We start from the raw sequence: 122,647 nt of genomic DNA, 5'->3' as shown, positions 1-122,647 counted from the left end.
TTAATCTAATTAACAAGTTGACTTTGGGGTTCTGAGGTTTGTAAGCTCAGAATCTGAGGTTTGTAAGCTCAAACTCCCCCTGAGTCTGATAGTCTTTAAGGTTAGGTTTGTAAGCTCCCCCTAAGTTCTATCCAGGTTAATTAAATTCATTTTTCGCGCAATAATATTATCAGAGCTTAAAAACAAAATTGAATCATTGAAAGAATTAACTTATAGATAAGAAGAATGGTTCAATTAATTTTACTTGAATTTTGATACTCCTTCGTTCGTTCATAGCTTATACCAATAAGGTAAAAAAAATGATAGAAGGTTTTCAAAAATTTCAAATGCCATTAATGGGGCTCAGAGCCTTTAAATACTTGTCACATATACTCCCCCTTTTGTCATTATCAAAAAAGATAAAAATAAGCATAAAAGACAAAAAGATTTGAGAAAAAACTCAAACAAAAGAGAGTATACAAGAAATTAATTAAATAAATCAGATCAAAAATATATGAACATGAATATCTAAAATATCAGAAGCAGCTAAACAGTCAGAATCAGTAAGCATTCAGAAGCATAGAGAAATAAAACACGATGGTTTCAGAAGCAAGGACTAGGAATTTAAAACAAACAACAAACAAAAAGAAAAACACAAGGGTGTGCAACTAAGGGTTGGTTTGTTGTTGTTTCTTCATCTCCTCCATTTCTTCAATCTTCTTCTGCAACAGTTCTTCAAGCTGTTGTTGCCTCTGGAGAAGAGCCTGTTCCCTTTCCTTAGCTTCTTGCTGCTGCTGTGCCATCTGTTTCTTCAGAAGCTTACACAACCTTGCTTCTCTGGTCAAGTAATCCGTTTCTAAGAAGAAAGGCTGGTTTGCCAGGAGCAGTGTAGAACTTCTTACTCTAAGACTCTGATTCAGATTTTCCATTAGCTTCCTGACAGTAGCTTCCTTGCTTCTGATGCACTTAGCCCTTATGCTTTCAATTAGCTCAGTTGCCCGGTTCTGAAGAGATGCCCAGGAGTCTTCATATGCACCTGTGAGATCAATTGTCCCTCTTTGATCCACCAGATTATGCAATTGACTCAGAATTGTCAGAAGCTCAGAATTAATATATCCAGATTCCAGGATGTCTGTGGGTGGTTGTTCAAGGATTTCAAGATCAGAATCATTGATTTCCAAATCTTGAACAGGGTTAGGAACTGGAATGGTAAAGTGTGTTTGTGTGTTTGAAGATGAAGGCTGGTCAGAGGCAAAGTGTGTGGTGGAGGTTGAGGCTTGAACATTGACTAGAGAGATGTCAACATCCATGGGAGTTGGTTCTGGAGAGTGTTCAGGTAAAGGTTGAAACTCAGTTTCAGTTGGTGGTTGTTGTGGTGAAGTTGTTGTTTGATTGTTGAGTTGGGGGTCAATGATGGCTATTGGTGATTGTGGGGGTGTTGTGGGTTTTTGTGGTTCAAGTGTTTGTTGATGGGGGTTTTCTGAAACAACATTTTCAGAAGCAGCTGCTTCTGGAGTTGCTTCAGAGGCCTTTTCTGAGGTAAACTCAACATTTTCTGGAGGAATCATGTTGAGAGGTTGAATGTTAAGAGGTTGAGGGTTAAGGCGAAAGATAGTCTCAATGACTCTTTCTCTCTGCACAGCCATTTCAGCCAACTTCTCATTAATTATGTGACCAACTGGTTCATAAGTAGTTGACTGAGAGGGCTTTTTGTTGGTTTTGGTTGATGTTGGCTGGCTTTTTACTGGTTTTTGAAAGAGTTGGGCTAAGGGTATATCATCATCAGAATCATCAGAATCTGATAATGGTGAGGATGCGGAATCTGATGATATATTAATTACCTTCTCTGGTTCAGGATCAGAATCCTCTTTAACAGACTCACTGGTCATCAGCAACAGTTGCTTGGCTTCTGAAACTACAGACTCTTGTAGCTCAGCAGCAATCTCCATAGCTTTTCCAATAGCTTCTGACACACTAGTAGCAGCTTCAGTCTTCTTAGACACATGAGGGAAGTTCTTGGTTCTCCTTACTGCTTGCTTCCTTTTCTTCTTTGGTATTGCAGGTTGATCAAGAGTAATGCCAACATCCATGATCATCCTGGAATCCATGTTTTCAATAGCTTCTTCGATTGAAGGTATTGATGAACCACCAATCTTGAGCTTGTCAACAGCAACTTTCGCCTTTTTAGCAGATTGTTCAACCTCTAGATATTGCTCTGCATTCATCTTTCTTTTTGACTTTCTGCCTCTGGCTCGTGGCAGAGCACCACCATACATTTCCTCTGGAATATCTTCCAATCTGATTCTCTCATTGGTTGCCTCAAAATGTTCCTTTATATAGTACATCTGCACTTCAATGGGATCCTTCTTGCAGATGGGTGGAAAGTCCTTCATAAGATCAGACTTAACAAGTGATTCACTCAAATCTGTATGAAGCTTGGTGACAGCAGGGATCAACTTCATATTCTTGAGGGTTTGTGCATTAATGAACTTTCCAGTTTTAGTATCAAGCAACTCGTCTGTGAAGGCTTCAGCACTGCTTAGCTTGTCCAAGACTCCTCCTTGATAGAATATTTCTGACAAGAGTCTTCCATAAGGTACCCAGGTTCTATTCTGCAGCTGACTCTGTTTCAGACACTCTATCAAGTATTTGAACATATATTTTGGCACGTTCACTTTCTCCTTCTTAATGAAGTGTTGAAGAAAGACCTTTTGTGCCAAATTGGGTTTCTCACTTCCACCACATGGAAGTAAGTCCTCATTCTGAATCTTCAGAAGCAGCTTCTTATCCATGCTTAGATCAGCATACTTTCCTGCTTGTGTTGAGTTGTACAGGGCCAAGTTTACTTTCTCTTTCCAGAGGCGTTCTTCAGCTGTATTTGAGAGATCAATTCCAGAGTATTTTCCAGAGGCCTCTCTACAGAGTACAGCTTCTATCTGCCATTCCGCAATTCTTACTGGAATACCACAAATACTTGACCTGATTTCAATACCTGTAAATGGCTCAAGACCCATTTCTTCTCTGGTCTTCCCTTCCAGTTCGGGATAAATCAACACCATTTGACTTTCTTCAGTTATAGACGCAGCTTTGTCATAAACCTTAGCCCTCACCCAGAAGTGTCTTACCAATGCTTCGTATGTTGGTCCATTCAACATCTTGAAGTAATGCATAAGTTCCTGCTTTTCATAGTAGCTTCTGATCCAACACTCATGGAAGGCGAGTGATTCAAAATCCACCGGATTTTCTATTTGAACCTGTAGTTCCCATTCTTCCAATTTCATGCTTCTTCCTTTGTAGTCATATTCAGGGATCATTCGTGAAGTAGATACTGAAACTTCTCGTTGCGAGCTTGATGATGCCATTTGATGATTGACGAAGATTTGAAGAAGATGAAGATTTTAGGGTTCTAAGGTTGAGAGAATGCGCTTACTTCGCAAGAGGTTTGAGAGCAAATGTGTTTGTTGTGAGTGAGTAGTGTGTGAATTGACAAAGTGTTAAAAGTAAAACGATTGCAATTCAAAAGAGACAAACAAACATAACATTAATGACAAAATTGGGGGCGCGTGAAAAGTACTTTCAAAGCTATTAAATCATCATTGCCCTTTTTAGTTATACACCAACACATACAGGCCACGTAAGAAGTTCACAGAGTAACTACCAAGTTAGTGGGCCAGAAGTTACTTTTAAAAAGTAACTCCCAACGTTTCCACTAATTCAACTATTCAGAAGCAATAAATCCAACTTCTGGACTTCAGATGCTGACGTCATCAGAAGCGAGTTTTCCTCAGAACCTCAATAAAGAGCTTCTGATGGACTACTGCTTCTGAACTAACTTCAGAACCTAAAATCCTATTCAGGAGCAAGCAAGCATTTAATCAGATACAAAGTGCATGTTCAAATTTTTCTTTATAAAATCAAATCTTTCAACAGTTAAAGGCTTAGTAAATATATCAGCCCATTGATTTTCAGTATCAATGAATTGTATATCTAAAATTCCTTTTTGAACATAATCTCTGATAAAATGGTGTTTGATTTCAATGTGCTTCGCTCTTGAATGCAAAATTGGATTTTTAGACAAACAAATAGCAGCAGTATTATCACAATAAATGGGAATACTGTTAGCAGTTATCTGATAATCTTCCAACTGATGTTTCATCCAAAGTAGTTGTGTACAACAACTTGCAGCTGAAATGTATTCTGCTTCTGCTGTAGACATAGCAATAGTTGTTTGTCTTTTGCTAGCCCAGGATATAAGATTATCACCCAGAAATTGACAATTGCCACTGGTTGACTTTCTTTCAATCCTATCACCAGCATAATCAGCATCACAGAATCCAATTAGCTTATAATCTAAGGATTTCCTATAAAGGAGTCCAAGATTGGTTGTTCCTTTCAAATACCTGAAGATTCTCTTGACAGCAGTCATATGAGATTCTCTAGGATCTGATTGGAATCTTGCACACAAGCATACACTGAATAAAATATCTGGCCTAGATGCAGTGAGGTATAACAAAGAACCAATCATACCTCTATACAGCTTCTGATCTACTTTAGTTCCTTCATCTTCTTTGCTCAGGTTGCACGTAGGATGCATTGGAGTGTTCATCACTTTACAATCTTCAAGTTTGAACTTCTTCAGAAGCTCCTTTGTGTACTTTGATTGATGAACATAGACTCCATCTTTGCATTGATTGATTTGAATGCCAAGGAAGAACTTCAGCTCTCCCATCATGCTCATTTCAAATTCATCCTGCATTAACTCAGAAAATTCCTTGCAAAGAGATGCATTAGTAGAACCAAATATTATATCATCAACATATATTTGCACAACAAGAGTATCTTTCCCAAGGGTCCTTCTGAAGAGTGTAGTGTCAACCTGTCCTCTCTTAAAATCATTTTTGATTAAGAAATTACTTAGTCTATCATACCAAGCTCTGGGAGCTTGTTTCAAGCCATATAGTGATTTCTTCAATTTAAAAACATGGTCAGGATATTTAATATCCTCAAATCCAGGAGGTTGCTTAACATACACTTCTTCTTCTATGACACCATTGAGAAATGCACTCTTGACATCCATCTGATATAATATTATGCCATGATTAACTGCATAGGAAAGAAGTAACCTGATTGCTTCCAATCTTGCAACTGGAGCAAACGTTTCAGTGTAATCAATGCCTTCTTGTTGACTATACCCTTGTGCAACAAGTCTGGCTTTGTTTCTTGTTACTTCACCTTGCTCATTCAGCTTGTTTCTGAATACCCATTTTGTTCCAATAATGTTCTTGTGCTGAGGTTTGGGTACCAGATCCCACACATCATTTCTTTGAAATTGATTCAACTCTTCTTGCATAGCTAGGATCCATCCATCATCTGAAAGTGCTTCATCAACTGTTGTAGGTTCAATCATTGAGATTAGTCCAATCATTGACTCTTCTTGTCTGAAATGTGATCTTGTTCTTCTTGGACTATCTTTGTTTCCAATGATTAGCTCTTCAGGATGTGAAGACTTGTGTTTGAATGAGTTTCTGGGAGGATCTTCTTGATGTGAGTCATCTTGTGCTTCATCAGAAGCAGCTTCATCTTGTGCTTCTGATGTGGGTTCAGCTTCTGGACTATCTTCAGACTCAGCTATCTGATCAGGTTCTGGAGTAGCTTCAGGAACCTGTATCTCTGCAAAACTTTCACCTTGCTTTGAAGTTTTATCTTCAAGCTCTTTGTCATCAAATATAACGTGCATAGATTCTTCAACACAGAGTGTTTCTGAATTATACACCCTGTATGCCTTTGACCTTTCAGAGTAACCTAAAAAGATTCCTCTTTGGGCCTTGGCATCAAATTTCTTTAGGTAGAGCTTGTTGTTCAGAATGTAACATGTACATCCAAATTGATGAAAGTAAGAGATATTGGGTTTTCTTCCTTTAAAGAGTTCATATGCTGTTTTCTCCAAAATAGGTCTAATATAGATCCTGTTTTGAACATAGCATGCTGTATTCACTGCTTCTGCCCAAAAATGTTTTGGTAAATTGTTTTCATGAATCATGGTTCTGGCCATTTCTTGTAAAGTTCTATTCTTTCTCTCTACAACCCCATTTTCTTGTGGTGTTCTAGGAGAAGAGAATTCATGGAAAATTCCATGTTTTTCACAAAAAGCTTCAAATGGCTCATTTTCAAATTCTCCACCATGATCACTTCTGACTTTCAAAATTTTTGATTCTTTTTCAGATTGAATTTGAGTGCAGAAGCTACTGAATACATCACACGCAACATCTTTACTCTTTATGAATTTCACCCAAGTCCATCTGCTGTAATCATCAACAATGACTAATCCATATCTACTTCCATATAAGGATGCAGTAATTACTGGTCCAAATAAATCAATATGGAGTAATTCTAAAGGTCTTGAGGTTGAAACAATATCTTTTGTTTTAAAAGATGATTTCACAATTTTCCCTCTCTGACATGCACCACAGAGTGCATCTGAATAATAGTCAATGTCTGGTAGCCCTTTCACAAGTTGTAACTTACTAAGCTTAGAGATTAACCTCCAGTTAGCATGTCCCAACCTTCTGTGCCACATCCATTTCTTATCATTCACTGATAGTAGGCACATCACCTTCTGATCAGCCAGTTCAGAAAAATTGATTTTATAGACATTGTCAACTCTCTTTCCTTTGAACACAATGGATTTGTCTTCCTTGTTGATTACTGTACAGTTGGGTTTTTCAAAAAGCACATCATAACCATTATCACAAAATTGACTAATGCTCAAAAGGTTATGTTCAAGACCATCTACCAACCATACATTATTAATTGAGGTAGAGGAGTTACCAATAGTTCCTGTACCTATGATCTTGCCTGACTGGTTGCCTCCAAACTTCACATTTCCTCCCTCTTTCATTGTTAGGCTGAGGAACATGGACTTGTCTCCTGTCATGTGTCTTGAGCAACCACTGTCTAGGTACCATGATCTTTGCTTTGGCACTGCTCTTAGACATACCTGCATCATTGACATTTTTAGATTTAGGTACCCATTGTTCTATGGGTCCTGGAAGGTTAGTACTTAAGGCTTTACTCTTCACTTCTTGTACCTTGTGCTGTGAGTTGGGTTGCTTCTGATTAACCATCACCTTAGGTTTTGGTAGTTCAGAAGCAGTAACTGTCTTCTTCTGAAACTTAGACTTCAGAACCCCAGATTTTGGTTTCACCAGACTCTGAGGAATAGGTTCTGATCTTTTCAGGATCCTAACCTTTGAAGTTTTGGAATCAGATTTGATCATAGCCTTTGACTTAGAGTTCTTTGGCTTTGAAGTAATCTTAGCCTTAGAACTAGAAGCTTCAGGTTCTGATTGAACAACAGTTTCCAACTCAGCCCCTTCTGGTACAAAGAATGTTTTCAGACCTTCCTTGATGCATTCACAACAAGACTTTAGATTGGTTTTCTCCAGTTTCACTTCTGGAAAACCAATTCCTCTGCCATTGTTCTTGTAAATGCTATAAATCATAGAAGCCACTCTGCTTCTGTCAATGCCAGATATAATAAAATCTTCAAGAGCAATTTCATGGTTACTTAAAGGTTTTTCATTACACTTTTCTTGTAGCTTCTGACATAAGAACCTGAGCTGATCTTCATATGTTTTACACATGAAGTCAAAGCCCCTAAGTCCTTGTTCAGAAGCTTTCAGATCCAATAAAGTTGATTTTTGCTGTTGTACCAAATCAGCATATTTTTCTTTTAAATCCTTCAACTCATTGGTTCTTACTTCAAAATGTGTAAGAAGTTCTTTAAGTGACTCAACAAGTTCATCTCTGGGAATTTTGGAATATACCTCGTTTTCATCTTCTGAGTCTGAATCTGACCCAGCTTCTGAAGTTGCTGTTGCTACCAACCCAACAGCTACCTTCGCATCTTCATCAGCTTCCTCTTTATCAGATCCAGATTCACTACCCAAATCATCCCAGGTTGCCATTAAACTCTGCTTAATCTGCTTCTTGAATTTGCTTGGTTTGAATGTAGACCTCTTTGACTTGTCCTTTGACTTTTCTCTTTGAAGATCAGGGCATTCAGCAATGAAGTGACCTGGCTTCTTACAGTTGAAGCATCCCTTCTGATCTTCTTTCCTTGAGCTTCTGGAGTTACCCCTTCTGGAGAGAAACTTTCTGTTCTTCTTGGCCAGATATTGAAGTCTGTTTGAGAGCATGGCCATTTCTGCAGCATCTGGTTCAGAGTCTGAACTTGACTGTTCTTCCTCTTCAGATTCAACCACTTTGAGAGCTTTTGATGACTTGCCTTTGGATGGAAGAGCTATTGATTTACTCTTCTTAGTAGACTCATGTTCATTAAGACTTAACTCATGAACTTTGAGAGAACTAACAAGATCTTCGACACTTAAAGTGTTTAAATCTTTAGCTTCCTCAATGGCAGTCACTTTTGGTCTCCATCTGGCAGGTAAGCTTCTGAGTATCTTGCTTACATGATCAGAAGCAACATAGCTCTTCTTTAGAATCTGTAGACCAGAAACTAAGGTTTGAAACCTTGAGTACATCTCCTCAATAGTTTCATCATCCTTCATTTTGAATAACTCATACTGATGTACAAGCAGGAGAGCCTTTGCTTCTTTGACTTTCTTGCTCCCTTCATAATTTGAACAGAGAGAAGCAAACATAGCTTTAGCAGTGGATTTGTCACTCATCTTCATGTATTCTGCTTTGGGTATGGCAGTGACAAGAGCTCCTCTGATAATATGATGCTTCTTGTAAAGTTTCCTCAGTTCTGGAGTATGTTTCTTTCTATCCACAGCAGCTCCTTCTTCATCAAGGACTAAATCACCAACACCATCTTCCAGAATATCCCATAATTCTTCATCTAGGCTCATGATGTAACTGTAAAAGTTGGTCTTCCACCAAGAGAACTCTTCAGCATCTCCATTGAACTTTGGAACTTTTCCAATACTGGTTTTCTTACTATCACTATAATCATGTGAGACATGTTTATAGCTAGTATCACCAGGACCAGTAGGAGTAGGAGTAGACATGTTTTTCTCAGATCTTTGACTGTTGCACGGTTAAGTGTTACACAACAGAACCAGGCTCTAGATACCAATTGAAGGTGAGAAAAACACAAGAAGGGGGGTTGAATTGTGTTTTAGAAAAATTCTTCGTTTCTCCTAAAAACTGAACACACTGATCAGAAGCTAAGCGAGACAGCTTCTGAAGTGATAATCAGAATCTAAATGCAGCGGAATAAAACAGAGAGAGAGAGAAGAAGAACGACACAAAGCAATTATACTGGTTCCTTCCACAATCCGGAAGTAGTCCAGTCCCCCTTGCACTTCCAAGGAGATTTCACTATGAGTAATATCTGATTACAAATGCTCAAGCACACAAGCAAGAGACTTCCAATGCTCAAGCACACAAGCAAGAGACTTCCTTTGCTCAAGAACACAATCAAGAGACTTCCTGCTCAAGCACAACTGCAAGAGACTTCCTAACTAAACAAAATTACACAGAAAATTGTTTAAGGTTGAACACTTGATATACAATCAGAGGTGCTCACAATACAAATCAGATACAGACTCAATGGACTTAAGAATTTCTAAGATATGACTTTGAGACACAGAAATTCTAAGTGAATGCAGAACAATTTCAGCAGAGGTTTGGTACTTGTGAAAATCTTGTGAGTCTTTCGTTCAGCGTTCTTGCATTACCAATTCTCTAGGTCTTCACTCCTTTATATAGTGGTGTGAAAGAGACGTTGTGAAATTGCCAGCACACCAAAGAGTCGTTGTTGAAGCTTGATCTTTCACCAATAATCTTTTGCCTGATTTGGCTGTTGTCCTATGAAGAACAAATTTGAAATCCATTCCTTATCCAAAGGAACATCTATGCAGGCGAAACCGTATTCTGGAGCTGTTTTCTTGTCCTGTAGCGCGGACACAAAACAGAGTAGTGGAGAACGTGGTTGTACAATTCGTACAAAGTACAATGTCAACGCTTTCGTCCAAATTGCAAACACACGCCTTCAAACACCTTTGAAATGACCGTTGCAAACTCCACTAATCCTTTGTTTGTGTTTTCGAATCCAATAGACAGCTTTTGCATTGATAATTCTTCAATTCTTGATTCTTTGCAAATCCAGTTGATATTCAGCTTCTGGTGAAATGGCTTCTGATGAGGCAGCTTCTGATGATGCAGCTTCTGATGATATGACTTCTGCAGCTTCTGATGACGTAGCTTCTGATGATGTGGCTTCTGGACCTCTTGTCTTCAGAAGCACTATTCTTCAGGAGCAGCTTACTTCAGGAACGCTATTTCTTCAGGAGCAGCTTGACTTCAGGAGCGCTTTTTCTCTTCAGTAGCAAGTTGCCTTCAGGAGCGTCCAAGCTTCAAATTTTTGTTGTTTCCATAGCTCTTTATTTGCTCATTCAGAACCAATGATGATGTAACTTTATAATTATGGTCCTGTACACTTGAACAAATATTAGCTAGTCCAATTTACAATTTTTAATACCTTGTTATCATCAAAACCCTTTAAGGTTCATTGTTAAACACATTTTGTTCCAACAAATTGTATTCTCGATATATAATCTTCAGATAAATCGATCACAAAATAATGTTCTTAGCATTCACCAACATATTAATTATATAATTTCAACTTAACTGTATCCTCCATATATAATCTTCAGATAAATTGATCACAGAATAATGTTTTTAGCATTCACCAACGTATAATTTCTTTAGATTTTTCTGATTTTGTCATTATTGTTGACAGGTGGTGACAATTACAGGCATGTGGTCGCCAGAGAAATTGATGATTTTCTTTCGGATATTGATGATGCCAACATTAATTATTGTGGTTTGGTAAAAGGTGACCTCCTAAACAATGATTAATTTTAAAGATCGCACATTTTGTAAAATTATTTTGATGGAAAGATAGAGGAGGAAGAAAGCATGAAGAATATTTTCGACTAAAACATAACATAAAATACCAAAATACAAAAAACAATAGTTCATTCAATAATAAATGTGCACAAAATAACACAAACACTCCAACTCATGGTCATTTTCTACCTCATTTCATCTTCATTTCACCATCACCTTACTTTATTTGTCTCTTTACCCTATTGTATGTATAATTTTTCAAAAAATGTGTTTCAATTTCAGTTTTTATTTGAAAACGATTGTTTTGCTTTAGCCTTTATATGCATCTTTTTTCAACACACCATAGATGTTGTTTGTAGTTGAGGTGAAGAAAATAATTAGACATATGATTTACACTTGTGTACAATTATAATTCTAATTAATATTAATCAAATCAAAACTTAACTGTATCACACAAGTAATAATAATAGATATTAATATTATCATAACAAGATATGACATTAGCGCTATAAATCTATAAATTATATATTTATGTAAAAAATTAAAAGTTAATGTTTTAAATCATCAACCATCTGCAACTAAAGTTATTATACCATAAAATAAATTAACTAGAGTTATTATACATCATCATTATATATATTTGCAACTAAAAACGACACAAAATACCAAAACACAAAAAAATGATTCATTCCATAACAAGTACACAAAGTAACACAAATAATCTAACTCATTCTTACTTTATACCTCATCACATCTTCATTTCATCATCACTTTATTTTTTTCTCTTTATTCAATAGTGTTTACTATTTTTCTAGACTATGTTTTTGCTTTAGTTTTTCTTCGAAAACGGTTGTTTAAATTTATCTTTTATGTGCATCTTTTTCTAACACTGCAGAGACACTGTCTTTAGTTAAAATGGAGAAAATTATTAGATATATGATTTATATTTGTGTATAATTAGGATTTTAATTAATATTATTGAATTAAACCTTAACTGCATACAATAATTAATAGTAATTAATATTGAATAATATTATCGCATTGAGATATGACATTAGTATTATAAATCTGTAAATTATTCATTTGTGAAAAATTCAAAAGTTAAGGTTCTAGTTCATTAAACATTATTAACTAGAGTTATTAAACATCATCATTAGATATATTTGCGACTAAAAATAGTATCCATTAATGTAATTAAAAAGTTAAAAAAAATTAAAGTTACAACTTCCTTAATCTCATATTAATACTCCTTAATCTAAGGGTACGCTAGTAACTAGGAAGCAAATTTGATTTAAGTAAAATAAAATACCTTAGACAAAACAAAGATAGAGGGGCATAAACCTGACCGAACAACCGCGTTATCAACCCTAAAAGTGTATTAAATTTTAACAAAAATGGTATAAAAAACACAACCGAACAAAATTCAATAAACGAATCTCAAGCAAAACAATATTAAGAATTTGAAAACATATCAATACAAACCATGAAAATAGTAAACATTTAATTGCCAAGATAATCAAATCTCTTCCAAGCCTATTATTAGATTTGGAGTGCATCACACAGATTGTGTTTGAATTTTGTTTTTGTGAGAAGAAAAAAATTAGAATTGAATTATAAAATAATCAAAGTCATTATTAATAATAATTAAGCCAAAAACTTCTTTTGGTCTTTCAGTTTGACAAAAATATCGGGTTTGTCATTTAAGTTTCAAGTGGGTCTTTAAGTTTTTTTAAGTTTCAAATAAGTCATTTAAACTGTTAATTTATCATAAAAAAATATATAAACCATGAATGGATATTATTTTTGAGTCGTAAATATATTCTATCCATTTATGGAATAAAAAAAAATTAAAGTATAACTTCCTTAATCTCATTTATTTATATTTTTTTTGGTTATTTATTTATATTGCTTAGAAAAAACTAACTAAAACAAACTATTAATAATCTAAGGATATAGTTTCCTCTAGCAAACATATTTTTTCAAGAAAAATAAAATAGAGTAAATTACACTTCCCTCCCCTCAAAGATGCTTGAATTACACTTTACTCCCCTCTTATGTTAAAATATACACTCCGCTCCCCTCTTATTCAAAACATATTAGAAAATATTTCACTCCCCTTTCTTGAGAGAAACTTGAATTACATTCCCCTCCACTCTTAAAATAAAATCTACGATTTGGTCCCTTAATTTTTTTTTTATTTCTAATAATCTAGCAAAAAAATAATCTACCACAATACAAAGAAAAAATAGCATTGCGGGTTCATTTTAATATAATCGAATTTTGAATACATATCTTTCTCTATTTTTTATTCACAATTTCATTAACATATAGTTTTAAACCCTATTATAAAATATACAACCCAAAATAAAATTAAAATATGTGAAAAATTTCTAAAGTCGATTAAGTATGATTATTTAAAAGTGAATTTTATACTCTAAATTATAAAATTAATAACAAAATATTTAAATTTAATTGTCATTGACATTTAGATTATAAAGAAACGAATTTATATTTTTTAAATGATAATTCAAAATTAATATATATATATATATATATATATATATAAATATTTATTTATGTTAAAATAGATTAAAGTGTAGTCCATATTTAATTATGGGTAAAATATGCATTTCATCCCTGCAAATATAGGCCATTTGAAATTTCATCCCTGAACTTACTAATCCTCCCAAATCTTCCCTGCAAATATTAATCATTTGAGTTTTGGTCCTAAACACATTTAATTACCGACGTGGCACATGATTAGTGAGATGGTGATGACGTGGCAGAACCTAATTGGGAGATGACCTTGCTACTCAGATTTTTCCACAGGAAATTACCGCTTTGCCCTTAATGAACCAAAACATGTGAGAAATTACATTTTTAACCCTGTCTTCTATCTTCCTCATCCCTGTCGTCCTTCTCTCTTCAGAAACAGGTTTCTTCCCCAATTATTCTTCCCCAATAATTTTCTCAATTGAACCTAAATCTGTCTTCCCCATTCCCAATTGAATTCAAATCTCACACCCACCCATTCCTTAATCGAATTCCAACAAAACCATGTGAAGAGGAGAAAAACGCATTCTCCGCCACCGACAACAACAATGGCCCTCTTCTCCTTCTTCCTTCTCTGATCCTCTTCTATTTCTCCCCCAACCACCGCCGCCGTTGCCGACCATGATTCATGACCCCTCCACCTTCTCCACAATTTATGGTTTAGGGTTTTAGCGATGGATTCGAGTTCGACGGTGGCGCCGAACACTGTGTCGCGGTCGGAGAAAGAGTCATGGTTTAGGTGCTTACTTTATTGCGATGATATTGATCAACAAAAACTTCTCCTGTGCCATTATTTGTGACAATCCTTGTTACCAATTGAAACTATTAAGGTGTTTGATGGGATGATGCATTCTTTGCTTTTTGGTGAAACTGATGGGAACGTTGAAATTGTTAGGAATGATATTTTGCAGTGGTTGAATGCTATATGCAAGTGAAGAACAATTGGTGTGGTTGTAGGTTAACATGGTTGTCTTGTTATTAGTTCTTGATTGATGCATTTGATGAAATTCCTCAATAAGGATTAATTTATGGTCTGTATAGTATACACAGTTGTTTTTTTTATCAAAGATATTATTCTTGGGAAAAGTTCAATGGTGGTTCAGATTTGGCGGTGATGGATGTGGGTGACGGTGATGGAAGAGTTCAATGGTGCTGGTGGTGGTGGAAGAGAAGGAAGAAGGATGGGGTATAATAGTCATTCTGCCTGTGTCTAGTTTCATTAAGGGCAAAGTGGTCATTTCATGTGTCACTTGCTGACTCATACATGTCCTTTCCCAATCAGATTCTGCCACGTCATCACCACCTCCCTAATCATGTGCCACGTCAGTAATTAAATGTGTTTAGGACTAAAACTCAAATGATTAATATTTGCAGGGAAGGTTTGGGAGGATTAGTAAGTTCAGGGATGAAATTTCAAATGGCCTATATTTGCAGGGATGAAATGCATATTTTACCCTTTAATTATTAAGGGAGGGAGTTGTAATTCAAGCATCTTATAAGGAAGGGGAGTATTAATTTTATTTTTCAAGGGAGGGGTAGTGTAATTCAAGCATGGGATTTAAAATATTTTTAATATGGGTTCCAAATCATGGGTTCGTCAGTCTGACCATAAGTATTTCTCATGTTCCAAATCATGAGTTAAAAAAATGGGATAGGCGTTCCTATGTATGTGAAACTTTGGAGTTATGCTAAAGTAATTTTTTTTCTTTCAAAAACAAAATGATATTCATTCATTCAAATTGATAGAATATATCAAATATAATAACACGATCAACATCGTTAAAAATATAAAGGGTGAATCTGCAAACAAACTTACATCATCCAAGTTAATAACATATAACGACAAAATACTTACAAATAATATGATAATCAAACGTTGATCTTTCAAATCATTGATTGAATTCGTGATTGACTGAAGTTGATCTTTCAATATGAACCAAACGAGCACCGTAACAAGACATGAAATCAAACATCACACAAAAATACAAACAACACAACGCAACACTCAAACGACGAAATCAAGAAAAAACACAAAAGAAAAAACTTGATATATGTGAAAATCACTTATTTAGATCGAAAGAAAGAAGAAAAATATGCAGAGGTGATTTTAAGTCAAAAAATAATCTAAAACCATCCCCTCCTCGATGACGGAATTAAAAAGAGAATTTAAAAAAATTTAAGTTTTTCTCACTAAAAAACTAAAAGTGACTAACGAGGACAACAATGTAACAATCTTAAAAGCCTATTTCACCATTTTGAAATGGGTAAAATATGCATTTCATCCTTGCAATTATAGGCCATTTGATTTTTCATCCCCGAGCTTACTAATCCTCCAATTTTGCCCCTGTAAAAATTAATCATTTGAAAATTCGTCCCTCATCAGAGTTAATCACTGCCACGTCACTGATTTGATGACGTGGCACTGCTAATTGAATCATATGCACGCGAAATGACCAAAATGCCCTTAGTAAGCTCAGGGATGAAAAATCAAATGGCCTATAATTGCAGGGATGAAATGCATATTTAAGCCTTTTTTTATCTATATTAATTTTTTTGTAGAAAAAATTAATTAACAATGAAAAAAAAGGACTACAAGAGTTTTTACAATCAACAAAACAAATGTCCTCGTGAGTATAGCTCAGTTGGTATGGACAATGCATAATATATGCAAGGTCAGGGGTTCAAACCTCGGCCATCACAAAAAAATCAACAAAACAAATTATCTGAAAGGGGACAAGAATGCTCAATAGAACTTTACAAAGAAAAGACCAAATAATCTAGAGAAGCAATTTGACAAATATATGGAGAGAGAGATAAAAAAAATGTTTATAAAATATACTCCATTAATTAATTAATTAATCCCATTTTCGTTATTAATTAATTGCTTATTTTTAATTTCATATGGCAATCTCTATCAATATTCGGTAGTACTTTGCAATTGCATGTCCTCCTTTTCTCAATCTCTTTCTTTAGGAAATCTAAATCATGAATCCTTAGCATTCCCTTTTGTGTCGTGAGGAATTTCACAAACTTGAGTATGGCTTGGCTCTGATTCATGACGGCTATTGGAATTGTGGGAAGGAGAGGGATGAAGGTCTGGAGCAGAAGAAGGACGATAAGATGATTGAGAAGATGAGGAGAAGAATGGGAGATGAAATCCAACGGCGGTGAGAGACACCCATTTTTATCTCTCTCTCTCTCTCTCTCTCTCTCTCTCTCTCTCTCTCTCTCTCTCTCTCTCTCCATATATTTGTCAAATTGCTTCTCTAGATTATTTGGCCTTTTCTTTGTAAAGTTCTATTGAGCATTCTTGTCCCCTTTTAGATAATTTGTTTTGTTGATTTTTTGGTGGTGGCTGAGGTTTGAACCCCTGACCTTGCATATATTATGCATTGTCCATACCAACTGAGCTATGCTCACGAGGACATTTGTTTTGTTCATTGTAACGACTCTTGTAGTCCTTTTTTTTAATTGTTAATTAATTTTTTCTACAAAAAAATTAAAATAGATAAAAAAAGGCTTAAATATGCATTTCATCCCTGCAATTATAGGCTATTTGATTTTTCATCCCTGAGCTTGCTAAGGCCATTTTGGTCATTTTACGTGCATATGATTCAATTAGCAGTGCCACGTCATCATATCAGTGACGTGGCAGTGATTAACTCTGATGAGGGACAAATTTTCAAATGATTAATTTTTACAGGGGCAAAATGGGAGGATTAGTAAGCTCAGGGATGAAAAATCAAATGACCTATAATTGCATGGATGAAATACATATTTTACCCTTTTGAAATTAAAAGACCCCACAAGCATGCTAAAGTACTCATCTTTTCTAAAATAGAGAGCTATATTTTTGAGGAAAACATCACTTGGAGAAGCAATATTGATCAAAAGTTTTTTCATTTCTAGCTTGTCATTAACTCTATCAAACAGTAAAAAGGTCAAAGTTTTTTTTCTTTCCATTCCTGTCTTTTACAGTGACATAAAGGCCCCCATTTGTTTTAGATTTCTTTTAGCAAAAAAAAATTACTTGTGTCATTTTTAAGTGTTTGTTTAGGATTTAAAAAAAAAAAATCATTTTATCAAAAAAAATCTATTTTGACTCTAAAATAAAAAAGGGTTAATAGTGCTTTACCCCCTGTAATATAGGACATTTCCGGTTTCCCCCCTGTAAAATTTTCTTTTTGGATTCCGTCCTTGTAATTTGAAGTTTTTTGGTTTTGGACCTTCATGAATTTTGACTATACAAAATCGATGATGGGGTAAACCGAAATTTTCTCAAATTAACAGGAGGGTAAACCAAAATTTGCTCAAATTGCAGGGGGTAAACCGAAATTTCCTCGAATTATAGGGGGCAAAATTTTTCATGAAGGTCTAAAACCAAAAAATCTTCAAATTACAAGGACGGAATCCAAAAAAAATATTTTACAGGGGGAAAAATCGGAAATGACCTATATTACAGGGGGTAAAGCAGTATTAACCCAATAAAAAACTATTAGGATTAACTTTTCTCAAAATCTATTTTTTTTCAAACATAAGGAGGAAAGACATGAACTATTAAAAAATCATTTTATTTTTCAAAAAATGATTTTTTTGGATAATAAAACAAACGCAAATAGCTTCAGATATTTTTTCAAATTCTCTAAAAAAAACCTCTAGATTTTTCTAACATAAAATCTATTTTGTTGAAATCTAAAACAACCGCTCCCAAAGTGGATGTTTGATATCACACAAGACCCCGTTTGTTTCAAATATTATCAAAAAAATCATATATTGTATCAAATACGGCGTCAAGTGTTTTTCGAGTGTATTTTTTAAATACGTGTGAAGTGTAAAATATAAAAAGTATGAGATAGATAGAGATAACTATGTACTGTATCAATATTTTGATGTTTAAATAACACAACTATTACTGTATCAATATTTTGATGTTTAAATAACACAACTATTACGACAATCATATCCAACACATGTCAAGTTATGACACTTGTCTGAAATCCAATCTCCTATATAGAAAAAAAACCACTTTCACAAAACTAAAGACCAATTTTATTCCCAAAAAAAAAAGTAACACAAAAACAGTGGTCTCAAAGGAACTTGAAATAAAGGTTTAAATTTTTTATTGGGGGGGGGAGCGTCTAAAAACATTTTTCACTGGATGGACCAGTTTAAATGTTGAAACAAAAACACTATAGGCATTTACCAAATTAAGTGAAGCGAACAGTTTCACCGAGCATACCTGCCATCACAGAACCAAAAGAACAATGGTCATTTTCAGCGGCGAAGCTACCCATTATTTTACGAGGTGGCCAAATCTAAATAAATAAAATAAATATATTTTATGTGCTATTTTGACGATTTTTATTGTTAACAAAGCTCTATCTGTAGTTGTTTATGGGATCAAAAGTTTCAAAATAAGACATAAAACATCTATCAAACAAGTAAATATCTTTTGATTTTCCTATTTCTACTAGTTTTTGACAAATAAACTCATATGCGGTAGCTAAATATATTTTATTGGGGTAGCTAATAACAAAATAAGCTAAGTTGTTCAAATAAAAGAAAAATAAATGGGGTAGCCAAAGCTACTGCATAAGTATGCATAGCTTCGCCCCTGGTCATTTTACTTGCATAACTTATAGTTGGAAAATTTATTTACGAGTAGATAGGGTTGCTTATCTGCAGTACATTTTGCATAAATCTCTTCTGCAATCTTTAACATTGCATCATTTTCCTCCCCAAACTTTGAATATCTTTCTGTCTCCCTGACTGCTGCAGTAGCCAAAAATGACTTATTCTCCGCGTCAGCAAGTCTGCAGGCTAGAGTTTCGGAAGCTTCCTTTATGGCATCATCATATGCAAAATTATTAGATGACCCTGGCAGGTCCATTTCTTTTGGTGTAGGTGGTTTTGAGTCATCAGCTAACTTCACCCCCACTGAGGTGTCCTTTATCTTGTAACCATTTTGTACCTGCAGGTGATGACTGATTAGTTTAAGCTGTTGAGTCGCAGTTACAGTTTATAGTAAGTTCTTTTCTGTTTTGTTGTCTAGCAGTTACAATTAGATAGAAACACAATACTGATTCAATAAGAATTTAGTTCCATTTTACACACGTTCAATCTTTCTAGCATGGTATCAGTAGACAATTTGACCCTTCTCTATCCCCCTCTCCTTCCTCAAGCAACACGGACTCAAGAAAGCAAGCTTCACTCTTTCTTTTTCTGCTATTGGCCTAGTGGCCAAAACATACTCAAATAAACACAAACACGGGGAGGGGGAAGTTTGGTGACCCTGGACCGAACCTGGGATTCCAAATAAAATGTCCTCACAGTTAAACCACTTGACTGTAACAACAGGGGGCTTAAATATCCTGTTACAATTAATCCTAGAGCAATTTTTTTCCCTCCAAACCATTAGAAGTAACAGAGTAAAAAGAAAACATAGAACATACAACATTGAGGCAAGCAAAATGAAGCATTTTTGGTAAGACAAAATATCTTTCCAACAGACGCATGTCTAACATGAAAATCGCCGGAAAAAATCAGTGAGAAATAGCTATAGTATCGACACAAAACTATAAGATGTCTATAATCCCACATCTAACAAGTATGAAGTCAACAAGGTAACATGATAAGGATAACGAATAAAAAGGATCCAGAAAGAAATTATGGAGTAGCAGGACAATAATTTCTTCAGCAATGGGGATCACTAATATAGGGATCATATAATATCAATATAAAGGAAAGGCTTCAAGGCTTAAATAAGAAAAACAAAATGCTATAACATACAATTTTTAAAAGAAAGTGACAGAAAATGAGGAAAACTTATAAAAGAGTAGCCTATGTGACAGAAATTCAAAAAATCATGTAAAACGCATTGATTAACCGACTTTGGAATACAGTGGATCTCTATTTATAAAGACTAAGCCAAGAGTAAACTGACTTAACTCTCAACTAAGTGCATCTGAATCTAACAACCAAACAGAAATAAGTAACTAACTAATCATATGTAAATGCTTCTAAAGTCACAAACACTAAGCACACACTATAAAGGAGTATAAGGCAACATACAGAGAATATAATACTCTTAACACAAACATTTCTTTAAAGCATTACAGAGGACTAATTTACCTTTTCAAGTTTCCCTTGACTGACAAGCCTTCTTAACTTTGCACCTAGTGTCCTTCTGAAATTTTGACTTTGAGGCAAGTTGTGCTTTTGCTGCAGGATTATGAGTCGTTATTCCTCAAAAAGTATAAAACAAAAACATACTAGAAATAGAAAATATCCCGCATTTAAAAGATCAAAAAGCACGATAGATGGTGCGAAGTAAGCTACATTTCTGGCCCAAGTCCCCAACTCCCATAAAAAGGAATCCACCCGAACACAAAAGCAAGGAAATTGCAACACAATCTCAAATTTTATTTGGACAAAATATGCAATTTTTACATGTGGCAAAAATCCTTGAGTTGATGAATTGATTTTAAACTCTCCGGTGTAAAAATAAATGGCAAAGCGACTGATATTGAACTGGTGGTACAGATATTGCTACAATAATACGCAATAAAAAATAGCTTCAGATAACATTTTCAGCCCTCTATAGATACCCATTTTTTATTTTAGTCCCTCTGATACATTATAGGTTGAGGTCCCGAGGAAGTTAAAGGTAGTTAGTCGGGGATCTTCTTGAGATGGTTGGGAGAAATAAGTGTTGCCAAATAAGAAGGAAGGAGAGAGTTTGGGCAATTGGGAGGTTCGTTGTAGAACCTCACAGTACTGCAATTCCAATTCGTATCAATTTGTTGCCACAATCGCCTTTCAAAAAAAAAAAAAAATGTTGCCACAATCAAATGCATACTGTACCCAAATGATTGACGTTACATATTACACAAATGTCAATGAATACTTCAAAATACCTTTCCACCAAAAGGAAAACACTTTTGATGTTTTGAACGTAAAATAATAAAATATAGACAGCATAATCATCACAGCAAGTCAAGCATTTGGGAGTCATAAAACCTAATTGGACAGCCGCAATTCAATCTAAGATCTTTGAGCACAATTCAATTAATAAAATTTATGTTACATGATCTAAGAACAAAGTCATTCAACTAATCCACTAAATAGTGATCATAAGTAGTCAAATATAGAAAAACAATACCCCCATGAAAGTCACCTCACCTCAATGAAGCTAATAATAGCATTTAAGTCAGAACCATTGGGATCCTTGATTGTTGATAGAGCTTCAAAAACCAATGAATTGTACCTGATAAAAATAAAAAGTACAAAGAAGCCCTCATAATATGTTCTTAATTGACAGGATATAACAAAAATAAGATATATCATGGTCTAAAGTCTGTACATTATTTACAAATTACAACATATAACACTTCATGATACTCAGCTAGATGTAAGCGATCTAAAACATGTTTGCAGTGAATAGTTATTAAACATGTTTTACTGAAACACAGAACCATGTTAAAATCAGAACACTTTCACAAATATAATAGTAGTTCCTAAACCCTAAGCCCTTCATCTTTAAAAAAACACAGAAGTATCTTCAATCTTCACCCACCTATTTGCCACTTTCTATGAATTAAATGGAGAATTGGCACGTACCAATTCAGGGTTCAAGCTGGGTAGCAAATTGTTTTATTGTGGATTTCATGATTCAAGATTGTCACTCCACTCCATTTGCCAGGAATTCCGGGGTTTTAGAGAAACCCCCCATCTATTGTTAATTTGTCTCGAGTATGGGATATAATTGTATCATGGCATTTCTTTGGCATATGAATTCTTCAAAAAGAAAATCCCTTGGTGAAGAGTAATTTTTCAAATGAGATGGAGGGGGTTTTCAATTTGGATTCCATGTACTCATGCAATCGTGCAGTCGCTGATTCAAACCATCTGATTAAGATCATAAGGCTCACATTCTTATTATACATTTTGGACTCAAAGTTAACAAAGTGGGTCTTCCAATCTTGATCCAACAATCAAAATCGGATGACAACATCAACTGCATGATTTTTTCACAATAGGAAGCACGAATCACATGTTGGTGTTTGTGCAATAAATATACAATCCTTTCAGAGGAAAAAGGGGACATGCACCAACCCCATTCATAATTCAGTATTTTGTAGTTACTTTTAAAACATGATTACAAAATCAGCTTGTGTGGCAATAATAATAGGATGAGTTCTCATTAGATGTTGGGGCAAAAGTAAGTTCAGCGAACAATGCATTCCTATCAAACTCGTACTTTTATCCAGTACCAAATCAAAGAGTAAATCACCAATTCACCCAATGAAATTGAAGAGGCCGAACATTTACACCCCTAAAATTTGCAATTAGGCAAAAGACCCTGGTTTTGAATTTTTGCAAATAACTTGATCTTTCTGCTAACTTGTATCCAATTTACTCTCAAATTGGTCCCTAAATCATATAACTTACCATCAAATTAGTCTCTGAAGTCTGAATTATATCACTTACTAGCATATTAATCCCTAAATTATATTACTTACTGTCAAACTAGTCCTTACAAGTCAACAGAAAGATCATGTTGCTCGATGTCATCGTCTTTTTTGCTCTATTCGTAAATTTCAAGGTGTAAACAAACAAATCAAGGGGCAAATTGGTAATCCACTCCAAATCAAACAACCACACACAATTTGCGCACAAATCAAATACTCAATTCACAAAATTACATAAAGAAAGGGGAAAAGGATTATACTGAGGGTAAATCTTGGCAGCATTGTCATCATTCTGAGAAGGCTGGCTAGTAGGAGTCCGAATCGGAGTCTGAGCTTGAGGTGTAGCAGCAACATTGACCGGAGCAACAGCAGCAGCAGCAGGAGTACCAGCAGAAGCAGCAGGAGTACCAGGAGCAGGAGACGGAGAAGGAGTAGCATTGCTTGGAGCAGGAGAAGACCCAGATGGTTTACCCTTGGGAGTTTTAGGGTTTTGACCAGGAAAAACATTCAAATTCCGCCATTTATCCTGAACAAAAAATCAATCACAAACATGATAAACAAAATTGAATTAATTTCAGAGTTAATTTCACAAAAACATAAACTGGACACAAAAATCATTGATAAACATGATGAACAGAAATTGAATCAATTTCAAATTGAATTTCACAAAAACATAAACCCTAACCCTGATTAAGGAAGACAAAACGAACCTTGAGATCAATATTGGAACGGCTAGCGAGTTTTTGACTGAATTGAGGGTCTTTGAGAATGTGCTTCCATTTTCCAGCACCATATTTCTGAACACCTTGATGCAGAGCTTCTTCTTCTTCAGCTGTCCACTTCTGCTTCTGATTTCCCATCTCTCTTCTCTTTCTGAGCACGATCAGCAACGAATGCGTTATTCTCTTTCAGTTTCGATTCACCGAGTAATAATAGACTAGTCAAGAAAAACTCTTACCCTTTCCACGTTTTGGTATTTATACCTAGGAACCTACACTAACACTAAACACTTACACTAGACATGACACAGACACGCACACATCAATACGATAATAATTTGAAAAAATAACTTAATTATATGTGTTACTGTCGGACACGATACTTATCCGACATTAGAACATGTCTAATTTGAGGAGTATTTGTACTTTTATAATTGTATATGTGTTTTTTCTTTTTTGTGAGATAGTATTTGTGTATTGCAGGGATTAATTTTAGTCGCAGAGACTAATTCTTAAGTTGTAATAGGTGGCAAAACTCTATCTCAATCTAACATTCTATTTTTTCTTTGTTATTTCTTTCTGACAATAAATAGTTAAAGATATTATCGATAAAAGAATAAAAATGTTGCATTGAACCTTGAAGAAAAGATAAACAGGAACAATTATTTTATTTTTTTTGTAAAAATGACTATTACAAGAACAAACTTATTTGGTTATTTGTTCATAAGACTTGGTTGAACTAACATTGTTAATGAGACATCAATAACCCTAACTCATTAATCTTTTATTCCATAAGCATCGATTCCAAGACCTTGAACTCGATACATCACAGGCAAGGTACCCACCACAAATTTAACATATTAGGATAGATACCTTCATCAGAATTTGAACTTGAGACTTTGTAGTTGTGTATGTGAGTTTTATATATTGTTTGTCACTTTGTCTACATACTAAAAGAAAAGCAAAACTTTAACCACAAATAATTAGTGTTTTTCCTGCAATTATGCTCCATTATCGTGTAACACCTTGTAGAGTAGCATTGGCTAGAGCTAGAGCAGGAACAACATGAGACAAAGCAACATTGACCGAAGAAGCAGCATGATAAGGAACAAATGATTTGTCCTTAGAAGTTAAATTCTGCCATTTATCCTGGTAAACAATCAATTATAACCAATAATGATAGACACAATTGATTTAATTAATTTCAAATTTCACAAGAACAAAACCCTAACCCTAATATTAATTAGAGAAGTAGAGAATAAACAACCTTGAGATCAGTGTTGGAACGACTAGCGAGTATTTGACCGAGCTCAGGGTCTTTCAAAATATCTGCCCACTTTCCGACGCCGTATTTCTTGACACCTTTTTCTAACGCTTCTTCTGTTTCAGATGTCCACTTTTGATTTCCCATCTCTTCAAAGTACTACTTTGTTGCTTACAGTGCTGATTAGGAACAACAATGAATACGTTCGTTATTTTGTTTGTTCAATTTCAATTTGGATTCAATAGGTATGTACAATTGCTAGTAGTGGTCAAGTACAAAGCTTAACCCTATTTCTTTGTCACATTTTTTTATTTGAATAAATTACATTATCTTTTCATAAGATAAACTTGAATTACACTCACCTCCTCTCTTATGTTAAAATATGCATTCTCCTCTATTGAGTAGTAAAAATCGAAAGTAAATTATACGCCTATCCCTCAAGGGATACTTGAATTACACTCTTATCTCTTAAAAAATTAAACATGTACTATACTTTAATTCATTTTAACATAAATAAATATGTTTGCGATATCTACAAACACTGAGCCACGATTTAAGAAAAAATAATCCATTTCTTTATAATTTTCAATGTCAATGATAATTAAATTTAAAATTTTATTATTAAGTTAATGATTTATAATACAAAATTCATTTTTAAATAGTCGTATTTTTATTAGCTTTAGTAATTTTTCAAAATTTTATCTTGTATTGATTTGTGTTTTATAATAGAGTTTAAAATTATAAGTTAATGATATTATGAATCAAAAACAAATAAATTATGCATTAGAATTTTGATTATATTAAAATGGACTTGCAATATTGTTTTTCTTCGAATTTTGTGTGTTGCGTATTCATCGCCAAACTGTTAGAAATAATATATTTTTTAAAATGAATTGAAGAAAGGAGAAATTTTTATTCATTTAGGTGACACTAATGACAATTTAACAATTGTCCTCAAAGGGATTCGAAATCACTACTTTGACATTACAATGCCAAGCTTTTGCCACTCAGCTAGTACCAAGTGTTAAAAAAACTTAAGAGAGTGTACATTGTAAATTTCAGCATAAAAGGGAAGAGAAATACAATTAAAGCATCTCTCTGACGAATGTAATTATTTTCTAATATGTTTTGGATAAGAGGGAGTGAGAGTGTACATTATGATATAATATGGAAGTGTAATGTAATTTACGGATCTTTTAATATGGAAGTGTAATGTAATTTACGGATCTTTTAAAAGAGGAGATTGCAGTTTACTCTTTTTATTTGTACGGTTCGATTTATTGAATATTTTATTTTTTTTATGATTTTATTATTGATTTGTACGACATTTTCTTTTGGCAAAGATAACAATACTATTGTTATATCTGTTATTTTAAATTATCGTTTTAAATTTTTTACAAATATCGAAACAATTTTACATGAAGCATTGGTTGCCCATTGAAGATGAACAATAAATCGGTCCTAGCGATAAATGATTATGGTTCCTTGAACAATGGCTAAGGGTTTGATCACCGACTCTTATACGTAAAAAAAAAAAAAAAAAGTTGCCCATTAAAAAATTGTGGGTAGTTTATTTTTTTCGCGTCAAGTAGCCATAGTGCCTAGAAATTCACCTCGATGAATAAATGGGATGCCCGAGGTTCGAACCCGACCTCAGCATATATTACGTAATGTCCTCACCAACTGAGCTAAGCTCATAAGGGCTATGGGTAATTTACTTAACCCCGATGAAAAATTCAGCATGGGAGGTTCTTATGATGTTATAAACATGCTTTCAAAATTAGGAAACGGAATTTGACTTATGAGTATATGCTTACTCAGAACAAAATTACAATTTTACACGTTTTCGTTGAAAAATAAAATAAATTGGACGTAGTCAGAATGTTATGAAACTTTACAAAGTCATATTTTAACGTTCTAAACATGTGTGTAATAAATCATGAAAACATGCAACCTTTATGTCACTTTTCTAGAGTTTATATTATATCTACTTAAAAAAATACGAGGTCAAAAATAGAAAAAATATCAAATTGCAAGGATATAATCTATATTTTTACATATAGTCATTTTTTTTTCCAGGTTTTATGGGATTCAATTTAGCAATTAACCCTTTAACTCTAAGTGGATCTCTTGGATGATGATGTGCATCACTTCTGTGGAATATCACGTTTTGTTCAACGGAACCGAATTGGGCCGATTACTCCATAACGAGGACTCCGTCAAGGTTGTCCTCTTTCTCCCTACCTTTATATTTTATGTGCTGAAGGTCTATCCTCTATCATCAAAAAATACAAATTAAGAGGTAAACTCCACGGTACCTGTGTTTGCCGAAGTGCCCCACCGATCAACCACCTCCTATTTGCGGATGATAGTTTTCTCTTTTGTAAGGAAACTACTCATGAAGCACAAAGTTTAAAAGAAATTCTTTCCAACTATGAACTTGCATCGGGTCAAGCTATCAACTACGGCAAATCAGCCATTGCTTTCAGTGCTAACACTCCACTTGATGTTGTTACCGCAATCTCATCTTTCCTCGGTGTCACTAATACAATTGGTTCTGGGAAATACCTCGGCCTCCCCTCTATGGAAGGACACAGTAAGAAAGCCATCTTCTCTTACTTGAAGGATCGTATCTGGAAAAAATCTCGCTCTTGGAGTGCTCGTTCTCTCTCCCGAGCCGGCAAGGAAGTTTTGATCAAATTTGTAGCTCAGGCAATTCCATCGTACTGCATGGGTGCATTCCTTCTCCCTACCTCTCTTTGTGAGGAAATTGAACGGATCATGAATTCTTTCTACTGGGGTTCTAATAAGAATGGTCGTCGTGGAATCAACTGGATGCGGTGGGACAAACTAACTCTACACAAAAATCATGGAGGCCTAGGCTTTCGTAATATGGAAGCTTTCAACCTATCTATGTTAGGTAGGCAAAGTTGGAAACTCTTGTCTGACTCTTCTTCACTTCTTACTCGTGTTCTCAAAGCCAAATATTACCCGCGAAGGGATTTCTTGGAGGCCCCTATTGGCCATAATCCAAGCTATACTTGGAGAAGTCTTTGGAGTACCCAACACTTGCTTACATTGGGTCATAGATGGAAGAATTGTGATGGTACCAAAATTAATGTGTGGAACATGCCGTGGGTGCGCAACCTCCCATCCTTCAAACCATCAACTACCCCTCCGCCTTTTTATGAGGACCTAACAGTTAGTCATTTGATGAACCCGAGTTCCCTATCATGGGACCATACTATTGCGCGATTACTTTTCACTCACACAGATGCTAACGCCATCCTTGCCACACCTTTATACTCTCGGCCTGCAGATGACTCTCGTATATAGAGGGCGACAACTGATGGTTTCTATACGGTTAAATCCGCATACAGAATTTGCATTGATCTCATCCATGCTTCTGAGCCTCTAAATAGTTCTCATTGGAAGCTCCTTTGGAATATCAAAGTACCACCTCAAGTCCGTGGTTTTCTTTGGCGAACAACTCATCAATGCTTGCCAACAAGGGTTAACCTTTCCACCCGTGGCATTCCGTGCACCGAATCATGTGTCTCTTGTGATCTCTTGGCAGAATCTCATATGCACATCTTCTTTATTTTCTCCAAAGCCATTGAGTGTTGGGACCGTCTAGGCATTGGCAACATTGTTCGTGAGTTGCTCACTAGGGCGAGTAATTTCTCGACTATGATGTTTGAGTTATTCACCAGGTTGAAGGAACAAGACAGACTCTTAGTTGCCATGACTCTCTGGAGCCTATGGAAGAGTCGTAATGCTAAGCTTTGGGAAGCTACAGACACTACACCACCCTCTATTGTTACACGAGCTCATGATGTGCTACACGAATGGAGTTGCATGCAAAGAGCTAAACATCCGGTGCGCCCCCAAGATCAGCACCCAATTTGGACTAAACCGGCATTGGGACACATCAAATGCAATGTCGATGCTGCCATCTTCAATAATAACACAACAATGGCTTATGGACTGTGTTTTAGAGACTCATCAGGAGCACTATTAATGGGAAAATCTGAATACTTGCACTTATATGTATCTGTCCTGGAAGCTGAATCTCTTGGTCTTCCCCACTCTCTAAAAATGGCAATATCGAACCACCTGCACTACGTAACATTTGAAACGGATAGCAAGAGTTTGGCGGATGCTCTTAAAGTTCACAATGTCCCTCTCAATGAATTTGGTGATTTAGTAACCGAAATTAAGAGCTTATTAAGTGGTAATCCCGATTATGTAGTGTCGTTTGTTAGGAGACAAACAAATAGAGTAGCTCATAGTATTGCTAGAGCTGCCTTATCCCACCCTAGCCCCATATTTTTCATGAGGTACCTCATACTTTGTACCCCTTGATTATTAATGATATACAATAAATTTGCTTTTGTTCCAATTTTTTTTTTTTAGCAATTAACCCAATGTTTTTAAGAAAAACAACATAATTTTTTTCCCACTTTATATTTGTACAACAAAATCTTTATAATCGAATCAGACCATCTTTGACTGTGGACTACGAGATTGCACTCTTTCTTGAGCAACTCGATGTTCTATTTGTTTAAAGGCAGTGAAGTAAGGTCATCATTTTGGTCATTACCATATTTATTTATCGCAATCAAAGGGAAAACCTCTCAAAACCATGAGGCAACCTTGACTACACCTGAAAAGAAATTTCAAAGGGAAAACCTCTCAAAACCATGAGGCAACCTTGACTACACCTGAAAAGAAATTATTTTTAATTTAATGTATTTTTTCTATAAAAAAGTTGGTAGAATTTTTATTTTCATATCGGTTTTTATCCTCAATTTTGCATACATTAAAATTTTTGTCTCTCCATTTCTAAAATTGAACTTTGATTCCTAGAGAATTTTGTTGGTGCCTGACACCCTTTATCCTGATTTTTTTTAAGGATCCTAAAAATGTGTTAAACACCCACAAACGTAGAAAACATCACATAATAAATTTGTGGTGTAACATAAATCAACTTATGGGATAATTATCTAAATCAAAGAGCATAACCTCAAATAGTTTACCACATTGTACAAATGTGACTCGAATATAAACCAAAATTCAGTAGCATGAGTGATAAGGTGGTCCTAGAATCGAACAAAAAAAATACTACATAAAATATCCTCACAACCAAACCAAATCTTTTGCTAACTAAACCAAACAATTGACTAAGTGGTTTAATAGACTACGTCAACTGATAAATTGTTCGAGAGAATTCGAGTTTGTTTTTTAGATGAAATCATTTTTGGTCATACCATACTTAGGGGTGTTCAAATCCAAACCGATCCAAAATAAAACCGCAAACCGATCCAAAAAAACCGAAAACCGCAAAAAACCGAATATATTTGGATGCGTTTGGATGTTGTTTTGTAAAAACCGCTAAAATCGGATCGGATTTCGGATAACTTTTTTAAAACCGAACCAAACTGAACCGAACCGCAAAAATAAATATTAATACTTATTTATTCTTTTATTAGTATTATAGATTGCATTATTATGTTGTTTGTTAAATTTTAATCTTATACATTGCACTAATTTAATCTATATTATTATTATTATTACTTCATATGTTTCAAAAATAATTGATAATTTTCATACTATAATTTTATTTTTTTAATATATTTTGCATCAAACCTATTATTTTACCGTGTTTGTGTAATATTAATATTAATAAAAAAATTATATTCTTCAAAAAAGAGTAAATAAAAAAATATATTTTGCATTTTGGACATCCAAAAACCGATCCAAATTAAACCGCATATATTTGGATCGGTTCGGTTCGGATTTTTTTAGAATACTCATCCAAACCGAACCGAACCGCATGTGATTTTTATTTTGGATCGGTTGACATTTTGCCTCAAAACCGATCCAAACCGCACCGCGAACACCCCTAACCATACTTATCTCACAGCCAAACACCAAATTATCAATGTCATTTTTTGTTGAGAACTGGATGATTAACACAAAAACAAAAAGCCTTTGTTAACTATAATAGATTCTTCTTCTTTCTAATCGATTAATTTTATTTAATATGGAAAAATGACCCAAGAGTAACCAAAAACAAAAAGAAAAATGACCAAGAAGCACATTAACATTAACGCAAGTAACAACCATGAAGACTTTTCGAAATTGATCATTCTTTGCAATTCTAAGCTCATAGTCCGGATAATTAGCGATAAATCGCATAATGGCCCTTCTTCCAACAAGGATTAACTTGAGAAAGAACAAAATTAATAACCATAGGAATACTCATCACCTTAACTAAGAATTGTCAAACCTTTGATGTGAACAACAACAAAACCTTGCACCTCCATCAAACATGTCACTTCCAAAGGACCAGACTCTCTTTCGAGCACCATAAAAGTTCAATGAGCCTTATGGTATTGCCCAAATGTAATGAGAACTGTTGTAGAAGAAGAGATCCACCGGACTGGTCGGATTACCTACATTTAGACCAATTATTTGAAATTTCAATCATTTTCCTGATTGCCTTATAGTTATTTGATGTCTGCCACTACAAGGTAGGATTAAAGTCGGCTCACTAAATTAAGAGGCCTAAAACAAACACTGAAATGCGACCTTAATTGTTAAAAAAGTAAAATCATATTTTACTCTAACCTTTTTTTAGAGCACAATAAAAAAAACAGTAGAGCGTTGTTTTTTTTATTAAAAGATAGAGCCAACCGCCTACAAAACATTTAAATAAATAAATTTATTTTGATTGAATAAACAAAATAAACTAAACATAGAAATTTATTTTGATTGAATAAACAAAATAAACTAAACATAAAAAATACCATACACCATCGAACCAAACCAAGGACCTAACCATGTTCTACCGCAAACATTGCCAATCGAGCTAGTTAACCATTCTGTTAGATCTTAATCCGAAGTCTATAAATAGACAAACACGTATTTTTGGAGGCCTAATGGAATTTTTTTAGAAAATATTTTGTTGAGGGGCTAATGCAAAATGTTACATAATTCGTTAATTATGGTTCCCATGCAGTTAGCAGGGTTATTGCAATATATAAGCAAGAGCTGAGGTTTGAACTTTGAATTCTCTATTTATTCACGTTAGAGGTAAAATTCTAGGCACTAAACTACTTAGCCAAAACAAAATCATTTATTAACTTATAGTAAGTAGGTCATTACTCCCTTCATCCCAAATTATATGTCGCTTTGAGAAAATTTTTGTCTCAAATTATAAGTCGTTTTACAATACCAATGCTTCATAATGTTAGCTATTTTTTTTTGTACAAGTTACTTTTTCTATCACGCCCTTAACTAACTCATTCTTTTTTGTACAAGTTATTTTTTCTATTATGCCCTTAATTATTTATTACTCCTTCTTCTTGCTATTTTTTAAATCATCTTTTCGATACCATTAATGAAGGATATATATTTTTTATATTACTTATATTTTCTCTTTTGCATACACATTTGATTATATTTCTTGATCTGTGTGAAATGGTAAAAACAATTTATAATTTATGACAAATGGAGTACCAGTATTAATTTACTAAATTTAATAACGATTAACGAGTCATGTTAATCTCTACCCTAAAGGGACATGTTAAGTGTACCACCCACAAATGTTAATTATGTACCAAAATCAACAATTCTTAACTCATTAAAAAATAAAATACACAATTTTCAATATGAAATTTCTATCTTTAATGTATTAACAAGGGAGATAATGTCGCATGTTAGCATTTCTCTTTTTAGTAAAAAGAAAACGTTAGCATTTCTCTATACTCCATCTCAAATTAGATGTCTCATTTGAGTTTTACATGTTGATAATTTTAATGATAAAATAAGTGTCATTTAGTAAAACACCTTTGCTAGTTATAGTTAGTCGAGTAATTGTATACGATAAAAATGTAATAAATAATAGTATGTTAGTGGAAAATAATAATAAATGATGTTGTATTAATATTAGAGAAATGTTAACATGTGAAGGAAACCCAATGCGAAAATTATGTCTTGAAAATTGTGTCAATTTATTTTTCTAAAAATAAAAAATATTTTTTTATCAATAAATATGTTCTATTTGTCCCTTTTATAATTAAATACGTTATATTTCTCTAATACATTCTATTTGTATAATAAATGTTGTGTTGATATTAGAGAATCCTTATTTCTCCCTCTTATTGAACGAACAAGTCTTACAATTGAAATCATGAATGTGAGTGTTGGGGTGGTCGTGGTGCGGTTTGGTTTGATTTTGAGCATAAAAGTCATCCTAACCACGAGATAAAAAAAGTATGCGTTCGGTTAACTTTTAAAAAGTCATCCGAACTAAACCAAACTAATACGGCGGCTTGGATTGGTTCGGTTGGTACGGTTTTTTCTTCTTCGAGATAATACAATTTTTTCTAACATTAAAATCAAGTTAAAAAGGTAAAACACAACGTATTTCTTGCAAGGTTTCCAACGTGTTTTATATTTCATCTAACATTACAATTTTATTTTCAGCCAACAACATAGACCAAATTAAAAACATGGATAAAAAGTAATCATATTTTGTAAGATATGTAAAAGACTAAGATTTTATCATTCTATAAAAGTTCAAGTAGCACATAAATACATTTTTTAAATAAAAAACAAAGAAAACACTTAACATGAGAAAAATATGTCATTTTATAAAAATTTCCATTGAGTTTCTAGGTCACAAATGTTTAATTAGTATTTTTCTTATGTGGTTTAATTTGGTTTGGTTCGGTTGGTAAAATAAAAACCGCAAGCCGAACCAAACCATGCGATTGAGTAATTTTTTTATCTAAATACATTCAAACCAAATGCAATTTTTTACAATTTTAGATTGAGCTTGTTTGATTTGCAGTTTTTCTATTAGAATGATTCGGTTTTCAACATCCCTACGTGAGTGTAATAACTCATAGTGTGTATGTCCAAAATTGTCCATGCATGCGGTGCTTATGAGTTATGGCACTTTGCGCTCGTTGTCTTTCTTGCATGGACTTCGTTAGACACCTCACACACTCACACTCAGATGTGGAGCTCTCTACCTGTGTCTCTAAATTGACACTATGACCTTCATATAAAATTATATGAATGTACCTAAAATAAAACAAAGCTTACCTTTATCATATTAATTAATCAGTGCTCACTTTTTTTTATTTATATATTTTCATATTATTACTTTTTTTGACGCAAAACATATGCATATAATTATTTTTTGAAAAAAATATTCATATTATAATTTAGTCACTTAATTATAAAAATATAATTCTCGTGAGCTTATCTCAGTTGGTAATAATAATGTATATTATATGTAGCGGTTTTGATCCGAACCCTGGTCACACCATTTCTCCACATTTTAAAATCTGTGAGCAACCACTGAGTTACTTGACAAAAAAAACTTCGGTATGGGTTGTCGGTGCGTGGACATTATGATGCCGGTGAGTTGACACCTGTGTATTGATCTTGCCAAGTGCCTCTAATTTTTATTTTTTATTTTTTAAATAGTGCATACAGTTAAACTAGGGGTGTTCGCGGTGCGGTTTGGATCGGTTTTGAGGCAAAATGTCAACCGATCCAAAATAAAAATCACATGCGGTTCGGTTCGGTTTGGATGAGTATTCTAAAAAAATCCGAACCGAACCGATCCAAATATATGCGGTTTAATTTGGATCGGTTTTTGGATGTCCAAAATGCAAAATATATTTTTTTATTTACTCTTTTTTGAAGAATATAATTTTTTTATTAATATTAATATTACACAAACACGGTAAAATAATAGGTTTGATGCAAAATATATTAAAAAAATAAAATTATAGCATGAAAATTATCAATTATTTTTGAAACATATGAAGTAATAATAATAATAATATAGATTAAATTAGTGCAATGTATAAGATTAAAATTTAACAAACAACATAATAATGCAATCTCACTACTAAAAAAACAGTGATTTCGGACGGAATTTTCGGACGGATACGATTTTGTCTGAATTTTTCGGACGGATTTGGGACGGTTTTAACGGAGCGGAATTTTCGTCCCAAATCCGTCCCAAAATCGTGTGAAAATTTTATGACGTATTCAAACAGGGTTTTTTCCCACGAATTTCGTACGAATTTCCTTAAAAAACAAATCCGTCCCAAAACCGTGTGAAACATTGAGACGGATTTCAGACGGATTTGAGGGTTTTTATTTCATTTTTATTAATTTTGAAAATTTCATGTCCCCCTGCACTCATAAAATTTCCATCTCGTGTACTTCTCTCTCTCATAACCAATCTCACTCTCTCATAACCCTAAAATCAATTTCACAATCAATTTAGCAAGCTCTTCAATCAATTTCTTCCAAAAGCCAGTTTTAAGATTTCTCAAGCTCTTCAATCAACTTCTCAAGCTGTTCAAGTTTCGATTCTCTTCTCTTCAGATTTGAGGATTCTCAGTTTCAAGCTTTTCAAGGTATTATTATTCACTCTCTCTATTATAATATGTGTTCTCTTCAACAAATCAACCATGTTCCCATAAACTTGTACCTGATTCTTGGTTCAATTTATTGGGTTTATTTTGTTTTACTTATTAGGGTTTTTAGTGTGCTTAACCATCTGGACCTGGATTCACCTTTGTTGTTGAAATATATTGTGGGTTTTTGCTGTTCCAATTATGGGTTTTGTGTTTTTAGGTGTTGTGTTGCTTCGGTGGGTGGATTTTTTTTTCCCTTAGTATTGGTTTTAAGTGTTGTTTTGCTTAGGTGGGTGTTGCTTTGGTTTATATTGTTTGCTAAGATCCATACTCATGTTAAGATTGATTCCTATGTGTTTCTTGATTTTTGAAGTTTTAATCTTTCGGTGGTTTTTCGGTGATTTTTGAAGTTTTAACACGCACCGACTGTACTCACATGACACGATTATTACCAAATGACAATATTATAATTAAAATAATGTAAATAATTATTCCAATAACATCCTTGACACCACTATAAATAAACTCTTAGAGGCAACACATCAAAACATATAGTAAACTAGATCCAGTTAGCTAAGCATTTGGTTAATTAATTAGGAGAGTATGTGCTCTTGCTGGTAGCTTTCTGTTACTGCTGGTTTTCTGTTTTTTGGCATCAGTCTCGGTTGGTTGAGGTACTGTGTGGTGTGCTGCTGTGTTTTTTGCGGCTGTAGTAGTTCTGTTGTGGTACTGTCTGCGGTTCTGCTGTAGGTATAATCTGCTGGTGCTTCTGTGATGCTGCTATGTGCTTTTGGTACATGTTGGGTTTTCTGTTGTTGTTTATTGTTCCTGCCCTTGTTTATTGTTCAGCACTAACCATTACAGAAAATATATGCTTGATGTTTAAGGGACACACATGTGTTAACAAAACTAATCCCATATTCATAACTTAGTGCTGACTTGTTTAAGGGATTAGCACTAATCCCATATTCCGTTAACACTAAATCTAGCAATTTCACTTACACACTCATGAACCTAATACCATTACATAGTATTAATGAAGTATTTTTATTTAAGGGACTACTTAACCTTCAAATATATGCTTGACCTGTACACATTATTTTTTGAAACGGGGTCAGTTCACAGTAACTCACGGCTTAGATGTATAATTTCATAACGTAGTGCTGACCTGTTTAAAATCTAGCAATTTCATAACTTAGGTTCATTAATACCATTACAGGTCAACACTAGTCCCTTAAATAAAAAATAATGGGTATTCATAACTTGTGTTAACAAAAAATGCTTTGATGTTTTATGTTGATTTGATTTATATGAAAACTATTAGTATCATGTTGATTTGATTTACTGCTGCCATGAATCATGTATTAATCAATTGTGATGAGATTCAACCCTATATTGAGTAAGTACTTTCTAAAATAAAAATTTCTTCATTTCCTAACTGTGATAATTATAATTGAATTACATTATGTAACAATAGGATCTTTGTCGAGACACCTCGGATAACTCATCCTAATATGAGTGGTGAACATACTGATAATTGCATTGAAGAAAACTTTGCAGCATGGTTAAAAGAATATGTAAGTATATTTTGAATACTTTTCAGCATATTGATTACATATATATTATTTTTTACGCGTTCTTTTAGTAACACTCTTATTGTTGGATGATTTTTGAATAGGTTGACAATCCTTCAAATAATGTGCTAGATCCAAATATACATGCTTTAGCCATTTGTTTTTTAAGAATTGTAAAAACATGGCCTATTTACTTTATGCCATTTGTTTTTCTGGTGTGGTTTAATTGTTAGTGCTGGTCTAATTGCCTTGGTTTGTTGGGTTTGTTTTGCTTGGGAGATTTTGTGCGGCTACTGCCTTTTCAGTTGGTGCTGACTGCGGGTCCTGTGGTGCTGTGGACAACAACTGTTATGCTGTGACAGCAACTATGTTGCTGTGTTTTTGCTATGACAGCATCTGGTCCAGCAACTATTTTGTGGTTCTGGCACAGGTTGGGGTGGTTTTGTTTGGGTGTTCGGGTGTGAGGCAGGGATATGCTAGAACATTGAACACATATATGAATCTAGTTTGTATAATTTTGTTTTAGACAATGAACATTTGTTTACTCTTGAATTATTATTTATTTTTATTTGAATCTAGTATGTATTATTGAATATGAATTTTACGAATTGAATTTATCTCAAACTCAGTAAAATAAATTAATTTTGTTGCAATTCTGTACAAAAAAAAAAAACAAACTTATAATCTCTCCAGGAAAGCGTGGTAAATATTTTAAGGTTCCTTAATTTCGTCCGAAAATCGTTGGAAAATTTGTCTGAATGCCGTAGGAAATTAAACGCAATACCGTCTGAAAATCTTTGGAAAATAAACTTAATTCCATCCGAAATCCGTTGGAAAATAAATTTTATTCCGTCCGAAATCCATTGGAAATTATATTTAATTCCGTCCGAAATCTGTAGGAAATTATATTTAATTCCGTCCAAAATGTGTCCGAAATCTATTCCAGTGTCCCACAAACTTAAACTTCAGAGTTTGTGTGAAAATCGTGCGAAATCTGTCTGAAACATTTTTCGGACGGAATTTGGGACAGAATTATGATTTGCGACGCGGCTTTTTCGGACAGCGCCCTATCCGTCCGAATTCCGTCCGAAAACACATTTCCGTCCGAAATCCGTGGGAATTGTCCGTAAATTCCGTCCCAAAACCGTCCGAAATTTCGTCCGAAAATGACCTTTTTTTAGTAGTGTCTATAATACTAATAAAAGAATAAATAAGTATTAATATTTATTTTTGCGGTTCGGTTCAGTTTGGTTCGGTTTTAAAAAAGTTATCCGAAATCCGATCCGATTTTAGCGGTTTTTACAAAACAACATCCAAACGCATCCAAATATATTCGGTTTTTTGCGGTTTTCGGTTTTTTTGGATCGGTTTGCGGTTTTATTTTGGATCGGTTTGGATTTGAACACCCCTAAGTTAAACAATATCAATTACTTTAGGACTTAGGGGGTATATTGTGAAAAAATTACAAATATTTTTAATTCAATTTGTGTTAATAAAAGAAAAGATTAACTTAAAATGAGAATAAAATAGTTTAATTAAGTGAATCTATACAAATTGAATAAAGGAAAATGTTACCTAGACACTCTTTATTCTCATACACCTTTATACACCCCATGATCTAGGAAGAGAGAAGAGGAGATGAAAGAGAAAGTGTGCTTGTGTGGAATCCATGTGGCCGCGTGTCAGATTTTTATATGGGTGTTAAGGGATGTATTACCACTTAAGGTTGTCTATGTATCATAACACTTAAATAAAATAGTTCAATTAATTCTACAACAGAGTGCACTGCAAACTGAGCTACAGAGGATCTGAGTTAGAATGATACTAGTCATTGACATTTGGCTAGCTGTTTCGTTCTTTTGCATGCACGCATGCAGCATGAGATTGCACATTAGATTCAGTGGACTGTACAAAATAAGTCAGTTTAAACAATTTCTTTGGTATAGGAAGTGATAAACACCATTGAAACTTACACACTCCACAAGGTCACTAGTTTGATCTCGGATGAAGGGATGAAGGCATCAAACCTAACAATTTCAACATTACTTGTTGAGTTAATGAATCTCACGTATCTAAATAATTGATGTATTAAATTATAGGAAAATGCTAACTTGTGTCCCAAGGGCACAAACACAAGGTTTCAAATATAAAAATTATGCATCGTAAATTGTGTCAATTTATTTATCACGGGATTGAAATTTAATGTTTCTCAATAAATATTTGCTCTTTATAGAAACAAACATGTGTCATAAGGGCACAAGTTAGCATGACCATAAATTATAATATAGTTCAGATACACCAATTATTAAATAAATCTGAAAAAGTAAAAGTTGTTTATAAATGTGATCGAATGAGTATTTTTTTACAAGTTAGTAGTCACTTTGTAAAAAAATGGAGAAAACGTTAAAGCATTTTTATTATTTAATAAAAATGTCAATTCTTCCGTTAATTATAAGTTAGTGTTACCTCCTCTCTATAAATACTACTATCCCATGTTTCACATCCTCACGAACTCTCTCATCAACATTATAGTGTTGTCTATAAACTAGTAGATCACTTAAATTAAGGTATTCGCAAAAATGTTTTCAGGGGTGACGGGGATATTGAATAGGGGTCATAAGATAAAAGGAACGGTGGTGTTGATGAGAAAGAACGTTTTGGATATAAATAGTTTAACCAGTGTTGGTGGAGTTATTGGTCAAGGTTTCGACATTCTTGGTTCAACACTTGATAATCTTACTGCTTTCTTAGGCCGTTCTGTTTCTCTTCAGTTGATTAGTGCAACTAAACCTGATGGTACTTTCTTCATTTCATTTAGTTATTACTTTCATTCACTTATCACTAATTTCCTCGAGAAATGATATTTGAACATCCATTTTTTGACAACTTTTGTGACAATTTTCTCTCTCATACTCACATTATTTTTTACTTTATCTCCCTATTGCTTTGATTTTCGTGTACCTACTTTTTATTTGTAAATTATGATTGTCCCATAAGTTGTCCACCAAATGGTTGTTCAAATAACACTCCTCAATTTCCTCCATCTACAACTATACTATACTTTATGAGTGTCAAACGGAGGGTGTATTGTACAACTTAATTATATACGTGACTATTATGAATAACTTAATTATGTCTTTGTTTTGTGTAAAAAAAAAAAAAAATTATGTCTTTGTTTGACAAAAAATAGCGGATAACCAGTAAACTAATTTATAACGGATAAACTACAACGAATAATTTATAAACTAGTTTATAGCGGATAAACTATCAGATTGAATTTGTAATGTTTGATAGTTGAACTAGTTTATAAATATAAAATGTTATATATAACAAAGATATATGTTTAACTAGTATTTAGTTTTTTTCAAGTGAAATGAGAAAAATAGGATCGAGAGAAAAAAACAGTAGGCAATATGTTAATTGAATTAGTTTATCAAAATAAGTTATAAGCTAATAAAAATAATCTATAAGATTGCGAGAAAAAAATGTTATCAAATGAGTTTTTTCGTCATTATAAATTCAAAATCTGACATTTTCAAACAAATTTTATGTAATAAGTGCTTGTATTAATTTGCTATATATAGTAAGGGATCATTCAATAAAGTCATACTCATAAATATAGTTTTTTTTTTTGAGAGAACTCATAAATATAGTTAACCAACATTATAGTGAAATTGAACTTGAATCTCTTATGGTTTGTTTGATTAGAGGGGAGAAAGAGGTGAAAAAATTATTTTAAGATTATTTTAAATTCAGAGATCTTGTTCATTTTTTGAGGGGAAGTGAGGATGTCAAAATCTCTCTTAAGCTAATTTTATCTCCCTTTGGAAGGGGAAGTTTTTGCTTGAGTTGAGACTTTTTTGAGGAAAATACCTTCATATTTAATGCGGCCTTAAATCTTATAAGGGTTAAAAATGTAATTTTAGATTTTCCTTCAATTAAAATTTCCCCTCACAAATCATTTTAAAATCCCTTCATTTGCCTCCCCACCATTAAAATTCTTCTCCTTTTTACCGAAAAAATAAATAAAATCTTTCTCCTTCCCACCAAAGTATACTAAAATATGTGGAAATCTTAAATTTTACTCCTCCGTCTCAAATTATATGACGCTTTACACATTTCGTATGTATTAAGAAATGTAATTAATTTTGTATGAGAAAGAGATATTATTAGTTGTTTCACAAAAATGCCCTTAATAAATGGTATGAGAAAGATAAATTAAATAATTGAAAATAGATAGAACAATAAATAGTTAATGATATAGTAAGAAAGAAGATAGAACAATAAATAGTTAATGATATAATAAGAAATTAACATTAATGTTTCAATGTTATTCTAAAGTGACTCATAATTTCGGACAATTTTTTTTCCCCAAAACTACTTACACTTTAGGACGGAGGGAGTAGTTTTATACATTCCAAACACAATAACAAGTGTTTATGTGAGTCCAAACAAATTGTTATCTGAACCCACTCAATACATGTAAGTGTGCTTAGGATTGAAAGAAAACAAGACAGAGGTGTGCATATCGATTTGAGTTTATTATAGTCACCAATTCCACACATTTATGGAAGCACTACGACAATGGCTGTTGGATCAAGATCCGGTTCATACTTCAATGCAAATTTTGTTTAAAAAACTGAAATACGGAATTTGAAATTTGGACAGTTCAATATCAATCTAACGACTAGACTACCAACGTACGCAGAGTGCATAAATCTTTCGATTGTTGATTGTAACAAATCCAAGTCCGTACGAATATGATGCAAGTCTTGTTCACATGACAAGAGTAATATCATTTAATTTCTTTTCACAAGTGTTTTTTTTTATATTTGGCTTTTACTAATAATGTTGGTAGCATTTGAGTTTGCTTTGTCAAAAAAATGAAAACTAGTATTTGATACATTTAATAATTTTTATTTGGTTTTGATTTTGTTAGCAAATGGAAAAGGGAAGCTTGGAAAGGCTACCTTTCTGGAAGGTATAATTACCTCGTTACCAACATTGGGAGCAGGACAATCTGCATTCAAAATTCATTTTGAATGGGATGATGACATGGGAATTCCTGGAGCATTTTACATCAAGAACTTTATGCAAACTGAGTTTTTCCTTGTGAGTTTGACTCTTGAAGACATTCCAAATCATGGAAGCATCTACTTTGTATGCAACTCCTGGATTTATAATGCCAAACACCACAAACTTGACCGCATTTTCTTTGCCAACAAGGTATATATATACACGTGATTAACCAGGTGTCACACAGGTGTATGAAAAATTAGGTGTCTTAATATCTATGAAGCCCCGATACGGATACGGATACGGGTACGATACGATACGGGTACGCGAATACGTCAAAAATTTCAAATTTAGGATACGATACGGCTTGGATACGTTTACAATTTTTTTTAATATATATATATATATATATATATATATATATATATATATATTAGACATAAACGCACAAAAAATAAATAGCGTGAAATCTTAAAACTAATTACACCAAGTCAAAATACAATGGACCATTCACCAACTAAGATATCCTTTAAACCAAAACATACCATATAAACAACCTGCACTATGATGATACCAAGGTAGTATGAAGATAGTCACCATTTTCAAGTAATGGCCAATATAATGATCCCAATTTACAAAAATTAATACTTGTGATCAAAATACAAATAAAAATTTTAAATAAAAATTAAATTAAATCATTCGGATACTTCTGGGATACGTATCTGGGAGTATCCTTAACGTATCCTTAAGGTATCCAATATATTTTTAAATAAAAATTAAATTAAATCATTTGGATACTTCTGGGATACGTATCCGGGAGTATCCGCGGAGTATCGGTATCCGATACGTATCCGACACGGGTACGGCACTATTTTGGAGTATCCAGGCTTCATAGCTTAATATCATTACTAAATACTCATTTAGGTTTATTATATGTTTGTTTATTTTGAAATTGTTGAACTTTAAGCCATAAATCACGAGGAAGATAATTAAAAAATTGTATGGCAGGCATATCTTCCTAGTGAAACACCGGCTCCATTAGTCCATTACAGAGAAGAAGAATTGGATAATTTAAGAGGAGATGGAACAGGAGAACGCAAAGAGTGGGAAAGGATCTATGATTATGATGTCTACAATGATTTAGGAAATCCGGAGAAAGGTGAAAATCATGCTCGTCCTGTTCTTGGAGGGTCTGATGAATATCCTTATCCTCGTAGGGGGAGAACTGGCAGAAAGCCAAATAGGAAAGGTTAAACTTCTATGACATTGTTTTATCATCTTACCATATCATTTATTAATTTGGTACTTGGAATTTGCATCAAACTTTATGAAATCAAGAATGTTAATGTTGATAATATTTCATTGTTACTAAACAGATCCTAAAAGTGAGAGTAGGAGTGATTTTGTGTATCTTCCAAGAGATGAAGCTTTTGGTCACTTGAAGTCATCAGATTTTCTTACTTATGGACTGAAAGCAGTATCTCAAAATGTGGTCCCAGCATTAGAGTCTGTAATCTTTGATTTAAATTTCACACCAAATGAGTTTGATAGCTTTGATGAAGTTCATGGATTGTATGAGGGTGGAATTAAGCTGCCAACAGATGTACTTAGCAAGATAAGTCCATTACCTGTGCTCAAAGAAATCTTTCGAACCGATGGTGAACAGTTCCTCAAGTATCCACCACCTAAAGTACTTCAAGGTATTTCATTTTCATACCTTAAAACTACTTTTTTTTTTTTATCTAAAATGCCCCTATTAAGTGCTTTTGGATCTCAAGAATTAATCTTATTTGACAATTACTATTCTATATTATTAATTGAACAGTAAGTAGGTCTGCATGGATGACTGATGAAGAATTTGCAAGAGAAATGCTTGCTGGAGTAAATCCAAATGTGATCTGCTGTCTTCAGGTAAGCTTAAGAGTTTTCAATATAAACTACTCTAAACCAAAAAGTTGGATTTTCTTTGCATGCTAAATTAGTTAGCTATTGATCGATGTCATTAGTTCGATGGATTTGGGCGACTTCATGAAGGATCATTGTTTGGTTATTACAGGAGTTCCCTCCGCGAAGCAAGCTAGATAGTCAAGTCTATGGTGATCACACTAGTAAAATAACCAAAGAACACCTAGAACCTAATTTAGAAGGGCTCACAGTAGAAGAGGTACAATTTTGCTTGATGAATTCTATTATATTTTATGCTTAATTTAATTATATTATAATCGTATGGTCCAAATATGAACAACAATGACAATTGTATTTGATTTTAAAGGCAATTCAAAACAAGAAATTGTTCCTGCTAGATCATCATGACTCAATAATGCCATATTTAAGGCGAATAAACTCGACTCCAACGAAGGCTTATGCTACTCGAACCATCCTTTTCTTGAGCAGTGACAAAACTTTGAAGCCACTGGCCATAGAGTTGAGTTTGCCACACCCTGACGGAGATGAACATGGTGCTGTTAGTCATGTTTATCAACCCGCGCTAGAAGGTGTTGACAGTACTATTTGGTTACTGGCTAAGGCTTATGTAGTTGTGAATGATTCCTGCTATCATCAACTTGTCAGCCATTGGTAAAAGTTTTGTAAATAAATAACATAATAATATTTTTTTATACATATATCTGTGAATTGATTCTTGATTCTTGATGATAATAGGTTAAATACTCATGCAGTTGTTGAACCATTTGTCATAGCAACTAACAGACATCTGAGTTATCTTCACCCCATTTATAAACTTTTGTATCCTCACTATCGTGATACAATGAATATAAATTCTCTTGCTCGACAATCCCTGGTCAACGATGGAGGTATCATCGAAAAAACATTTTTGTGGGGAAGATATTCCATGGAAATGTCTTCTAAAGTTTACAAGAATTGGACTTTGCCAGGTCAAGCATTGCCTGCTGATCTTATAAAAAGGTAGTTTTGTTACATACATAATGTTAAGTTGTTATTATAGTTTTCGTATAACTGGTTTGATCACAAGTAAAATACCTAAACTTAAAGACCTTTCTATGTTAATTATAATGTTACGTTGTTGTTTGTAAACTGTTATTTAGAGGAATGGCAATTGAGGATCCATCTTCCCCATGTGGTGTTAAGCTTGTGGTAGAGGATTACCCTTATGCTCATGATGGATTAGATATATGGGCTGCCATAAAGACATGGGTCCAAGACTATGTCTCCTTGTACTACACCACAGATGACATACTTAGACAAGATTCTGAACTCCAAGCTTGGTGGAAAGAACTTGTAGAGGTTGGTCATGGCGATAAGAAAAACGAGCCGTGGTGGCCTAAGATGCAAGCTCGTGAAGAGCTAGTCGAAGTTTGCACTACTGTCATATGGATTGCTTCAGCTCTTCATGCAGCTGTTAATTTTGGACAGTATTCCTATGGTGGTTTAATATTAAACCGTCCAACTCTTAGTAGGAGATTCATGCCAGAGAAAGGGTCAGCTGAATACAACGAGCTAGTCAAAAGTCCACAAAAGGCATACTTGAAGACAATTACACCAAAATTTCAGACACTTATCGACCTTTCCGTTATAGAGATATTATCAAGGCATGCTTCTGATGAAGTGTACCTTGGAGAGAGAGACAATCCAAACTGGACATCAGATACAAGGGCATTAGAGGCCTTTAAGAAGTTTGGAAATAAGTTAGCAGAAATTGAGAAGAATCTTGCTCAGAGAAACAATGATGAGAAGCTAAGACACCGTCTTGGACCGGTTCAGATGCCTTATACTTTGCTTCATCCTTCTAGTGAGGAAGGACTTACTTTTAGAGGAATTCCTAATAGTATCTCTATCTGAAGAGGACTATGGTTTCTTAAGCATATATTATTATACCTAATGAATAAAAGGTGCAGAAGAAGGAATCCATAATCCTTCAACAACCTGCCTCAGTTAGCTTTTATATTTGGGTGCTTTCATGTTGAGCATTAATAAATGCATCTGTGTTTGCAATAAAATGTTTTCAAATAATAAAAATAATTATGTTTGTTTAGAGCAAAATACTATGCCACAATGATTTGATATTTGAACTTAGCTACATGTAAAACTTTTGCTTGGAACATTGGTATGTGCATGAACTGAATGTTTAACTAGTAATAATACAGACAGAAATACAAAGAAGTTACCAATCATACTATAAGGGGATTAATAATAATGCTGTTGTATGATGTGGAACCAATGATAAAAGTAAAGGAATCTAAAGTCAAAATTCTACATCCCCTGAATATGTATTTATTTCACATCCACACTTTTATACCATTTGATTCATAGCGGTTCACTGCATTATTTAGAAATATACAGAAACATTTGCCTTCATTTGTTCATTCTCATGTTCTGAATACATCACTAAATAATCATACCTGCAAAATAGGAGCACAGGTCATGGACTGCACAAAAAAGTTAACTAAACTACTAAGTACGAAAGCAAGAAAACATAAAAATCTCTGTAGTAATGTTTTTATCAAGTATTCAAGTGTTGTCATTTTTTAACATTGCACATTTGTATTTAATTAAATAATTATGTGCTAAAGTATTTAGCCTAAAGATATTTAACTACTTGGCAAAAAGTCACTACACACTCCTGAAGTAACAAGCATGATAGCCAATAAATCATTCAAGTACTTAATGGTATACTAGAAGAACTCTAGGAGTAGCCAATTTGTGGGAAGATTCTGTAATGAACAAACACTTCTACAAATTTTGTGCATTTGGCTTAGCAAACTTTCCACTACAATTTTTTTTTTGTTTGTAATCAGCAAATATTATTGATAACGAGAGTGTGCAAGACGCACAGCAAACTCGGAGGCATAAAATAAATACAACAGTCTCCGACATACCGGAAAACTGCGAAAACCAAACCCCTCACGGTCCCAAAAACCAGTAGCCGAACCTATGACAGCAGAAGACCAAGCCGAAACACCCTGTAGCAGAAAAACAGAAGCTGATGCTGCTATATGCGGACTGTCATCAAGCAACCACAGACACCGTATACCCCAACCTCAACCACTCAAAGCAAAACGAGCCGAAATCTTACCGCAACAAACACTCGATAGGATTCCAATGCCATTCTTAGAACATACAAGCCAGGGAATTGGACCGCTCTAAACGTCATCTCCAGGATAAAACCTTAATATCCTCCACTAGAGCCGCCACTTCTCCAATTTCATTATTGAAGATTCCATCATTTCTAGCTCGCCAAATACTCCACACCACCGCATGCCAAATCATCCGAAAACCATTCCGCACCTTTTTAATGGCTGAAGCTCCCTCCCAATTTTCCCAAAGAATGAACAAATTCGGTGGAATCAAAAAATTCAAACCCAACCAACTCATGACCTTATCCCACACCCTCATAGCAAAATCAGTGGAGGAACAAATGGTTGGCCGTTTCCAACTTCCCTACACACATAACACAATCTATAGAGGTTTCCGTAGTTAAAACTTGCCTTAACGATTCCACTACAACTTTAGCGAGCCATATTTAAGCAATCCTTTGATGTTGCTCCATATTTAACGAGTCAATCTGCACAACCAATAGCCTCTCAAAAAGTATGCTGAAAGAAAAGATTCCAATTTTGAGACAAGAATCTTCTAATCTGATTGACCAGATCAAGAACAACTATAGAGTCTGTTTCAACCAGGCTTTTAGTGTAGCCTATAGACTCGGCCAACAAAAGACCATTCGGAATAGCGTATAACTGCCACCATTTGAATTTTTTTATTGAATAGTCAGAACTTATGATTTAATGCAAATAAAGAATAGAAAAGTAAAAAAATAATTTAGAATACAATAGAGATGAACACACAAACTAATAATGTTCTTATTATTTGGGAACTAGAACAGGTTTGAAGGTTCAAATTACAAATATTTAAACATACACATGCTCCAAATAAAGGAGAAGGAAATGCATACACTTGATTATTATAACATAGATAAGATGCACTATCTGGAGCATCTCTTTTTTATTTTGGTCATGGAGCATCTCTTTATTGAAAGATACAATAACATATAGTAAATAAACCACTAGTTTTCTTAGATAGAGATGCTATTGGGAATTCCTCTAAAGGTTAACCCCTCCTCACTAGTGGGATGAAGCAAAGTGTATGGCAATTGAACCGGCCCAAGTCGATTGTTCAGGCTCGGATCATTGTTCTTCTTTGCTAGTTTTGCCTCAATTTCTGCAAGTTTATTTCCAAACTTTTGAAATGCTTGTAAAGCTTTTGAATCAGAGGTCCAATGTGGATTTTCCCTTTGTCCAAGGTAAACTTCATCAGAAGCATGTCTTGACAATATTTCTATCACTGAAAGGTCAATAAGAGTCTGAAACTTTGGCGTGATTGTTCTCAAGTAAGCCTTTTGAGGACTCTTCACCATTTCATCATATTGTGCAGTTCCTTCCTCAGGAAGTAATCTTCTACTGAGAGTTGGGCGGTTAAGAATAAAACCGCCGTAAGGATACTGTCCAAAATTAACAGCTGCATGGAGGGCTGAAGCTGTCCATATGATGATAGTGCAAGCTTCAACAAGCTCTTCAAGTGTTTGCAACTTGGGCCACCATGGTTTATCTTTCAAATCACCATGACCTTTCTCTACAACTTCTTTCCACCAATGTTGAAGCTCAGAATCATTTTTGACATCATTGTCTGTTGCATAATACAATGAGACATAATCTTGTACCCATGTTTTAATAGTTGTCCATATCTCTAATCCATCAACAGCATAAGGGTAGTCCTCTATCAGAAGACGAAGTCCATATGGGGACGATGGATCCTCAACGGCCATATTTCTGAATCAAGCAAAATGCATATACATGTTAATTATTAACATCAAGAGTCAGTTCTAAATTTACAACATCATTCTATTACCTCTTGATAAGATCAGCTGGAAGGGATTGATCAGGGAAAACCCAATTCTTGTAAACCGCTGAAGACATTTCCACAGCATACTTTGAAGGCAAAAAAGTTCTCTCTATTATGCCATTGGCGTTAATTAGAGATTCTCTTGCAAGTGCATTGATGTTCATGGTGTCCCGATAATGAGGAGATAAAAGTTTATAAATTGGGTGAATCACACTAAGCTGTCGATTTGTTGCAATAACGAATGGCTCAACTACTGCATGGGTATTCAACCTATACCAATATATATATAAGAAAAAACATTGATACAACACAAATTAATTAAGCATAGTAAGAATGATTGTTTATGTAAAATATTGCATCGTCAATTATGATATTTTACCAATGACTCATGAGTTGATGATAGCAAGAATCATTAACCACCACATAAGCTTTTGCTAGTAGCCAAATAGTACTTTCAACACCTTCATTTGCAGGTAAAATGACTTGACTAACGACACCCGATTTGTCACCATCAGGATGTGGCAAACTTAATTCAATGGCCACTGGCTTTAAATTTCCATCTTCTTTTAGGAAAAGGATTGTCCTAGTAGCATAAGCTTTTGCAGAAGTCTCATTTATTCTTCTCAGAAATGGGATAAATGTATCATGGTAATCTAGTATGAATAACCTCCCACTAGCAAGTGCCTGTTCCACACAATTAATCTTTCACTTCATGTTGCCAAAAACATGGCCATTTGAATTTACAGTGCAAGATTAAAATCATATTAGTACTTTTTAATTAAGATTAAAATGATTTTACCTCATCTACTGTGCACCCATCAAGTTCCAATGCATCTGCAGTTATCTTACTAGTTTGATCACCATATACTGTGGGATCTAGATTGCTTTTTGGAGGAAACTCCTACCATTCATTAAAAATAAATATCATGAGGAAATATGATAATACATGACTCTATATTATACCATAGACATTCATTTTATTATGAATATATATCAATAAACAAATTTAACATTGATATCAATCAAAATAATTAGATTATACAAAATGCTTAGCAATAAATACTCATACTTTAAGACCGCGAATCATGCAAGGATTTACACCGGCAAGCATTTCTCTTGCAAACTCTTCATCTGTCATCCATGCAGACTTACTCACTGCTCAAAACAATAAAGAACTATCATAATTAAACGATATTACTCAAAGCGTAGTTTAATTTACAGTGTAATATGTATTTATCATACCTTTAACGACATGAGGTGGTGGAAACTTGAGGACATTTTCACCATCAGTACGAAATAATTCTTTGATCACAGGTAAGGGACTAATTGTGCTGATTACATCTAGAGGCAGCTTAATTCCACCTTCAAATAAGTCGCGCACATCTTGGAAACTATCAAACTCGCGCGGTGTAAAGTTCAAATCAAATGCAGATTCAAATGCAGGTAATACAATTTGAGATACAGATTTTATTCCATATGTAAGAAAGTCGGAGGACTTCAAGTGACCAAAATTTTCATCTCTTGGAACATATATTTCTGTAGCTGGTTTCTCAGAATTTGGATCTGTTCAAAATAAGACAATAGCAAGACACATATGTTACTAGGGAAACAAATATGAAAATTACAACTTAGTCATAAAAAAAATAAAAATAAGGATCATAGCACAAATGCCTAGCTATAACTATTTTCACAAGCAGAAGTTAAAATTGAACTCTTCCAATCAATATATTATTTTTTTAAATACAACTACGAGATTAATTTCTATGAACTGACTAAATAAAACTTTTTATAATAAAATTTGAACTAACCTTTCCTTGTTGGATATCGACCAGTCCTCCCCCTGCGAGGGTAGGGATGTGTGCTAGACCCTCCAAGAACAGGGCGAGCAAGACTTTCACCGTGATCTGGATTGCCTAAATCATTGTAGACATCGTAATCGTAGATCCTTTCATGTAACTTGCGCTCTCCCTTTCCATCTCCCCTTAAATTTTGCAATTCTTCTTCTCTATACTTGACAAGTGGAGATGGTGTTTCACTTGGAAGATATGACTGCATGATAACAATTAGAAATAATGGTTACTTTGGTAAAATATACTTGATTGAAAAATAAGTGTACGTTTAGTATCACTGTTGATTACTATCATCACGGTAACTCACCGTGATTGTGATAAACCTACCGTAATACAAAACATGCACTAAATATATTGATGTAAAGTACCTTGTTGGCAAAGAAAATGCGTGGACTTTTGTAGAGTTTTGCGTTGTAAACCCAAGAGTTGCATACAAATCGAATGGTTCCATGGTTTGGAACATCTTCAAGAGTTAAACTCTTGAGATAAAACTCAACTTGCATATAATTCTTGATGTAAAATGCACCAGGAATTCCCATCTCATCATCCCATTCAAAATGAATATTGAATGCATTTTCACCAGCTCCCAAGGTTGGTAATGAGGCAAGAATACCTTCCAGAAATGTATCCTTTCCAACTTTCCCTTTTCCATTTGCTACATATATAATTAAATTTATTCAGTGATGACCAAAGTTTCTAAAGTTGTTATTAATAAAATGACATTAATGACTATATTACAATCGTTTCTAAAGAAATTTGAACTCTATTATTTATGTTATAATGTTAAACTCTTATCGCTGAACTAAGATCTTGTTGAAAGAGAAATAACACTGGTAAGAAGAAATGAATTAACTAACTAACTAACCATCAGACTTGGTAGCACTAATGAGCTGAAGGGAGACACTGCGGCCCAAGAAGGCAGTGAGGCCATCAACAGTTGAACCGATGAGATTGAGGCCGGTGTCGATGACTCCATGGATGTTTCCACCACCAATACTCACAATTGTGTTAAAGTCCAACACATTCTTACGCATCAACACCACTGTCCCTCTTATCTTATGGCCTCTATTAAGCATTCCTGCCACGTTTGAAAACATCTTTGCACAAACACTATACTATTTTAGTTTTGCAACTTAATTATGTGATAGAGTAAGCTTAAAAGTCAGTGACTTGAGCCAAACTAAGCAAGCTATGTTGCTTATTTATAGACTTGAATGTACATACGTACCTTCTTATTTCATTTTTTTTTTTTTTTTTTTTTATAAATTATATACATACCTTGATTTTGTAAGTTATCACTAGTCTATATTTAGATTATTTGTTTAATTTAAGATTAAAGATGAGATACAGGGGTCACCGCTGCAATAGCCTAATCATATATTGATAAAATGAGAGATAAAAAAGTACAAAGAGATGGAGATTTAGACCAAAACCCTTTGCGAGCGAGTTTGGAGGAGAAGCGAGATAGGGTTTTGGCAAAACGGAAGAAGCAATTGGAAGAAATAAAAGACTTTGGAAGATGATGACTTTATGGTGGGGTCATTTTCCTTCCTAATACAAAAATCTCATAATTTGAGGAGTTCAAAAGTTGTATTGGAGGAGTGTTTTGAAGGAGGATTTTTATGAATTTTTCAAATTCAATTTATATTGTTTTTTTTAGAGAAATATTCTTAATATTAAAAGTATATTAATCATAAAAGAGTAATTATGGCGTACTTACTCTAATAGAATAATTCTGTTTACTAGCGCACTTTTTTAAATAAAAAAGAGTGTCATTGTGAGCTTAGCTCAATTGGTATGAACAATGCATAATATATGCAAGATCTGAGGTTCGAACCCCGGCCACCAAAAAAAAAAAGAGTAATTTTTGACAAAAAATTGGAATAAAAATTTGTTTGGGACATAATCAATTTTTTTCTTTCGATTATTTACAATAATTTATTAGTTAAACTAACAAAACTATTAAAGAGTTAGTCTAATTTTATCATAGTCTAATTTTATCATCTTTGACAATAGTTCCTATAAAAAAACACTGACATTTTTTGTATCTTGGGAGGTAATTGCTCTTTATGGACCTAGAAAGTACGGAAATAGTTAATTACAGTTTTTTTTTGAAAGAATAGTTAATTACAGTTAAAATCACTTTTTTAAATTTGTTTAATCAATTGAAAAATTGTCAAACGACAATTAAGTATCGTTTTATAGGTGTTTATGAGCAATTGATAGATGCCTAAAGAACAATTACCGTTTTAGAATAGAGAGGGCCGGACCAAGGGGATGCAAGGAAGGCAGACGTCTTTGGCCTCAATTTATTTTAATTAATGGTATTAATTTTATTAATTATTTTGCTTGTTATAAAAAAAATATTATTTATTTTAGTTATCATGGTACAAATTTAACTCGCTAATTTTTGTTTTTTTAACAAGAACTCGCTAATTTTGTCAGTAATTGATTTCTTAAAAATTTAATCAATCTTATAATGTATTTATATTTATTTTTGTATTGTTTAATATTTTAAAAACTAATTAGAGAACAGTTCAATATTGTAAAAATAAATATTAAATTGTAAAATTTAATATTTTTGTCTTGTAAATTAATTTGTTTAAGTAGTCTAGGTATTTAGAAATTCTGCATATATTATGCAATGTCCTACCAAATGAGCTACGATCACGGAGATTGTAATAAACATTTTTATAATCATCTTATAATGCATATCTTATAATGCAATCAACAAGTCTAGTTTTAGTAATTCAATTTTTTAAGATGAATAAATGGAAAGTTCGAGATTCAAACTCCAACTCTTACATATATTATTATGTAATTTCTCTATTAATTGAGGTAAACTTGCGATGATTTATTTTTACAATATTGTATCGTAAAAACAGATATTTTATACACCCTCTGGTCACTATTATAAGCAAAAATCAACATTTTAGGTTCATTCATTAAATGATGTATGTAGTCTTTATTATAGACTACATACATTATTTAATGAACGAACCTTGATTTTTGCTTATAATAGTGACCGGAGGGTGTACTGTTTAATATTGGAGATATTAAGTAGAGGCTAGTTCAACACAATTTTCTTTCAATAAGTTGAATTCGTGAATATGATAATTATATACCTGCTAAGTGAACTACCCACTGCAAATTAGAAATTTGATTAAGTTTGTTCAACTTCAATTCTAATTACCAGAAAGTTTTTTTTTTTGCCAGAAAGTTAAATCTCAAATATTACCTCCAATCCTATATATAAAAGATATTTTACTTAACATAAATAAATATATTAAATCATAAACAAGATCAAATATATCGATTTTTGTCGACTTAATTGTCTCCTATATTCAAGATGGAGAGTACCAATTAGTACCACTTTAATAATATATATTTTTTCCATTTTTTTACAATAAAAATACTGACTCCTCAACTCAAAGTGCAGGTGTCAGAGCAACTTCATGCAGAAATAAACAAAATTGGCTTGCATGAGAAGTAGAATAATTGAAGTGCATGCAAGATTAATTTGACACCAATCGCAAGTGTCACTAAACCGCATGCAAGAAAGACACGTCTGATATGAAGCCAATATTGTTTGATGAGTACATATGAAGCCAATATATAGTAATAAGATTTCTCTCAAAAAAACCTCTCAAAAAAAAAGATTTCTCACAAAAAATTATAGTATTAAAATTTATCATCTTGTGTTATTTTAAACATTGATTATAAATTATAAATATAAGAACATTTCATTTAATTTATATTTCAAACAGATTAGTTTTTTTTTTCTTTTGAAAGGGAACATACAGATTAGTTAGATTCCTACAATATTACTATTTTTCGTTCATACTAGTTTTTTTTAAGTAAAAAGATAATTTCATTAACGAAAATATGACAATAAATCAAAAGATAAGATTATAAAAATATAAGAAGAGGTGTACAGTGTCATGTACACCTCTTCTTATTATGCATAAACTTGATTATCAATAAATTTCACCCTTCAACTTCTTCCAAACTCTACCTTGAAAAAAAAAATTAAATACATGTTGCGCAGACCTACCGATAAAAATAGATTGTCCAAATACTTTAAATGACACTCAACAACCAAAATTTTCATCTATTTTAACGTCAAAGACTATTTTGACTAATAAAATATTCAATTAAAGATTATTTTGAAATTTTGATTCATTAATGGATTATTATGACTACTTGTTACACACTCAGGGACTAAAAATGATCATTTGCCCAAATTAAAACCATATGATATAGATTCGTCTTTGATTTCAATCTTAATTTTGTTATAGGTAGTAAATAGATAGAAGAAAATATAATAAAAGTAGTTTAAAAGCTTAAACAATTTTTTAGTCCGTTATCTTTATTTCGGAGTTCATATTGATCCCTTAATAAAAAAAAAAAGGTGCAGATAGATCCTTTAATTTGTTTAATTGATACCACGTTGTTCCTTTCCATGTGAATTTGTGGTTTTGAAGTATGAGATCCACGTGAATTCGTGTTGGATCCATCCTATGCACCATTGTTCAACGATTTCAGAGAGGGGGTTGATTAGGAACCTCACAAATTTGATATGTTAGCTCAGATGCGGAAGAAGATTGATTGCAATCCCAAATTTAGGTGAAAAAATTGAGGAAAAATGGGTTCCAATAAACCCTAATTTTGATTTATAGGGAAATTGGCAAACTTTGAAGAAGGAGATGCTAACTCACATGCCACATATATTGCAGCTATAACGTCATTAGCTTTTGATGAATAGAAAGGACTAACATGGTACCAATTAAACAAATTAAATAAGGGAAATGGTAAACTTGGAAGAAGGAGATGCTACTCACATCCCACATCTATTGTAGTTAACGTCATTAGCTTTTGATGGATAAAAAGGACTAACATGGTACCAATTAAACAAATTTAAAGACCTATCTGCACCTTTATTTTAATAAGGGACCAATATGGGTCCTGGAATAAAGATAAAATCCAAAAATGTGTTTAAGCCTTGTTTAAACTATGAGGTGGCTTCATAGTTCTATTGAACTTCTTTAGTACTCCCTTGATCCTTTTTATAGGAAACAAAAGACATAAATCATCAACATCAAGAAAACACTTTAAAAATAGTTATTTTCATTCTATAAATTAAATTTATTCCATCGATTCCCATATTCCTCGTCTAATAAGAAGAAAAATAAAAAACATTAAAACCAATACAATCACTAATTATTATAATTTTTTTATTTTTACGAATATACCTTATAAATAATTGTGAAACATTAAATACACGCACTAATATAAAAGAGAAAAACATTAAATAAAGGATAAAAAAAAATCTTTTAAACAATAACTACACCTTAAAAGTTGGTGACATTTTAAATTTTAATATATGAATATGACCAATTTTTGTTGTTGAAAATCTTCTTATAATAAGAATCAAAGAAAATATTAGTTACTCTTAATTTTATTAACTTAATATTCTCTCGTAAATAAAAACACAAATGAAAGTTAGCTTCTTACACACTTAAAAATCGATAAATAAATGTTATAAAAATAATCACGAGAAAAGTCCAGCGTAACCATTAACCATACAAAATAAAACACAAATGAAAGTTAGCTTCTTACACACTTAAAAATCGATAAATAAATGTTATAAAAATAATCACGAGAAAAGTCCAGCGTAACCACTAACCATACAAAATCTTAGTCTAATGGTGAAAGGATAATATTGTAAATTCAAAACATATCTAAACTGCAAATGCATACTTTAAATTTTTAATAGCATCCTTTTGATGATTGTCTTTAACACTTGTTCGTCACCTCTCTAACCCTCTTTAACCATTTTCATTGGGTGATTTGCCGTTCACAATAAAGAATTGTATTCAAGGTTTTATGCATGGTTGCATGTTTTTACAGTTCTGACGACAATTCTTCTAAGTACGTTTGGGTTTTTTAATATAAAATACATCCAAGGGTATGAAGAAAGAGATGACAACCTATACAAATAAAGACAAAGGCTATTTTTGTATTGATGATTTTGTTTAACGGAGGTTAATTGAGAGTTAGTGGAAACATCAAATTTTGGATCAAAATATATTAAACCATCTTTTGAGGGGTGTGTGTTTGGAAATAGGAACAAAGGGAAGTGTGGTATGAGCATCTATCGGGGGAAGGAAGTATATTTACTTGAATTTTGCTCTCCACCCAGCACTTTTCGCTCGCGCCCTGCAACCATTCCGAAAATACCCCTGCGCTAGTTAACTAACGCAAGTATAAAAAAGTGTTCAAAAAACAGGACTTAAATTTTACACTTGTGTAACTTAAGTCACTCTGCATGAGTTAACTCACGCAAAAATTAACACTTACGTGAGTTAACTCACGCAGCAATTAACACTTACGTGAGTTAACTCACGTAGGAATTGTTTTTCTTGCCTTCTTCTCTATTCCTCTTCTCTGTTCCTCATCTTCTTCTCAAGTGCAGCACACCATAAAAACAACAACACAACAACACACATACACATCATTATATATTTATATTTAGACTAAAAAAACAGCACAGCAAGATAATCACAATTAATAAATGGCAAGATAAAATTGCATCGAAATCCAAGGAGTTCCAATACCAGAACTGAAACAAAGATGCAAATGAAATGAAATGATAATTAGGAGAATATACAAGAGGCTTACAATTGTAGAGGATGATTAATGATGGATAGTAATGGTAAGACGTGGTACATTGTAATACAACACATAAAAAGAAAGAGCTAGAGAAGAAGATGAGGAACAGAGAAGAGGAATAGAGAAGAGGATGATAACTGTTTTTTTATCTTGTTGTGTTGTTGTTTTTATGGTGTGTTGCACTTGAGAAGAAGATGAGGAACAGAGAAGAGGAATAGAGAAGAAGGCAAGAAAAACAATTCCTACGTGGGTTAACTCACGTAAGTGTTAATTGTTGCGTGAGTTAACTCACGTAAGTGTTAATTTCTGCGTGAGTTAACTCATGCAGCGTGACTTAAGTCACGCAAGTGTAAAATTTAAGTCCTGTTTTTTGAACACTTTTTTACACTTGCGCTAGTTAACTAGCGCAGGGGTATTTTCGGAATGGTTGCAGGGCGCGAGCGAAAAGTGTTGGGTGGAGAGCAAAATTCTATTTACTTTGTGCGATTCTCGACTATTTATTGTCATACAGTGAAACTGAGTCCATACTCCATAGAAAAACCACAAGCTCATGACATTCACATATTTCATACCAGAAAACTTCTTCCACCTTAGACAATGTTGTGTTTAACATGGTCCCTATGCCAACAACAAGCTTTTTCTACAATTACTTAAAGCAGGAGGCTCTATGCTTACAATAAAGAAAATGAATCTAGAGTATAAACGATCATCTAAGCGTGACCTACTGCAACATTTTGTAGCTTTGTATTTTTTTACGGTAGCATGGATTAGGGACACGAGAAATGGCCTGCAAAATGCTGTTCCAAACCCTCTCCTTAAATTACAATTATTTCATATACACATTTTTTTTTAACATGTGATTTGTAGCTAGCTATATTGCAACCCATCTAGTCTTCTAAATAATTCAGTAAATAAATATTAAATAAAGACTAAAAAGCACAAGGACTCCAAAAAAATAGGCAACTTAAAGCAGTTTAAACAAGAACAAAAACAAAGTCACCACAAATAGTCGTGCATTTTTCACCAAAAAGCAGTGTTATCGTTATTTAATCTCAAACAATGTTAGCATTTTGTTTTGTATATAGATGAAACGGCGTAACCATTGAAAACTTGCAATTAAAAAAAACCATTGAAAACCGACACACACAAGTGACATATCAAATGTATATTTTAACTTTTTTAGTACCAAAAGATTGTTACATAAGCTCCTTATAGAAGTTATTTTGAAATCAACTTTGCATCTTTGTATTTAATTAATCACAACAAAATTGCTACGTAACCTCAATGCAGTACCTCATTGAGTTCTGGGCATTACCCCCAATTTGCAGAAAGTAAAAAGTGAACAAAAGGGATTAGCTTGAGAAAGAAAAGTAACAAAACCTGCAACGAAAACCTGGCTTAACAATCCGATTCGACAGTCAAATAAATTGACAGTACTGAGAGGTGTGGAGGGTGAGCTTCAGAGAGCACAATGATGATTCAAGTTGAATGACAAAGGAGAAAAGATCTTGACATTGCGCATAACCTTGAGAATCCCCAAGAATAAGATGCATATTGCCAACACACAAAAACAAGTGTAGAGGAAGAGTAAAATACAAACCATGTGTTCAAGAGTCATAAAAGCTGTATTCTGTTTGATAGTTCCAACTTTTGTACAATGGCCATGAATGGGGCAGCAATGAGGTTGCTGAAGGACATGGGAATGGTGATTGCAAGAGGGGGAGTTTGTTGAATGCTTACAGCTGAAGAAGCAAGTGGCATTGCAGGCTTGCTAGAGACTATGGTGGATAGAGAGCCATCTGAGAGTGAGGAAGTGGTAGAAGTAGAGGCCATGAAAGAGAAATTGCAAAAGGTGAACCTAATTAGGACCTCTCTGTAACTTCTCATTTTATAATGGACTTCAGATGCAATTTCAGTCCAATCTTTGATGTTTTAACATTTGATTAGTGGGTACAATTGGAGCACACCAGTGCACCTTGAGTGGTACCTCAATTATATATCACTTGCCAGTTGCCAGAACAAATCCAACATGGGACAGATATAAAAACATGTAGGTTGCTGAGGAACATACTAATTACTAACAAATTAGTAACAAGAATAATAAAATGGCGGAAGGGGAACACAAACATGCCCAATTAAACAGGAAACTACTTGACAAAAATAGATATTTAACTTCAACATCAATAATAACACAGTGCATGATAAATCCATCCAAATAACGCCATCAATAATGCAGTGCAGGATAAATCCATCCAAATAACAACACAACACAGGCTTTCCTTCGCATAATTTGGAAGTTCAACTAATCGATGCCAAGGTAAAACTTTAACTATGTTGGACAAAACGATATTATATATAATCTAGTAGAATGATGCACATACTAACCAGGGGTTCCATAAATATACGATATAACAACATATACATATATGAAAAACTTCCTAAGCGCTACTACACACAAATAAGAACATAACGGCAGCTTATCCCTCAATTTCATAGAAACAAACTGGCAACAATAACTTAATCAGAAGATTTTCTTCAATCAGCTTCAGCTCTAAAAAACACCTTGCACAGCAGCTAAGATGCATTGGGTAACAGTTTGAAGAAAGACTCATAATTCTCTAATTTTATTGTTTTGGTATGAACAGAAAAAATCTATAACTAACAATGGCATCAATTAAGAGGCAAGAGATGTAGGTAAAATTTGGACTCTAGATTTACACCAGTAACAGGCCAACAGCTTGATGTGCTCACTGCACAAAAGAGTCACTCACATCACCAAAAAGTAGTTAGTACATACTAATGACATGGGTGGAATGAAGAGGATGTAGTGGTTTAACAATGAAAACAGTTCGTTGATTTACTAATACAACACCTACCAGTTTAACACATGGAGATGATAATAACATATGTTTTCTTATAGTCCATTGAGAACATAATGACATGGGTGGAATGAAGAGGATGTAGTGGTTTAACAATGAAAACAGTTCGTTGATTTACTAATACAACACCTACCAGTTTAACACATGGAGATGATAATAACATATGTTTTCTTATAGTCCATTGAGAACACATAAGTAATATTAGCAAATGCATTAGTATCTAATATCAGAGAATAAATTATAATCTACACATGCAAATCCACATAACTCATAAATCCTAAATTAAGTAACACTTCTATCAAATCATATATAGCTATCACAAGTCACAACCTTTTTTGAATAATACCATTTTCACAATCTTCAATTCTCATGCATTAACATAAGAACATTTTTATACCGTATCAATTTTGCAGCATTAAAGCCGTCCAAATTATTCATATAAGACTACTAATAAAATTACATTAGAAAGGTTAGCCATAATCAAGCTGAAAAAATAATCATTAACCATATTGTTTGCAAGGGCATCATTACCACAAGCTGGTATATAATTTATACCTCAAAATTGATAGTAACCAACAATAAAATAAAAATAAAAATTGAGATTTAAAACCTCACACAAAGCAATGTTTTCATATAGGCACATAGCGTTTCAAAGCCTGCTTCCCCGCGATAGCCACTCCAGCCACAACACCACCAACAGCACCGGCAACAGCAGCTGATCTCACCCCTCTCGCTGCCCGATACAACGCCCCGGTACCAAGCCCTGCTGCCACACTGTTGAAAACATCGTCCGTATCTCTCGCCGCCGTGATCCCGCTTTCAATTCCAGCAAATAACAACCCGATCACACCAAGGCGGTTCCCCCACGTCCGACCCGTGTGTCCTGACGAATTCAGAATCTTGTTGAGTCTGAGCTTATTAGTATCACCTTTCTCGAACGATTTCACGGCTTCGACGAAACCTACGCCGGCGCCACCAATGGCGCCGCCGAGGTAGCCGCATCCGGTGTAAAAGGTTAGGGTTTCTCCCCAGGAACGATGTTTGCGTTGAGCTTCCTCGATGAAGAGATGTTCAGGTGAGGTTGGGAGCTGGTAGAGGTTTCGGATTGGTACTTCGAGGTCTTGGTAGGGATTGTAGAGACGTTTTGGAGGGTTGGAATCGGAGTTTGATTCGTGATCGGGGGAGTGAAACGCCATGGGAGAGACGAATCAAGAATCTAGGGTTAGGGTTTGGCGATTTAGAGAGAGAAAGAAGAGAGTGTTGCAGAGGAACAACAACGCTGTTTGTGTGGAGAGACTTAGATTTGGAAGAAAAAATGTTTGTATGGCGGCGCGTATGAACCGGGTTTCGTATTGAACCGGGCTAGTTGTTTTTTGAAAGGGTGGGTAGGTATTTAATAACTTTACACTCCACCACCGAGGGTCCGTCTTTCCACTCTTTTTATTGCGTTAACGTTTGAAAATTACTTTTTTTTTTACGTTAAAAAACAATTTTATTAACGAAAGTCTGACAATAAATCAAATGCCAAGACTGCAGAAATACAAGACGAAGTTTCTTCGACCCATATGCAATCTAAATTCTTAAGAGCATATTTAGCTAAATAATGAGCAGTTTGGTTGGCTTCACGCCTAACATGCAAAAAATCTAAACTACGAAAACTATCCTTAAAACTAATACAATCTCGAATAATAGAGCCAACATAGTTGGGAGATTGTTGGGGAACATTCAACGCTAAAACCACATCAGAAGCATCTGATTCTGCTATAAGATTCAGAAAAGACATGTCTTTTGCAAATTCCAAACCCTTCCGCATAGCTAAAGCTTCTGCAACCTTTGAATCTAGTAATGAACATACTTGCCAACAACTAGCACCAACGACAACACCTTCATAATCTCTCACAACAACACCAATACCCCACTTATCACCCTCTACCGGACCCGCTGCGTCAACATTAAGCTTATAGAAACCATTAAAAGGAGGTGTCCAATGAACATCTGATATTGGCAAAATTGAGCCTCCACTTAGGGTCTCCACCAACACCTTACTAGCACTCTTAAAATTCACAATAGATCTTTGTGCCTTTTGAATAGTGGCAGCCACATCAACATCAGCCCCCTCAAAACATTTCTTATTTCTAGCACACCATATCTCATAACACAAAGCCAGAACATGGACTATAAGATCCTCATCGACATCAATAATATTTTCCTCTAACCACTTATGAAAAGGAACATACCTGGAATCATGCGAATTAAATACCACACCTAAAGAGGAAGCAAACCATATCTGTTTTGACCAATGACACTCCATAAAGAGGTGTGAAATTGTCTCATTATGTTCCCCACAAAGAACACACTATGGATCGCTACTTATTCCTCTTTTAAACAAATCATTTTTTACTGGTAGTTTTTCATGTAGAATCCTCCAAGAAAAGTGGATGTGTTTTGGAATACTTTTTATTTTCCATAATTTTTTCCACACTTGGTTATTATTGTCCTGCATTGAGCTATGTGAGCCATCTGCTTCACGCCTTGCCTTTAAGAAATAGTAAGAACTCTTCACAGAAAAAGTAGCTGACCGTGAAGCACCCCACACAAATTCATCTTGAAATTGTGAGAAAGAAATTGGCAATTGAAGAATTTGTTGAGCCTCAAAAGGGAGAAAAATTTCATTAATTAAAGGAGCATTCCAACATCGAATATCATGGTGAATGAGATCTGAAACAAAACTAATATCACAATTAGGGGGTTTAGGGGACCAAATCTTGTGTCCATTTTGATAAGGAAGCCAATTATCCTCCCATACATGAATTAAACGACTGTCTCCTACTCTCCAAATACCACCTTTCTCAATAACATCCACTCGTGCTTGCAAAATACTTCTCCATGTATAACTTGGGCAGTAACCAGTTGAAGCTTTCAAGAAATTGCTTCTAGGAAAATACCTTGCTTTCAAACATTGTGAGATCAATAAGTCGTGGTTGTGCATAATACGCCAACCTTGTTTAGACAACATTGCAAGGTTAAACTCATGAAATGTTTGAAAGCCTATTCCACCTTTCTTTTTTTCCTTACATAATGTCTCCCATTTAATCCAATGGATTTTACGTTCACCTTGCTTGCTACCCCACCAGAACTTACTAATCATACTTTCAATATGCTCACATAAACCCATCGGAAGTAGAAAACAACTCATCACATACGTAGGAATAGCTTGAACCACTGATTTGATCAAAACTTCTCTCCCAGCAGTTGATAGAAATTTTTCTTTCCAACCTTTCAGCTTCTTCCACACCCTATCTTGGACAAAATTGAAAACCTGTTTCTTAGACCTACCAACAAAAGCAGGCAGCCCCAGATACTTTGAATGACACTCAACAACCTTAATTTGCATCCAACCTTGGAACAAAATTTTACGATCATCACGTACATTTCGGCTTAAAGAGATTTCAGATTTGTCCAAATTAATAAGTTGACCAGAAGCAGATTGGTAAGTATTAAGAATTTCTTGAATGGTCTGAGAGTCTTGAAAAGAATCCCTACAGAAAATGAGGCTATCATCTGCGAAAAATAAATGATTAATTGTTGGAGCTCCTCTAGCTATTTGAATTCCATGAAGGCCCTTTTCTGCTTGTGCTTTATTTAGAAGCCCAGAAAAAACCTCAGCACATAAGATAAATAGGTAAGGAGATAAAGGGTCCCATTGACGGAGACCTCGTTGAGGATAAAACTTCTGACAAGGACTTCCATTCAACAACACAGAGAAAGAAACTGTGGAAATACAATTGAAAATCAAGTTCTGCCATTTCTGAGAAAAACCCATAGACTGAAGCACCTCAATCAAAAAATTCCACTCGATACGATCATATGCTTTTGACATATCTAGCTTTAACGCCACACACCCCTTCTTACCTTTTCTTTTTTTCCTCATATAATGAAAAGATTCAAAAGCTAGTAAGGCATTATCAGTAATTAAACGTCCCGGCACAAAAGCACTTTGGAATTTTCCAATGATATCCGGAAGAATCAATTTCAACCTATTCACAATTGTTTTCGTAATTATTTTAAAAATGACATTGCAAAGAGAAATAGGTCGAAAATCACCTAGCACCTTCGGCTTCTTCTTTTTTGGAATAAGACAAATATATGTATAATTAATGTTGCTCGGATTTCCACCACCATTGAGAATCTTCAAAGCAAAAGAAGTCACATCTTTGCCAACTATACTCCAAAATTGTTGATAAAATAAAGCAGGCATTCCATCCGGTCCCGGGGCAGCATGAGGCTTTAAATTTTTAGCGGCTAGTAAAACCTCATTTTCTGTGAACTCAGCTTCCAATATGTTACGCATAGCATCCGACAATCTATCTTTGACCACTTGCACAGCTTCGGTAATTCATTCTGGGTGACTTGTAGAGAAAAGATCTTGAAAGAAATTATTAAAAACTTTGGCAATGTCTTCCTCATCATCAAATTTTTCCCCATAATCGTCACATATAGATTGCACCCAATTTCTAGATTTTCTCTGAGAAGCTTTTTGATGAATTTTTTTTTTTTTTTTTTGTATTTTTATCTCCATGCTTTAACCACAAAGCACGAGACCTCTGAGCCCACCAAATTTCTTCACTTTCCACCAAGTCATTCAATCTAGCCTCAACTCGTCGAATTTCTGACATCACCCCCTCATGCTGGGTTTGCTTATTAAGATCATCCAATTTCTTTTGAACAATTTTTATCTGATTGGGAACATCACCAAAACGATCCTTACTCCAGTTAGAAAGATCATTCACACATCGATTAATTTTGTCAGACATAGAATCCTCTGCCACCTCTCAAGAACCTTTCACTGCTTCCAAAATTCCACTATCACGTAGCCAACATTCTTCAAAACGTTGTAATTTAAGAACATTTTGTTTTTTCTTTGGCTTCCTAGAAGCAAGCCGCAACCACAAAGGTAGATGATCTGAAGCATATCTTGTTAAATGCACCACTGAAGCCGAAGGATAAAATGAGGACCAGGCTGGCGTAGCTACCATCCTATCAAGGCGTGCCTTGATATTAGACACACCATCTTGTCTATTATGCCAAGTAAGTTTATCACCCTCAAAACCTAAGTCAGAAAGATTGTGATTTTGAAGAGTGTCCCTAAACATTGAAATCATATGAGAGCTTCCGAAATTCCCACCTTCCTTCTCATCCTGTGAAAGAATCAGATTAAAATCTCCCATGAGAAGCCACTTATTAGTACTTTCCACCAATGATAACTGATCAATTAACTCGCAAGTTTTATGCTTCATTTGAGATTCCGGAAAACCATATACCCCAGTAAGCCTCCATTTCTCATCTCCATTCTCAATAGCAATTAAGATATCAATATGGTTAGAGGAAAGAGATAATACCTCCACTTCAATTCCTTCCTTCCAAAACATTGCAAGACCGCCAGCACGTCTATTACCTTCTCCTGAACAACTAACGACAACAACACCAGATAAACCTTGAACATTCCTAAACTTGTTCATCTCAAAATCTTTTTTCTTTGTCTCTGAGAGAAATACACATGTGGGATTTTTATCTCGTAAGAGCTTTTTGAACGCACTAATCGTTCGTAGATTACCAAGCCCACGACAATTCCAAGCTATGCAACTCATTGTCTCCGATAAACACGAAAAACTCCTTGTTGAAAGGGAAAATCAATACTCCTTATTAAAAGGAAAAAAACAATACTCCTTATTGAAAGGGAAAATCAATACTCCTTATTGAAAGGGAAAAACAATACTCCTTATTGAAAGGGAAAATCAATACTCCTTATAAAAAAAAACATTATTCATGAGCAATTCATCAAACAGGTTGAAGGCATTCTTACTTGATAATAATAGAGGTGGGCGAATGAATTTCAATGGTAGCAGCACGAAAGAAACCCTAATTAAGAATGCATAGTGTATGTCTTCTCAACGATCAATTATCCCGTCAAAATCAATAGTGTGGGCGAATGTAGTTTTCCTTCAAATTGATTGAAACCCCTCACCAAGAAATAGTGTAGCCGTAACCTGAATTTGATAGAAGAGTGACCTAGTTAATGGTAAAACATATGCTTCCTTATGAATTATCCAATTAGGCAATTAATTAGCAAATTAGGCACCGAACAAGAATTAGTATCCACGTTCAATGAAGAGGTGTAATCGCAAGGAACAACAACTTCTTTTTCAAAACCTAGCAGCAGAGCATGGAATCACAAATCGCAGAAAAGAAACTACAACGGCGTTAACGTTTGAAAATTACGAATGATATCTTTATTATAAAATTTTGATTTTGATTTAAATTAAAAATATAAATATTTTTTGTTTTCAAGTTATAATAAACCAAACTAACCTACTAACAAAAATAAACTAAACTGACCATGATTATCTATTTCAATAACACTTATCATATAACAAGATACAGGGTTAATTAAGTAAATGGTCCCTATAAATATACAAAATTTTGTTTTTAGTCCCTACAAAATAAAATCACATTTTTTAATTTGTATACACGAACATGCGTGTAAAGATGTTTTAGACAATCTTTAATTAAATCATGTTTATGTAATGTTTATGAAGATATTTTAGAAACTAATCTATAAGTTGGATTATAGATTGATTTGATTGGATGCATGTGTACAAAATATTACACGGTTAATGTATCATTAATCTTAAAGTAAAATGTATGTTGTATATTTTGTTTTTGTGTTAACCCACCAATTCTTAGAAGAAAGAGACATTGTCAATCTAAAATTCGATTGAAAGGAAATAAAGTCTGGCAAAAAATTATTTCATCCATAAATCGAAGGGATGAAGTATTATTGTATATTCAAGTGTATATGTATTCATAATATGGTAATTAGTCAAATCCCAACCCTTAATCTAATATCTTTTTTTTTTTTTACCGAAACAAAGTTAACTATTATCATTAATCATCCAATGTTCAATACAAGAAGGATAAGAATCAAAAATACGGTGACTAGACCAAGAACAGGCCGCCCTAGCTAAACTATGAGCAACCATGTTCGCTTGTCTCCTAACAAACTTCACCTCGAAGTTGGAATGTAAAGATAACTGATAAATAATACTAGAAACAATAACATAAAATTCCGAATCACCCTGGCACGGAGACGATAGAGCTTGCACTAGAGTAGAAATCTAATATCTTAATCTAATATCTTAGGTGACAAGATAAAGATTAGATGGTTAACTTTATAAACATGATCCCTTCATGTTTTTTCAACATAAGCAGCAACTCCCTACACCCTAGTTAAAGTAAAAAGTAAAAATCCAAGTTTAAATAATAGAATATAAAGTTTACTTGTCTTTGAATAAAACTAATCTCAAAATTGTATAATTAAGTATCAAATGTTTTGTATATATAAAAACAAGTGTTAGTAATACACTCTTGAACACATAATTACAAACACATTCAAACAATATTAATTCAATGAATCTCATTAAAACATGTTTTTTTTCTTTGGTTACAAAAGCTAAATCTCATTAAAATATGTTAATCACATATAACTTTAAACTAACAATAGAGGCTTTTCTGTCCCGTGAGCATAACTCAGTTGATAGGACAATGCATTATTATATGCAGGGGTCGGGGTTTGAACCCCGGACACCCCACTTATTCATCTTATAAGGTGAATTCTAGCCACTAGGTTGTTTGACAAAAAAAAACAATAGAGGCTTTTCTGAAAGCATCTAATATACAATATATTGCTCACATTTCCAATCTAATATAAATGATGCATGCTTTGTTTTATAGTTTTGAATGAACAATATTAATATCATTAGTATTATTTATGGATTGGGGATCCAACCCTCCACCTCTTAACCCTCTCATCTGAATCACAAAACCAACCTTTTTTTTTAACGTTCAAGACCAACCTTATAACCACTGTAAAATATTATTCTCTATGTACTAAATTAAAATATATTTTTTTGACAAAAGTAAGCGATATTCATTCATTTAAATTGATAGAGTACATCAATACAAATCCAAATTCGCTAAAAACAAAAAGGATGAATATGTGAACAAACTCACAACATCCATGTTAATAGCATAAAACGGCAAAGTATCTATGCCTACAAATATGACTATATTCAAGTCTTCGTAATAATGTCTCCGGATATGCAACGTTGACGACGCCAAAGTCATTGTCATTAATCGGATCTGCACTTGCTCAAAGCTAATCTTTCAACCTGAATCAAATAAACACCGCACTAAGACGGGAAATCAAAAACACATCGCACAAAGACGGGAAATCAAAGCAAACAGAGTCGTTCAGAGACGACAAAATCACAAAAACAAACGAAAGAAAACAGAAAATATGTGAAATCACTTGTTCAATTAGGATAGAAGGAAAAACAACTCGGAGGGGTGATTTTTGGGTCAAAATTGACCCTAAATCACTCCGCTGACAAGTAAAAGCAGAAGAAAGGGGTGACGGCTAGGGTTTGAGAAGGAGAGAAGAGAGAGAAAGAGGAGAATTAAGCCTACATGTTATAAGTCATATGTAATAAATTAATTGTATGCTAGATTATGAAAATGAAGATTATTATATTAGGGGGAAAAGAGACAGCTAGTACTTTTTCAACAACTACAACAGTGTTTAAATTAGGGGTGGTAAAACGGGTCTGACCCGCCGGCCCGACCCGTTTGACCCGCTATTTTTGGCGGGCTGAGTCGATGTTTTGAACTCGCTTTTTATAGTTGACTCGACTCGTCTCGTCTCGTTAAAATACGGGGCGGGGCGGGCCGGCCCGCTTACAGGGTCGGCCCATAGCCCGTCGAGGCAGGGCTACGGCACCGGGCCTCCAATTTTTTGGGGCCCAAAATATTTTTTTTATATGTATGACACGAAAATAATGGATATATATTTATTAAAAGCGAATTATATCAAGCTGCACAGATTGCTTCAGTGGCCTGGCCACTTTTTGTTGATTTGTTGAGTGTGAGGTCATGTGTTCAAGACCCACCAAAGTGTGATTTTTAATTTTTTTTAAATGACTTATTTATTTATTTTTGGGGCCCAGATTTTTTCTTTTTTTGCATCCCTTCTAAAATTAAAACTGGGCCCATGAATTTGTTAAGACGGCCCTGCCCGCTTAACTAGTTGGAAATGGGACGGGCACGGGGCGTGGCGGGGCGGCCCGCTTAACTCGTGTTTCAATTTGTTATTTTGAGTCTTATTTTATGTTTTTTGATTTATTTTGGTTGTTAGATATATTTTGAGACTTATTTTATGCTTTTGGATTTATCTCTTGGTTGTTGAGTTTATTTATTTTGAGACTTATTTTATAATTTGGTTGTTGAATTTATTTTATGATTTGTTTTATGTTGCGCATTTGCCTTATTTTGCTATTAGTTATGATGTTGAATTCGACAATTTGATAATTATTTTGTTTTTCACAAATTTACTTGCTACCTATTCTTTTATATTTTTTTATGATAAAAGCAACATAGTTTTTTTGTAACAATTAAGTCGTAAAAAAAAGGGTTAAATATGTTTTTGGTCCCTATAAATATACCAACTTTTCGTTTTAGTCCCTCTAAAATTTTCCTTCAACTTTTAGTCCCTAAAAAGTTTTCCATCTTCACTTTTGATCCATCTTTTAAAGTAAACTCATATGTAGAATACATGTTTTTGAATAAAAGTTTGCATAAAAATTCATAATAATATAAGAATCTCTCCCAAAAAAAAATAGAATTTTTTAACAAAACATGAATTTAATATGAATTTTTATATGTTTGACGGTTAAAAATTCATAATCAATTTATGTTTTGATAAAAAATTCTAATTTTTTTGGGGATTTTTTTTACAATATTCTACACATTTCTGCACAATTTCATTAAAAAATACAAAAATTAACTTAAAAATAGGGACCAAAAGTAGTGATTGAAAATTTTATAGAGACTAAAAGTTGAAGGAAAATTTTAGAGGGACTAAAACGAAAAGTTGGTATATTTATAGGGACTAAAAACATATTTCACCTAAAAAAAATAAAAAAAAAAGTTTTTGTTTGGTGGGCCGGCCCGCCAACTCGCAAGCCCGCCATTAAACGGGGCGGGAGATTTTGGACTCGGTCACAAAATTTGGCTCGGCTCGGCTCGTCTCGTTTTTAACGGGCTTAGACGGGGCGGGCCTAAATGGAGCGGGCCGGCCCGCTTTGCCATCCCTAGTTTAAATAAAACAAAATAGAACATTATTTATGTGCATTTACTTATGTATTTTTAGTGCTATTCTAGTATTCTTCACTTAAAATATCCATATACCATAATTTCTTCGAATTCATATTTCTTTCAAAAAAATTTATAACCAAAGACAATATATATTAAGTGTACAATAACAATAACACCACTTCAAAAAAATGCATTTAAGTTTTTACATAAAACAAAACACTAGCATCATACGAGTTACATACTTAGTTTATATGATATGATAAAAATACAAGGGAAATTTTTTTAAGAGTTTTTAGTACTTTTTTTTTTTTTTCCAAATGAAGAATTTTTAGTACTAATTCTTATCGAACTTCCAAACTGAAGCCATTATCCCATTAGAGGTTGTTGGTTTTGATTTGCCAGTCCTCTGAACCTGTAACAATATATTATTTCAAAAACACAATCATATTTTAAAAATTTGAATTGGAGATAGAAATGAGTAATCGTTAGGTCTAATATTCTAAATTTGTGTTGGATTTGCAGCGATAAAAATTAATTTTAAATGAATTATTTAAAATTAATTTTTTTAAATAAGAAAATGTAAGGGTAAAATCGAAGTTGTCCAATTATTTCAAAAAAAAAAAAAAAAGTTGTCTGATCTCAAACCAATGACTATGATCAATCTGACTGCATCAATTTCTTTTACTGCATGAAGTCATATCTCCATTAATTGTCCTATGAAATTGAAAACAAGGGGCCAACAAGTGAAAGAGTACATATTGTTTGGATATTTTATTTATTTTGAAGATAATCTAATAAAATTTTTTTTCCTTACAAGTTATAAAACTAAATATTTTATCTCCAAGTATAAAATAATATTTTTTAAGAAAAATAATATGAAACAAAAACCATATTCTTTACCTTATTCTTCATCTTTTGGACCCTTGTCTTTTTTGAATCATCGGGATTATTTTCTAGATAACTCTTTAACTCGTTATCGTTCATCGTCTCTACTAAATCAACCTGTGAAATAATACAATAATTAAGGGAAGGAAAATGATAACATGTGCCCCAAGGGCATATCTTAAGAAGTTTAAAATAGAAACAATTGTCTCAAAAGTTGTGCATTCAGCTTTATTCAACTTTTAAAAGTCAAAATTTTGTTGTTTTCTATGTAAAGTTTCTAATTTTGAATTCCTTAACTTGTGCCCTAAGGGCACAAGATAACAAGACCCTTAAGGGAAACACTGATTTTGATAAAGAGAAATATTGTTTCGTAGAATCATAAGCAAGAAAAAAGAAATATTAATTGCAAAATGGTAACATATGGCCTTAATGCACTTGTTAGTGTAATAAATATTAAAAAAAATTGTATTGGAAATTGTGTATTTCATTTATTAAAGAGTAAAACATTATTTTTTTTAAGACATTAAAAACTTAAAGAAATATGTGTATTTTCATTTAAGAAAATGTTACTATTTTTTTTTTGAAGAAGCTAAATTAACCCACCAAGTAAAACATTATTTTTTCAAGACATAATTAAAAACTTAAAGAAATATGTGCATTTTCATTTAAGAAAATGTTAATATTTGTTTTTGAAGAAGTTAAATTAGCCCACCTAAATTGACATTGCGGATAATCAAACATGAAACTTCAAGGAGGAGCACACTCCCAAGTCTCAAGCCAATACCACCAGGTCAATCAGAGATTCAAGAAAATGTTATTATTAGGAATTTGATAATCATTTTTACACTGACACCACACGTGATAATCGTGAAACAATAACTAATAGTACTTTGCCTCATTCTTTCGCGAAAATCACGCGTTATGCAAAATTATCGTAGCACAATTTTGAGATAATGAAGAAAATTAGAGACATAAGAGATAAAATTGACCATCAAATTTAGCGTATCAAATACTTATCGATAAAATTATAGATGAACTTTATCTTTTTTCGTCTCTAAATTTCTGACGTTATTCGATTTCAATATTTGTTCTTTCTCTTTTATGTGCAAGATTCTCTATATCTCTATAAACATCTATGTGTATTCCTTTCTCGTTTTCCTCTTTCCTTTATACCACACAAAAATTAAAGACACAAAAGCTTAAAAAAATTCAATTATATAATTAACTCAAACAATCTACAAATTTGAAAATTATGGCAAAGGAAGTATACATACCCATGCCTCAAGATCTTGTATATCCTTTCTTAGGACATTTTCTTCTGTTTGTATAAGTTCTTTCTTCTCCTCCCATGACATTGATACACCTTTTGCTTCAGCTTTTAGGTTCTTCTTGATATTTCTTCCTTCAATACTATCCATTATTTTACTCATGAATCACAATATGATTATAGCAGTATGGCTTAATATATGAAAGATATGGGAAATGCCATAAGATGATGTTTTTAAAGAATAAATATACACGATTAAAAGTCAGTACGTGTATTTATGTAGCTCTTGACTTTATGTAAGTATTAATACTGACACAAGTACATGGCTTATGCCATAAGTACACATTTGTTAGCATTTCTCTTATTTATAATGTAAAAAAAATTCTTCTAATTTCAAATATAAATAAAACTATTTTTTTCCATCAAAAAAGAAAAATAAAACTATTTTTTAGACAACAATTGATATTTGATACAAAGTACCTATCGGCCTTGTCTATAAACTACTCTATTGAAGAACTGGTATGACCACCTTTAACACAGTCTCTCCTCCCAACCGTATTTTTTTTTTCAGCTACAAGATTTGAACCAGAAATCACAGTTAAGGGACTTAAGGGATTTGAGTTTCAGTTAGATATGTAATATTGGCATGAATAATATGAATTTATGCCAATTAAGAATAATATTAATTTTGTTCAATTTTTAGATAACAAAAAATAGTCATATCTCCTTCAAAAAAAAAAAAAAGTCATACCCTCTAAAATATAATATTTGAAAACCTGTTTCATATTAAAATAAAAGATTTTATTGACTAATGAAACATAAATGAATTGAATGATAACTTATTTTTAATTGAATGAAAGCTTATATCATCAATATATGATATAATAATTAGATGATTATTTATAGTATTTTGGACCACTAAATTATTTTATTTTACTTAATTATATATATATATATATATATATATGTGTGTGTGTGTGTGTGTGTGTGTGTGTGTGTGTGTGTGTGTGAGTGTGAAACATAAGGGAAAATTTCGTGGTGTCTTATTATTATTATTTTTTTTGAAAGGTAGTCGTTTAATTTGTATTTGTATGTTTCTATTTATTTATTAATAAATATTTGAAGGTCAAAATAAAGGTATCACAAGTATTTCAAACAAGCAGTGTTGATCAAATACAATAATAACAATTACATAATAATAATAATAATAATAATAATAATAATAATAATAATAATAATAATAATAATAATAATAATAATAATAATAATAATAATAATAATATTATTATTATTATTATTATTATTATTATACTATAACAATAATTCAAACAGAAGTTTACAAAAAAATATACAAATAAATAAAATAGAGTGTATTAAAGGAAGACTCTAACAAATATATAATTCTTAAAAATTAATATAAGGCTGAAATGCACACTGTCTTTGTGATTGCTTTTATGTTTTTTTTTTTTTTGGTCAATGATTGCTTTTATGTTTTATTGGTTGTTTGTTGTAATTTGATGGTTTGTGCTTCTTTTCTCCGGTCCTTAATTTGATGTCACAACTTTTAAGGATAGTAATTGCTTAAAAGACTTTTTTATCCCTCATTTAATGTTTGTCTTTTTAATATTAGTTGATGTATTTAATGTTTCACAACATTCCATAAGGGTATATTTGTAAAAATGTTTAAAAAGTTACAACAATTAATGTTGACATTGATTTTGATGTTTTTTGGTTTTTCTTCTTATATTAAGGACCGGAGGGAGTACAATGTTGACAAGAAGGATCAATCGTTTGAACATGACTATCCCATATGGAGGGAACTTTTGTGAAACATAAAAAATATATGACTTTCATCTATTTTACATTTTCAATAACACAATTAAATAAAAAGAAAACCTAACTATTGAAAATTTCCCTAATTAGTTAGTATAACATACATTGATACATACATGTTATACAAATGTACAACTCATGAGATAAATACACTTCTTTAAGAAGGGATAAGATTTTTCATGGGACAATGTACTTGAGCAAACCCACAAATGACCATCACAAGCTTGATCAACATCTTTTATATTTGTTTCACTAATATGTTTATCAGTTGGTGAGTTTCCACAAATCACATATGTATCATGCTCCACATGTTGCTGCAGACTAGGGGTTTCACACCTCCTTCTCATATTGATCCACTTTGAATTTTTCAATTCCCTCATTAGGAAGGTTGCTTATTCATTTTCCTGCTGATTATGCACATCATCAATATATAAATTTTGTAAGTTATAATTCAAAAGACTTTAAATTCATGCAAATTGATATGCCATAAAAACTAGGGTTAATTATGTTTCTAGTCCCTATAAAATAGCGACCTTGTAAGTTTAGTCCCTACTTAATTTTAATAGCATTTTTAGTCCCTAATTTTGTTTTTCTGCACTGAGTATTAGTCCCTACTCAATTCAAATTTGTTTAATTTATGCTTAAACTCTTAAATTTTTGAACAATTTTTTGCAGACATGTTTAGAACATTACTAAAAGTTCGTCCGCAAAAAATTATCGCAAAATTTGATTTCTACACCCAGATTTTATTACTTTTTATCTTTAACTTTTGTCGTTTTAAAAAATTCATATTTAATTCATTTCATGTCAGAAAATTCTAAATTTTAGTAAACAAACCTTTCATAGTGTTCTAATCTTGTCTCAAAAAAATCGTTCAAAAATTTAAGAGTTTAAGGATAATTAATCAAACTTTGTTTTAGCAGGGACTAAAATTATAAGTAAATTTTTTTTTATAGGGACTAAAAATGCTATTAAAATTAAGTAGGGACTAAACTTACAAGGTCGCTATTTTATAGGGACTAGAAACATAATTAACCCTAAAAACTATTACTCCCTCTAGACTTAAGTACAAATTAACCACATGCAGGTGTCATCAAATTCAGTTAGGCTTTGTTTGGGAGTTTGGAGGGGAAGGAAAGGAAAGGCTTTGAGGGGTGCAAAATATGAGGAAAAATTGAGAAATCTTTCAAAAAATTTAAAAGAGTAGTTTTTTAGAGAATGATAAATTAATGCATTTGATTACTTTATTTTTAATTTTAAAAATATTATAACAACATAAATTAAATTTAAAGAATTTTTATTAACCCTCCAAAACCCCCCAAAACCCTCCTCCAATACAATTTTTCAGTTCCTCCAAATGAGGAGGGTTTTGTATTATGAAGAAAAGTTAACCCCCCAAAGCCCTCCTCTCCCATTTTCCTTTATTTCATCCATTTACTTATTCCTTTTTTCTCAAGCCTTCCCCTCCCTTCCCCTCCAAACTCGCAAACAAAGCCTTAGTTTACAAACCTGTGTTGTCCTGTAGTTCTAGATCTCTGAGTCTATTTAGTTCTGGCAATATGACAGAAGCAAGATTTGGTCTATCCTTTTTTTTCATCTCACAACACTTCAAAGCTAATTTAGCAAGTGATAAAGCCTCTTCGACCGGCCAATCGGTCACATTCGGATCAAGCACCTCTGCAAGATTATTATTCTGAATGGCCTCCTGAACAAGGTGAGCAACACCCATTGGAGGTTTTCCAGTTATTATTTGTAGCAGCATAACACCTAATGAATATATGTCTGATTTTACACCCAATAGTCCTGTTTGTTGATACTCCGGATCGATATAAAAAAATGTTCCGGCTGCATTTGTCTTGTGATATTCAGTAGTTTTGTTTGCTACAGAAGGTGGAACAAGCCTTGCCAAACCAACATCGCTGATCTTGCTTACGTAGTTTCTGTCTAAGAGAATGTTTGCTGGTTTGAGATCACGATGCACAACCGGTTCTGGTTTTGTCTGGTGAAGAAAAAGAAGGCCTGTCGCAATCTCTGATGCTATTTTGAATCGAGTCTTCCATGGAATTGGTGGCGTGTTGTCTTTTTGGAAAAGACGATCTTCTAAGCTTCCGTTGTCTAGGTACTCGTATATGAGGCATCCGAACTCCGGACAGGCGCCTAAAAGTACTACAATGTTGGGATGTCTTATGGAGCCTAAAACAAGGACCTGCATTGGAGTCATTAAGGTTATGGAAGTTTGAAGAAACTATAATATTAATGCTACTTGTATCTTGCAAAAACAAAAAATGTGGTTACCTCTTGATTAAATTGTTTCTCCCCTTGAGTCATGTCTGGTCTTAAGGCTTTAACTGCAACAGCAGTGTTGTCAAGTACTCCTTTGAAAACAGGTCCATATCCACCTTCACCAATTTTGCCATCCATATCAAAGTAATTTGTTGCAACTTCAATTTCTTCAATATTGTATCTTTTAAATATAAATTTGTTGCGTTCAATTTCATTTGATGTTGTCATTCTTTCTTCTTCATCTTCTTCATGCACATTAATTACCTTCTGTTTCGCGAAACCGGCTTCTCTACCAACTGACGCAGACCTACACTTCTTTTTTGTTCGCTTATGCTCTTGCTTTAATCTGTTTATTTCTGTCTCCATGCTATTCTGAAAGATAACTCAAGCAATGGAGAAACAATTCAGTTTTCCACATGTTAACAAAGTCTCTCATGTATGCTTAAATTTTTTAAACTTTCATATATAATGATAAAAGTGAGTGACTCGGTAATTTAAAATAATAATGCAGAACTTACCGAATCTTGGTTGTCATCTGATATGGATATCCTTCGAGGATAAGTCTCTCTTTGTGACATACATCTTGATCCTAGTCTTGCATCCTTTTTTTGACCAAAGGATCCACCGTCGCTGCTTAAGCGCCTCCGTATTCTATTGAGTGATTTTCTGAACAAATGTGCATAATGAATCACTAAATTAGGGACTAATCATCGACGAATACTTTTTGTAAGAACCAAATTAAATATGATACAGCTGTATTTTATAGAGAATTAAAACATATTTAAGTCTTATATATTTACCTGTTTAAGTCTTTGGTCAAAAAATCTGGTTTGGGACTAGAAATAGTAATGGTTTGGGAAGGAGCAGTTGCTTGAATACTCTGGACTTTTCCTTTTGATATAATATGCACCGTGCAAGTCTCTGGTAGAGACTTCACTAAACTTGTTGGCACATCTACATCTTTAAATTTCCTGCATTCAACATTAATTAATTATGCAAGAGTACTATTAAGAGATATATGTTTTTCGGTTTCTTCTAAGCTTATATAAGAATGACCTTAATTAACTTTTCAGAAGCATGTAAAATATGCTAAAATTTGATAGCTGTGATGTAACTAACTATGTACATTTGCAACTTTAATTTGTTCTTAATCAATATTAAGTGGCGAAAGAGCAAGACCTTATAAAAGCGTTATTCCAGCGGGGAGCACCAAGAACAACGTCGGTGATAGAGTTGTCGATGATGTAATCAGTAAGTGCACTTGGAACATCAATGTCATGCAGGACCAACTCCTCAGCTATGATCTGAAATGGTTAATCAATTAATGTCCATATTAATAATTAACCAATACAACCTACAAATGATATATATTTAAGGATGATGAGTATGATTACTGACCCCTTTTCGAGCACAAAATCCTCGGAAGGGAAGAAAGAACTGATGCAATTCTTCTTCGGTTGGTGCACGACCTTGTTTAGGGATAAAATCAAAATCATCTGCATAAACAAGAAAAACCAATAATTAAGAATAATTTACGGAAGCATGCAATTAATTAACCAATTTGTGTTGATGGAAAAGGGTAATTACTTGAATTGAAGGGCTTGGTTCTAACGTGAATGAGGGTGCATGATGAGTACTTGTCCAAAAGGTGATCAACAGCCCACTTTACGGCGTGTTGGCTGTTCTTGTCTGAATCAATGGCGATCACGGTGGAGGATTCTTCTTCTACATTTGAAGCCATAAAGAAAGTGATTAATGTTTACAATAATTAATCTGTGTAGGAAAAATAACCAATATGTTACGTAAGTTTTTTGTTAAGGAATATGTTACATATGTTGACGACGAGGTTTTTGCAACATGCATTGACGACTCTTTTAACTATATTTGGTGGGAATAACAAATCAAAATGGTTTATACCAGAAAGGATTAACAACTATTTGTTACAAACATCTTCGTACAGTTTCACAAATACAAATTAATTGACCATTCTCTGCTACGTAATGAGTTGGATCTAACCGTAAAATAATTTAAATTAGCTTATTGAAACTTCAGTCATATACAGATGTATCCATAATTAGAAATTAAGATGTTTGCAATTGATAGAAAAATACCTCATTATTTTTAAAACATCTTATTATAGATATATTATTTGTACCAATATGATAAATCATAGATTTGCTAATTCTTTTTTTTCATAAGCACAGACATGACTTAATTTTATGTTTTTTGTTCTTGTTGTCAACAGCCTGGTGGTTAGGGTCTAGTGATTAAGTGAAAACATTTCATGTGGAATCCTTGTTCGGTCTGAATAAATAATTATCTTTGAAGAGAATTTTTCAACTTAAAAAGTTAAATTCAATTTTAACATTTTTTTTATAAAATTATAAAAATGTTTAGTTTGTCTTTGGTTGAGCGGGGACCAAAATTGATTTTGGATAAATCAATTATGTAAAAGATAATTAATTAAAAGTGAGTTAAATGTGAAATGATCTATGTTTGAATGTATTTATATAAAAGTGAAACGAATAAAAAAATTAAGTGTAAAATACGTGCATCTTTGGATTTGAATTTACAATGAGTTTGACATAATCACAATAGAGCTTCAATAAAATAACACTTTCACGGTGATTTTGTAAGACTCTTTGTAATTCTAAACATCCACACAAATCTTACTTTAAGTTGAAATAAACTTATGGATAAAATCAATTTCAATCTACATTATTCAAACATGTATTTTGTGTCTGAAATCAATTTTGATAATGTGAAACCAAACTTACACATGCATTTAGTTGTTGGTTTTCATCAACAAAAAAAAAATTCCCAACAATCATTTCAATATCATACATTTTTAAACTAGAGACCCACCAGATTAGGAATATGAAGGACGTGAGAGCATCATCGAGAGTGTCGAACCATCATATACATCAGCTATGATGTTTTTCAACTCTTTTGCTCACATGAACGTCGGTCACACAACTAGACTACTACCAAGAGTTTATAATATTAGTATTCTTGTTAATATCGCATAAATTTAATAAAGTGATGAATGACTTTTATTATAAAAAAATGTGCTTAAAAAAAGTGTAAAAAAATGCACAATACCAAGTACCAACATCATTTGAGTCTAACAGAAGAGACTAACTAAGAATATGTGTCTTACATTTAATAGTTGACAACGCTTCGAATATGATTATATTTAGTACAAAGAACTTACATATATCAAAGAAAATGTACAATAATCATTTTCATATACAAAAGTTTCCAAATAGTATTTCTTGCATATATCATAGCAGCCAAAAGTATTTTTTTAACTCAATATTTGTCTTGAGGATTGACTAATTCGGGGACTAATTCCACAATTTACTAACGGATGTGCCAATTGAAGTTAGAGCAAAGTCTTGTATGAAATGATCCAACACAAAAATTGTTGGCACTTGAAGAATTCGAACCTAAGACCTAGAGATCAACACACCTAGATCTCAAGCCTACATCATCAAACCAATCTCGGCGTTTACAGCAGCCAAAAGGTTAATTAAACTAGAAGGCAAACTCAAAAATTCAATTATCTATCTTAACAAAGAGATCACAAAGTGATAGCTTGCGGCGCAAGAATTGAATGGAATTTCCTTAACTTAATTAGACACTGGTTTGTTTTTTCTTTTTTTAGCATAAAGAGTAGACAGCAAGACTCTATAGTATACGCTGTTGATGATGACATGAAACAAACAAACATTGCATTAACGCGTTTCACTTCAACAATAGTATTATCTAATCAAACAAGCAATGTGATGTTTAATACATTTCTTTATACTCTTTTAGACTTTTACCAATATTTTTTTATTAGCAGCAAATGAATCATACAGAAATTCGGTTTTATTATCTTTTTTTGTCATTACTTGTCATTTTCTTTCCAAATCTATGCAATTACGTCACTCAAAATTTGTTTTAACTCCAACTTTGAGTAATATTTGATTTTCTCACGCGAAAAGCATGGGCAATTGGTTGGTTATGAACGCATCACCCTAGTTTATATTTATATACTACACAATCTATAATATCTTTTAAGCTCATTATAATTACTAACTACTAATTTTAATACAAATATATGTATGTTAGTCATGTTCACAAGTAAGAGCTATAAATAAATACAATATTGATAGAAAAATCCAGCATAGATGAGAATTTTTATTATAAAAAAAATATCAAATTCAAAGTGAGGAAAATACTACGAGCGTTATAAACAAATAACGTGATGTGGCATGAATTGAATTTGTTCAATGATTTGGGGGTCACTTGTAATAGTTTGCAAGTTTGAAATAAAATTGGGGAACAAGTCAAGCTTATTACAAGCCTCAATTTGACAATTTCGAAAGGCACATGGCCATGGTTTACCACCATTTTCAATTTGGTTGTCATTCCCTTTGAGACAGCCAACACCACGAAATTGCCAACAATTTCCAAGTTATACATATTTTCATATTATCATATTCATTCCCACCAATCTCATCAATTAATTTGATTTATAGAAAGAAAAAAAACTGTCTAAATAAATATAATTTATAAAACAATGGCAAAACACACATTATACTACTTTATTATATTAAATAACCAAGCCATCATTGTACCCAAAAAAATAATCATGCCATCCACATTCCACACTATATAAGCAACCAAAGAGCACAAAAATCAGAACAGAACAAAACCAAAGCAACAGCTCCTACAAGCAATTATAAGAAAATTGAAGATCATATTTCCTTCCACACCAAGTTTCAAAACATCAACCATTTGGCATCAAACCAAAACCAAATGGAAGGAGAGGAAGAAATTTCTTCACCCTTCTGGCTGCAAAACAGCGGCGCCAACCGCCGCCGCCTCAGCCGCTCATACTCACTTTTCCTCAGCTCTGGCACTGTTATCATAGTCCTTCTAGTAATTGCACTTGCATTCATCTTAGTCATAGTTCCTACATTGCACTCTTTCACTTCCCACATTTTCAAACCTAATTCAGTAAAAAAGAGTTGGGATTCCCTTAACCTTTTGCTTGTTCTATTTGCCATATTCTGTGGCTTCCTTAGCAAAAACAACAACAATGAAAGTCCACGTTCCTATGAAGATCAAAATCAAACCTTTTCAGACACAAACACACGACAAGAGTATGAGAAACCAAACCTGGAACCAGAAACAGAAACAGCACCACGTTTTTGGTATGAGTACTCAGAAGATAGAACTTCATATAACAGGTTGAGGAGTTTTAACTCATACCCAGATCTCCGGCAAGAGTCTTTGTGGGTCGCCGGAGATGAACGGTGGCGATTTAGCGATGATACTCATGTTAACCGTTACCGTGGATTGGACTTAAACTTAAAAGAAGAAAAAGAAGAAGAAGAAGAAAGCATCAAGGACATTATTGCAGTAAACACATCTTTGAAAGGAAAGAACAAGAAGAAGCAAGGATCAGAAACGCAGCAATCTGAAACAATTGAGAAAACGAAAAATAACACTGCTGCAGAAAGAAAGAATAAAAAGGTAATTGTAACGAAGGATGAGAAAATGCAACAATCTTTGAAAGGAAAGAAGAAACATAGACATAAAAGCGTTGAAAATTTTCAGAACATTATGAATTCTGAACCTCCAAAGAAGAAGAAGCATAGACATAAAAGCTTTGAAAATTTTCAGAGCATTCTGAATTCTGAACCTGCTACTACTATGCCTTCTTCTTCTTCTTCTCCTTTTCATGATTTGTTCTATTCTAAGAAAAACAAACAGAAGAAACTTAACTCTATTTCGCCGTCACAACATCAAGTTTCAGCTATGATTATGTCAAAAACAAAGGATGAGGATTTTTCTGTGATTACCGGTAATGAGTCGCCATTGAACTCAATACCTCCACCGCCTCCTCCTCCACCTCCGTTCAAGATGCCAGCATGGAAGTTCAAGGTGCAGGGTGACTTTGTTAGAATAGATAGCATTAGTAGTTCAAGTTCGGTAGATATAGATGAAGAAGTAGTGGAGTTACCAACCATTAGTGGTAAAGAACCTGGAATTGATCTACTGGTGTATCCAAATCCCAACCCAGGTGTTGATAACAAAGCTGGTAGTTTCATTGAAAGTTTCAGAGCTGGTTTAAGGATGGAGAAAATGAATTCTTTGAGGAAGCAGGAGATAGGGAGGTCTAATCTCTATGGTACCCTTCATCACCAAAACCATTAAAAAAAGAAGTTGAAAGCATTGTCTTAAGCCATTTTTAATTGATTTGTTTCTGAAGTGAATTGTTTTGTTCTGATGTATACATAAAGTTCATACTACTCTTTTGCAAGAGGATTCTGGCTGGCATATATACAACTCTTGATTTTCTTTTTCTTTTTAGCGTATAAACATTTTAAGTGTTCTGTTTTTTTCTTTTTTTGTCGTTGAGACCAAGCTCGATACATACCAGATCAGATTATGCTTAATTGCTTATTATAAGGATTCATTTTTTCATTCAATTTCTTTGTTGATCATTTGAATTTTATAGATTGAAAATATTATATATTACCCAAACATATTGTTAGATTCATCTGAAAACATGCATTCCTATTTAGATTCATCTGTGAAGAAGGTTTGTGTAGTTTATAATATAACACAGCAAAGCTGAGAAGTCTTCAAGTAAAATCAGTGTAATATACAAGCGAAGTTAAGGGTTTTATTCAATATCTCAAGTAAGATTCAATCCAAATGTTCCTTTGGGAAAAAAGTATAGAATCCTCAACAATACAGTACTTTGTATTAGTTTATTTTCTTGTAACAAAGCTGATTATGTTGTTTTGTACCAACAAAAAAAAGTTGATTATGTTGTCAGATACGACTAGAAACACAGGTGAATTTATTTATTTTCAAACGGAATTATACCAACTATTGTACAAAAAATTTTATACCAACTATTGTACAAAAAATTTACAAAAGATATGTAAAATGTGGGAAAAAAGTACTTCTGCTATTGTACTTTGTTTGGCTGCCAGATTAATCTTTAATTATTTTCGTGACTGACATTTTTCCGTACAAAAAACTTCAACTCCGCAGAGGGAGGTGGAGGAATGTTCCAAGATTAACTGATTTAAGCTAACAGACTGCCTCTTCAAAATTCCAATAACTCTCAATTCAGTCAATTGTGAATTTGTGATGAACATAATTTAAAGGTCTAAACTATGATCAGCGGAGAGATTGAAGGAACCTCATTATAGAGTATTCCCTCTGGTCTCATTTATAAGTAAAAAAACTACTTTTTAAATCCATTGAATACCTCATGTATTTGGTATTCAATGAACCTAAAATGTAGTTTTTTGTTTATAAATGTGACCAGAGGAACTAATTAATTAGCAGACTAATGTAGAATCTAGGCTTTTGAAAATTATTCACATTCCAATTTGTCATTGCCTTCAATAACCTTCAACATGTACCCTCTGTTTGCACCGACACTTTTGATTAAAGACGTGTCCCGGTGTCCGACACCAACATTTATGATTATTAAATTATATCATCTCAAAATTTCATCGATGTCGATGTATCAGTGTCTGAGTGTCGTGTTCGGTGTCAGTGTTTGTGTCCGTACTTTATACTCCCTCCGTTTTTAAATATAAGCAAAAATCACTTTTTAGGTTCATTCATTTAATGATGTATGTGGTTTATTAGGTTCATTCATTTAATGATGTATGTGGTTCATAAACCACATACATCATTAAATGAATGAACCTAAAAAGTGATTTTTGCTTATATTTAAAAACGGAAGGAGTAGCTTTGTATCCAAAAAAAAATATCTCCCGGTTTCCCTCACCATTAAAACACTGATGTCAACTCAACAATTCAGTGGTCCCACCTCTAATGAGATCATAATTGCAAGGATTTGATTGTATTATGTACACGTTGGAGAGTCTCCTGATAAATGAGGCTAAAAAATAGTTATCCAATTTAATGGATTAGTATTTTGAGATGAATTCTTCCTCTGGATTAAGGCTCATTACACTGGCAATATCGTTGAGGTGTCAACGTCAAGGAGAGTACCCTCCACAGAGGGTGTTCTAACATCTGACCAACAAAAAAATTTAGTAAAGCGTCACCAAGTGAAGAGCTGTTGCCTAGAACATCAGCTCTCCAACGTTTGAGCATTGGGTAATTTCACCTAATAAGTAGAGCTTATAAGTTTAGGGACTCTTCTATTTAATTGATTGGTCTTTTGGAATGAATTCTTGCTTTGACCTAATGCTCATGAATTGGTGTTTATGTTGAGAGGTCAAGGTCGTCGACGTGAAGTAGAGCCAATAGAAGGTTATGGCCAACGAGGTGAAGTGCTGAAAGTGCAACCGTCGACGATGTCGACTCTCAAATGGTGGTGCATTGTTATGAATCCCATATTAAAGAGTCTCGTTTAATAAATGAGGCTTATAAGCCAAGGAATGCTCCAGCCTAATGGAGTAGTCTTTCAAGACGAGTTCTCCATTTGAAGAGATAACAGATTGTATGGAGTTGCTTGGTAGTACCCACATTTACCTTAAGCCACAAGCATAAGAAGCAAAAATTATATTCCCTCCGGTCACTATTATAAGCAAATTTTTACTTTTTAGATTCATTCAATAAATGATGTATGTGGTCTACAATATAGACCACATACATCATTTATTGAATGAACCTAAAAAGTAAAAATTTGCTTATAATAGTGACCGGAGGGAGTATATTTTATCCGGGGTGGGGGCATTGATCTATAATATATTAATAATGCAGTAACAAAGCCAATGATGGGCATTCCTCATCTTATCCAATTAATTTATATATTAATAATGCAGTAACAAAGCCAATGATGGGCATTCCTCATCTTATCCAATTAATTTCTAAGGGAGCAACAAAATGCTCAACAAAGATAATCTACAACAAATCCAGCAAGCTTTCTCAATATTAGAGAGCAGCATACATACAGAATGCAAGTAAATCATCAGAAAGATAGAAAAGCTAATACAAAAGACAACACAATGCCTAAAAAGTAAACAAGCAGCAAGGATACAGGAGCAAAACCAGCAGTGCTAAGTGCTAACCTAATGATACTTTGGAGCCTTGCTCTGCAAATACTTGGACAACACATCCATAACAGACCCAAAATCAGCCTTGACCTGCGTTGGAGGATTTGCAAATTGGCAAGCCAAATCCTTGATACCCTTTGAATGGTAATCGATTTTGGACTGAGTAAACTTCAACCCATGAGCCGTACTCACCACCACAGTCCTATCAGTAGGCTTAATAACCCCACTATTCCTGAGTTTAAACAAAGCAGTCAAAGCAACACCGGTGTGAGGACAAGTAAACATCCCGGTCGAATCAGCTTGAGCCATAGCATCCATCAACTCCTCCTCGGTAGCTTCCTCCACAATCCCATTACAGTTCTTCAAAGCATGAACAGCTCTATCAATCGAAACAGGATCACCAATCTGTATAGCAGATGCAAAAGTAGTCTGTGCCCTCACCGCCTTAAACTCTTTCCACCCCGACTTAAAATACAAATACAACGGATTCGCATTGGCAGCCTGAGCACAAACAAGCCTTGGAATCCTATCCACAAGACCTAACTCTCTACACATATGAAACCCTTTATAAAAAGCATAAATATTTCCAAGATTCCCACCCGGCACAATAACCCAATCCGGCACCTGCCAATCAAACTGCTGCAAAATCTCAATCGCAGCCGTTTTCTGTCCTTCAAGCCTCAAACTATTAAGCGAATTCGCCAAATAAATTGGCAATTCAGCAGTCACCTCTCTTATCAACTGCATACACCCATCAAAATCAGTATCAATGCTAAGAACAAAAGCACCATTTGCAATCGGTTGAACCAATTGAGCAATTGAAATCCTATTAGCAGGCAGGAAAACAATCGAAGGTATCCCTGCCGATGCACAATAAGCCGACAAAGCAGCTGAAGTATCCCCAGTTGAAGCACAACCAACACCAACGACAGGACGGTTCATTTTTCGCAAGCGGTTAACTTGACTAACAAGCACAGTCATACCCAAATCCTTAAAACTACCAGTATGACTAATACCACAATGCTTAACCCACAAATCACTCATGCCTAGAAACTGTTTGCCAAAACGCTCAGCCCAAAAAAGATTAGAATTACCTTCAAAAGCACTAACAATATCATCATCATCGATCTCAGGTAAAACCCATTCCTTTTTGCTCCAAACACCAGACCCATAAGGCCATGTGGTTTTACCGACACGTGAATCGAAGAGGTTACGCCAGTAAGCTCCATCGAATTTCTTCAAGGCGGTTAGGTCGTGCTGCACGTCGAGAAGATCGCCGGATTGAGATCGGTAGACAATCTCGTCGAGAGAGTAGGATTCGGTGGAAGATGGATCGGCGTTGAAAGGGACGTATTTGGCAGAGAAGAGATGTTGGGAGATGTTTTTGCGACGGGCTTCGTCGCGGATGTTTTCATCGGCGGGGCGGCGGGTGGTGGGAGGGGTTGGGGTTGGGGTGGGAGTAGGGGTGGGGGTGTTGTTTTGAGTAAGGGGGTGTGGTTGTTGTTGAGATTTGATAATGAAATGAGTGGGTTTTGGTGATTTGGAAAGAGAAGAATAGGGTTTGGTTTTGGTGTTGAGGGAGAAAGGTGAAGATTGAAACAGAGATGTTGAAGAAGACATGGAATGGAATGGAATGGAATGGGTTGGTTACTGAGCGAGTCTCGTCTCTGAGTGTGTTTGGTTTTAATTACTCACTCCCTTACCCACCTTTTAATAGTTGTAACTTTGCAACTTGCGAGCCGCCGCGCCTCTCACTCCACCACCCACCCTTTGCATGACTCATGTAATGTCTTCATTTTATTATTTTTTTTTTTACTACAAATGCAATCATGTCTCACTACAAATGCAATCATGTCATCATTTTTTTGTTCAACAATGTTTTTTAATAATTTCACTTCACTAAATATAGTTAATCAGATCCCCCTCGAAAAAAAGTCCATGTGTTTAGCTCAGTTGATATGGACAATCCATAAAATATGTAAGGTCTGGGGTTCGAAACTCGGCCACCACAAAAAAAAAAGTTAATCAGATTTAATTTCTTAAAAAACGCACACATCCTAAATGCGACAATTAAAATGAGACGGAAAGAGTAAATTGTTTTCATGAAGAGAACTGCAAAAATTTTATCGTATTAAATAGAGTGATGAAACAATGTTATAATGTTATATCATATATTTCCTTTGATTCTTATTAGAGGAAGAAAACCAAAAATCATCTAGGTCAATGTAATTATTAATTGTTATAACTTTTTGAATATTTTTACAAATGTTCATGCTAACAAGTGGACTCGTTAATTGTTAGGTAATTAAAAAAAAAAGGAAATGCAAACGAGTGCCGTTGAACACTTATTTAAAAGTTTAAAGTGAAAATTTTGTATTGAAAATGATACTCCCTCCGGTCCTATTTATAAGAGAAAGTTAGGTCAACAAAAGTTAATGTATCTGTACTGAATTTTTAACCAGATACATTAACTTTTGTTAACCCAAATTTCTCTTATAAATAGGACCGGATGGAGTATTTTTTACACTCTTAAATCATTGATTACACAACATTCAAGACATTATTACTAATATATACTACTACTTGGATTCCTTAACAAGTGTCATATGAACATTTGTTAGCATTTCCTTTTTACAAAGGGTCATGTTAACTTGTGCCCTTAGGGCACATGTTAAGCAATCTAAATAGAGCAATTTTGTAATGGAAAACACAATATAACAACTTTTAAGAAGTTGAATGCACGTCTTTTGATATATGTATTTCTATAATGAGAATCTTAACATGTGCCTTGAGGGCACAAGTTAACATTAGCCTTTTACAAATAGAAGAATGTTAACCAATGTCCTGTAAACATTAGTTAAGCAACCAAAACAAATAAACTTTAAAAAAAAAAGTGTAATTGTTACATATAAGTTTTATTACACTAAGTTTTTATATTTATGGATTCCTAAACCAAATGCATGGGTAATACCCTTATGAATATACCCTCCTAGAAAAGTGAAAAGCATTAAATACATTCATTAATATTAAAAAAAGACAAACTAAAAAAGAGGTAGAAAAACTTAAAAGTTTTAAGCAATAAACATACTACACCTTAAAAGTTATCGCATTTTTTTATAAATAAGATCGATATAACCTCAAAAAAAATACAACCTCCATCCCTAATTATAAGACCTTTTTGAAGAAAAAAAATTGTCCCTAAGACCCCTTTGCTATTTCCAACTACATTAATTATTTCTTTACATATATGCCCCTATTTATTATACATATTTTTCTTCAATCAGCAATAAATAACATGTTGAAAACATAAGCCAACCCTCTCTATCTCTTCATAACGCTGCTCTCTCTTCCCCTTCTCTCTCTTGGAGTCGTCGCCAAAACCCTAGTTTCTTCACCTTCATCCACCAAAGAGGGGTGATTTATGGTTAATTTTTGACCCAAAATCACCCCTCTAACTAGTTTTTTCTATTTCCCTTTTATTGAAATAAGTGATTTCACATCTATTTCGTTTTTTCTTTCGTGATTTTGTCGTCTTTGTGTGACGCTGTTTTGTTTGTCGTCTTTGTGCGACGTTGTTTGTCTTTTTTGTTTCGTTCAGGTATTTGTTCGGTTCAGATTGTCAGATCAGCTTCGATCCAGTGCAGATCAAATCAATGACTTTGGAGTCATCAATGTTGCAGATCCGGAGACATGAGTATTCCGGTGATTTAAATATAGTCATATGTGTATGCTTTAGTACTTTGCCGTTTTATGTTATTAATATGGATGCTGTGAATTTGTTCACAGATTCATCCTTTTTTGTTTTTGGCGAATTTTCATTGTATTGATGCACTCTATCAATTTGAATGAATGAATATCATTTTTGTCAAAAAAAAAAATAAATCAACCCTCTCTTTAAAGGATAAAATTGTAAAAACAATGGTAATTACAAACATATTTAATACAAATATCCACTATCTTAATTCCCTTTATTTTTTCAAAAAGGCCTATAATTAGCGATGGAGGTAGTATATAATAAGCATTGAAGTAGATATTATATCCAACTCATTAATCTCTATATTTTCGTTAATAGTTTCTGCAATAACTTTTCTAGGTGCTACCATATATTTAAGAAAAATATTATGAGCTCGTCCAAAAAATAATAATATAATAAAAATAGAAATAAACTCGATAGTAAAAGTAGCTCTCGTATGAGAATGGGTAACCAAATGACCCATTTTTTGATTAATTTTTCCGTAGAGAAGTTCCACGCATGTTAAACAATCACTTTGTGTAAATTATGTTGGTCACACATGTGTTTTAAATGAATGAGGTACTTTTGTAAAAGAAATAGAAAGAAAAAAGAAAAAAAAAACCATCAACTAAACATGCATGTAAAAAAAAACTAAACTTCAAATTGATGAAATGTCATTACGATTCTAGATTATCAAGGATTGGGTCAAAGACTCGATTGATCGCGCCTTTCATCCATAGCTAATCACGAGAGCACAACCATTTGGCCTCAGTTTTATGGTTTTGGGCGGCAGATTTTCTGCAATTTGCAAGTTGCATTGCAGATGTCATACCTTGTTCAGGTGTTCTTTAGACATACATATACGATGTCTAGGCTACTACTATTTACCTGTATCTACAGTCAAAAGGGACTATAGAAACAAAGATAGCAAAATGTCATTCCTTCATTTGGTGCAAATGTCGTTTAACATTAATTTCCATAACACTAAGGTGGCCACTGGCCAGAACTAGAGAAAAGACTTGGGCTTTTCCCAGTCAACAATGTTTCAACTACGGATAAATTACACATAACAGAAAGCATAAAAATGAAACCCCTATGTCTCAAACTTCATAAAAACTATCCACCAATGCGTCTAGAAAGAAAAGCATATTAACCGGATCAGTGAAGACTCCAACAAAGTTTTGTATGTGATTGAAATTTTACTAGCGAGCTCTCTTGTTACTGCTGCATGATGGGCACTTGTATTGCTTGATATGCTCAGCACGAGCAGGAGTGATCTTCACACATTTTCCATGGAACCACTTCTCGCAGATGTCGCAGCAAATCCAGAACTCATCAGCCCCGTTACTATCACCACAAGCCCCGCAAGTGGCTTCGCCCTGTTCATCATCATCCTGCTCTTCCAGTTCTTCCTCCTCATCTTTTGGCTGTAATGCCGCTTTTGGTTGTCTGCTCTGAGCTTCAGGAGCTCGCTGCTCAAACAGTTAACAATTAGATAAGAACACGGACTATCTCAGAATTAGAACAGAACCCAAACAAGATATCAATTAGATATTCTTAACCTTCCACACAATTTTGCATTGAAAGTATATAAACATAACTTATTTGGAAGTGGATCCTCTCATGTTGAAAACTTGTGCATATCTCTCATCATTATTAAGCGGTGCCATATCATAGTTAGTGGAAACTTGTGAAGGGAGATGGACGCGATTTTATTATGAAAGTTCAACACGAGATGATCCATTTCCAACCAAGTATACATATCATTAACAGGGTGGCTTCAATCATATGCTTCGAAAACAATAATGTGATACTATACTTATCCACATTCTAAACCCGAAATTCAAAATGACAATAAAGAAAATGATATTATTAGGATGTTCTACTCTCCTCTTTTATTTCTGCATACCTTACAAGTAGCAATTCAAGTGTTGTGCCATAAATATTCAGTCCAAATTCCATCATACAAGTACAAAGCTTGCAACAATTAATCAGTGCAACCAATATATTCATCATACTTCACTTTCATTTGAATGTATAAGCAATGTCAAAACAATTGCAGAATAACCAAGCTTAAGGTAAAGTTCTTCCATTATCCCCAAAATGTAACGAAACACCAAAGTATTTTAGACTCCGATTAATAAAGAAGGAGACAAGCTGTAAACTGGTTCAAAGATCAAGAGATTGTTTACCACATTGTTAACTTATTTATTTATTTTTTTTGCAATAAACAACAAGGTCTTGGATGAGGAAGAACTTTATACTAAAGAATCGTTTCATTTTGGCCTTGCTCAAAGAAACCAATTAAACTAGTTGTTCCTTTACTTTTTTATTCACAAATGCTTAACAGACAAATAATAATAACCATTTGAAAAATGCCTTAATTTTAAAAAGGGATTCTACCTATATACAGTCTACACTTGAAAAACCATAGGCAGATAGATGAGAACACAGACTAAACAATCTGCATGGAGAGTACCCATTATAGGATAAACAATAGACAATGCATGAAAGATAACCATGGACAAAAGACAATACATGGAGAGTTTGTCAGGATAGATCGCTATTATTATTTTAAACAGGGTTTCTACCTATGAACAGTCTACACTTGAAAAACATCCTAATTTTTACACTGCGATTCAGATAGACAAATACTTATGAACAGATGTATCTATTTGTGATGAATGTTTGTCAAGAATTATTTACCGCTTTAGAACTGGACTTAGATTTGCTGCCACTGTTGTTTGAGACTGAAGACTTCTCTTTGACTTGTTTCTTTGCAGCACCAGTTACAACTTCAAATACTGTTGGCAGTTCATTGATCAAATTGAATAGACGTTTCCTGCATCACAAATGGCAAATTAGGACAAGAAGGATGCATGATAAAATGCATGTGACATTAACAACAAGTATCCAAAACAAATACACAGATGATTACATTATGACCAAAAGAGCATCAATTGTGGCTGCTAAAGAAAAAACCACTTGATAGGAATCTTCAATTCACATGATAATCAATATACAAGTCCAACTTTTCCTTCTTGCACTATCTTAAAACAAGTTGATACTCAGCAGATAACCTGCTATAGAAATGCTGCCATGTGTGATGTGACTAAGAGGTCATAGGCTCAAGTCGTGGAATCAGCCTCTTGCAGATGCAAAGTAAGGCTCCCCTTTTTCAGGAAAAAATGGTATACATTTTTTTCTATGCTTCAACATCCGTCTCCGTGTTGGAATACTGCCTCAACAATGATTTATAAGCAAATAAAATTGCAAATCAAGGCTGATGCTAGAAAGCAGTTATAAAGTGGAGACAATTGCTTCATGCTAAACAAGAAAAATCTTATTCAACAAGGGTGTAACGAAAATCCAACACAACGATGACTAAACAAATGTAAGATAAGAAAAGTATGATCCAAACTACTGCCTTAACATACTCATCCTGATATAACTTTTTCACGAGTTAATATCAGATAAAAATAGTTATGCTTCGGGTAATATATACCTGTCAGCTTTATCAAATCCAAATCTGGCTCCAAAGTAGAATGCAAGGGAAAGTAACCATGTATCACTGTGAACAGCAACTAAGGCTAACCAGTCTTTCTCTTGCATTCCATCCCTGGCAAAGTTGATACCCAGCACAGGCTCAGGAATCTCTGGAGGAACTTCTTCAACAGGTAAATTCACTTCCCAATTCTCATTAAGCAATCCGTATAAGCACAAATTCTCCTTTTCTGAAAGAATACAACAGATATGAAAACTTGTATATGAAATAAATACAACTATTTTAAGGGCCTGTTTGGATAAGCAAATTATTTGCAGCTAATAGCACACACTTGTCATGATAAGCGCTTATGTATAAGCTTACATAAGCTATTTCTAAGGAAAATGGTAAAATAAAGTTAAATTGTTTTTGTATATGCTATAAGATGTCATAAGCTGTTTTCAAAACTTCTCCCAAACAGTCTCACAAAACTTATGCCAGTAGATAAGCTCAAATAAGCCAATCCAAACAGGTCCTAAATCATAGAAATGCGACAAATTTTGCATTATAGGCTTATAGCCGCATTGACTGATAAATAAAAGGCGGCTGAAAAATCTCCTCCATCAGAATTCAAAGCTACAAGTAAAGCCATAAAGAACAATGAATTATCAATTAACATACGCAACACATCTAAATTACACAAATCAGTGATACCAATTGCAAATAATTGAACCCTAAAATTGATGGAAAATAAAAGAGCATTCAAATATCGGCAACAAAATGAAATTCATAATTTTTTTGAGAGAAAACATTGAAATTAAACTAACCAGGATCACATTGTCTGTAGAAATCTTCAACATCTGCAACAACATGACAATAAAACCAAACATTTTAGTGCAAGAATAAATAAAATTCAAAAACCTTGGTAGAAAATTTAATGAAAAATCCAAAATTTGTAGATCAAGCAAGGAAATGAAAAACCCTTTTGCCAAAATTTTGAAAAAGATTGAACAAGAAATTATACCGACGGTTAGGGCTTTGATGATTCCAGTTCTTCGGCTCTTGAAATCATCAAAAATTTGTTCAACGGTGCGACTTCGACCTTCCATTGTTCAATTCGATTCAATGGGTTATGGTTAAGGGTTTCGTTTTCACACTCAATTCAACAGAGATTGAAAACGATGTCGTTTGGATTAGGGTTTTTTTTCCTATCTCGCAGTGCAAGAAATGAAACTCACACGAACAAAAAAAACAACAAAAAAAAAAAAAACAGTTTTTAAAAGAAAAACTGAGACAAGACTCAGAGAACAAAACAAGACACAACGCAGGTTTTTCTTCGAGGTAGTGCTTGTTTGTGGATTTTATATTTACGCACGGATTGGGATCCTCTGTGTTCGCTTCCACTGTAATAATCAGATTATGATGACGTGATGGACGGTCATTACAAGATTCAGTATTCCTAAAAATAATCCCTTAAACAAATTCTCTCTCTCTTGTCCTAAAAGAAGAGGAAAGATAATCTTGTTCTACAATGATTAGATAAATATTACTCCATTTGAGAAATGATATTTCTACAACCACTTTGTGATAACCTTTTGACAACTTTTTCTATCATACTCATATTATACTCTTATTTTCTCTCCATTATTTTTTACCAATGAAAAAAGAAAAAAAAAGAGGTTGTCACATAAGTTGTCTAAAATGAATTGTTCAAATATTACTACAGTTTCAATTTTTTTTTGACAAATATTACAGTTTCAACTTAACCCATTAAAGTAAAAAAAATAAAATATGACGACCATAAATATTTGAATTTTCTGTTCCTTACATATAATAGTAAAATTGGTGAATGAATCTTTATAGGCTTAATTGCACTTTTGACACCCTATCTTTCCAAAACTTGCGGTTACAGCCCCCTAACTAATTTAAATACAAAACAACCCCCTAAGTATTGAATCTTTGGCAGTTTTGGCCCCCCAAGGCCAAAAAAAATATAAAAAAAAATGACACGTGACACCTCATTTAGGGTGCCACGTCAGCGTTGGGGGCCAAAACTGCCAAAGATTCAATACTTAGGGGGTTGTTTTGTATTTAAATTAGTTACACTTTTGGGTTTAGCCCCTGTAAAAAATTTTTTTAGATTCAACCCTCATAAAATTTTTTTGTTTTGGTTTTGGCCTCTGACCCCTGTGACTCAGCAGAATCTTTGACGTGACATTTTTTTATTTTTCAATTTTTTTTTGAATGCCACGTGTGTAAATGAATGTCCACGTGGCATTTCTGATTTTTTTAATTAAAAAATTTTAAAAATATTTTTTTTAAATTAAAAAAAATATTTTTTAAAATTTTAATTTTTTTTTTAAAAAAATAAAAAAACGAAAAAAATTCTGAAATTTAAAAAATTGGAAAAACTAATAAAAATGAAACCAAAAATCTGGAAAATTTTAAAAATAAAAAATAAAATACGGTAAAATTAAAAAAATGAAAAAATTCTGGAAAAAATTAATAAATTTCGAAAAATTCATATTTCCAAATTTTTTTCAATACCGGAAAAATGAAAGAAATTCATATTTTTTTTCGGAAAGTACTTGTCATTCAACCGTATAACGGAAAAAAATTCATATTTTTTTTTCGTAAAGTACTTGTCATTCAACCTAAGCTCGGAATACACAAAAATTCCCGGAAAAAATACTAATGAAAATTTTGAAATTTCGAAAAATACACAAAAAACCTAAGCTCGGTTTATAAATACACATATTTTTTCCCTTATTCTCGGTTTATCAATACACAAAATTTTTGAAATTTTCACAATTTTTATTTTTCATTAAAATTTAAATTAGAATTTTTCCATAATTTTAATTAAAATTTCGAAAATTTTAATTATGATTTTTCATTAAAATTTCGAAAATTTCATTTTTCCAGAATTTTAATTTTTTTCAGAAAATTTTGAAATTTTATTTTTTCAGAATTTTTCATTATTTTTCATTTTATTAGATTATTTTATTTTTTTAATCATTTTTTATTTTTATTAATTTTTCCAGAATTTTTAAACTTTTTTCCGTATTTTCCAAATTTTTTTCAATACCGGAAAAATGAAAGAAATTCATATTTTTTTTCGGAAAATACTTGTCATTCAACCGTATAACGGAAAAAAATTCATATTTTTTTTGGGAAAGTACTTGACATTCAACCTAAGCTCGGAATACACAAAAATTCTCGGAAAAAATACTAATGAAAATTTCGAAATTTCGAAAAATACACAAAAAACCTAAGCTCGGTTTATAAATACACATATTTTTTCCCTTATTCTCGGTTTATAAATACACAAAAATTTCGAAATTTTCACAATTTTTATTTTTCATTAAAATTTTAATTAGAATTTTTCCATAATTTTAATTAAAATTTCGAAAATTTAAATTATGATTTTTCATTAAAATTTTGAAAATTTCATTTTTCCAGAATTTTAATTTTTTTCAGAAAATTTTGAAATTTTATTTTTTCATTATTTTTCATTTTATTAGATTATTTTATTTTTTTAATCATTTTTTATTTTTATTAATTTTTCCAGAATTTTTAAACTTTTTTCCGTATTTTTTAAATTTTTTTCATTTTTATTAATTTTTCAATTTTCCAGGATTTTCTAATATTTTTTTCAATTTTTTATTAATTTTTCATTTTTCCATAATTTTTTAATATTTTCAGAATTTTTTTATTAATTTTCAGATTTTTTTCAATTTTTTTTATTAATTTTTCATTTTTCCATAATTTTTTAATATTTTCAGAATTTTTTTCAATTTTTTTATTATTTTTCATTTTTCCAGAATTTTTTAATTTTTTTAAAAAAATAAAAATGCCACGTGTACCCCAAAAAAAATATAAAATAAAATTAATTATACATTCAGCGTGACACATCATCAAAAAAGGTGACGCAGCATGCCACGTCAGCGTCACGTCAAAGATTCTGCTGAGTCACAGGGGTCAGGGGCCAAAACCAAAACAAAAAAAATTTATGAGGGTGGAATCTAAAAAAAAAAATTTACAGGGGCTAAACCCAAAAGTGGCCTATATTAAAGGGGCCAAAAGCACTGTTTACCCTATTATTTTTCATGTGTTTAAACTTTAAACGATAACAGTCATTTCCATAAGATTGTGTAACGAGTAGGCACAATATTCTATCAATATATTGAAATTTCAACGTAAGAGACTATTTAGACTAACATAGTGCACAATCAGATACTATTTTGAAATTTTGATATATTTATAGACTATTGTGGTTACTTGTTCCATGGACCAGACTATTACCCTTTTTCTATCTCTCTCCCGGTCCATGATTATGGTAGACAAATTCGACAATCATGTGGTCGATGTGTTTTTTTCCTCTCTCTCACATTCCAAGATTCTGTTAGGCAAATTCGACAATCATGTAGTCGATGTGTTCACAATTGTTTGATCTTAATAGAAGGACTCAAGTTAAAGTTCAAAATACATCAAACTGCATTTTTATGGATTGTCAGACAAAGATCATATGATTTTGAACATGTAAATGATGTCATGTATAGGTGTTGCATGTTAGTGCAATGTGGAATCACCTTCCGTACTTGTAGGATAAACGAGAATCCAAAGAGAAAGTTCTTGCAATGTGGTAACTATACGAAGCTTAAGGGGGTGTTTGGATTGAGGGTTTAGGAGGGGAAGGGATGAGAGGGTTTACTTTTCGTTTTTAAATTACAGACACTATGAAATGTTTTATAAAAAGTTAACATATTAACATGATAAACGATCATATAATACTTCAATCACACTTAATTTATTTTAGAAAAACTTGTTATATAGTCCGTAATTTAAAAACGAAAAGTAAACCCTCCCCTCCCTTCCCATCCTAAACCCTCCATCCAAACACACCCTAAGTTCTTATTATATCTAATTTGAAGTACTTATGGACGCGATAAGAATATCACCACAACTCTAACAAAGAAGAATGATGCAATGCAGATGAAGAAAAGACGCATTTAATTGAATTTTCATTAATGCTTTGTTGTAATGTCATGGATGCAGTCCCTCATGATTCAAGCTCCTTTGTTGAAACTAGTGACCTCAATGGCACAAACAAAAAATTGATTGCAGTCGTTAATTTGACGCAATCATGATCGTTGAATCGTGATAAGACGATTTAAATTTCAAACTCGGTATTTTATATTTAAAAAATAAATAAATCGAAATTTGCATTAAAATATGAACCGTCCCTGCCAATCTCAATCCAACGACTACGATAGAGTCACACATATGTCAACGCCCCATACAATATACATCAAATCAAATATGTGTCGAATTCAAAAAACTCGGTTCTTCGGTAAAAACAACAAATAAAGTCACACTAGGTTCCAGCATTAAACTTAGAAAAGCATTGTTTTTGACAAGTCATTGCTTGTGTTTTTTGCCTAAACAATAGGCTACACAATACGTAATAAAGTGTGATGAAAAATTAAGATTATCAAACAGTAAGACATAAGTAAATATGAGCCAAGGATGACTTCCCAATGTTAGAGATTGGAGAACACAATCAAATAGTGGTCTTCATCTGATCTGAACGATGAAGACGAAGAATAACCACCACAATGATGTGTTCTACAAGTCTCTCACATGCGGACGGATAGTCGGCGTTGATTCGCACCAACATTCTTGTCAGCTTTGTAATCATGCATGTTCCTTCCAGTCTGAGAAGAAGGGTAACTGCATAACCTGAACTCTAACTCCTGTTGCTGCTGAAACATTTCATTCCTATGAGATCCGTATGTGACATCAGAAGCATCATCTCTGTAGTTTTCAACCTGATCATGCATTTTGGATTCCGACATATTTCCATTCAAATTCAAACAAGTATAGCTGGTGGAAACATTTTGGTCATGGTTTGGCGAATCAAGCTTTGATTCTTGGAGCTTTTTAGCATTGAGAAAACGGCCACCGGCACCTCTAGCTCTCTTTAATGCATGTACATGTCGGGACTCGTGAAGATATGGCTGCACAACAATATTGTTAGTGCGGTTGGTTTAAGAGAAATTTTATGCTATAGAAGAGACAAAACAGAAATGCATGTGTGCTTACTTTACGATCCTTTATGAGTTTGTTATGTGCTTCAAGTTTTGCCCGACACTGTCTTCGCCTCATAATAGCATGGTACTGCTTTGAATTCACATATATGGGTTCTTCCGCCATATCAGATGGCAAGGGAATTCGGACAGAAGCAGTTTCCATTAGCTGGCCCTGAAGAAGCTGGTCAGAATTTGATGACATGATGCTATAAGCCTGTAACTAGCAACAAGTGTCAATTTTCAGTCATAACTATGGTTCGAGTTAGAGAACTAATACACCTCATAAGAAATCAAAATAATTGAAGCTGAACTAGTAGTCCCTCTGGTCTCAAATATATGCAAAAAACAGAAGTCTTGATGTAATCATGATTTATGAAAGCCGTAAAGGACTAGACATCGACAGAGAGCACGGATGATTGAACAGTCCATTTAGAGGAACAAATTAAGGTATAAACAAGATGTACCAGCTGCAACATCTACTCCTAACATCTATTTACAAGTTTTTTTTGAAGGATTTGATCATAATCATAATTCATTAAATTTTAAAAGGAAACTGCATACAATATTAATATCAATATCAACATGCTGGAGTGGAATACGGTAACACAATAAACCGTAATTAAAAGAGATAAAAAATTTTGAATACAAATTACCTTATATTGTTGGCCATATGAAGCAGAAAGTAGGCCATTGTAGCCTGGATCAGCATAGTGGAGTGCAACATGCGCCTGAAACCCAAAATTTTGAGAAAAGTGTCTGCATATATGTTCCATACTTCCATCCACTAGAACATAGATATATATATCTGCTTACAAGTGATTGGCTGTGATCCATTAGTGGAGGATGGACGGTGAGATTTGGACTCCCAATAGATGATGATTCGATGAGACATCCCATATTGTTCTCCTCGGTTCTCTTAAATGTTGAACCAGTAGAAGAACAATGCTGGAAAGGAATGTGACCTAGTATCCAACACAGTGCAAATACTAATCAAATGGGGGCGTGGCTCCACTAAATTAAGTAATTCAGCAATCTCAAACATTAAAATTTGTTGTTATTACATACACATACACATACACAGCAGATAATGGGTGTGTTAGAATACCAACCATTTATTTTCCCATCAACGATGAGATATCTTGCTTTATTATTCTATAAATTGACTCGCTTATGAGGAGCTGAATTCTCAATATGAGTTATGAAGTAACGTGTCAAGGTATTTTGTTATTTTGATTGAGCCATCTAAGACAAATTCCAATTTTATAAGAAAAACTTAAATTATATGGATGACCATAGCTTTTACCAATATATAGCCAGTGCTAACCAAGGAGGTAGGTTTACATAATCATAATCATATACTTCTATCACTTCATTTTGTTTCAATCACCAGAAAAAGCTATGAAGAACAGACATCCATACACAGACAACGGACATTGGCACCAGTAATAATTTAAGAAATAGAAGTAATCGAATGTAACTATGTGAGTCGGTGTCCTTCGGACACTAACACGTGTCTCACACCGGAGACACCTTTAATTTGAAGTGTCGGTGCTACATAGATACAAAGTACTACTGCAGTTTCTTAATAGGAGATATATACACCAATAACATAACAAAATGAGAAAACACCAGTTGACAAGCACGGAATCACACAAATAGTGTTTCAATTCAAATACCTGATTGTGATGAGCCAGTCGATTGAGTTGAAGATGAATCCTGTTCTTGAAATTGAAAACTCAGTGCTTTACTGTTGTGGCATCCTTGTGGTAGAGCTTCCACTTTGAAGCTCAAACTTTTGGACATGGATGTTTGTTGGACTTCAGATTCAGAAGATCTTCCCCATGATGGACATCCGAAAACATGGTGGGATGTTGAATGAGCAGAGTCTTTCTCACATAAGCACTTCATTTTTTATCTCTAAGAATAACAATCCATTTACCTTACAAATAAAATGAAAAATAGATGTATGAGAAACCTAGATCTAGCTACAGCTTTTTCATGGACTCCTGCCAGATTATCGTTGCAGTATCTTAATTCAAAATACGAACTTTTGGAAAGTTCAAACTAACATAAGCATACCACATAATGGAACATTATATTGATATTACCAAACTGGACAAGAAAGAAATAAAATTGTATGAACAAGTCTATACAAAATCCCGTGAGTACCACCGTGGTCTAGCGTAAGTGATTGTTGTAAACCCGGGGCACCGAGTTTGATTCCTCGTCATAAAAAGAAAAGTCTCTATCATTAATTGGAAGAACTTTCATAGAGGATTGGACGAACCATGGATTAACATTTCAGCCCTTGGATCAACTTACCCTCCATTATTCATACCAGAAACTATATGCAGTACTTTAAGCATATGCTACATAGTGTGCTTCAACAGAATCAATAATTCAATTGCAAAATAAGGAGGAAATTACTTGTTTAATCAACATCAGTCAACGATTAAGCTGAATCTCAGACAATGAAATGTTTAAACAGGAAACTTAAATAAACTCTTGAAAATTATTTTTATTTTCCTTCTCTTATTTCCATTGTTGGTGCAAAAAAGGTAGACAAACAAGAAAAAAGACAATTTAATTTGGTATATAAGCAAAAGACACATGGAATAAACTCAATTGGAAATAAAGTACAAATGAATGAAAACCTAAGGAATTCTTTCCCAATTGAAGTTTAACACTTTTCCTACCTGAAATGGAAAGCTTACTATAAATGTTAAATTCCAAGAATATACAAACAGAACAGCAAATCTATATTATTCAAGATCATTTCTATCATCTTAAGCTAAAAATTCTATATTATTATTGATTCACAAGCATGTCATGAAATTTCAAGTAAAGGGTAAACAAAACAAAAAAAAAAACATAAAAACAATAAAAATAAAAAATAAAATAAAAGAGAGACACCTTGGAAATTGGGTGGATTTAGAAGTAGAAGAAACTGTGCATGTGTTTAGTGGGGAAGAGATGAAAGTTGAAAAAGCATAGATAGATGTAAGCTTAAAGAAGAAGAAAATAGGGATGAGTCATAGATTGACATAAGAGTGGTGGGGCACTAGTACTACTAATACTACAGTTTATAAACAAACACTCCAATATAAAAACTTCATCATTGTTTATTCTCAAAAATAAATTAAAAAAATTAAAACATGATTGTTTCTCAACGTTTCCCGTTGCGTTGTACTTGGTCTCTTGGCTTTAGTGCTAAGTCTTGACAATGACTATAACAATGTAACACCGCAGCATTAATGCACCAACTACACTCAACTTCCACCTTCCAACCTTTTTACTATATTCTTTGCATATAATTATTTTTTGCAAGAGTTTCTCTTTCTCTCATACAAGAAAAAAGATTACTGATAAAAAAAAACAGACAAGAAAGATCAACAAAAATAGTTTAAAAGAAAACGTGAGAAAAAAGGAGTCTCGTCATGACAAAGAGTTGAAGAAAAAAACATGAATCTAGTTTTCTTAATATTATTTTGTTTTAAAAGTGTTTATCAGATGCGTTTCAATTTTGTCGTTTTGCAATGCGTGTCCTTAATTTTTATTATTTTTGTTGTCTCCTTTGTGGTATATAGTATTATATAGAAAATGGTTTGACAATGTGTCCGAAGAGTTATCATCACTTCACAAGCTGACTGGTTTTGTAGGTTGTGATAGTCTTAACCGTGATTTATAAGATGATATTTAAGTCTGGTCTTAACCGCAATTTTTAAGATGATATCAGAGTTTGGTTCAATCCATATACATGTGTGTTTGTCGGGCACATTTGATTAAAATAAATTTGATTTTAATTAAAATTATATGTATAAATAATAGAAATTTAGTACTTATAACAAACTATACTTTTTTTTTATTTTTAATAATATCAATATAATTACTCGAAATATCAATTTACTTCTACATATTCTAAAAAGAATCAATTTACTTTATATATGTATTCATCAATTTAAATTACTCGAAATATCAATTTATTTTATTTGTGTGTATCCGTTTCAATTTGTGTTATTGGTGGATTTTATCCATGGATGTCATGCATATAAATTTTTATGCATCCCAAATTAATGCTATTATTAGTTTTTCCCCTTCATAAGTCTATTATTACTATCTTTCAAAAAGAAAATCTATTGTCCTCGTGAGCTTAGCTTAGTTGATAGGGACAATGCATAATATATGCATGGTCTGAGGTTCATACTCCGGTCACCACAAAAAAAAAAGTTTATTATTACTACTACTATATTCATTTGATCTTTTTATTTATTTATATACTTTATTTCTTTTTTAACAACTTGCTGATATTTGGCATTAAAAATATCCTTTATTTTAAGGACAAAACTTAGATGCATTTTCGTTACATACTTTTAGTACGGTTCTTCACATAATTTAAATTTATTTTTTGTGGTTATAACAAACTTTAAAAGAATTGTGGAATTAAGAAATAATAGGTAGTTGTGGGTAAGAATTTGCATTTTCTTATGTGCTTTTCATTTGGTTTTTAAATAAACTACTCATGAAAAGTGTATTTTTATCTAAGAATCATATAAAAAACACATAAAGAAATTCACATGAGTTTTGTACTTATTTCAAACTATTTATTTGTTTATCAATCTTATCCTTCATTCAATTTAATTTAATTTTAAATTACATTTCATTTAGCATAAATTTTGTTAAATTTAATAGAAAATTCATTCATTTTTTAAATATTAAATTGATAGAGAAAACTTTAGATGGTTATTTGATTAAATTATTTATTTTAATCAATTTTAGATATTTATCGTCCTTGTGAGTGTATCTCAGTTGGTATGGACAATGCATAATATATGCAAGGTCCGGGGTTCAAACCCCAGCCACCACCAAAAAAAGATATTTATCTGAATATTTTTGTTTGCCTGTTTGCCTACGTACGTTCATTATTTTCATTCTAAACATGTACTCTTAAAGATATTTGGGGTTCAAACCCCAGCCACCACCAAAAAAAGATATTTATCTGAATATTTTTGTTTGCCTGTTTGCCTACGTACGTTCATTATTTTCATTCTAAACATGTACTCTTAAAGATATTTATCAGTGAATATTTTTGTTTGCCTGTTTGCCTACGTACGTTCATTATTTTCATTCTAAACACGTACTCTTGATATTTTTTCAACTTAGATAAATAGAATTTATTTATTTTATATTTTAAGTAGTTTTTTTTATCAGTGAATATTTTTGTTTGCCTGTTTGCCTACCTACGTTCATTATTTTCATTCTAAACACGTACTCTTGATATTTTTTCAACTTAGATAAATAGAATTTATTTATTTTATATTTTAAGTAGTTTTTTTTAACCTGATATCCGCCACAACAACCGACTAATCTGATGGATCTAATCCCACCGTCCACTTGTGGACGCCATTTAAAAATTACGGGTTATATCACGATCAAAAATTTAGGTAATATAATATGAGCAATCTTTTTTCTTTTGTTACTTTTGAATTATATAAATTTTCAATAAATTATAGATATGACACAAACACTAATTTTATTGATAATTTTTTCAATCTAGATAACTAAAATTTATTTATTTTATATTTTAGATAGATGTTAATAATTGTTTAAAAAAATACATACATACATATATATATATATATATATATATATATATATATATAATATATATATATATATAATATATATATATATATATATATTTAATTTGGATGTCTCTCCTTAAATAATATTTGAATGTTTCTCCAAAAAAAAAAAAATCTACCACCATATTCATGCAAAGGTTATACACGTAAGAATAAGACAACATAAACATATGCACTCCAAGGTTTTGTTTGGATGTGTGGGGGTGGAAAATATATGAAAAATAGAGAAATTTTTACCTTTTTAAAAAAAGATATTTTTGGAGAATGATAAATTAATGTTTATCATTGTTGTATATTTTAAATTTTAAGAATATTTTGCAATAACTAAACAATTGCGCTCAAGTGGTTAATAAGTTTTACTAAAATGACGAATTATTTAAGAGAACATAGGTTGAATTTGAATAATTCATATAAGAGCTTCAAAATCCTCATCCAATACAATTTTTTATTTTCTTTAAAATAGGATATTTTATATTATGAAAGAAAAAAAATGAACCCAAGCCCCTCCATTTTTTCTAAAATCTTTCTTTCCCTAATTTTTCCTCCAAATTCTCAGACAAACATTGACGTTTAAAACAAACACCGTAGCAAGGGAACAAAGAAGAAGAGCAAACACAATAGATATTTTTAGTAACAAGTATATGAAAATGAAATCAGAATATTCAATAAAATAAAAATTGGTATTGTTCAATTTAAATATGTCAAATTTAAAAATTCCAAGTTTTAATCATGTCTTAGAATTTTCTCAAAATAAAAATATCTCAAATCGAATATTGGACATGACATCATAGTGAGAGGCATTTTATAAAATTGACATTTTTTAATTGAAAATATGGTTGAATGTGCTATTAGTTCCTATAAAATTGAAATCTTTAAAATTTAATCATATTAAAAAAAAAAAGCATTTTAATTATCTAAATATTCATTTCTTATATTTAATTGAAAATATGGTTGAATGTGTTATTAGTTCCTATAAAATTAAAATCTTTAAAATTTAATCATATTAAAAAAAGCATTTTAATTATCTAAATATTCATTTCTTATAAATATTAGTCCAAAACAAGAATCAATCTTGTGAGAAATAAATAAGTGGAGCAGTAACATTAACACGAACTATGCATGGGTAAAGTTACAATATGTGGAGGAGTAACTTTAACACGAATTATGAATGGATAATGTTATGTCACTGAATTTAATGAAAACTCGTTATTAAGAGACTACTATATCTTATATTTTTGTTCAAAAAGCAGTGCAGTATGTACAAACTGCTTGATCAAGAATCTATCCGTTAAGATGTTACTAACTTCGTCTGTACTCGATCAATTACGTTCTTTATGCTGTACTCGAATTATGTTCTTTATGGATTGTACCTGATCAAAAGTCAACTCAATACCTCTACCGCTAATTTATTAATAAATTAGTAAAAAAATTCGTTGCTTAATAACTGTCTTTCGTTATGTGTATTTACTATATAATTTTTTGGTGGCAAAACCAAAAACAAAATTTGTACAAAATAGCAACATCTTTACAAATCCGTTCGAACCAAACTTTAAACGTATATTCTTCTAGATGCACACACTAAATTACTCCTCCAAATAAAAACATAGTTGTAGCACTAAAAGCCAATTTGAAAAGAAAAAAAAAATGTAAAAACACGGTCACTTCTGAAATTGATTAAGTAGACAAAAAAATTAAAAAGGAGAAGAGCAAAACTCTCTGATTTTTTAGAATTTAACTGACCTTAAAATATCACTAAGTGAATTGACCTCTCGTAGACTATCATAAATTGGTTTAAAAATTTAATTATTTGATCTTAAATTTAATAATCTAATCTTTAATTTAAGGTTATAAATAAATTAATAAAGATTAAATAGTTTTATTATTAAAAATTCTTTCACAAAAAAAAAGATCTTATCAATTATATGTCATAAAAAAAGTTGTTTACCTACGATAAAAGTCGTTTAAAACACAACGTGAATATTTGTAAAAAAAACATAGACTAAAACTTAAAAAATATTTAGAGAGAATCAAAGAAAATTTTTAGAGGGATGAAAACAAAAATTTGGTATATTTAGAGGGATTAAAAAAAATATTTTATCCTATTTTTTAATTACACATTATTTTGAATGTTTAGATATTGATTGAGTATATCACCAATTCACACCCTGAAATCATAGGATATTTGCACCACTAAAATTGTGAATAGGCAAACAAGACTGAGACATTGGGCTCAACTAACTTTTTTGGAAGAAGGTAAACTAGTCTACCCAAATTAGCATCCGGGAGAATCGAGCCTAAGACATTGAAGCGGAGCACACTCCAAAGTCTCAAATTGTTTATTTTTTTAAATTTAATATACACACAGATGACAATTTATTTATTTTTAATTTGAAAATTACACATGTGGCATCCTACTCACTTAAGTGAGTTGACACATATGTACATTGACTCGGTCAAAATGGAAGGAAATGACCACTATCTTAAAAGAGGCCGAGGATAGGAGACTACATTTGTCGTTTTTTTGCTTTAGGAGGTCAAAAGTACACTTTAACCAAAGACTTGTGTACAACAGTTAATTAGAAAGTACGGTTTTTAAATATGATTATGTATAAAAATTTTCTAAATATCGACTCTTTAACCAAAACTAATAGTTTTACGGCACTGGTTAATAGTAGGACCTTAAGTAATGTACAAGCAATTCAACCGATACTGTATCAATCATAGCAAACAAACATGCCCAAGTACAAGACGAACGAGTAGTAATCAAAAAGTAAATGTTGAATGGTATTAAGGAACCCCATACATATGGGTTATGCTGTTGGCTGTTGCACGATCAAAACCTGAAAACCCATCACAAAATTATGTCTCAACGAACCATTTGAAACCTTTCCATCAGCTGAAGATATCGCATCATTTAAAACTTTTCAGGACATCCACTTGATGCATTCTTTTTGAGCAAGGAGTTGACTTGCTAATAACACAGTCAGTCAAGTCTTCAATAATCACGTCCCTTGTACAGCATTTCCTGCAAAATACCGATTTGAGAAGATCCAGTTCCAGAATATTAAGCATACAGCTCCCCAAAACATACAATTAATTGCATCTAAGGTTGTTAAAATTCAGTTGAGATGCCTATAATTGAAAAAAATTTAAGAATGTCCATCATGCATGATATATCAACGTGGAGCATTAAGCACGCATTAAGTTACTGGAGATGGCTGATTTTGCCTACAGTAGGGGTAAAATATATGAAATTATACCGTACAAATTTGAAGTTCCTAATCATAGTATATGATAATAAATCAAGATCAAATATAAGAAATGCTTATCTAACAACCATTTTTAAGAAATTAAATTATGAGTAAAACAAAGTTCTTACTGGTTGGTAACTCGGCATGTATAAAGCTTGCCTAGGATGACCTAGAAGCTGTCCGTACTGCAATTAGATAGTAAGCAATTACTGTAAAGCATCAATATTCTCGCAACAGTCACCAGAGAGATACTACAAGTGTTATCATACCTGCGGTGCATTTGGATGAAAGTATGCTTGAGTTGGCATTTGGGATACCTGTGGATTATATATGATAGGTTGTTGCCCAGTATAACTAGGTCCAACCTGCAGGCCATATGTGAAAAAGATAGTTTGTGAACAGTACCAAGGCATAGAAGATATTAAGTCTCGTTTGCAAATTATTTAACCAGCTCTATAAAACACATCTCCACAATATCAAAATTAGAGTCCCCTATCTGCAAAACGGGATGAATAGCTACTAGAAATTCAAAATAAACTTTTAAGCACATGACAGTAGTGATTGTGCTAGATGAATTTGGCAGTTTGTCATAATTCTTTAATATAATGATGCAAGTCAAATTTAGCAGTAATCCTCAAGTAACTCCAACCCATAACTAAGCACTTTTACATATTCAATAAATACTATGAATGACTTACCCCAAAACTCATGGGTATGCCTGGCATACTTGGTACAATAGTTACATTAGGTTGAAAATAGAAGGAACTATCAGACACTGGAGTGGGAGGCCGAGCAGGTGATGGAATAAAACTCTTTGCATTAGAGTTGAGCTTGAATTCCTTCCAACATGAAAGGGAAACAGAAGAAACTCAGACATTGGTTAATAATTTAGAAAACAAGAATCAACTAGTGAAATATTCCTTCTTGAGCTACACCTTTGCATTGGGATTCAAAGACGATTTCTCAGAAGACAGTGAACCAACTGATGAACTTGGAGATAAACCAGGACCAGAAGATCCTGCCACACCTCTCACAGAATCTGACCCAGATGATGCCCCATGTGAATCTATATACTTTGTTGCCCCATTAGCTTGGCGATATGCTAAATCCTCAGTAGAGCCCCCGGGGGATCTCGTCTTCTCATGAGATTTTAATGATATATGAGATGATGGGGCATAGGAGCTGGCATTAGGAGATAATACCCCTTTATCAGAGCCATCTTTCTTCAAGTACAGTGATGCCTGTGAATCTGCACAAAAATTTGCTAAGATCAGAGGAATACACATGATTGAAAAAGCAGCCACAAAAATCAAGTCTCAAATCTGAGTGTTAGAGCTGCCATTCAGAAGTACTATTGATACTAACAGAAAGCTTGTGCACTCCCTACATAAGTTAATAAGGTATATATCAAACAAAATAATTCTTAACACCAGAGTGGTTTAGTTTCATCTGCATCATTTCAGATATAACATTTTGGAGCTGCTCAAATCTAAGGAGGCTGAATGCAATTTTTTACATACCGTCATATTTAGACAGTTGAACATCCTCACCTTGCTGCACCTAATAAAGAAAATAAAAATAAGATTGAATCAGATTAGAAATACTAGCAGTCTCACATGAGAAGTTTATGTAGATAAATGTTTGAGCAGTAATGCTGAAACTTCAACTTACTATAAGATTTTCTTCCTTGGTGTTACCACTGGCTCCACGTAGATTATGAACTGGGTTCTCCTGAATCCTGTAATGTTGTTCGGTATGAAAATTTGTAAAGTTATATATATGCTTAGAGTTTGTGGAAACACGTATTGATTTACACAAGAGAAAAAGGTAACACCTGCTTTCCCCATCCGAAGAAGAGTAGCTTTTGGAAGGGATTTCAGACGTAAACTGCTTAGCATGATCATAAGCACTAGATCGGCTTAAATCTACACCAGTATTTGACTGCGATGACTGTGGGCGATCCTGCATACACAATGACAATATACACGAAATTGCAATATTTAGAAAGCAAAACAATTACTTCATATGATGAGAGGAAAACATGCAAAAGAAAAAGAGGGAGAACATGGAAAGAACAGTGATATCAACATTTTCCTGGCCAAGGCAATCTATAGTTCTTAGAAGTATGGTTAGATGTTAAATCTGCACTAATTTCAAAAGCATAATAAGACACTTTGCCACAAAAAGAATATTAACAATTATGTAAAATACAAAGCACTATATAGTTCTACAGTGTCAGTTATCAGGTAATCATTGAACTCCTACAAAGCACAAAATGGTTGAGAAAATGATTGAGAATTACGCCAGCACTTTTGATAATTAAATAATGAAATGAGAAGATACCATGAAAGAGGAACTTGCCAATGCATGAGCTGCATCATTGCCTTCTCCAATATTCATTTCATCAGACCTCTCATCGACTGAACCGAATATACCACCAAACATCTCAGAATTGTGTGAATCCATCGGCATGTCTTCATTTTCCTCATATGTATCATCAACGTGTTTACCCCTATAGACCGAAGAGAATCTAGTTTCTTCGTCAATGTCAAAGTCTCCATCTAAGTGAAGACCTCTTTCCTGTTGGAAAAAAAATATAGTTTGTGAATTTTAAATAGACAATTAAATATAAAACTGCTGAAACTCACAAGTGGCAAAAAAAATAAATAAATAAAAGGGCAGGGGTATTTAAGCAAAACTAACCTCAGCAAGATGAAGATCTTGAGTTTCCTCGCCCTCAATTTCTCTTGCTATTCTTAAAGCTTGCAGTTCTAGTTCTCTTGTCCGTGGCCCTTTTTCAAGCTTTGTTGTATAAAGTTCCTCATTGAATGTGCTTTTTACCCCAAACAATGCCTTATTTGTTGCAAACTGGTCCCATCCCCTTAAAAAATACAAAAAGGAAGGTTAATGAAATTGTCTATGCAAACCTAAATGAATATGCTGGGAAAAAATTGAAACATGAAAAAAAGGGAAAACCTGTATATAAAATTATGACAGTACTGAAGGGACAATTTCATATACTCAACCAAACCTCCCTCAGTGATTATTGCTATGCCACAAAAATAACCTTTTGATAAATCACTCATAAACAATCCTCGATTTCTATAAATGATCATGGTCCTACAGCCCGAAAATATACGCAATGCAGCACAAGAAAGAAATTGATACCCATCAAATGTCAGACAGATCTTTTGCGAAAATCACGTTCCAAACACAAGAGTTTAGTGAATCACAACAGGTTGATTGGCCCCTAACAAGAAATATGGTTCCAAAAGTCACAAAAAAGAATGGGGAACATATGCTTATAAAGTTTGTGAAATTCGTTGGTTTTAAGGACACAAAAAGAATTATGCACACACTATTACACAGTATCAATATCTAGCAAGGCATATTACTTCTTGCCATCTAAATTTCATTTGTCCTGAATACCAAAATATCAACTGTTATTCATAACAATGGAAGATAAATATCTTCAGTTTAAAAATAAAATGGAGCAAGACTAATAGGCCATTATGAAATCTGGCACTTACAGATGGACTCTTATTTTAAAGAAAATTCCTATCGTAGAACATAAAAGATACATAGTATAGTTTCTCGATCTTCTGAACTCAAGAGAATAAAGGCAATTGACAGGCATACATGTTGCTGTCAAAGTTTCAAGAAAAGAGACAATTTTACAGTTCATCAAATTTATTTCATTAAGATAAACAACCTTTTCCGGTGGCCGTCAAAGATATTATCCAGTTCAGGGCATTGTGGATCATCTTCATCAGGTACCCAGGGTTCTAGTTTTCGTCCTAGCTCAGCATGATGAGATTGAGATATCAGTGAGTCAACCATGATTTCCTGATTCCTACCATGCTGAGGTTCACTAGGTAGGCCATCCTTAGTAACAGCAACACCCTGCCATAATTGATACACCAAAAGTATCATCAGGAAACAAGTTGCAATGTCTTTAAAACACTTCATCTAACCCTAGGGGCTAGATTAAAACTTTCCAATACCATTGCTTACTATACAGCATTCTAATAAAAACTCATGTGTCTGCATATATTTAGCATGAGTAGCCACCACAATTTCAGAAGTAATTGCAAATACTTGAGAAGTAGCAAACCTGAGCTATAACTTGCACAAGTTCTTTGGCAGGTATAATTAAAATCTTTGAAGGAGCCTTGCTGACAAATTCTGCACCAGACTTCTTCCCTTGCGAAGATGCATCCTTTGTCAAGCGAGCCATTTTCAAAATGATTCCTAGAAGAGTATGATATACGAAGCAACGTAAGCCAAGTTCTCTATGATTGTTAGGAAACAATATGAGAAGTGTCTGAACACAAGAGGCTAAAAAAAATTATTAGTTAGGTGGCTAAGTACGGTTAAGTAGATAATTAGTAAGTGGCCCATTGAGGTTAAATAAGAAAAGGCTCATTATGGTTAAATAATAGAATTTTCTCTTTATTTGTATATAAAAGGGAAATTTTTAGGCTCCGTTTTGGAGTTAGGAGGGGAAGGGAGGGGAGGGTTTTGGAGGGATGAGCTTAGAGGAAAAAACAGAGAAATCTTTCAAATTTTTTGAGAGAGTGGTTTTGTAGAGAATGATAAATTAATACAAACCCTCTCCTCCCCTCAAAACTCCCAAACAGAGCCTTAGAAGTTGGAAGGTATGATGATAATAACTTTCTGTTAGGGCGAGAGTAGGATACATCTCTATGTTGTGTCGGAGCTTTGCTTTGGGGAAGTACATAAGCCATCTATAACTATTATCATTCTGTGTCGGAGCTTTGCTTTGGGGAAGTACAGAAGCTGTCTTATAACTATTATCATTCTATTTTCAATAAAACACTACTATTTATCCATTGTTATCTCTTATTTTCGTTATTGTTTCCTTACTTGATTTTGGGATTCACACCAATGATCTAAAAATCTAACAATGAAAACAGGAATATTGATGTAGAACAAAACATAGTAAAATCCTAATCAAACTATAACATCTAAAATAAAAACTCAATAAAAAGTTCCCAACATAAAAAAAATATTAATTATCCTAAATAAAATGTATTTCCATTTTACAATATGAAGCGCCAACACTTCGGGTTGAATGTGAGTCCAATGTCTAACACTTCATTCAGTGTCAGAATAAAAAAACCATTAACCAAGACTTCCATTTGGCTAGACGCCTAGACATGAAAAGAGACATGTCCGGTATCAAAATTTTCAACAACAAGAAATGATCATTTACTGGCAAAAGGCCCTACTTGATTAATTCCTTTGCTATGATGATGAATATATAAATCTTTATAGTTATGCAATAATACAAATAAATAGCTTTCAGAATCACGAAAAGTACTAATAGAAGAACATACCAAAATCTTTGACTGTATCTGTTGCATGAAATATTCCAGAGTATATGGACCCATTTTTGACTTGGACTTGTACCTGCTGCCCAATTAGGCATGTTGTTACATATACTAGTCGGTCATGTGAACTACCATCTTTAGACTGCCCAGGTTGCAAACTCATCCTAGATAAAATACATAGAAATTCAATTATAAAAGTACATTCTATCAAAGATGACAAAAGAAAGAAAGTGAAAATTGAATTAGTAACTAGGTTTCAACATGCAAGAAACAAGAAATCATATTAACAGTAAATGGAGCTGCTACGAATGAAGAAAGTGAATGCATAAAACGAATTTGTTGAGTAATGTGAGTTAGATAAAGTAATTGGAAAAACGAATTTGCGAACCTGAAAGAGGTTGATCACAAGTAAGTACCGAGCAGGTTAGGGATTACGGGGAGAGAGAGAGAGAGGCGGTGGTTTTTCAGATTTTTGAATGAAGGGAGGTGCAAGAAACGAAAGAGCGCTCAAAAGCATAGACAATAATCTGCTGTGCTCACGTGTATCCTATATTCTAGTGTCGTGGCTATTTTTCATCAAATTTTTTAGTATTTTCCCTAGATTTTTTAAAGCTGATGTGGCACAATTAACAACTCATGTATTCGCAGTTTGGACCGCACAACTCGCTTTAGTTGTCACCCTTCAAACAAGGAAATTGTACACTCCAATACCTAAAATGCTCAACTCCACGGTGTGGTTTCATAGTTTGTGGTTATGTTACTTCCAAATCCTCCAAATCCAAATTGAAAAGTTTTACCGACCTCAAATCTACAACACTGCATTTCTGAGGTATTATCTACTTTGAGTCTTGTGTAAAGACATCACGATTTTCTTCTTTGTGAAAGGTGCATCGATGCATCTATTTCAATTTTATAAAATTTATGTTATTTTTAGTTTTAATATTCATTGTGTGCTTTTAAATTAAAATTTGAAAAGAAATTGCATTGTTAAGGATAAATTTATACAAAAATAAAATAAAAATGTCAAACACAAATAATACTTTCCTAGATACAAAATACTATATTTTGCAACAATGGAATGAGAAAAAGTTGTCGATCATCTACTTTTGAAGTAAGATACAAAACATAAACAATGGTTATACTTATAACTCCTACCTCTCTTATTGAAACACTAAGATATATATACACTATTCTTTTTTTGAATGGTTATATATTATATATATACACTATCGCTGCCATCACAGTTGTATAATGATGACCCTTGCATTTGAACAATTGTGCCATTTAGTCCAATTACTTCCACTACCCAAAGCACTATCTCCTTGTAAACAAAAGCCTGCCTGAAAGTATGATGTTTAGTCTCTACCACCCATAACAGCAAAAACCTTCCTGAAAGCATGATGTTTAGCCCTACATATACAATGCAATCACCCTGTAAATCCTTGGCTAACTTGGATTGATGCAGTGTACAGAAAAATTGCTGCTTCAACTTCAACAACCAAAAACCCACTGCTTCAATTTGAGAAGTTCCCCAACACAAGACCATATGACTGTCAAAGAAATGACAGTGCAAAGAACTGCAACATCCATCTCCTAGACTTCCCTAACAGTATAGATTATAAATTTGAAAATAGTATCCGACCATATGTAATATCACAATATATATTAAAGTTTCTGCAAATCAGTGAGACTTCAAGTGGCTCAAAACATAAAAGAGATTTTATTCACTAAAGCGAGCTAATTCTTATTTTGCTAAAGTAGAACTATAGTTAATTGATGTCAGAAAAGAACATACCATGGTTCACAAAAAGCTTCTTTTCCAGTAAAATTATTTTTGCTGGCATCATGTGAGATCCCTAAAGTGTAATTCTGATCGGAACTTGAACTACTACCAGTCAGTTCCATCTTTTGTTGCCTTCTAAACTATTAATATGTATAGAAAGTACCCATTTGGGGTTGGCCTAGTGGTTAGCTTGGGATCTAGGAGTTTGCTCCTCTCAAGGTCTCAGGTTCGATTCCCTCTGGTGCCAATTTCGGTGGGCAAGTCCATACAGAGCTTTGCTCTGGCTTTAAATGGGGTCCCCGCAAGTGGGTGGTGGGATTGATCCCCTCGGATTAGTCGGTCCTTGGATCGGATACCGAGTTTTCAAAAAATAAAAATAAATAAATATGTATAGAAAGTATATGAAAAGAAAACTCTTTGTTAGAGGGAAAGCTGCCATTCATGATCTATGAATATAAATTCATCCCTAGGCCACCAATGAAAGTTCAAGTTTTTAGGAAATCTAGTACTCCTGCAAAAGACCTCATAGTTAAGCAATTGAAAATGCAGAGCCATTTAGGCCTTATAGAACTAAAATATGCACCAGTTGGAGGCCAAATGAAATACTTCTTTTTCAGCCTTTAAATTCGTCATTCATAACTAACAAATTGTAAATAGGAAGTCTACCTTTGAATACCAAGCTTTTTAGGAACTAATAATTCCATAAAGAAAAAACTTCAATTAAAGAAACTAATACTTTGGAGGATGCAGTAAGCACATAACCTTTTATAACTACTTACTAGCTTTACACATTATCTCCATGTCAAACAGCAGGCAGAACAAATCCTTGAGATCTGTAAAATATTACAGATCCACAAGAGTATTTTTAGGCAATCTCTATGGTTTTCAGGAAGTGAAATTCAACCACTGTTTGTAATCAACTAATCATCAACAGTCATGCATTGTTTAATGGCATGAAAGTAATAACTTTTACCATCATAAATTGGAACATGCATTCCATGTGTGAATCTATGCTTGAATATTGATATCCTCTACTACATAGGGTGAAACTTCTAAAATTTCAATGTAAATACTTTCTTACTCTGCATATATTTCATTTGATTGTTGATGGGTAACATCACCAACTGCAAAGACATGAATCTGTTTATCTACCGCTACTCAGCTCCATGCTCCACCCTGGAGGTTTTCTTTTAACCCTTTGTTGCATAAGGCTTCTAACTTCAGAAGCTTCGTTCCATAATCCTTTTGTTGTATAGATATGTGCTAGAGTTAAATATGGAGCAGCATTACATGGTTCCATCTTAATGAGCTGATTAGCGGCCTCCCTTCCAAGCTCTACATCTCCATAAATCTTGCAAGCACTCAAGAAGGAACTCCAGATTATACAATTTGGATCATAAGGCATTTCCTCCATTAAATCCCTTGCTTTCCTTAGATTTCCATTTCTAGCATAAAGATCAATCAAGCAAGCATATATATCTATATCAGGAGACAAACCATAGTTTGTTATCATTTTGTTGAAATATTCCTCCCCTTTGTAGATAAATCCTGCATGATTGCAAGCTGTTAAGATCGCAGTAAAGCAGACATGATCAGGAATTAACTCTTTCTTGGTTAATAAATAATCGAAAAGTTCCAAAGCCTCTAAACCTCTCCCACATTGAGCATAACCCATGATCATGGATGTCCACAACACAGTGTTCTTTTTAGAAGTCTGATCCAACACACATTGAGCTTCATCAATGTCACCCCCCTTTGAATACATATCAATCAGAGCGCTGGCCACATATACATTCCTTTCAGAACCCATTTTAATAACCAGAGAGTGCACTTGTTTTCCTTGAAGAAGCATTGCAAGGCTGCTGCATGCACTTAAAATGGAACATAAAGTATGATCAGTAGGACTCATATTTTTTCCCCGCATTTCTACAAATAGTCTCAGTGCATCTTCACTGTACAAGTTTTGGTAATATCCAGAGATCATTGTATTGTATATAACAGTATCCTTCTCACTAGTTTCATTGAATAATAATACAGCATCATCAATTTGTCCCCAATTTGCATAACAATCAACTAAGGAACTGATCACAAAATTGCTCGTATCAAATCCTAGTTTGATGACATGAACATGAAGAGTTGGACAATGTTCAGGGGCTCCGTTTTTCCCCACACATGCATTTATGACACTAGTCAAGGTAAAACAATTGGGCCTAATTTGAGTTCCTAACATTTCTTTGAAATACAAGATGGCATCTCTTCCTTGTTTGTTTGCTGAAAATCCAGCAATAAGTGAAGTCCACGACACCTGATCATGTTGTTTCATGGCCCTAAATATCTTCCTTGCATCCACAATGGCAAAACATTTAGCATAGAAATCCACAAGTGCACTACTAAGGAACAAATTATCCTCGTATCCAGATCGAATCATATATGCATGGATTTGTAAGCCCAAATGCCAATTCAGGGTTTTTGCACAAGTACTAAGTGCATTACAAAGAACATACTTTGTTGGCTTCTCCATTAGTCCATTCATTCTGTTTAATGACTCTAGTGCTTGGAATGTACTTGCACTTTTAGAATGCTTTCTAATGCAATCATTTTTACAGGCTTTTCCAAAGAATTTCTGCATCAAACCATCAGCAACGAAAATTTTAGATTATGCATAACATCTATATGGTAGAAAACATCACGTTTCAGAACATAAGATTGTACAAGTTCACGATCTAGCAACCCCTTAGCGTGCTCGTGTAGGGCCAGAATCGGGATTTGGTGGGCGCGGACTGGATCGCCACGAAAAATTGTAGAGACGGTTGAATCATGCATTCAAATCGTCTTGTTCATCTTCTTGATCTCTCCGGGTTCGTGGGCTGGCAACCCGGTTTCTTAAAACACGATTTATCTCTCAGACACCCAAAAAACACCTTTTTTTCCTGTCACTTGAAACGGTTCTTTTGCGCACCCAATTAACTATTGAAACTTCCCAATACACCCATTAAGGCTTAATTGGTGGAAACATCCAATACCTATATTGTGGTAATGTTACCAATCAATCATCTAGATTCATAGCACTTCACTCCCTCTCTCAGGTTCATTTGTTCCACTATTTATTTATTTATTGATAAAAAATTTCCACTACATTTAGATACCCTGTTCTGTCTTGACAAAAAAAAAACAGAAAACACATTCAAAAAAATTCTTCAAGCACAAGACGCCAATCAGTCTGTAATGAATCGGAGCCTTCGTGACTAGGGTAATATACATACATACAATGCAAACATCAGGAAGATATAGGGGATTATGAATGATCACTATGTGTGTGTGGAGAGAGAGAGAGGGAGGGAGACCAAAAGGTACAGTGACGTGACAAAACCCCATGAACATCTAAAAATTGAATTCATTTGTTCCACTATTTATTTATTTATTCATTGATAAAAAATTTCCACTACATTTAAATACCCTGTTCTGTCTTGACAAAAAAAAAAAACAGAAAACACATTCAAAAAAACCCCATGTACATCTAAAAATCGAACTAGACACAACATGAACATGGACACAACACATGCAATGTCTAAAATACAGGACACGGGGACAAGATGCACACACAAAGATACAAAAGGGTTATAACGCATAGCATTCAAAGTTTAACCAAACAGCTTTGAAATAATGTAATGCTTACCCAATTTACCCTTATCATGAATTTGAGAAGGACTTGTAGCTAACAGCCTCTTGCCTTGGTTGATTTTTCTGCAAAACACGTCAAAACGGAAATCAACCAACTTGTTACTTTAAGAGACACGGATATTTATGCACTCAATGGTCATCGATGTTCAAAGATGGCTATTGTTGCTTCTGTACTGTGTTATTTCCTTTCACACATTAAAAAAAAACACATTGTAACACTTATCATAATGTGCATTTCATGTTTTCATAAATATATTAAACTAGTAAAAGACCCATGCATTCGCACGGAGGTCGCGTGACATTTCGGTAATATTTTTTTAAAGGACTTTACGGTAATCATATAAAAAACAATATACTACCCCGTCCCTAATTATAAACCTTTTTGAGAACTTTTTTTGTCCCTTTTTACAAGACCTCTTCCAACTACATTATTTTACATGCCTCTTTTTATTAAATACATCTTTTTCTTCAATTAGCAATTTTTCTTTATGAGAAAGTCGATGTGATAAAATATTAAAAAGCATGACTATTATCAAAATATCAACATAAATATAGTGTTTAAATACTGCATTTTTTTAATTTTATATGCAAAACTTATAAAGTACCATCTATCCAAAAAGATTAAACACAACTTGAAAATAGTCATGAGTTCGGATTTTTGGCAAAGAAAATTCTAACAGTCGTTAAAGAAGACAAAATAAATATACTTACAGTCTTTAAAGAAGACAAAAAATTTATATTGATTGACTAAATAGCCATTTAGACATCTTTTTGCTTGAAATTCATGGTTGCATAGCAACATAATCTAAAATAATGCATGTCTGAAACTTTTTCATGCTTCAAGTGTTTTGTCTAAATCTTCTGAAAAATAACAGATTAGCAGCATTCTTTAATTTTATCTTGTTTTGACAAAAGCAAGGTTATTCAACTAATAAGTTTGGAAAGAGAGAAAAAAGACATCAAAGTTGAGCTAACGTGTAATTTTGCAGGTATGGATTTTTTTGCAATCTCATATTGTTGGGATGAAATTTTGGTGTCAAACTATAATGAAACAAACAGGATATTCAATTGTCTAACAAAACATGATCCAATTAAAATCAAAATGTAAGCAAGTTAGAAAATTAGTGTAACTAACAAATTGAAAATCATACCAAAGAAATAAAATCCACCGTCATTAAAGATTAGACACCTCAGGATAATTAGATGCCAATATCTACTTATACTCTTTTAGTCTTGAGTGAATAATAAAATCAAACATGTGGCAGACATTTTTTTTAAGAGCAAAAAAAAAAAAAATGGTGATGAGCACATATCCAAACAAACTTACTAACACAACTTATCCATTTCCACCATTTAACAAACATGTAGTAAAAAGCTCTAAAAAAAACATGTAGCTAGTAAAGGATACAAATATGGAATGAATTAAACAAACCTGTAAACGCTGGTGTAGCTGTGCCAAGAAAAAACCTGGAAAACTTGAGAGAAGTCAAATCAATGGATCTATTATTCAAGGATTAATTTCATTCATGTCGATGAGATTAGAAGCAAGCTAACAAAACAAATGATATTGATATAACGTCAATTTTATAAAAAACATTAGAAAGCCATGTTATATGAAAAATGGAAAAGAAGATGAGTGATAGGAACTCACGTACAGGATCGTAGAGAAAGGGGGTAGAGGTGAAATTTTTTTGGTGCATGAAAGGGTATGAATTATGAAATGCTACTTTGAGTGAATAAACTGCTTATTGGGAAATCAGTCTTGGAGTTGTTCGGTCAGACTTGAGAAATGATTTTACATTGGCATAGGCAAATACGGTATTGAGAAATGAAAATAATAAGGTGGTAATAATTAATGTTAAGTGAGTGATGGAAAACCTGATGAGTGGTATAATATGACCGTTTTGCACATGAAATTAGTGATTTAGTGAGAATTAAGAAGGACAATTAAGGAACAATGGTAGTAATCATTTTTGTTATTGTATAGTAGTAGATTGCATCAGTATATTTTGATAAATCTTATCGAATGCTTCTCTTCCTATAGCTATGCTACGGTGTACATATAATTTTTCTGCTAGGGCACGCAGACTTAAAAAACACAGGAAGAGATACTTTGGCATGTGGAAAACGAATGTAGAAGAAAGTCTAGTACACAAGGATTTCCATTATGTTGTAATTGTAAACTATATCAAGGACCTTTTTATATGTCGAAAACAAGAGCGAAAATGTCTAGAAGTACAAGTTATGCCTTGCAAAACACAAGACAGGTTAAAGAGTCCAATGTTTGTAACTGATAAGAAATCTTGACAAAGCATCAAACCTTAACTGCCTATCATAGAAATAATAATTAATCAAACCAAATAATCGCGAAGATAAGTGCTGAAAATCAGGATCATAATTAAGACTTTTGCAGGCAATGTGATAAGCATTATGAGTCCATTTCCATCAAACAATGCTTATACAAGTCAAACAGTTTCCACAAATAATTTGTGCTAATTTGTTATAACCAGAGATCATTGTATAATTAAGTAAGTTTTATGTTTCGTAATCTAATTTTCTACTAATTTTTCTTGGGTGATGTTTATGAACATGAACATACTTAACATGTGAAATGTTGATGCAGAATTTTGCTATATTGAAGAGATTGATAGTGGTAAAAACCTTGAACTGATATGGGCGTCGGTTAGTTGCAGGGTTTCATGGCGAATGGAGCTTCTGTCAGAGAGATAGATAATCGCAGCGGAGGTACTATTCGCGACGGCAGTTGGCGGCGCTGGCGCAGCTACCCACGACGGAGCTAACTTTAGTTTTAAACATTAAACCCTCTATTTTGTTAGGAACATTAAACCCTCTTGTAGCTGTTACGGGGATGTGGATTCACTCACAGGAATCCCACATTAACATAGTCAGGGAAATCTAAGTCGTGCGATTCATCCAACGGTTTCTTTAAATAATAAGTATTTTATACAAAATTATTAGTATTTTTTTTTTTTATAAATCGAGTATCTTTCGCACGCAACTACAGCGGCTAATTTCTCGAACCTTGAGGACTTAAAAGGAAAGCAAACTTTTCTTAAGAGTTATAAACACTATTTTATTATGTATTAGAAAAATTAAAGACTTCATAATATCTACAAATTAAAATTGTTATTTACATGTTTTTATATTTAAAAAGTATTGTAATTTTTTTTTCATTTTCAAAACTATCAAAAATATAACCTAAGTGCATTTTCACATTTGATTATGTAAAATTTATGAGAGAAATTCTTTTTATGTATAAACTTCCTTTTAGTGGGACAATCTACTATTTTAAAAGGTATCAATAATTGTCCTCGTGAGCTTAACTCAATTGGTATAGACAATGCATAACATATGCAAGGTCCGGGGTTCGAACCCCGACCACCACCCAAAAAAAAAAGGCATCAATAATTAAAATATCAATTAGTTAACAAACAAAACATAAAAAATAACGACAATTTCCCCTAATATAGGCTGAGTAAAGTCGACCCTAAAGAGGTGAATTTACTTAGGGTGTATTTGATTTTTGTTAAAAAATGGAAGGACATGGCAACTCCAATTGTATAGTGTTTGGTTTCTAAAACTGTTTCAGTAACATGACAAAGCAGAGGCAAGAGACAAGACAAAAACTAAAATTCTTGTCCCTCATCAAACCACATCACAACTTTTTGTTTCACGTACAAGTTGTCTAAAATACTAAAATAACATTTTGTCTACCAAAAATCATATAAGACCAAAAATTATTCAATACTATAAAAATTTGTCATGTCTTGTTTTGCCTTGGACTGTGTTATTTCGTCTAGTGTTGTTCTGTCTAATACTTACTGTTTTGCATATCAAATGCACACTTAGTGTCGGGACGGTTTTACTTAGTGTATATTGGGTAGGGATGGCAAAAAAATCC

General features: G+C 33.2%; 12 protein-coding genes, 2 long non-coding RNA genes and 1 pseudogene across 42 annotated transcripts in view; 3 read left to right on the top strand and 12 right to left on the bottom strand.

Annotated features, from left to right (window-relative positions):
• Positions 1-18,267: 18,267 nt before the first annotated feature.
• Positions 18,268-23,832, bottom strand: LOC146951142 (telomere repeat-binding factor 5-like). The gene is made up of 6 exons (XM_085747112.1): positions 23,591-23,832; positions 23,141-23,406; positions 21,592-21,676; positions 20,542-20,631; positions 19,099-19,381; positions 18,268-18,649 (listed from the first exon to the last, which is right to left on the bottom strand). The coding sequence occupies exons 1-6, from the start codon at positions 23,738-23,740 to the stop codon at positions 18,618-18,620; spliced, it is 906 nt and encodes a 301-aa protein (XP_085603238.1). The 5' UTR covers positions 23,741-23,832; the 3' UTR covers positions 18,268-18,617.
• Positions 23,833-30,998: 7,166 nt separating this feature from the next.
• Positions 30,999-31,566, bottom strand: LOC146951141 (uncharacterized). Its single transcript, XR_015025497.1, has 2 exons — positions 31,497-31,566; positions 30,999-31,321 (listed from the first exon to the last, which is right to left on the bottom strand). It is a non-coding gene; the product is annotated as an uncharacterized LOC146951141 (long non-coding RNA).
• A 3,231-nt stretch (positions 31,567-34,797) lies between these two features.
• Positions 34,798-37,462, top strand: LOC146951140 (uncharacterized). 2 transcript variants are annotated; one of them, XR_015027808.1, is made up of 3 exons: positions 34,798-35,314; positions 36,792-36,891; positions 36,993-37,462. It is a non-coding gene; the product is annotated as an uncharacterized LOC146951140 (long non-coding RNA). The 2 variants fall into 2 exon arrangements; XR_015027807.1 differs by lacking the exon at positions 34,798-35,314 and having other exon boundaries at positions 35,324-36,891.
• A 1,945-nt stretch (positions 37,463-39,407) lies between these two features.
• On the top strand, positions 39,408-45,924 carry LOC146951139 (seed linoleate 9S-lipoxygenase-3). Its single transcript, XM_085747110.1, has 9 exons — positions 39,408-39,684; positions 41,828-42,114; positions 42,913-43,153; positions 43,281-43,604; positions 43,730-43,815; positions 43,961-44,068; positions 44,177-44,481; positions 44,566-44,829; positions 44,970-45,924. The coding sequence occupies exons 1-9, from the start codon at positions 39,468-39,470 to the stop codon at positions 45,721-45,723; spliced, it is 2,586 nt and encodes an 861-aa protein (XP_085603236.1). The 5' UTR covers positions 39,408-39,467; the 3' UTR covers positions 45,724-45,924.
• A 1,796-nt stretch (positions 45,925-47,720) lies between these two features.
• LOC146951138 (seed linoleate 9S-lipoxygenase-2) lies at positions 47,721-51,812 on the bottom strand. The gene is made up of 9 exons (XM_085747109.1): positions 51,499-51,812; positions 51,002-51,288; positions 50,592-50,832; positions 50,026-50,346; positions 49,853-49,938; positions 49,583-49,684; positions 49,163-49,467; positions 48,790-49,053; positions 47,721-48,710 (listed from the first exon to the last, which is right to left on the bottom strand). The coding sequence occupies exons 1-9, from the start codon at positions 51,728-51,730 to the stop codon at positions 47,957-47,959; spliced, it is 2,592 nt and encodes an 863-aa protein (XP_085603235.1). The 5' UTR covers positions 51,731-51,812; the 3' UTR covers positions 47,721-47,956.
• A 6,643-nt stretch (positions 51,813-58,455) lies between these two features.
• Positions 58,456-61,547, bottom strand: LOC146951137 (mitochondrial import inner membrane translocase subunit TIM23-2 pseudogene; annotated as a pseudogene). Its single transcript, XR_015027809.1, has 2 exons — positions 58,906-61,547; positions 58,456-58,830 (listed from the first exon to the last, which is right to left on the bottom strand). The product of XR_015027809.1 is annotated as a mitochondrial import inner membrane translocase subunit TIM23-2 pseudogene (transcript).
• Positions 61,548-65,016: 3,469 nt separating this feature from the next.
• LOC146951136 (uncharacterized) lies at positions 65,017-65,832 on the bottom strand. The gene has a single exon (XM_085748715.1). It carries the CDS (start codon positions 65,830-65,832, stop codon positions 65,017-65,019), a length of 816 nt encoding a protein of 271 aa, XP_085604841.1.
• A 4,863-nt stretch (positions 65,833-70,695) lies between these two features.
• On the bottom strand, positions 70,696-72,737 carry LOC146951135 (uncharacterized). The gene is made up of 3 exons (XM_085747108.1): positions 72,553-72,737; positions 71,294-71,395; positions 70,696-70,805 (listed from the first exon to the last, which is right to left on the bottom strand). The coding sequence occupies exons 1-3, from the start codon at positions 72,706-72,708 to the stop codon at positions 70,728-70,730; spliced, it is 336 nt and encodes a 111-aa protein (XP_085603234.1). The 5' UTR covers positions 72,709-72,737; the 3' UTR covers positions 70,696-70,727.
• Positions 72,738-74,366: 1,629 nt separating this feature from the next.
• Positions 74,367-78,547, bottom strand: LOC146951134 (U-box domain-containing protein 51-like). Of its 2 annotated transcripts, none has more exons than XM_085747107.1 (8): positions 78,249-78,547; positions 78,060-78,157; positions 77,841-77,965; positions 77,462-77,632; positions 77,180-77,327; positions 76,674-77,033; positions 75,888-76,584; positions 74,367-74,782 (listed from the first exon to the last, which is right to left on the bottom strand). In XM_085747107.1, exons 1-8 carry the CDS (start codon positions 78,400-78,402, stop codon positions 74,775-74,777), a joined length of 1,761 nt encoding a protein of 586 aa, XP_085603233.1. In that variant the 5' UTR covers positions 78,403-78,547; the 3' UTR covers positions 74,367-74,774. The 2 variants fall into 2 exon arrangements, with proteins under 2 accessions (XP_085603233.1, XP_085603232.1); XM_085747106.1 differs by having other exon boundaries at positions 74,367-74,785; positions 78,249-78,429.
• A 2,750-nt stretch (positions 78,548-81,297) lies between these two features.
• LOC146951133 (uncharacterized) lies at positions 81,298-83,021 on the top strand. Its single transcript, XM_085747105.1, has one exon. The coding sequence runs from the start codon at positions 81,468-81,470 to the stop codon at positions 82,869-82,871; it is 1,404 nt and encodes a 467-aa protein (XP_085603231.1). The 5' UTR covers positions 81,298-81,467; the 3' UTR covers positions 82,872-83,021.
• Positions 83,022-85,445: 2,424 nt separating this feature from the next.
• On the bottom strand, positions 85,446-87,393 carry LOC146951132 (threonine synthase, chloroplastic-like). Its single transcript, XM_085747104.1, has one exon. It carries the CDS (start codon positions 87,326-87,328, stop codon positions 85,724-85,726), a length of 1,605 nt encoding a protein of 534 aa, XP_085603230.1. The 5' UTR covers positions 87,329-87,393; the 3' UTR covers positions 85,446-85,723.
• Positions 87,394-90,366: 2,973 nt separating this feature from the next.
• On the bottom strand, positions 90,367-94,262 carry LOC146951131 (PHD finger protein ALFIN-LIKE 4-like). The gene is made up of 5 exons (XM_085747103.1): positions 93,950-94,262; positions 93,753-93,785; positions 92,947-93,175; positions 92,148-92,283; positions 90,367-90,913 (listed from the first exon to the last, which is right to left on the bottom strand). Exons 1-5 carry the CDS (start codon positions 94,032-94,034, stop codon positions 90,644-90,646), a joined length of 753 nt encoding a protein of 250 aa, XP_085603229.1. The 5' UTR covers positions 94,035-94,262; the 3' UTR covers positions 90,367-90,643.
• A 3,967-nt stretch (positions 94,263-98,229) lies between these two features.
• On the bottom strand, positions 98,230-102,069 carry LOC146951130 (nuclear transcription factor Y subunit A-8-like). 4 transcript variants are annotated; one of them, XM_085747099.1, is made up of 6 exons: positions 101,928-102,069; positions 100,691-100,953; positions 99,828-99,976; positions 99,668-99,742; positions 99,028-99,234; positions 98,230-98,942 (listed from the first exon to the last, which is right to left on the bottom strand). In XM_085747099.1, the coding sequence occupies exons 2-6, from the start codon at positions 100,920-100,922 to the stop codon at positions 98,562-98,564; spliced, it is 1,044 nt and encodes a 347-aa protein (XP_085603225.1). In that variant the 5' UTR covers positions 100,923-100,953; positions 101,928-102,069; the 3' UTR covers positions 98,230-98,561. The 4 variants fall into 4 exon arrangements, with proteins under 4 accessions (XP_085603225.1, XP_085603227.1, XP_085603228.1 ...); XM_085747101.1 differs by having other exon boundaries at positions 99,028-99,228; XM_085747102.1 differs by having other exon boundaries at positions 99,028-99,186.
• Positions 102,070-107,289: 5,220 nt separating this feature from the next.
• Positions 107,290-113,782, bottom strand: LOC146951129 (polyadenylate-binding protein-interacting protein 3-like). Of its 3 annotated transcripts, none has more exons than XM_085747092.1 (14): positions 113,650-113,782; positions 113,268-113,425; positions 112,022-112,158; positions 111,620-111,810; positions 110,611-110,788; positions 110,251-110,487; positions 109,742-109,869; positions 109,579-109,645; positions 109,428-109,467; positions 108,843-109,156; positions 108,606-108,746; positions 108,177-108,272; positions 108,036-108,092; positions 107,290-107,681 (listed from the first exon to the last, which is right to left on the bottom strand). In XM_085747092.1, the coding sequence occupies exons 2-14, from the start codon at positions 113,422-113,424 to the stop codon at positions 107,652-107,654; spliced, it is 1,773 nt and encodes a 590-aa protein (XP_085603218.1). In that variant the 5' UTR covers position 113,425; positions 113,650-113,782; the 3' UTR covers positions 107,290-107,651. The 3 variants fall into 3 exon arrangements, with proteins under 3 accessions (XP_085603218.1, XP_085603219.1, XP_085603220.1); XM_085747093.1 differs by having other exon boundaries at positions 110,269-110,487; XM_085747094.1 differs by lacking the exons at positions 111,620-111,810; positions 112,022-112,158; positions 113,268-113,425; positions 113,650-113,782 and adding an exon at positions 110,884-111,038.
• Positions 113,783-114,301: 519 nt separating this feature from the next.
• The window catches only part of LOC146951128 (pentatricopeptide repeat-containing protein At2g03380, mitochondrial-like), an 11,203-nt gene continuing 2,857 nt past the window's right edge, over positions 114,302-122,647 (bottom strand). Inside the window, exons 1-6 of one of the 21 annotated variants that reach the window (XR_015027806.1) lie at positions 121,387-121,552; positions 120,158-120,192; positions 118,721-118,788; positions 116,126-117,667; positions 115,057-115,555; positions 114,302-114,671 (exon numbers count right to left, since the gene is read on the bottom strand). Coding sequence is in view for 4 of the 21 variants with exons in the window: in XM_085747096.1 (XP_085603222.1) it covers positions 116,189-117,667; positions 118,721-118,738 (1,497 nt within the window). In the remaining 17 variants the exon portion in view is untranslated. Of the gene's footprint in view, positions 117,668-118,720; positions 118,789-120,157; positions 120,201-120,380; positions 120,717-121,386 lie in introns of those variants that run through there. The other 20 variants (XR_015027805.1, XR_015027797.1, XR_015027794.1 and 17 more) reach the window with 20 other exon arrangements.

The sequence above is a fragment of the Medicago sativa genome, chromosome 2, assembly GCF_051527215.1.
Source record: "Medicago sativa cultivar Bolivia chromosome 2, Bolivia_mono, whole genome shotgun sequence".
NCBI classification, from domain to species: Eukaryota; Viridiplantae; Streptophyta; class Magnoliopsida; order Fabales; family Fabaceae; genus Medicago; species Medicago sativa.
This window is presented reverse-complemented; position numbering and strand designations above follow the sequence as displayed.

Excerpts from the sequence above, each read along its gene's own strand:
- LOC146951133 (XM_085747105.1), top strand. The coding sequence starts at position 81,468 with ATGGAAGGAGAGGAAGAAATTTCTTCACCCTTCTGGCTGCAAAACAGC.
- LOC146951129 (XM_085747092.1), bottom strand. The coding sequence starts at position 113,424 with ATGAGTTTGCAACCTGGGCAGTCTAAAGATGGTAGTTCACATGACCGA. Across the intron at positions 110,789-111,619 it reads TTTGACGGCCACCGGAAAAG|GGGATGGGACCAGTTTGCAA; the intron begins GTTGTTTATCTT and ends GTATTTTTTAAG. Across the intron at positions 109,646-109,741 it reads TCTTCGGATGGGGAAAGCAG|GATTCAGGAGAACCCAGTTC; the intron begins GTGTTACCTTTT and ends ACAACATTACAG.
- LOC146951136 (XM_085748715.1), bottom strand. The coding sequence starts at position 65,832 with ATGAGTTGCATAGCTTGGAATTGTCGTGGGCTTGGTAATCTACGAACG.
- LOC146951130 (XM_085747099.1), bottom strand. The coding sequence starts at position 100,922 with ATGAAGTGCTTATGTGAGAAAGACTCTGCTCATTCAACATCCCACCAT. Across the intron at positions 99,743-99,827 it reads TGGATCACAGCCAATCACTT|GCGCATGTTGCACTCCACTA; the intron begins GTAAGCAGATAT and ends TTTGGGTTTCAG. Across the intron at positions 99,235-99,667 it reads CATATGGCCAACAATATAAG|TTACAGGCTTATAGCATCAT; the intron begins GTAATTTGTATT and ends ACTTGTTGCTAG.
- LOC146951139 (XM_085747110.1), top strand. The coding sequence starts at position 39,468 with ATGTTTTCAGGGGTGACGGGGATATTGAATAGGGGTCATAAGATAAAA. Across the intron at positions 43,154-43,280 it reads CAGAAAGCCAAATAGGAAAG|ATCCTAAAAGTGAGAGTAGG; the intron begins GTTAAACTTCTA and ends GTTACTAAACAG. Across the intron at positions 43,605-43,729 it reads ACCACCTAAAGTACTTCAAG|TAAGTAGGTCTGCATGGATG; the intron begins GTATTTCATTTT and ends TTAATTGAACAG.
- LOC146951138 (XM_085747109.1), bottom strand. The coding sequence starts at position 51,730 with ATGTTTTCAAACGTGGCAGGAATGCTTAATAGAGGCCATAAGATAAGA. Across the intron at positions 49,685-49,852 it reads GCATGATTCGCGGTCTTAAA|GAGTTTCCTCCAAAAAGCAA; the intron begins GTATGAGTATTT and ends AATGAATGGTAG. Across the intron at positions 49,468-49,582 it reads ATGGGTGCACAGTAGATGAG|GCACTTGCTAGTGGGAGGTT; the intron begins GTAAAATCATTT and ends TGTGTGGAACAG.
- LOC146951135 (XM_085747108.1), bottom strand. The coding sequence starts at position 72,708 with ATGAGTAAAATAATGGATAGTATTGAAGGAAGAAATATCAAGAAGAAC. Across the intron at positions 71,396-72,552 it reads TACAAGATCTTGAGGCATGG|GTTGATTTAGTAGAGACGAT; the intron begins GTATGTATACTT and ends ATTATTTCACAG. Across the intron at positions 70,806-71,293 it reads TCCAAAAGATGAAGAATAAG|GTTCAGAGGACTGGCAAATC; the intron begins GTAAAGAATATG and ends ATATTGTTACAG.
- LOC146951142 (XM_085747112.1), bottom strand. The coding sequence starts at position 23,740 with ATGGGAAATCAGAAGCAGAAGTGGACAGCTGAAGAAGAAGAAGCTCTG. Across the intron at positions 20,632-21,591 it reads CTATTATTAGCTTCATTGAG|CAAAAGCACAACTTGCCTCA; the intron begins GTGAGGTGACTT and ends ATAATCCTGCAG. Across the intron at positions 19,382-20,541 it reads GTCAAGGGAAACTTGAAAAG|GTACAAAATGGTTACAAGAT; the intron begins GTAAATTAGTCC and ends CATCACCTGCAG.
- LOC146951131 (XM_085747103.1), bottom strand. The coding sequence starts at position 94,034 with ATGGAAGGTCGAAGTCGCACCGTTGAACAAATTTTTGATGATTTCAAG. Across the intron at positions 93,176-93,752 it reads CTACAGACAATGTGATCCTG|AAAAGGAGAATTTGTGCTTA; the intron begins GTTAGTTTAATT and ends GTATTCTTTCAG. Across the intron at positions 92,284-92,946 it reads GGATTTGATAAAGCTGACAG|GAAACGTCTATTCAATTTGA; the intron begins GTATATATTACC and ends TTTGTGATGCAG.
- LOC146951134 (XM_085747106.1), bottom strand. The coding sequence starts at position 78,402 with ATGGCTTCAAATGTAGAAGAAGAATCCTCCACCGTGATCGCCATTGAT. Across the intron at positions 77,966-78,059 it reads GATTTTGTGCTCGAAAAGGG|ATCATAGCTGAGGAGTTGGT; the intron begins GTCAGTAATCAT and ends TAACCATTTCAG. Across the intron at positions 76,585-76,673 it reads AGAAACAATTTAATCAAGAG|GTCCTTGTTTTAGGCTCCAT; the intron begins GTAACCACATTT and ends ACTCCAATGCAG.
- LOC146951132 (XM_085747104.1), bottom strand. The coding sequence starts at position 87,328 with ATGTCTTCTTCAACATCTCTGTTTCAATCTTCACCTTTCTCCCTCAAC.